The sequence below is a fragment of the Argiope bruennichi genome, chromosome 8 (assembly GCF_947563725.1).
Source record: "Argiope bruennichi chromosome 8, qqArgBrue1.1, whole genome shotgun sequence".
Classification (NCBI taxonomy): domain Eukaryota; kingdom Metazoa; phylum Arthropoda; class Arachnida; order Araneae; family Araneidae; genus Argiope; species Argiope bruennichi.
This window is the reverse complement of record NC_079158.1, coordinates 4,063,010-4,207,188: the sequence shown is the minus strand read 5'-3', so window position 1 is coordinate 4,207,188 and position 144,179 is coordinate 4,063,010. Positions and strand designations below refer to the sequence as shown.

General features: G+C 30.8%; 3 protein-coding genes across 5 annotated transcripts; all 3 read left to right on the top strand.

Annotated features, from left to right (window-relative positions):
• Nucleotides 1–14,545: 14,545 nt before the first annotated feature.
• On the top strand, nucleotides 14,546–15,034 carry LOC129981411 (uncharacterized). The gene has a single exon (XM_056092245.1). The coding sequence runs from the start codon at nucleotides 14,546–14,548 to the stop codon at nucleotides 15,032–15,034; it is 489 nt and encodes a 162-aa protein (XP_055948220.1).
• A 9,435-nt stretch (nucleotides 15,035–24,469) lies between these two features.
• LOC129981117 (F-box/LRR-repeat protein 5-like) lies at nucleotides 24,470–75,821 on the top strand. Of its 2 annotated transcripts, XM_056091796.1 has the most exons (9): nucleotides 24,470–24,796; nucleotides 39,425–39,562; nucleotides 48,330–48,527; nucleotides 55,307–55,439; nucleotides 56,877–57,065; nucleotides 64,974–65,257; nucleotides 66,300–66,382; nucleotides 67,156–67,647; nucleotides 75,140–75,821. In XM_056091796.1, the coding sequence occupies exons 1-9, from the start codon at nucleotides 24,713–24,715 to the stop codon at nucleotides 75,369–75,371; spliced, it is 1,833 nt and encodes a 610-aa protein (XP_055947771.1). In that variant the 5' UTR covers nucleotides 24,470–24,712; the 3' UTR covers nucleotides 75,372–75,821. The 2 variants fall into 2 exon arrangements, with proteins under 2 accessions (XP_055947771.1, XP_055947772.1); XM_056091797.1 differs by lacking the exon at nucleotides 48,330–48,527.
• A 7,320-nt stretch (nucleotides 75,822–83,141) lies between these two features.
• Nucleotides 83,142–110,258, top strand: LOC129980492 (organic cation transporter protein-like). 2 transcript variants are annotated; one of them, XM_056090814.1, is made up of 11 exons: nucleotides 83,142–83,478; nucleotides 89,025–89,322; nucleotides 92,721–92,824; nucleotides 97,887–98,041; nucleotides 100,252–100,420; nucleotides 102,112–102,241; nucleotides 104,109–104,194; nucleotides 104,295–104,509; nucleotides 105,191–105,372; nucleotides 107,772–107,911; nucleotides 110,135–110,256. In XM_056090814.1, the coding sequence occupies exons 2-11, from the start codon at nucleotides 89,044–89,046 to the stop codon at nucleotides 110,139–110,141; spliced, it is 1,467 nt and encodes a 488-aa protein (XP_055946789.1). In that variant the 5' UTR covers nucleotides 83,142–83,478; nucleotides 89,025–89,043; the 3' UTR covers nucleotides 110,142–110,256. The 2 variants fall into 2 exon arrangements, with proteins under 2 accessions (XP_055946789.1, XP_055946790.1); XM_056090815.1 differs by lacking the exons at nucleotides 83,142–83,478; nucleotides 97,887–98,041 and having other exon boundaries at nucleotides 89,163–89,322; nucleotides 110,135–110,258.
• Nucleotides 110,259–144,179: the final 33,921 nt, after the last annotated feature.

Genomic DNA, 144,179 nt, shown 5'->3' with positions numbered 1-144,179 from the left:
AATACGGTGTCAATCTGGTCTGAAAGCACAATGCTAAGAATACGAATGGATTCTGCGCATGTGCGTGAATTTGACTCGTAAAATTTCGAATAAATACAGAAATATTTTGATATTAAATTTTATTTTTGACGTATATGATTTGGAATTATTCAATTTATCTCTAGGAATGGTGGAGAAATCTGGCTAAAATAAATTTTTTAAAAAAATTAAATTTTAATTAAATTTTTTATTATACTTCAAAAATTAATAATTTATGAAAATATTAGCTTTTACATTTTTTAAAAGTTATTTGTGAATATTATTTTTGCTTTGATAAGAAATGACTACAGATGCTAAGAAGATTTCAACATCATGAGACCCCGATGAGTCATCGGTGACTAGACCACCAATAACTCCCTGCTTTACAGCCCCAACATGATTCTCCGACCCTGTTTTTGCTAATTTATTCTATGACGTAAAAAATTCACGCTTCTCTCTATTTTTCTTATATATATAAAATAACTTATACATATATTATTTCTTATTTATCACAATCTTCTTAATATGTAATGTCATTGTTAAGCCACTTTTCTTCCATCCAATTTTTGTGACCGGAGGATAGGATCCTTTAAATGAAGAACTCTGCCCTTCCTCCACAAACTGGCAAAATTATTACAGATTCATTAATATCTATAATTTGTTTTATTTTAATTAATTTGCCAAAATTTGTAGCAAGTATTTTTATTGTTGCAATGATATAAGAAACTTATTTTTCAGTTACGATTTTTAAACGTTGCTGAAGTTATGATTACTTACTCTAGATTGTTTTTCTTTTATTTTATTGTGCATCCATCTTTTGAAATTCACATGCAGTAAAATACCTTATAAATATTTCCAATGAAATTTGTTTGAATTGTTCAGAAATGAAGAGCATGGAAGCAACGGTCTGAAACGGTAATTCTTAATTGCTGGACACATTCAGATAAGTCTCGTTTTTATCTACGAGATAATTTACGAATTTTCATAAAAAAAATCATAATATTGTAACTTAATAAAATGGGTACAATTGAAATTTTGATTTCATTGATGGAGTAAGATGAAGGAAAGATTCTTCGAAATATTTGTCAGCAGAGAAATGCATGGATTTATGAAAATATTTCTGCACTGACTATGAGTCATTTTTACCAAGATTTGTGACAAGATTAGGAATGATATAAGAAATTGACATTCAAAATATTCACTTATTAAATATATGAATGAAATGATGATTTTTATCAGATATAAGCCTCGTGAGTAAATGGATACATTAATATGTTTTCTTATTTAAGTATTAAAATTAACTTTAAAAATTTATTATTTCAACTTATTTTTTTAATTATTTCAAAATAAGATAATAAGTCAAAAATATTCAACTTAATAATATTTTCATCAACATATTATCAATTAAATATTCACCTACTATATATTGACAAAAGATTGTTTTATTATTTTCAGAACTTAAAAAAATGGAATGAAAAACAAAAATCTAAAAACAAACAAAAAAAATACAAATATTTATTTATAATTTTCAATAACAGATTTATTTCCGAAATGAATGTAGTATTTTTAAATTATTAATAATAAATTTTTATAATTTATTTTAATCAGAGAACTATATATTCATCCATTATATATATAATATGCGAGTAAAATGCTTACAACTAAAAATTAGAAAAAAACTTAATTAAAATTCACTGAATGTCAGTAAAAAGAATGTATTATATATGTAATGCAATTTGATGAATGATAATTCCTTTTAAATAATTTATTAAACAAATTTTTCTATTGCTAATAAAAATTTATAAAATCATATTGAGGAATTTTTTTAAAATTTATTTTTGAACAAATTCTATTTTCTGTAAACATTGCAGATTAAAAGACAAGTTCTTGGTTCTCAGAGCGAAAACCAACTTCTTAGTCGAAAAACCACATGGCAATTGCCCTGCGTCGACAGATTTATTACTTGATTGATCAGTCAGTACTATTCAAAACCCCCGGTGTTAAGGGGGTGGTGATGGTCGAGACGCGGGAAAGTTTACCCCCTGTTCTTAATGGTCAGGGGAAAGCAAAAACATACCAGGCCGGTTTACGAACGTTCTGCCAATTTCTTATCTAGTAAATTGTATTCAACCTTTAAGAACATTCTTAAGCTAGACAGTCGGCTCTGGATGGGTTAAAAGAAACAACTCTTATTCATACTCTGTTTGGAGGGATGCAAAATCCCCAGGAACATTCATAATACAAGATTTTTGTAAGTGATTTTAACAAAAATTATCATTGCACTTTTAACGCATTTGATCAAGAGAAAATCTGTGCCGAAATTTGTCAGATACCAACCGGATTCTGGTCAAAGGAACTAGAGGATAATAAAATTCATCTAACGGATCAAGAATGTGTACCATCTTGTTCCTCATCCACAATCCATTTGCTTATTGGTGCTGACATAGCAGGAAAAATGGATGACTGGAAAAATCCTCAATTTAACTTGTGGATTAACTGCCATTGAGATTTTGCTTGGTTGGACACTTATGGGAAGAGCACCAAGCAGTTCCGACTCTATAAGCATGACAGTGACAAACTTACTTAAAAAAGATTGTAATATAAGTGATTTATGGAAGTTAGAAGCCATTGGAATTACTGATCCTGCTGAATCGAAAACGAAGATTGAAATACATCAAAATACTTTAGATTGTTTTCGAAACACTCTGACGATTAATGAGGAAAGGAGGTACGAAGTCGCCTTACCTTGGGTGTTAGAATCATCCCGGCTCCCTGACAACAGACAAATGGCCGAGAAACGACTTTTTTCTGTTTATAAAAAACTTGTAGAATCCGAGAAGGTTGGAGTATATGCAGATGTCTTAAAAAAATGGATTGCTGACGGTGTCATTGAAGATAAAAAAGAGAAATGCATACTATCTTCCTCACAGGCCTGTATATAAAGAGAACAGCATTACTACGAAAGTGAGGCCAGTTTTCGATGCATCCGCACATATAAAGGGTATACATTCATTGAATGCCTGCTTAGAAAGCGGTCCTAATTTAATTGAACTTGTTCCTTCCCTGCTGAATCGTTTCCGGAAATTTCCTGTTGGAATAACATCAGACATTCAGAAGGCATTTCTTCAGATCAGAATCAGAGAGAAGGACAGGGATTATCTGCGATTTTTATGGAAAACTAAAGAAAAGAGAATGAAAATCTACAAACATCATAGAGTTGTGTTTGGTGTCACCTGCGTCCATTCCTTTTAGCGGCAACTTTGAACTACCATCTGGAAAAAGCCCCTGCAAAGCTCTTGATACTGGGGAAATTTTGAAGAATTTATTTTATGTGGATATTTGTGTCTGCAGTTTGAATAATATAGATGAAGCAGATAAATTTATAGTTGAATCGCAAGCGTTGATGTCTTTAGGAAAATTCAATCTACGAGGCTGGTAATCAAACTCTTCACTTGAAATTATCGATCAACCCAACAAACACCAAACTGTACCCTTATTGGGCCTAAACTGGGACCTAAAACAAGATACTCTGTCTTGCATCATAAACTGTCTGAAAGATGAAAACTTGGTTCTTACTAAAAGAGGTCTGCTTTCTTTGGCTCAGAGTATATTTGATCCTTTGGGTATATCTTCTCCCGTAACCATCATTCCAAAGTTTATGCTTCAAGAATCCTGGAATCTTGGACTTAAATGGGATGATGCCCTGCCAGAAGGTCTATCAAAACGATTTTGGAACTGGCTGAAAGGTATAAAGAATCTTTCAGAGGTCAAAATACCTCGGTGGATGAAACTGAGTCAAGGTGAAGAAGAAACTGTCAGTCTTTATGTCTTTTGTGATGCAACTGCCAAAGCGTATGATACTTGTATTTTCCTAAGCGTGCTGTTTCGTAAGGGTTAGCTATATTCAGTCTCAAGCTAAAGTCTCGCCTTTAAAGAACTTAAGGATCCACCTTTAACTTCTTTTCTCGCTGTCAACGGAAAATTTCATACTAGCGATGAGGCATTTTATTGCACGACGTGGACAATCTTCAGTAATATACTCGGATTATGGAACAAACTTTGTTGGAACAAGTAGACTATTTCATTGTATTAACTGGCAACAAGTAATAGAAGAAGGGAAAAAGAAGGAAATTATTTGGAAATTTATACCACCATCAGTTCCATGGTGGGGAGGATGGTGGGAGCGCCTTATTGCCCTAGTAAAAGACCTTCTGAAGAAAGTTCTAGGCCGAATGCCTGAGTTACGAAGAATTGAGCACGATTCTATGCGATTGCGAAGACATCGTAAATTCAAGACCCATTACTTACGTTTCTGAACACGATGATTTAGAACCTATAACACCATCTTCATTCCTCAGAGAACGTAGGAAAAATGAAATTCCAGATCTTGACCACTTGGAACTGTCTCCTGAGTATTTTCGGCTGTATAGCTGTATAGCAACGGCTGTATAGGCGTAAACTGCAAGAAGATGTTAGAAATCGATTCCGACTGGAATACTTGGGGCAGCTGAGACAACAAACTAAGAAAATGATAAAACCCCACGATTTCAAGGTGGGAGAAGTGGTTATTGTCGAAGTAACCAATCAAAAACGTCTTTATTGGCCTCTTGGGAAAATAACAGAAAGATTCCCTAGTAATAATGGTTCAGTTCATCTTGTAAAAGTAAAAACGAAGAACGGCGAATTTCTGAGACCTGTACAGCGTCTCTACGCCCTTGAGGTTCAAACGCCTTCAGTAGAGAATCTACTAAAGAGAGCATCTGAAATTGAAGATGAGAAAGAAGAGACAGTACAACAGTATATGTTGAACATCCTGAGAAGCTACCAGAATCGGACAAAACGCCTCTACCAAATCTAAATACCATGAAAACCCATTTCGGCCGTAAGATTCAAGCTCCCAAACGACTGGACCTGTGAACTGTTTGGACTAAAGAACATTTTGAGTTTTCTTGAAAAGAAAAACCCAAAAGGTGGGAGTGTAGCGTGATTCCGCAATCTTCGACGAAGCGAGCAACAACTCAACTCTGTATTGAAAACAAAAAAAACCACTTGGAATCAAAAACTGGAAAACGTTGTGATCAGCAGCTGAAAAGATTCTGAACTATATTCTTTCGGAAATGCAGTCATTTAAATTTAATATGTATATAGAATAACTTGTCTTGTCGTAGAAATAAATGCTATAGTTTATTCTTTCAAGGAGAGTAGTTTTTTTTCAATCACAGTAAAAGAACCCTTGTACCATAGGCGAGTACACGACAATATCCTTGGATTCCAGGCCCACTATAATTGCATTTATAAATAACTGAAAATATTACATTATAAAGGCTTTTGTTAAAGTATATTTACGAAATTTCCGGGGTCCGTTTGGATAGTGGGAGTTGTATGGTGTGGAGAACGCTCAATCAGCAGGCGGCAGTAGAAAATAAAACAACGACATTTATTTACACGAAGACACACAGGACAGCACAAAGACGATTATCTTCAGCCGAGATGTGCAGCATACAACAGCATACGCAGCAGCATACAACAGACTCTACTGCAGACAGTAGCACACAGCTTAGTTCAGCACTAGCTTCACTCCGTCGCTGCTCTGCTTATCTCTGGAAGGCCAGTTCTTTAGCGTCGGTTCCGACTACGGCGACTCTTCAACTCCATTGGTCCACGACTCAATTCACCGTCGATCCCGAATACTCTTCGACTCCACTGGTCCACGACTACTCTTCAACCCCACTGGTTCGCAACTCAATTCACCGTCGGTTCACCACTACTCGGCAGCGGCAGGACTGCTTCCTTTTATAGGCATCAGGAGGCGGGGCTAGAAGCCTATCAACCAATCAGGAACGTTCGAGGCGTAATTCGGTTCCTACTGGACGGATCGGGAAAATTCTTGATGTTTCTGGTATAATCTATTTTGGCGCCAAAGTCGCCAAATTCGTCGCCAAGTGGTCGCCAAGCTCTGGGACCTCCTATGGAACCAGCTATGCTGGGAAGCAGCAACACAGATTCATAACAGTATTTGATACATTGATAAAATATGAATATGAACACTATAATAACACATTTCAAAATAATTTCTGTTATGTTCACATTTCTGTTATGATTAAAAATAATCAAAAGTCCATTCAAAATATTGGAAAAAAGAAGCTACAATCATATTTAAGATTAATCGGAAATAATGATGCTACCAGATCGTTTTTGCTTTTAAATTAATTATATACATTCACATTTCCGTCATGCTTATAAATAATAGAAATTACATAAAATATTTTCAATCTAAACAGCAATCATATTTAAAATTAATCGAAAATATATTCAAAATAATCTTTCCGTTGCAATGAGTAAGCGTCAGGGAATCACATGACCAGAACAGCCAATCATCTTCAAGATAGAAAAACCTGGAGTCGAAAGGTACAGCCGCTTGTGCTTCATCTGTCAAAGATGGAACGAAGTGACCGATGAATAAAACGTTGTGATGTTTACCTTCTGATTATGAAATTACTTACTTAAATAATTACTCAACCTCAACAATCACAAATTATGAGAGAGAACTTTTTAGCAAGCAGCTGGCGAGGGATTTATTTCGCAGTAAAAACTGAGGATCTTGAATAGATTCTGTAATATGTGTTTTGCAACATGCAAAATATTTATCAACGGAATATAAAATATCACCGAAACATTTACAGGTTTTTCATTGATAATAGATTTTAATTTTCCTAGTTTCTTTTAATCTAAAAGTAAAACAAATAAAAGCGAAGTAAAAAATTGACGTCTGTTATCGCAAATTTAGAGTTATCATGTAAGAACATTGTTTTTTTTTAAAATCACGTAGCATCAATTCGACAGAAATCTGATTCAAACACATGAATTAATTTACTGCAGATAAAAAAATGTATAGATTATGAAATAAAAGCGGGTGTGGAAATCCTAAAACTGGGTTAATCAATGGTAAAAACACGCAACTGAATATTTTGATGGATGACTCCATAGAATTTAAAAAAATTATTTCAGATAGTGTAGTAAATTGAATTAAAAACATTATTAAAATTAAGTAAAAACTATACAGTTATGAAATTGATACCATTAAAAGGGTAATTTTTTAAGTTTTGAGATAGTACAAAGATTATTTGTTGGAAAATAATTATTTTGGAAGATATGAATAACAATTTCTGTAGCAAAGTCATAACGATTACAACTAGGCTTAAGGTTAATGCACAGTCACCAAAGATGAAATATTTCGAGTGATTTCTCCCCAAATGTAATCATAACAATTTTTTATTGCAACCTCTAAAGATATCATTTCTGGCAATCCATCCAGGATAGCGATCTTTAGGCGAGTTTTTGGGGATCGGCACAATCTTGACGTGCTGTCCAGACAGGTGAATCGTGTACATGGCAAACATTCACGCCTAGTTGTAAATTTTTGTGACAATTTTCTTTAGCATTTTCTAATAATCCTAAAAGTGAAAAACTGATACCTCAAAGCGATGAATCGCCAATTTTCTGCCCGTGCATTTTCAGGCTTCAAAAACCTCAAACCAAAAGAATATCATGCTCTCACATGATAAAAAAGTGTCGTAAGTATAAGTAATATTCCTTTTTCTTTTGATTTAAAAAAGGGGGAAATGAAAGGAGGATGAAATAAATTGCGGGTAAAATTTAAATTTATTTAGGCGGGGTTTAAATTTTGTCATTTAATTAATATTAAAACCACCTAATAAAATCAATATACCCTTACATTCGTTATCAAGAAAATTCATAAATATAAATCAACACCTGCGCTTGACAAAAAAAGGAGAAATATTTTAAAGAAACATAATCTTCATTTGGTGATATATAAGAAAAATAATATTTATTTAGCCATGTTTTATGACAAGATGTGTTAAGATTAATTAGAAAAGAAAATTTCATTGCAAAAGCAAATATGATTTAACTACAATGCTACAAATACACAACAATTTAAATTTTATTAAGTGTTATTAATTCTAATTACTTATTTTGCGCAGCAATAAAATATAGATCATAATGAAATTATGGGAAATAAATTACAGTTATCAGAAGGTTGTTAATTTTTTTTTATTAATTATTCATTGACACTGTCTAAATCGAATATTTGAGAGGCAGGAATGTTTTAGATGATTTCCTGTCTGTTACTGAATAAAATTAATTTATTAAATCATTTATTATTTTTATTTGAATAGCTTTCAATTTTTAGTAATCTGAATGGAAGCAATAAATATAGACAATATTAATATATTTAACTCATTCGATTTTTTAAAGTTTTCTTAATACTATACAAGAATCAAATCTGAGAATTTCTTATACTATTTAATTTATGTATTAAATGAAGGTAATTTTATGTGATATGCGAATAATATATCTTAATCTTATAAACTCAACAAGATTTTTACACTCTTAATGAATAAATAAACAATAGATGGCGATATTTTTAAGAATATCGCTATAACGCTATAAAATTATCTGTTTGAATCGGAAAACAAACAAACAAAAAAAAACCATAACACAGGGGGAGGGGGAGGTCCCTTCTTTCAAAAATTATGCAGATGCAATGAAATTCATGGGAATCTCAATTGGATTACCTTGTTAAAAGGTAAAATACACAAAGATAAGAGAAGACATATAAATTACAATCTTTAAAACCTTTATGACTTTGTGACGAAGCTTATAAGCAAGTTAACAGCCATTGAACGCCAGTAATTACTTTTGTCTTGTGGTCTTGTTACTGGACTGCGAACCACAAGGTCCCAAGTTCAATTCTAGAAAAATTCAACTTCCACAATTTTGATGAACAATATTTTGAAATTATTGATTCATTTTTAAATATGAAATTATTAACGCTATTATATATAACTACTAGCCACCTTTGGCGATCAGCCGGTTCGCCAATCTTAATGCTCGTTAAAATTTTAATAATAAATATTTTATGTAATTCCTACTTTAATAGCTTCTTCATCAAAATATTTTAAAATTTTACATTTTGATAGTCATATAATTTACTCATAATATAATAAAGGCCTTCAGTCATAACTTAATATGTTTCTGTAATTTTCTGTTAGCTCCCATAGAATTTATGCTTTAAATTAAAGTGGAAATAATTAATTGCAATTAATAAAATAATATTTTTTACTGAAACAAGCATTTTTTTTTAATAATATGATTACTGAAAACAGAGTCACTGAGCATTTAAGCCTTATGGGCACTAAAGAATATCTTTCTTAATTTATGTAATATCTCAAGAATTCGTCAACAAAGTTTTCTCAGATGCTTCATGAGCAGATCGCTAAATTAACAATGTTTCATTTTAAATGCATCACACACTAAGAAAATAAACAGAATCGTTTAAAATAATCGGTCGAAACCAGGTTAAAAAACTACTTAAAAAAACTATAAAACTATAAGCAGGTACAAAAAATATAAAACTAATATAAAAACAATTTAATTAAAAAAGCATACAACTAACCTAAAAATAATTTAAATTAAGTCCGCGTCTGTTGAAAATGGTTATCAACACTCAAAACACAATGTGCATGCGTGAATTTTCAACGCCAGTTATGGTAACGCAAATGCGTGAATATTTGTACGCCAATTGGGGTAACGCTATGCAGATTATACATTTTTAATTTCCTTTATTCTGTGTTATTTTAATTCAAAAGTACTTCAGAATGAATCTGAAAGATCGATTCATTAACAATGTTTAATTTTAAATGCATAAAACATTCAGAAAATAAACAGAATCTTTTGAAATAATCGGCCGAAAAATGTTAACCCTAGCCTCATTACTGTTGGATGAAAAAATCGAAGCCTTACTCATTTGGCGTTGGGGAAAATGAAAAGATTTTTTGACAGAAAAGTTAGTTTTTAATTAATAATTAAAATTCTAATTAAAAATTCAAAAAAAGGGACCCCAGGTGCACATTCCCGACCTCCAAAGTATACATGTACCAAATTTGGTAGCTGTAGGTCAAACAGTCTGGCCTGTAGAGCGCCAACACACACACACACACACGCACACACACATTGAGCTTTATTACAAGTATAGATAATATTTGTATTAAAGAAATAATGTATTACATTTTTATTAATTCCTAAAGTATATAGTTTTGAAAGACACAAATAACGCATTTAGCTATGTTCTACACGATACCGAGTTGTTAAACATTTTCTATGAAGCATCCTGTGGCTAAAAATTTTACAATAGACATCTTTAAAAAATGCAGCACTTACTTTAATATATAAGAATATTAATTTGAATTAATTTTAATTTTGTTAGTAAATATTTTATAATTAATGAAATTTTATGAATTTTTTAATGTACTTTTGCTGCGTTTATCTTATTAAAACTTTCTCTGAAAAAAATAAAATACTATTCCAATAAAAATAATATGCAAAAATGACACTCTAGAATATACATGGCTGATAATAGAAAGGCGGGTTGTCACTCTTTTTTAACAATTCATCTTCCTTTATTTTCAGAAATTTCAGTTCGACTTTTTAAAAAAATCTTTAGTTTAGATGCTGAAACTCAGTAAACATTACTGGTATTTTCTCGGAAAGCCTTTTTTGCACATTTATGAGATTGTATTTTCGAGTCTGAGGATTTCGTTTCTCTTTTATATAACACTTTAAAACGGGGGGAAAAAAACAGAGGAAATTTTTGTTGAATTAGTAATTTATTAAACTTCATTTCAATTAAAAATATTTTAAAGAAAATCAGTTTATCATAAACAGAATAGATAAATATTTTTAATGCGAACATTATCATTTTTCCCAGTAAAATTCCTAGATCCACGAAATTTTAATAAACGAAACAGTATTTTTCTTTGCCACATCGCCAACCATAATATTTATGATATGTAAACAAAGGTATATACGTTATGCCAGCATTTAGATTTTCTGCTATTCATTAAAAATAAATATTTACATTTGGATGAATTTCTATGCATCACCCAAGATGTTTTTAAAAATCTATGAAGAGAAATTTATCATTGACAATTTAGCAGGAGAGTGATATTTTAAATAATCACTTTTATTTTCAAAAAAGCTTGAAAATAGGCCATAAATCTAATTAAAAAATTGGGCAATCATTCAGAACAGCGGAATTCTCATGCTAAGCAGGTACAGAATTTAATGATGCTAATATCAAATAGTTTCAATCATAAAAAATATTAAATATGCAACAATAATTGTGACTCGATATCCATTTAAGGGATGTCACATATGGAATTTGTTTGTATCATTGAATATCTACAGAAATTTCTTTCTAAAAATGAATAAATGTTTTTCTGTGGAGACTTGAGTGTGAAAGAAATCTTGTTTACTTACAATGAAACAAACCGCATATTGCTCCCAGCGTTGGTTATTATAATAAGATAGGATCGGGAAAGCTTCGATCTAACTATTTGTGTAATGGAAGGCTCTCTGCATGTGATCAATAAGTCCCACCATCGGCCACAATTATTTGTTTGAGGTCTTTTTCTGGAATGTGCATCAGTGTGCAGGGGCTTTCCCTATGCATGAACGAATTCTTGTTCGGAAGCTTCAATTGGACAGATCGTGTCGACTGTGACTTTCTATCATGATCGAAGACCTGTAATCGAAATATCACCAGAAAGATCGCATCAAGGGTTTGAATCACACTTCAACGTAAGGGACGTAATAAGCTTTTGTAAAATATTCGCCCTCCCTATCATAGAATTACAGAATCATTGAAATTATTCGAAACCCCATATCACTGTAATTAGGGATGGCGAATTTTTTACGAGCGGTTATTACGTAAGCAATATCAAAAAGTCATAAATACCAGTGATCAATACTTTTCAAAGAGGGGTGTGATTCAAATCCTTGATGCGATCTTACTGGTGATATTTCGATTACAGGTCTTGGATCACGATAGAAAGTCACAGTCGATACGATCTGTCCAATGGAAGCTTCCGAACAAGAATTCGTTCATTCATATGGAAAGTCCCTTCACGTTGATGCACGTTCCTGGAACAGTCCACCGACAAATAATTGTGACGGAAGGCAGAACTTATTGATGATATGCAGAGAGTTTCCCCATTTCACAAAAAGTCAGGTCCGATCTCTTCCTATCCTACCGCAAGGTGATGACCATCGCTGGAAGCGGCTTATCTCATTATACGAAAACAAGATTTCTTTCACGCTCAAGTCTCCACAGAATTTTTTTAACAACTTTCTGCAGATATTCAGTGCTTTAACCAAATTTCATAGGCGATATCCTTCAATAGATATAAACACCATAATTACTATATTTTCATGATTGAAACGATGTGATATTCGCATCATTAATTTTTCTGTGCTTGGTTAGCGGGAGAATTCCGCTGCTCTGAATGATTGCCCATTTTTTAAAAAGCAGATTTATGGCTTATTTTAATCTCTTTTAAAAATAAAAGAGACATTTTAAATAAATTGCCAATGATACATTTCTCTTCGTTGATTTTTAAAAACATCTTGGGTGATGCACAGAAATTTATCCGAACGTAAATATTTATTTTTAATGTATAATAGATGCATTACGTATATATCAATACTTTTGTTTACATATCATCAATATTATGGTTGGTAATGTGGTAAAGAAAAATGCTTCGTTTATTAAAATTTCGTGGATTTCAGAATTTAGCGGGAAAAAATTATAATGTTCGCACTAAAAATATTTATTTATTCCTTTAGCAATAAACTGATTTTCTTTAGAATATTTTTAATTCAAATAAAGTTAAATAAATTAACAATTTAACATAAGATTTCTTCTGCCCCCCCCCCCCTTTTACAAAGTATTCTAGAGGTACATGAAAGAGAACTGAAATCATTAGACTCAAAAATATAATCTCATAAATTTGCAAAAAAGTCATTTCAAGAAAATACCAGTAATGTTTATTGAGTCTCGAAATTTAAATTCTCAGAATTCTCAGAATCTTAAAATAAAAATATTATCTGTATATTATTATTACTATTTTTTGAAATTGTATTTTATTTTTTCAGAAAAAGTTTTAATAAAAGAAACGTTCATAAGCTATATTAAAAAAATCATAAAACACCATTAACTATAAAATATTTATTATCAAAACTAAACTACATTCTTATATATTAAAATAAATTCTGCATTCTTTTTAAATGTCTATTGTAAAAGTTTTAGCCATTTTTCATAGAAAGCGTTTAAAAAATCGGTTTCGTGTAGGACATAGCTAAATGGGTGTTTGTGTCTCTTAATACTATATACTTTTCGGAATTAAAAAAAAAAATAACAGTAAAATTAATACATTATTTCGCTAATGTAAATATTATAAGTATAAAGATTTTAAGGATTGTAATTTATAAAAGTCTCCTCTTATCTTTGTGTATTTTATCCTTTAACAAGAATAAAATACACAAAGATAATAAGATAATCCGATTGAGATCTCCATAAATCTCAATGCATCTACATAATTTTCAAAAAAAAAAAAAAAAAAAAAAACTGTCTTTGTAAGATTTTTTTTTTTTTTTTTTTTTTGCTTCAAGCATAATTTTATAGCGGTATTCGTAAAAATGATACTATCTATGGCTTATCTTTTTCATTAAAAGTGTAAAAATCTAGCCGAATCTATAATATACTCTTACATGATTCGCATAGCACATAAAACTACCCTAATTTAATATATAAATGAACACTTTCAAAGTTACCGAAGAGATATCTCGTCATTAAGATACTTCCAATTATAGGTTTCTATGGGTTGAAATTTGCTTCTTGTGCCAGTTTGAAAAAAAGTAAAGGTATTCTTAAGATATGCATTAGAAATTTCAACCTATTTAAACTGGTATAAAGAGAAATTTTAGTTCACAGAAATCTGTAATAGGAAGTATCTGAAAGACGAGATATCTCGTCGACAGCGTTGAAAGTGTTAAATAACTATTTCCCAGATTTGGTTCTTGTATAGTATTAAGAAAACTTTAAAAAATCGGATGAATTAAATATCTTAATATGGTCTATATTGTTCCAAACCTGTAATTTTGCTTCCCAGCACGACTAATGTCATCGTAAGAAAAACCGTGGTACGATCTGCCCTATCTGCCCTGTGCGCGCTGAGCAGGTGCCGCGTCAATGAACTCATGAGTCGGAGAGACCGTAGAGCGAAGCTCCAAGATCCCCTCCCCTGCTGGATTCTGTCTAGCCGCTTCGTGTGCTGTGGACGATTACTACTTGTCAGCTACTGTCATCTGTAGTGTGAAATCCTGTGTTCGTCTGTGCTGCAAATATTTGTCGTCTGTGCTGCAAATATTTGTCGTCTGTGTGTAACAAAGTCGTAAATCGTGTTAGTTACACCATTTATAATTCAAGAACGGCTGTACCTATTTCAATGATATATATATATATATATATATATATATATATATATATATATATATATATATATATATATATATATATATTTGGATTCGTCTCAACTCCAAATAGCAGAATAACCATTAAAATATCGTAAAAGTTAGCGGAAAAAAATTAATCTTGGACTACCAAGATATGGCGATTTTTGGCATCCAAACCACCGATATCAACGATGAAATTACCAGCTATCAAGTTGGTCGATATGTGAACTACAATGAGGTGATTTGGCGTATATTCTCATTCCCTATTCAGGAACGTCACCCCACTGTTTTGCATTTGGCGGCGCATCTGGAGTATGGGCAACGAGTTAATTTCACCACTTCGAATGTTGCTCAACGAGCTGAAGTACCTCCAGCGACAACATTGACGAATTTCTTTGCGACTTGCGAAAGCGTTCCGTTTGTCCGAACGTTGCTTTACTCAGAAATGCCAAGTTATTACACTTGGAACACTTCATCGAAGAAATTTCAACTTCGGAAGCAAGGAGACGGGGTTCCTGGTCATCCGGAGGTGCGTTCTACTGATGCTCTTGGCCGTATTTATACAGTTCATCCCAAGAATGATGAATGCTTCTATTTGCGGTTGTTATTGGTGAATGTTCGAGGCCCAAAATCATTCGAATAACTATGAACTGTTAATGGTATAGTGTGCCCAACATTTTGTGCTGCATGTCAAGAGCTCAGTTTGCTTGAAAACGATAATCATTGGGACACGACAATGGCTGAAGCAACTATTTCTGCATCTCCAAGTCAGATACGCACATTATTTGCTATCATCCTTTCGACATGCTTCCCATCCAATCCACGTGACATGTGGAACAAATACAATGATAACATGTCAGAAGACATTTTATATCGAATTCGTGTAAGTTCAAGAAATCTCGATATTGAGGTAAATGAGGAGATGCATAACCAGGCTTTGCTGTTGATTGAATACATGCGTTACCTCATGTGCGGCAATTTGTTAGTGAAGTTAGGAATGCTAGCGCAAGATCGTAGAATCAGCGACGCGTTTAATCGAAAATTGGAACGTGAACGTGAATATGATCGACATGAATTAGACCAATCAGTTCAAATGAATGTACCCCTGCTGAACCCCCAACAGAAAGCAGTGTATGATACATTCATGAAGGCAATTGATAATGGAAATGGTGGCTTATTTTTCCTGGATGCCCTTGGTGGATCTGGGAAGACATTCTTCATGTCACTGCTTTTGGCCACTGTTCGTGCGATATCGGACATTGCGGTAGCAGTTGTTTCTTCTGGCATAGCGGCCACATTGTTGGAAGGATGCCGTGCGGCTTATTCAGCGTTAAAGTTGCCGTTAAATCTACAAAATTCTGAACAAGTGACATGTAACATTTTGAAATAGTTAGCAATGGACAAAATTTCAATAGCATCTAAAATCATCATATAGGACGAATTCCCGATGGCGCACAAATGCGCATTGGAAGCACTTGACCGGATATTGAAAGATTTGTCCAATGATTCGAGATGCTTTGGGGGCGCAATGATTTTACTGTCTGGCGATTTCCGCTAAACACTACCAGTCATTCCAAGATCAACTGCTGTCGATGAAATAAACGCTTCCTTAAAATCATCAAATCTGTGACGCTATGTGAAGAAACTTCAACTAACAACAAACATGAGAGTTGCATTGCTGAATAATCCATCTGCTGAAGATTTCTCCAAGCAATTGTTGACTATCGGTAATGGCAGTATTCCTGTCGACGAGTCGAGCGGATTGATTCCATTTCCTCGAAATTGTTGCAATTTCGTTTCATCGAAAGATGAGCTCATCATCAAAGTGTTCCCAAACATCATTGATAAAACCACAAAAATCACAAATGGTTGAGTGAGCGAGCAATTTTTGGGGCTAAGAACAAAGATGTGGATGACTTAAACTTCGTAATTCAGAATCAAATCGTTGGTATTTTGCATTCATTCAAATCTATTGACTGTGTAACAAACGAAGACGAAGTCACCAACAGTTCACACAGGACAACACACAGGAAGACACACAGGACAACACAAAGACGACAACTATATACAGCACACAATTATCTTCAGCCGAGACGTGCAGACAACAGCACACAACAGACTCTAATGCAGACCGTAGCGCACAACTTAATTCAGCACTCACTTGACTCCATCGCTGCTCCGCTAATCTTTGGAGGGCCAGTTCTTTCTGTCGATTCCGACTACTCTCCCTAGCAGCTGCGGCCGCTTCCTTTTATAGGTCTCTGGAGGCGGGGCTAGACGCCTCTCAACCCATCAGGAACGTTCGAGGCGTATCTCCGTTCCTACTGGACAGATCAGGAAAATTCTCGATGTTTCGGGTATAATCTATTTTGGCGCCAAAGTCGCCAAATTCGTCGCCAAGTTTGTCGCCTTGCTCCGGGACCCTCCGACGCGACACCGGACTCCGCCCAATACCGATGACTGTAAAACATTCTTTTCGATGGTGGAACCAACTATGCTGGGAAGCAGCATTACAGATTCGTAACAATATATTAAGGCTTAAAAGACCAGTAAATTTTACTAAGAAAAATTAGGTCTTGAATATGAATTTCCCTATCTTCATTTTTAGACATGTGTTCTTATGGTTAAGTCCTTTTTTAATTTAAAGTTATTGCAAGCTAATATTTCTCCCAAAAAGTGAGTTTTATCCCCTCAATTGCATGCATAAGTTTTCTTTAACCCCTTCGTATACAATGACGAGTCTGATTCACTATGGAATTTCTAAATTTTTAACTTTAAATATGCAATTAAGGGAAAGTATTAAATAATTTAAAATGCAAAAATCACTTAAAAACGCATTATTACCTCAAATGCCCTTATATTATTCTAGGGATTAAAATAACAATAATTATCCCAAATAAGATCTGCCATCTAATTAGAAAATTAAGTAAATTCATATGTCAAGGGATTAATGTGTTACATACGAATATTCTATGAATAACAATTTTAGTCATCCTTTTATCAAGACATCTTTATATAAAGTCTATTAAAAATTTAGAAACATCTGAAATCATATAGTTTTTGCTGCAAATAGTAATTGAAAGAAGAAGAAGAAGAAAAAAAACGATACGTTCCTCGATTACAAAGTCATAATATTGAATGCAGAGCTTGAATAATTTAGGAAGTAATTTATTTAACAAATTTAGTGCATACTTGATTAAATTCTTTTAGTGTAGCTGAAAAGCTTCCATACCACAAATATTTTTTTGTCGTCATTTGTAGTCGGTAATACCTTTTTGGTGTAAAAATAATTTACCAATTCGCTACCGAGGAAGTAACAATTAGATGAATAAGACAACGATTAACTTTTAGCTTAAATTTGAATAATGAAATATGGAAAACCACTCATTCGTCCTATTCGTGAATAGTATAAAAGCTTCAATTTCTCTAATAATTCCACTGGCAGGTAATCGAAGTGCCCGATGAAAATAATTTTTTCCCTATAATCTATGATAAAATCTTAGCCGAAGGGAAAAGGATTAGTCGAGAAAAAATGTGACGTCTTATTCACTTGCCAGCTTAATGATTATTCTGCTAAATAATCAATAATATAAAGTATATACTGAATGAACATTATAACATTTAAATCAGATGACTGAGAATTTGGATTTAATGTCACCAACATCCATCGCATTGAAGTCTTATTCCACCGATCAAAATTTTTTGGCAAAATACGACATATTTTATGCCTTATTCACATGTCACCTTGTCGGTTATTTATTGCCTAGAATATTGAAAATTGAAAGCTTGATGAACGACATTTGAATCAAATGTCTGAAAATCTGCAGACTTAACGTCTTCGACACTCACCACATCGAGTTCATAGTGGGCCGATCAAAAATTGCCAACAAAATGAGCCTATCACCTTGTCGATATTTTATTCACTTGTTAGCTTGACAGTTATATGTCAAAAGTAGTACAAATTATAAGCTGAATGAACGACATTTGAATCAGATGTCTGAAAATCTGCGAACTTAACATCTTCGACATCTACTGCATTCAGTTCTTAGTTGGTCTATCAAAAATTGTCCGCAAAAAAGTCATATTATTGACATACCATTCTATCGATTATTTTGCCAAATACAGTCGAAACACTTTAATAGTTACTTGGATATTTCGACTGTTTACAATATATTAACTTCAAGGCAGTTTTTAAATAATCATATTCGACAATGCGCATCTCTCTACAACCATCCTGACGTGGTAAACACTTTTACCGACGAAACTCCGAATCTCTCGCCGCCGGGGGGGGGGAGCAAGACGCTGCTGACAGGGGGGCAATTTTCCCCCTTGCCCCTCCCCACTACCACCGCCTCTGGATTTAACCCATAGAAAAATGATTAAAAAGTTCAAACTTTAAGTCCTTCTATGGTAAACTTATAAAATAGTGTAGAAGAATAAGACTATTTATGGAAAAAAATGAAACATTTTAATACAGTAAAAATTCTGTTTTTCTGGAGGTGATGAGAAGCAATCATAGTATTCGCAACATTTTATTGAATATTATGAAGAAATGTGGTATAATGAAAGTTAATAAAAATGCAGAGTAAATAATTAATATTTTAATTCTTTAATGGTTATAAAATATTCTAACAATACTATTTTTTCGATACTATGAAATCAAATCAATTCTACTTATTCCTAAAAAGACAGACAAACGCACAAAAAAAAACAGATACAAATATTTAATTAGCAGAACAAGAAATAGATACACCCCATATAAAGATTATACAAATTTATACTTTTTTTTTGTTTCATGAATTAAATCTTTCTCCCTAATTTCGAGAAATAATTTTATAATTCAAATATAATAAAAATGCTTTCATAATTTTAAACATAATTAAAAACAATTCAAAGAATTGGACACATTTAATTTGTAACAACTAGACCCTTATCAAAGAAAAAAATTATAAACATTTGTTTTCTTACGTAAGTTTCATGCAGTGTTATATGAAACAACTCAAAAACGATTACTAATTCCCACACAGATTTGCTATGTTTTGAAACTATCAGACAATTTCAATTTTTCTCAGAAATCGAAGAAAAGAAAGATCTATTCTTCTCAAAAAGTGAAAATTCGACGCGATAAGCAACCGGCGTCCTGACACTGCTTTCGCGTAGTTGAGAATTAATTACCATTCCTACTAGGTGGAAAATTTTCATAAGCGGAAAGCAATATTTTTGCCCAATTTGTGACACTTAAAAGTTCTAAACGGTGTAGCAAATGTTAAATAATGTAGGAAATGGAGAATTCAATAATGGAGGAATGGAGGAAAATTCAATTTTAAAAGAATCGCGTTTCAGAGCAACGCATAAATATATTATATCATCCCTCCTTAAAAATTAGATTTAAAGTAGACATTTTAAATAAAAAATATTTTTCCAAAATATTTTTGAAGAATATAAAAAGCTTATAAAAGGAATAAAAAATTAGTTATGCTTAGAATAATTCATTCATCTAATGATTCTTTCTAATTGTATATAAGAGATGAATGGTTTCTTTTACAATGATCTATGAAATCACATCCATAAAAGTATGTGTTTTGTATGAGAAATATTTACACGATAACATTTTTAAATTTATTTTCAAAATATGTTTAACAATATATATATATATATATATATATATATATATATATTTATATATATAACCAATCTAAAGTAAGAAAAAGTTTGAAAACGAAACTAAAATGAAAACGAAACAAAACAGTTTCGAAATCGCAACTAAAATTTATTACCTATTTAAACTAAAACCAAAAAGGAGCTTCATAGTATTTAGAGAGCGCAATTGCAGCTACTTCTAAAACACAGATGAATTGATACTAAAGAGTTAGAATCAAGTTAATAGGAAAAACAAAAATCAAATAAAAATTAAACCAAAAAAATTATTAAAAAAATATTAAAAAAGAATCCGGCCTGAAGACTTTTTCAAGGGTCACCCTCAGGCAGGGATTCAAATAAAGGGATTTTTTCTGTGAGGACATACAGACATAAGTCTAATAATAATTCCTCGTGACCCGAAAATCCCCTGAAATTATGCTCAAGAGATATACCATTTTAACAGAAAGGAAATACAAAACAACAAATTAGAAAAAAATAACCACAAAGTAAAAATACAATAAAAACAATAACAATAAAAACAAAAACAGCATTAAAATTAAAATTAAAATTAAAAACGAAAAGGCCAGAAAATACCATCCAACAGTGAAGGAAACTTTAAACAATCGTTTGTGATTTCCTGTTTTAAAAAAAGTTAACGGTAAATTATGTAAACAGAGGTAGGCACCCAGCGCCATCTATTGAGTGATCCAATATGCAAGTAAAGTTCTATTTTTATTTAAGCCAAAAGATTAATCCCAAACCATACCTTGTTTAATTAAAAAATTGACATTACAGTAATTTCTAGGAATACTTTTCGTTTTTAATTTTAATTTTAATTTTAATGCTGTTTTTGTTTTTATTGTATTTTTACTTTGTGGTTATTTTTTTCTAATTTGTTATTTTGTATTTCCTTTCTGTTAAAATGGTATATCTCTTGAGCATAATTTCAGGGGATTTTCGGGTCACGAGGAATCATTATTAGACTTATGTCTGTATGTCCTCACAGAAAAAATCTCTTTATTTGAATCCCTGCCTGAGGGTGACCCTTGAAAAAGTCTTCAGGCCGGATTCTTTTTTAATATTTTTTTAATAATTTTTTTGGTTTAATTTTTATTTGATTTTCGTTTTTCCTATTAATTTGATTCTAATACTTTAGTATATATATATATATATATATATAACACCTCTTTGTTGTGTAATACGTGGAAAATAATCCACTTAAAAAAATTTCATTTTATTAATATGAAATTGATGATTATCTGGTTAAAGTACCTTGAAATCGCATGATAAACTCTATATAATGCTTCGTTATCGAAAACAGCAGAAATGAGATAGAAATATCAAAAACTGCAACTTCAGGTAAAATTAATCTCAAGTTTCATCACTATTGATGTTATTACCTTGAGCACTGAAAAATAAAAATGCTTTATTCGTAATGCTTAAAAATTAATATACGATCGATCATTCCCAGGTGAATGTACTAAAAAGACATCGAAGGAATCAGTCGATTTTAATTTTATGTACGATATTAATGAAAAATCTTAAAGTCTGCAGTTGACAAATATGTTTAAGTGGAAAAGGAATAAAAAGAGTCGTGGATTTTCTTCAATCTGAAACTGTAAAGAAATAACTCCCCGTGCTGACATTGCGAAACCTCTGAAAGAAAAGCAGGAATATCGGCTGATCCCCGACCCTTCACCTAAATGGGTACTTTCCCATCCCCTAAATGGGAATAAAAAGAAAAAAAAAAAGAAATCGGTGAATGGGTTGAAATATGAACGGACGGGTTTTTCTTGGAATCGTATCATATAATCACATATCCCTAAAAGTGGAGTTATCAGAGGAAAGTGTGAAGTCATCGCTCCGTTGTGACCTTGACTTTCCGATATTCGCATTTGATAATGCACTATCCCATAAAAATAATTTCTAATTACCCCGTGGCATGACTTTCAAATGGCATTTCTTGACATTGTCTTTCTGCAGGCGCCATCTGTTGGAAGAGAATAGAACTAAAGTGAACATTTTAAAGAAATTACTATTTAAAAAATTCAACTTTTTCAGAAGAGGCTTTACTCCAATAAATAATTAAATAAAGAGTTTTGAAAAAAATGAAAATTAAAAAGTAAGCTGAAATAGCTAAATTAATTCAATCACATGTTACTTAAATTAATAAATTTTATATTTAATACTAATTAATAATTTTAAATTAATAATATGATTGAAATAAGAGATATTTAGAACAAATATTTAAAAATAACAATAGCAAAATTATTTCTTATTAAAAAAATTGTGGATTCGCAGAAAGTGTTTGTAAGTGTGAAGTCATTGCTTGCTCAGCGGTATCTGATTTCTTGACTTCAGTGGCTTCCTCCTTGACAATACCATTATTCCACAGAGATGCATAATCCATGAGTTTTCGAATAACAAATATTTTTGTTATTGTTATTTTTAAATATCTGCTTCAAATAACTGGTATTTTAATCTCAGGTATGACATTTATCAATTATAATTAATAAATCATTTATTAATTTAAGCCATATGTAATTGACTTTGTTAATCTATTTGAGCCATAGTTTTAATTTTTTTATTTTAATTTGATTTTGAATTTTTTTATATTTTTTCAAAACCATTTATTCAATTTATTTATAGGAGTAAAATATTTTCTGAAATAGCTGGAGAAAAAAGTGTAATTTCTTAAAAAACTTTTACTTTAGTTCTATATTTTGGCAATAAATGGTGCCTGTAGAATGAAAGCCAATAGAAGGTTACGTCACAGGCAATTAGAAATTATCTTCATGCGATATTAGTATTGTCAAGTGCGAAGTCACTGACGTTAAGAAATCATTGATACCATTGCGCAAACAATGACTTCACATTTACAAACACTTCCCGTGAATAGCCGATCCTGACATCAAATTAGTTGGAAAATAAAAGACAAAGTTTTAATAGAATTTTTTTTTTTTTTTTTTTTTTTTTTGCGAACCTGAATGCTTCTACAAATCATATTTAAATCAATCATATTTTTCGTGATTGAAAGCAATTTATCTTTCAGATTTAAGTTTTCAAAATAAAGATCTTCCTAGTTATGTGATGAAGGAGCTCTTGCAAATAATTCAAATAAATTCAAATAATAAATGATAAATGCAAATATTTCAAGACAATTTTATGATCGCTGCGGATGTATCCAAATCTTAATCTTTCACTTCCATTGCGAATATTACTAGTCAGCAAACTTTCGTTTATAGAATTCACTCCATCAATTCCCTTTTTACGGCGGAGGCCATGGCACTTGGTCAAGTCCTTGTTAAAATTTCAGTAACAGGAAAAAAAATCTGCTTTTTTTTTTTTTTTTTTTTACAGACATCAATTTGGCCCCTCAAGCTTTAAAATGCTTTTCATACAATTCTCCAAAATTCCATCATAGATTATTTAGAAAAATTAAAGCTCGAAAAAATTTAAATCAGAAAATATGCTTGTTTGTGGTCTCTAGGACATTCACTGATGCATTGAAATGAATAAAATAAAAAAATGAAGTTAAAAATAATCAGCCAAAAAAAATGAAGCTGATAAAAAATCAGCCAATAAATAAATGTAGCTGATAAATAATCAGCCAATAAAAAAATATGGATAAGGCGCAACATCCAATAAAACACCACTAATAACAGCAAAAACAGTACAAAATATCGTTCGTCTCACCTCCGACGCACTGGCGGGGGAGTAATGTGGTGACGCTTTATATGCCAGATAACAGCTACGAGACATGAGAAATCTCTTTTGTCTTGTGGTCATGTTAATCGGCTACGAACCATAAGGTTGCGAGTTTGATCATCTCTATCGCTTATAGCAACATTGGTGACCCGGACGTGATATAGAACGGAATTAAATTTTAACGTGATAATCTGATCGTATAGGTTTAGAGTGAATAGTTTTTGAAAATAGAATGCTTTTAATATCTTATTTATCTAATTTATGCTTATCGCTAATAGCAACAACTCTATGGATCAAAAATAGAAAAGAAGATCGTAACTGCACTTCTTTTAATCCGATTGCCTACTACTCCAGCTCTATTGAATAGATTTGGTCTACACAATTATACTCACTGTCAAGTTTGTAGTCTTGAAAATGAAAATAAACATATCATCTTTTTTCGTTCTAAATACGCAAATCATAGGTCAAACCTTTTTGCAAAACTTCATTCTTCATTCAAATCGTTTATTCAGAAAGCTGCTTCAAATTAGCAGTACCTTCGGATCCTTCTCCACTTTCTGAAGTTTTTTAATATCTATGGAATGCATTTTGGTATAAGTGTATAACGCCTTTGTTGCCCAAATCCCACTCCCATCACATTTCAATCAATCAATCTCATAATAAATAACCGAACATGCGCACTCGCTAAATCTTACAACCCAGATTTTAGCTACATGTGAGAGTCAACACAGTTATGAACTGTTAGCACCATCTACAGGCGCTAAGAGGAATCGTTTTTATTCCGGCGTATGTTAGAGGGGTGAAAATGTGTACTATGATTAACGCTACCTTGACTTTTCTGTAGTTATTTACAGTGTAAAATATTTCTTGGAGACTTGCATTTATTTGTTTTATTTTGATCAGTGTAGGTGATAGGGTCTAAATGTGACTTTAGTACCATTTTTACTATTGGATTCGTATTTGTTTTAATGACATGGCTCCTTATCCAGAGGAAATTGATGTGTTTTCTGCACCTCATTCCAGAATGAAAGCACTAGTAGATGTCTATTTGGAAAAGGTATCGCAAATAGTTTTTTACATTATTTTTTTAAAAAATAGTTTATTATATTTTATTATGCATATATAATATAAATATTTTTAATTTTATACCGAATTGTTTTAAAAATTTAGAATAAGATTTTTTTTTCTTCTCATTAATCGAAGAATGTGGTCCTTTACTGAACTCAATCATATCAACTCCATATCGTTTTAAAAGGTAGAATCGCACAGAAGTGAATTATAAACGAATTAATTGTGGAACTATCGTTTAAAGTAGTCAATTGATTATTTTCCACAGTGGGTATTTTATGTATTAAAATGCTGTGGGATATTCAGATACCATGTATATATAATTGCTTACAGAATTTGATTTCAATTAAGTGCCAGATTTCTTCTCAGAAATACTGTCAGTTCTTGCAACATAAAAACCATGTATCTTGGTCTTTTAATAGCTTCTTCAACAAAATATTTTAAGCTTCAAATTTCAATGATCACATAACTCATATTATTATAGTAGCCATACAATGTTTTGTTCATTATACTATATATCTCTCTAATTTTCTGTCAGCTGCTGAAAGATTTAAATTTAAAATGGAAGAGATAAAACTTCAATAATTACAAAACCGTTTTTGCTGATACCAAATATATTTTTTAAGAATATGACTGTAGAAGATCGAATTCTTCAGCATTGTAATCATATGTATATTTTACAGAATATATTTTTATGATTTACACAGAATTTTTTTTTTTTTTTTTTATGATTTATACAATACTTTGAAGAATTAATTAATGAAAATTTCTGATTCATCATAAAATTCAGTTTTACCTTCAAAAAATTAAAATGCAGTAAATAACATTTTATTTTATTTCAATTAATAAATGTTCTTCTGAAAACATTTATGAAGTTTAAATTTTATACAGTCCTTCAATCTTATAAATCATATTCAGTAAAATTATCTTGACAACCAAACTTTTTAAATTTCTGAATCAAGCCTGACTGATTTATAAAGCTTTCAATATCATTATTTTAGGACAATGAACAGTTTCATTATTTTAGACAATTAGCCTTGGGGAAAGTCCAAGTGCTAATTGGTGTATTTTCTTCAAGATAGTTGATGGAGAGGTCTAAAATCGTGTTTTTTACATAATAGAGATGTTCAAATTTTCATAACTCAATCAGTTTTCATTGCAAAAGGTTGGTACTTTGTTATTTAAAATATTAGTGTTCCAAGAATATTTTGTAAATTCAGTTATAGAACAGAAGATCTGTATAAAAATTTAAAATTCGCAATTCATTAGAACATTTATTGATTTGAGCTACCTGAAATGTTATTATTTCATTTAGACCTTTTTTTTTTTGTTAGATATATACACCAATTGTTAAAGTTTCAGAAATTAGCTGTTAGACTCTGATTAGAATGGATTTCCTGTATGTATTAAATTTTGTGTGAAATAAAACTGAATTATTGAATTAATAATACAGCTAGTTTAAAATGTCACAATTTTTTTCTGGCATAAATTAAATTTTAAAAAGGAGTTATCACATTTCATATTTACTCCATTTCATACAACATATGCTGAATTTTACGCTTTCCTAGATTTAGTGTGCAGTAAGAGTTAATTTTTCAATTTTGTTTTTTATTGACTTGATGGCAACATTCAGATTAAAGCTAATTTTTCCCATACTCTAAAAAAAATGCTCATGCAAGTTAAATTTTATTTTCATATTTGTGCAAAATATGAGTTATTTTTAAATAATTTATCAAAAAGTAGACACTTTTATTTATATATTAAAATATTGGTATAATTGAAAAGATTATTTTTTGAACTTTAGAATGATATAAAAACCATTTTTGTACTGCAACATTTTTGGGAGTTATTGTGGAAAGATGCTAACATTTTTAATTCATTAAAATTAAAAAAAAAAAAAAAAATGTCCTGAGGTATGTATTTCTATCTTTCGAAGTATGTATGTGCCAGATTGAAAACTCTAGGTCAGACAATTTGACCTATATAGTGCCAAACACACACACACACATTAATTTTTATTCTAAATAAAGATTGATTTAGCTAATTGATTGTGTGCAATTTTGATTAAATTTCTTATACTTCGCTTGATATTTAGAGTTTCTTCAATAAATTATTTTTAATCTTTGAATTGTAATAGGTGTTTTAAACTGTATTATTTACCTGTGTGTTTTTTAAAATATTTTTATTGCATACTTTAACCTTGCTACTGGAATCGGGACACATAAAGTACCATTTGCATGTAAGCATAGTTATTTACATAATCTAAAATCTAATTGCACATTTTTTAATGCGGTTAGCTCATCTTATTTCTCATATAAATTCAAATATTAAATTGATAAGATATTAAAATGATTACATTTATATTTTACATGACCAACAATATATTAGAGAAAAAATTTAACTAGCATAATCTGCCGTTTCTTTATGTATATTGTTTAATTTTCTTAGGAGATCTGGGTAAAAAATTCCACAAAATAGTTTAAAAGTAAAATTTTATTGTACTTTTAAACTTTATATGTATAGTCATAAATATATATCTTTATATATTTATAACTCTCAAAGTGTATCTATGTATTACTGATATATAGGACAGATTTTGTGATCTAGGGTTACTAAATTTATGTTTTGTGTGTAAATTTACTTTGAACAGTGGAAAGGTTTGCCTTAAAATATTGTTTTCAATATTGTATATGGAATTTTAATTAAAAATTATTCAAGATTTTGTCATTTTTCTGCAATTTTCCCCAAAAATATAACAATTACAAAATTATACATTTACAAAATGTGCAAAAATTATAACTAAAATTATATATGTACAAAAAATTATATCATTTTAATAATACCATTTCCTTGTTTTTCAATTTTTTCTGAATCTTGAAATTAAAAAAAAAATTTTTTTATGCTGTATTTGTTACAAAATTTATCATTTTTACAAGAAAATTTAAACTTTCACTGTTTCTTTAAACTTATAAAACACGTTTTCTTCCATTGTTGAAAGCTAAGGAATGAATTTATTAATATATCCAATGTACTAAAAGATTGTGCTTGTTATTATTTAATTTTCTTATTACTATTTTGCACTCCACATAATATGTAGTTTTATTCTCTCATATAATGTGGGGAAAATGCATTGTAATATTTATATTAAATATATGGTTTATATTATTAAAAGATGGAGCTATCATGTTAAACAGCTTGTAATTGGATGCTAAATCTAATGAAAGTTATGGTTGCATTTAAATGTAATGTCATGCAATTTGATTCCAGCTGGAAGGTTCATGTGTATATAAAATGGATAAACTATAAGATTATGAAAATAATATGATGATAATGTTTATAATGGTGTTATTTTTAGATGTAGCAATTGTCAAGGAAACTATGAAAATGAAGTTAATATTCTTGAAATTAAATATTTTAATATAAATAAAAGTCATTGTGACTATGTAAGTATATTTCACATTTCTTCTGAAACATCTGGGCTGAATTCAACCAAATCTCACTCATTTATATAAAAATGAGAAAGAATAGTGTCAAATTTTCATAGCAGTAAAATTAAATAACCATTTAATTAGAAATTAACAACAATTTTATCTTTCTTTTACTTTGAATTACTCTACTATTATTTTTTTAAATTGCCCCTGTATTTTAATATATCTTTTGATAATGATTTTAATGTAGTGACTTAATATCAATAAAAGAAAAGTTAGATAATGCAAGATTCATGCTTAGAATGAATGTAATTTTTAATCCTTAAAACTTCGCTTAATTTAATTTCTGAAACAAAGACAAATTTTCTTATATTTCAGCATTTCTGAACAAAATTTGTAGTACTAATACAACAAATATTAACAGTTTATGGAGAAAATTAGCTATTGGTAGTTAGAGATTATTTTAAAGATCATCCATTTTAATTGATATTATATATATATATATATATATATATATATATATATATATATATATATTATATATATATTATATCCTTAGCTACATAATCAAGGATAAATATTTATTAATGGCATATGCAGGATTCTATGAATGAGTTCAATATATTTAGCCTAATATTTTTTTTAATACTTATATTTGGAATATAAGAACAAAAAAAAGCTTTTTTTTTTTTTTTTTTTTTGTAAGCTATATTATCTAAAAATCTATTTTTATAAACAATATAGCTTATACATTTTTAAATCTCATATAGTTTACTTTTTTTGAATGGGGGAAAATTACCACCAGGTAAATTTTTGGGTTTTCTATAAAAATGCTCCTCTGATAGAGATTTATCTGTGCAATAAATTTTAGCTATATGCATTTTTTTCCCATTTTAAAACTTTTATTGATTGTACTAGATGTTGCAGATTCAGAATGATTGAGAATGACAAAAAACTTGAAAGATGTGTGGTAACTGAAGGCCTGGTTTATGTAAAAAAAGGTTATTTTTTCCCCCTCCCAAGTTTGTCTGTAGCCTGAATCAGTAATGATATTGTGCATCATGTTTTGGAACATAGTATAATACAAAGTTGAACAGTATAATACAACATTTTATATAAATATTGAATATTGACAAAATCATTGCTTGTATATTGAGTTATATCCGATATGAATAGGAGGGTATCTTCAAGAAGAATTGGGTATTATGTTTGTAGAGGATCCCATCATTGTGCATGTTAAGAATTCTCATGATTTGTTGATTTAATCAATTATATTAAATATTAAATCATCTTTCATTGAAATCTTCTGTGAACTGAATTCTTTTTACTTCCTGCAATGCTTCCCCAGTGATAGCTTGAATACCTCTTTCTTGAAATACCTGAAGCTTATAAAATAATATTGCTGCCATGAATTAAAGTAATTGCTTTCAGCCATTAATATTTGCATGAGGTACTGACATTTAGAACCTCATCCATACCATGCCATAAAGAGCTTCTGACTGTTGTTGAGTAAAATTTTTGATTGTTTGCCAGTTGCTAAGTATATCAACCTAAACTTTAGTCATTGAATACATTGTGCAGCAGATTGAACAGAAATTAGAATAGATTTGTGTCATTACAACATGTTTTTACTTTTCTGCAAGGGATCTGTAATCTGATGAAAGATTGCACAGTAATTCACTCATTCATAATCGTAAATTTTATTTCTTTTATAGAAATGAAATTAAAAAAGAAAATCTTGGATTAATGTTGGTTTAAAATGAGAATTTCATAATTCCTTAAAACAAACTCCGCTGCATTCTTTTGACCCTCTGAAAGCTTCCCTAAAGACAATGGGAAGAATTCTACTTTAAAGCACTTTAAAATCAGAGTAGTATTGCACACCTTATCGTGATACATGCAATTATTGTTTATATAACCTTATGCTAAGTAATATTAATGAAACTGCCCATATTTTTAATGAAATTAGTATTTTATATCCAGTGTTCAATATTAGAGCTAGGAGAATCTTGGAAATCACCAAAAGAAGAGAATTTATATAAAAATAACTGAAATTATTCCAATTAATTAGCAAGTCAGCCAGTAATCAGATAGTCTTGTATTATTATGAAAAATTCATCTACTTTATTTACATTTTCATCCAGTTAAAATATATTGTAATGATTGTGCAATTCACACAAATAAAGTAAAAATAAATGATAAGCACAGATAAAATTTGTTGAATTTTGAAACATTTTGTAATAAACTAATTACAAAATGTTTCAAAATTCATACCCAGTAGTTAAGTATGGATTTTGATTATTTAATCTTTTAAAACTTTAACCTTTGTTTTTTAAGCTGACATATTTAATTTTTGCAATAAATTACAAAATGAATTCAAACATTTTAAGAAAGTAGTATTTAAAAAGTATATTGCTATGTATACACATTGAAAGAATACATATAAAGAATAAAGGCAATAAAAGTATAAATACTAGTAAATTAAAGTAAAATTGAAAATTAAATTTTAGTATTAATGTCTAAAGAAGATAACATTTTTACTATAAATTAGACTATGAAAGAAAAGAAAAATGGTTAGTGAAAGATCTGGTGAAGTTATAAAATTTGGTTAAACAATAGAAACATTACAAGTTGTGTTTAAAATTGATTTTGAAAAATTCATCTATCTATTTATTAGGGATTGCAATACCGGGATACCGAATACCGGTATTTTCAGCCATTTGTACAATTTTGCAATACCAATATTCACAAGTTTAAATACCAGTTTTTCGGTATTTACTTAAAATTTTGAAAACTGTCTCCACTATATGTTCAAGGATGGCCTACATAGCAAAATAGTATACGTTTTTGTTTTTATGTTTCCCTAATGGGGGAAATTAATTAGTTAATTAATGGCTTAATTAATTGCGTAAATCTAAATTAGCGAAATATGGATTACCCCTGAAAGAAGACATTGTATCCATAACGACTGATGGAGCAACAGTTATGAAAAAAGTTGGAAAGTTGATTGGTGCAAATCATCAATTGTGCTATGCTCATGAAATTCAATTAGGAGTAATATATGTATTATACCAAAAAAATAAAGAACAGAAGAATCCTAATACTGTGGATATAGAAACTTCGGATTCCGACTTTGAAGAGAGTAAGAGTGAGAGTGATATTGACAATGAAGATAATGGCAATGTAATTGTCGAAGAAGATATTGCTAATGAGGATGAAATATTAACCCATCAATAATTGCTTCCTATAATTTATAAAGTTCAAAAAATTGTTAAGATATTTAAATGTTCCCTTATAAAAAATGACATATTACTAAAATATATATTAACTGAAAATAAAACAGAATATATGTTAATATTAGATTCTAAAACACGTTGGAACAATTTATTCCTAATGATGGAAAGATTTTTGAAACTGAAAAATCCAATCCAAAAAGCAATAATCGACTTAAACCTGTAAATTAATTTTTCAGATATTGAATTCGACTTAATATCCAGAACTATATCAGCACTACTTCCAATAAAATTGACTATTGAGGCATTATGTCGGAGAGATTTTAATTTATTAACAGCTAATACAACTATAAATTTCATGTTGCAGTCACTGAAAGAACAGCACACATCACTGTCTGAAGAATTATTTATTAAATTGAAAAATCGCTCAGAAGAAAGGCATACCGAAATAGAAAATGTCTTATGGTATTTACATAATAATGTTTTTAAAAATGAAAAAAAAAAAAAAAAAAAAAAAAAAAAAAAATAACCAATTCAAATATGATTAAGTTTATAGTAAATTTTCTTAAAATTTTTTACCCACAAACTTATTTACATTCAGAAAAATTCGGTTAAGTTATCGAAGATTTTGATGGCACTAATGTCGATATTGAAAAGGAATTGTCTCTTGAACAAAAATTAGAATTAGCGATAAATAAAAAAATTTTAACGAACCAAAATACAATACCGAAATCAGCTATATCCAAAACCATCCGACGAGAAATCGATTTATTTGAAGATGAGGGATTTACAAGGAAATACTTGGAAAAAGTGTATCGTGCATTGCTAAAGTACCACCAACTATCGTAGATACCGAAAGAGCGTTTTCGACAGCTGGTAGTTTTTGCACAGAATTATGTGCCAGGCTTAATGACAGTGCAATTGATGCATTATGTTTTTTAAGATCACATTTCAAAAGTTTGTAATAGCACCACAGACTGGATAGTGATATTTACACTTTTTTGTGATTTAAATAAGTAAGATGTTTCTTTACTTTTTTGCGACTCTTTATATACTGTTATAATTTAAAAATTAAAAAAATTTTGTGATATTTACACTCTAATAAAACTGTCAAAGAAACACCTGTGTTTTCTAATATTTCTAATACCGGTATTAAAACCGGTATCCCGGTATTAAGTTCTAAAAAAAATAGCGAAACCGGTATTGAACTTTTGGTCCGGTATTGCAATCCCTACTATCTATCTATCTATCTATCTATACTTATATATAAAGCTCAATGTGTGTGTTGGTGCTCTACAGAAAAGACCATTTGACCTACAGCTACCAAATTTGGTACGTGTATACCTTGGGGGTCGGGAATGTGCACCAGGGGTCCCTTTTTTTTTTTGAAATTTTAATTAAAAACTAACTTTCCCGCCAAAAAAATCTTTCATTTTCCCCACCGCCAAATAAGTAAGGTTTCAGTTTTTTTCCCACACTAAAGAGGTTAGGTTTAACATTTTTCGGCCGATTATTTCAAACGATTCTGTTTATTTTCTTAACGTTTGTTGCATTTAAAATTAAATTTTATGAATTAATCGATCTTTCAGATTCATTCTGAAGCACTTTTGAATTAAAATAAAACCGAATTAAGGGAATCAAAAATTTCTAATCTGCATAGCGTTACCCCAAATGGCGTAGAAAATTCACGCATGCGCATTGTGTTCTGGTTGTTGACAACTCTATTTTCATCGGATACGGACTATCTACTCTATTTTCAACGGTTTTGAAGGCTTAACATGTTTCCGACCGATTATTTGAAACGATTATGTTTATTTTCTTAGAGTTTTATGCATATAAAACCAGACATTATCAATTAATTGATCTATTCATGATGAATCTGAGAAAATTTTGTAGAAAACTTCGTGAGATATTATATACAGTACACTCCCGATTATCCGCGGAATTGGGTGGCGTGGCCGCCGCGGATAACAAAAATCGCGGATAATCCGAAAAAAGCTAAAAACGGGTATAGCAAAAAAGAAAACAGTCATTTCAACTTTGAAAAATCGTTTTATGTACAATAAAACGTAAAATAAAAAGCAGGAAATGTTTAACTAACGCTTAATATTTTAATATATCACTCAAAACTAACCTAAAATGCATTTTGTTAATGAAAATAGAAAAGTGCTTAGTATTTACGAGAGGCGTCAAGGATACACAGAAAAATTAATACATATGTACTGTTTTAATACTGTAATGTATTATGTAATTACAAAAGCATAACTGTAGAACTGCATCTTTTTGAAAAAATCAGTCAAAAAAAAAAAAAAAAACTTTGTGCGGCAGGCGCGGATAATCGGGAGTCTACTGTATTAAGAAAGATATTCTAAGATATATAAGGTTTAAATTCTCTGCTACTCTGTTTTCAGTACTCATATTAAAAAAAAAAAGGCTTCGTTTCAGTAAAAAAATGTTCTTATATTAATTGAAATTTAACCATTTCCTTTTTAATTTAAAGCATAAATTCTACGGGAGTTAACAGAAAATTAGAGATACATATCACTTATGGCTGAAAGCCTTTCTAATATTATGAATGAATTATATTACTATCAAAATTTGAAGTTTTAAACTATTTTGATGAAGAAGCTATTAAAATACGAGTTACATAAAATATTTACTTATTAAAATTTTAACGAGCATTAAGATTGGCGAACCGGCTAGTCGCCAAAGGCGGCTAGTTAAAATTAAAGAAAAGAATGCATGCAACTGAAATATCATTTAAAAACTAATTGGTTGAATTTTTAGATGATGCAGAAAGATTTTTGTGTTATAACACTTTCCAAAGTTATTGTAAAGTGTTGCCAAAGTTTAGGATAATTATTAAAATTTAATGAAAATAATTTTTCTTAGAAATTTTTACTTATCCCTAAAGCCAAACTCTTGTCAAATTTCTAAACCTAGTGGTTTGGGATATTTTGTGATTAGTCCATAAAGGAAGGAGTGCTTTTATATCAGTCCAGTCTAGTTCAGTCATATTTATCACAATCTTATTGTTTCACTGCAATCCACTCTGTTTTGCACTCCACTCTTTTCTGCCTTCTCAACTCACTCAGGTTGAAGATAAGCTTGCTTGCTAAGAATACTGACTGTGTTTCACATAAATTAAATGTATGTTGTTCATGTTTCTTATAGTTTATGAAGTGAAGTTTTTAAAATTTAAGATTATGATTTGCATTTAACTTGTATTATTTAGAAACCTGGTGTATGTTCTAATATACCAACCAAATTAATTGTCTGCATTTGCAGCTTATGCCTTGTATTCATAAAGCTGCAAAACTTATGATGTTACATTGTGCATTTCTGCCTACCTTAAATTTTGCCGTAAAAATACAGTTATTAGTTTGCTTTTCACTTTATGTAGATAAGTTTTTAATAAAGAAATCGTAACTAAACAGTTACCAATTTTTGATTAAAAATTTAACTTCAAAATAATTTGTAGTAATTTTTTCTCTCCTGTTTTTATAAAGATTTATGTGAATGGGGTTGGACAAAATTATGAAATGTAAGAAGTATAGGAAATTTATTTTTATATTAATTTATTATAAAGCAATTATTACATAGTGTTGTAATTTTGATAATTATTTTACAATAATTTAGATGTTATTTTTTGTTTTGTTTTCCATCAATTGTTATTTATTTTCTTCTTTATTTTTAAATTTTGGATTTAGAATTTTTTTTTTTTTTTTTTTTTTTTTCACTATGGGAAGATGTTATGTTCATTTTTACAATGTTTTCTTCTAAATAAAGCATGTGGTTGAAAAATACTACTTGCTAAAATTGCATAGGGGGATGCTAAAATTGCATTTCACTATGGGAAGATGTTATGTTCATTTTTACAATGTTTTCTTCTAAATAAAGCATGTGGTTGAAAAATACTACTTGCTAAAATTGCATAGGCACAGCAGAAGATATTAGGACTATTCTGAAATAAAGTATTTCAAAGAAGAATTTTCCTATTTTTTCCCCCTGAAAATGCTTGAAGGAAATAGATTAATGATGAATTTAAATATTATATGCCAAACAAAATGAATAAATTACTGGTTAAACTTGTACAGATATACTAAAAAAATTTATGGTTGCTGCAACTTTAAAGTACTTGGATATCACTTGCTCTCAATCTTTGTTTTTTCTTAAAATTTGAGTTTTGTCATGAAAATAAATATGATACAAAATTAAATTCATACAACAACTTGTTACCTAGTAGTTAACAAAATCATAAAATTTTTTAATTAGTCACTGAACTTGATATGCTAGTATGTTAGAGGAGCTTTGCTTTCAGATTCTGTAAAAAAAAAAAAAAAAAAAAAAAAAAAAGCAGTTTTTACAAAGTAAAATGTCAGGTTTAAAGAACAATAAAATATTTTGATACACATTTATCTGCTATATTGTTAGATTTTGTCATGAAAATATGCTATATTTGTTCAAATTAAATATGCTTATCTTCTTTGACAAGGCTGTGTAAGATTTTTTTTTTCCCCCTTAAAAAAATTTAAAAATTGCTGACTATTTTAGGTTCTATGTCTATAATTTTGCCCACTTATAATTAATTGTAAGAGCAGAAATCACTCAGACTCAATAAATCCAACTTAATCTTAGTGTGATTTGAAAAATCCTTTAAAAACATTTAAAGAAACAGTAAGTTTAATTATGTATTATATCTTTTATCCATTTCTGAAAAGACTTAAAAATAGCAAATTCTTTTAGGTTTTGTATGTTATCTCATCTATCTATAAACTTTAATGTAATGGTAGAAATGATTGAAACTCAAATAAATCCATCATCATTTTAATTAGATTGAAAAATATTGATAAAGGAAAATGTTAATAATTTTAATCATTCATCATATTTTTTTTTATCAATCTCTTAGAGTGCTTATAAATTGTAGTAAAGGTTTAAAAATGAAGACACATGATGAATGCCACACACATACAAAATCATTATAACATGTTCACTTAATTCCGAATTTTCACTCCTCAGTTTGTACCAAAGAAAAAAGAAAAGTAAAAGAATATGTTACTGCTGAAATGTATTTTTAGAATATGTATTTGCTGAAAAATGAGAGTACTAGAATTTTATTGTAAGAATGAAAAATATCTTTGAAGTTAATATTTCTTCTAACTATAAAAATAAACTTATTTTTCTTTTTATGTGGTTGCTCCTTACAAGATAAGTTATTTTGACCTAGATTTATCAAATTTAGCACAAATATGTCTTTGAGATTGAAAATGTGCATCCTGGAGTAATTTTTTTTGAAGTTTTATTTTGATTTTTAGTTGATTAATAACTAAGCAAAATGTTTGCTTTTATTGGTAATATTATTGTGCAAAAATAATTTTTATTTTGCCTTAAAAAGTAAAAAATTATATTTCAAACTGTCAAGTTAATCATGGACTAATTTTTTTCCTAATTATAAAAAATTTTCAATAATACTCTTTGTTGTTACTATTATTCAATGTGTGTTTCATTGTTTATACATATATTTAATCCTCACTTTCATTATTGAAATAAAATTATTATGAATTTTACTTATTTGTATGTAACTTTTTCTGTCAAATTTACAGATTAAGTCTTTAGATCAATAAGAATTTTAGGAAATACCTCCATTAAGTCAAAGATTACAATTACAGATATTTAAAGTTTCTCACAATTTTTAATTACTTAATTATAACCTTCTAAAGTGGATGTTCACATTTTTCAAAGTTTCTTGTCCCTAATTTTGTTGTTCTGTATCCAGTGATCTATCTAACAGTGTTAGGTATTGATATGCAGCATACATTTTTTTTTTTTTTTTAACTATTATTAGACATATTTACTTAATGTATAAATTCAGTTTGTAATATAACGTTGCATTTGAAAATTAGTTTTCATCCATTATACAATGCTGGAGAGTAAGATTTCTTTCTTTCCTTTCTTTATTTTTTTCTTTTTTTTTAAATAAATATTTCTTTATTAAGGATAAAAAATACTTTATTTAAATAGATGTCTAACGCTTTCTTTGAAATTTTTGAATAATTCAGTGTTGTATATAAAAAGAATTTCTGAAAGAATAAGATTAAAATGTCACAAATGCAACCATTATAATCCCTCCTTTTTTTCATAATTAGCAAACAAAAAAAAAATATTTGATTTTAGGAGGAGGGGGGTGGGTGAATACATTATGTAATTTTTCCTTAAGATTTTGCTATAACTTTTTTTTCTTAGAGTTGAAAGTATCCTTATCAGTTTTTATTAATAAAACTTTATGCTCTAAAAAGAATTATTTTCTTTCTATAATTCAAATTAAACATAATTTGTTCCTTTCAGATTGCAGTCTGTTCCAATTTGCATGTCATAAATATATCAACTATAAACTTACTAATAAAAGTTTAAATAACATTTTAAAACTTATATATCTTATGAAAAAAAGAAAGAAAAAAAAAGAACCCCATAAATAATAATAATAAAAAAATGTTTTCTTTGCCAAACTTTTAATATTATGTACTAAACAAAAAGATTCATTGTCAATAAATTTCAATTGAATCTTGAATATTGAGTTGCGATATATAGGTTTGTTTCTTTCTTTAAGTACTGTCTCTTGGATTCAAATCATAATTAATTAAGGTCTTTTGTCAACTACCTTTTCTTTTTTCCTATAGATGTGATAGAAGAAAAGAATTTCTATTTTAATGTCTACTAAACCACTTTTTTAAACAGTGTGGAATTGTGCGATGCATTTTCGGTTTATGTTTAATTATTTGGAAATGGATAAAAATTTTGCAAAAGGACCTCTTTTATTCAATTCATGAACTTCGAGGTAATTTGATAATGTCTGCCTTTGAGATAATTTGATAAGCTCTAAAATATTGCACTGGAAAATGGGTTTAGCCTTGAATTAGATGTCATTCTGACTTATTTAGTATGTTTGTTGTTAAGCTGTTAGGAAATTCCTAGTAACTCATAATTCACAAACATTTTTAAGTGTACAGAAATTGGAGAAAAATAGAATGTACAAAAAATTTTTGACAAAAAAAATAGTTGAAATTGTTTGATTTATGATTAAAATTTTAAAAATGATTAAAATTTTAGTACTTGTGTATTAATTGCTTGCTATTCACAAACATAGCCAAATTTTAGCTATAAAAAAACCTATTAGCATACTATCTTAGGTGATTTTTTCTAGCATATAATTGTTAGCGGCTTTTTAATATACAAGTACCAAAATTTTAAATGTCAGTAATTTATGTCGAGATAATTCTGGTAAACAAGAATTTCAGAGTTAAATGATAAAAGCCTCTTCTATGAGCTAAATGCTTGATATAATATCATTTTCTGAAAAAATAGTAATGAAAACAAGAATTCTCTATAAAAATGAACATTTTCGAACCTAATATTTGATATTGCTTATTAGTAAATAAATTTCATATTTTAGAAGTTGGTTAATTTCCAGACATTTCTGATGGTTTTTTTTAAATTTTGCAATTTATTTTTTGTTGTTTTGATACATTAATAAAGTTACTGCTGATTCAATGAATCCATTTTATTTTCTCATTTTAAGCTTATAAGTTATTAGCTTTATTCTGTGTATATAATTTTATTAATATTTTTCTATTTGTTTTATTAATGTGAAGTTTATAAATGGAATGAAAAGAAAATTAAATTATTGCTTGATTAAAAATTATTATTTAATTTTTATTATTAATAGTATATTACAGAATTTATTATTTAAAAATACTTTTGGATAAAAACTGTTGCTATGCTTGGGATAATTTAGCACATAATTGTATTTATATAAACTTCATGTGATGTTTTGCTACTAATGAAGCAGTATTGAACAAGGCAGGGAAAAGAATCTGCATTTTATCAGAATGGTTTGATTTTGTTTTTTACTTCTTTAAATGTTGAAAATAAATTGTTTATGAATTCTGTATGTTTTAGCTCACTTCCACTGATTTTACGAATTATGCTGCTTTGAAATCATTACTCCATGATTTACACCATACTTTTTGTGAATTTAAATCTCATGAACAGATTGAAAACAAATACATCATGAAGAAATTAAAAAAACGTTTAAAGGTAAGCCATTTTTCCTCTTTTTTTATTTAATTTACATATATTCACTAGCTGACCCGGCAAACGTTGTTCTGCCATATAAATTAGTTCTAGTGAATGTTTTGGTTGTTAATTAAAAAATAGCGAATGTATTGTAAGTATGTGGTAATGGGATCTATGAAAGAAAGAGGAATGGAGCACTGTAAACGATGATCGCCAATAAAGAAAACGAAAAAAAACAACTATTCATTTTCTCAATACAATGTCTTTAACGTAACGAACATATACATTGTTTGATCTTTTAATAGTTAAACTTAAAGTGAAAAAAGTAATATATTTTTTATTCCAAAGCAATTGAGTGTACGATATTTTTTGTCAGTCCGTCTTTAGCTAACACAAATACGTGCGATGATTTACCCACGCGAGAACATACCACGTATAATTGTCCGTGTGAAAAACATGGTGTGCCCAAATCTAAGCCGCAAACAGACATCGTTTGGCCGTGCAACTTATTGATTGTCATTGCGAATGACAATCTAATAGGAAATTGAACGCGTTTGCATTCAATTGGCACATCTGCGAGAATCATTGGAATTCGTGGCAGAAAAACATTTTCGGCTCGGAATTAATTTGTCATTCAAAATGGTGGCTTCGATAACGTTTTTCATCAATTTTTTAATGAACAATCGCGTGCCATTGCACAACCGTGGTGGGTTCAAATTCCGAAGTAAAATAACCGGAGATTCAGCTTTCAGTCGTAGAAGGTGTGGTGACATGCCTATCAAATCCAGTGAGTTCAAAAATTCCGTTGGATAATTTACAGCTTCGTTAGCATCGCAAACTGTATCGATCCATTTGTATAATACCAAGTCGCTTGGCAACGACTGCTGTATTTTGAAGTTTAAATAATCGAAGTCCACATTTTTTGCTGCCAAGATGGCTCTTTCTGCCAGCCACGCATGATTTAGGTATTGTGTACGTACATCGGGAATATGCGGTCAATGGGAGCATTTTGCAAATCAACGACAGTGCAGAAATTAGTGGGCAATTTTATGCATCCAGTATTTTCGTAGACAACAACTTTTCCATCACCGATATCTAACAATTGGTCCGAGAATGTGTCAGCGGATGGATCGTGTAGCATTTGGACGCGCATGTTTATTTTTAGCTGGACTTTTTCAACATTACGCCACAGTGGCGATGATTTCAAGCAAGCGTTGATCTCATCAGCGTACGTTGAACGTGGATAGGGACATCCTAATTACCTAGCGTTATGAAATATACTTTACGACCTATTCTCATACTTACCAAATACACATAAAAAATTTCATAAAAATCGGTCGAACCGTTTCGGAGGAGTACGAACACAAACACCATGACACGAGATTTTTATATATTAGATATTACTTTTCTAAGGTGCAGTACTACAAAATACGAATTTAATAAATTCATGTTTTCTTTCTATTTCAAATAAAAAAATATTTTATATTTGATTTATCACATTAATAAAATAAAATCAAGCACTTTTAAGTGTTTATAAAGAAAAATTTAATTTTTTTATAGATATGTTCGGTTTAAAATGGTTTTTTTGAACAATGCCATTTGAATTTTGTTTAAAGTATATTTAAAAAAACTCTCTTGAATTCCTTTTTTTTTTTTTTTTTTACACTTTAAATTAGACATTTTATTTCATTTTATTAATCTTTACTTAAATATTTAAAAATAAGGTACTATAATACCACCAAGATAAAAAAAAATTGAGAAATATTATTTAAAATGAACAGAATTTTTTGAATATTTCAATAATTTATTTTGTTTTTTTTCCCTATATTATGATTGTACTTAATTTCATTTTTTTTTTTTAATTGTCAAGATATTAAAAAAGAACTGCTTCACAACAGATGGAAAAGTTCTGAAGCAAATATATCATCATAAAACATACTTTAAAAAAATATCTACCTAAACAAATATAGTTATATGGTTGCCTTTATAACAAATATAGTTTTTGTGTGTTCACTACTTCTAATAGATAAGAAAGCCTGAAAGTGGAAGGAATGACTCTTAGGCCAATATACAACACACTGGATCTATTTAAACTAGCCTTTACTCATAAAATACATTTATCTTGGTGATTATTGATTCTTGCTATGAAGTACAAACGCTTATTAAACTCAAACTTCATTTAGGGGAATAGGAGTTACATTTCTGCAAATTTTAGTAGAATTTCTATTTTGTAGAAAATGTGTAGTTTTTTTTTCCAGTATTTTGCACCTTTGGCTACAACAGAATCTTAGGCAGCTTGACAGTTTATATTGGAGTTTCTGATCATAACTAAAAGGTTCAATCATGCATTCCAAATGAAGCCTAAATTCTGTTGAATTGTAACCTGACCACAGGCATTTTTTAAATGGGCATAGTGTAGTCTTAAACAAATGCATAACAGCTTATATTACTCAAATGAACATAAATTTTATTGAAATATTATAGTAAGTTTATGAAATTTATCAGTTTTTAGGGAATTTTATTCATTAAAAATTACCAGGACCAGGATTATTTACCAGTACAGAATCATTTTTTTGTATTATTAAGGTTTCATTTTCAAAATCTCTCTATATTTTTTTTAATTCCATTGTTGTAGATCAGTCTTGTTAAACAACTTCTCTTTTGCTATAGGAAGATTCATCAAAGCTAAAGCATTTAAAATATCCAATGCCAAGTTTTACTTAAAAATAATAATAAAAAAAATCTATAAAATGATGTAAAATTCAGTATCTGGCCATAAGTATCCGGGCACCCCTTAAAAAAGTGGTTTTGGTAGGTGATGCAATTTGATGCATAATCAAAAGCATTAGTAGAGGTTTGTCAGGTTGTATTTATGTGTTTGGGAGGCAATGAGTAAGTCAAAGGAGCTTAGTGAGTTTGATCATAGCAGTATAGTGGGATGCCATCTTTGTGGGAAATCAGTTCGTGAGATTGTGGATATTCTACAGAAACCTAAATCATCTGTGAATGATGTAATTGTGAAGTGGAAACTTCGAGGCAGTGAAACTGCAGAAAAACGAACTGGTAGGCCTAATAAACTTGGTGAATGCAGCCACAGAACTCTGAAAAGAGTAATGAAACAAAATCACAAGTCCTCATTGGTGGAAATTTCTCAGGAGTTCCAAAGCTTATCTGGTGTTAGTGTTAGCAGCAGGACTGTTCATCGAGAGTTAAAAAACTTGGGATTCCATGGTCGTGCAGCCCCGCACAAGTCGAACATCACTCCACAGAATGTGAAGCATCGATTGTAATGGTGCAGAGCTCACCGTCATTGGACTGTGGACATGTGGTGAAACTGTTCTTTGGAGTAATGAATCTTGCTTTACAGTCTGACAATCAGATGGACACATCTGGATCTGGTCGATGCCCGACGAATGTTTCTTTAGTGACTGCATTGTGCCAACTGTTAAGTTTGGTGGTGGAAGTATAATGGTGTGGGAGTGTTTTTCGTGGTTTTGCCTGGGTCCATTAGTTCCTGTGGTCGGAAACATGAACTCTGAGATGTATGTGGACATTCTGGACAATGCTGCACTCCCAACTCTATGGCAATATTTCGGGGAAGGCTCCTTTCTCTTCCAGCAGGATAACTGCTCCATTCACACATTGAGGCTTGCACAAATGTGATTTGATGAAATATGTATTCAAAAACTGGACTGGCCTTCTCAGAGCCCCAATCTAAATCCCATAGAAAATCGTTGGGACGAATAAGAGCGCAGATTACATAGCCAACCTAATTGACCACCCTCAGTGCAAGCTCTCACTTGAACTCTGATAGACACCTGAAAGTCAAATCCTATGGCCACCTATCAAAAACTGGTGGAAAGTCTTTCCAGACGTGTGCAGGCTGTCATTGATGCAAAAGAAGGCCCAACATTGTATTAATATGTACCTCAGTACGCTCTAAGTCCATACCACTGGTCCAGATACTTTTTTCCAGATAATGTAGTATGTTCCATACATGCCTGCAGTTGTTCTGAGAGACATGCTATCTTTAACATCTTGCATGGTCTTTGCAATCTCTTTTTCTACACTTTTGGTTTATCACGCTTCTGTAGGTTCAGATCATCTTTGCTACACTTGAAAAGAACAAAATTAAATTTATATTTTTCCAATGTGAGAGGTGTATTTCAGCAGTGTTAAAATTTACTTCCAAAGATTATTCGAAATATTCTCCACATCTGAATATCTGAACATTAAATTTAAAATGAGAGATATAGATCTCTTTAGACAAGGAATTTCTTATTAATAGTATTATTAGATGCAAAATTTTAAAATTACTTTAATGAATAAATACAACTTTAATAAATAAAGAATAAGAACAAAATTGTGAAGAAGATATATTTCATTTTGCATAGCTGATCATGAACAAAGTTTTTAATAAACCTCTGATTGTATGTTTCAACAGTATGGAAACTTATTCCTGAAGTTTTTTGAAATCTTCCCTGCATGCAATCTGTAATTTTAAGATGCCATTATGAAGAAAGTAAAAGAATTTCTAGTTGTTAATAGTATTTTTAGATATAGAAATGCTTAGTTAATTTGGTGAATAAATTCAAGTTATCTGAATGAATAATGAATAAGAAAAAATTCAGTGATGAAAACAAATTTCAGTTTTTACTTTAGCAGGCTGCATAACAATGCTTGTTCAATAGTAAAGCATATTTGCTGAAATGCCTAGCAAAGCACCTGTTAGTCTTTGAAATAATGTTTCTTATTGAGAAAAATTCTATCTGTATTAATATTCTCCATATTGAAACACACACACACGTGTGTGTGTGTGTGTGTGTGTGTGTGTGTGTGTGTGTGTGTGTGTGTGTGTGTGTGTGTGTGTGTGTGTGTGTGTGTGTGTGTGTGTGTGTGTGTGTGTGTGTGTGTGTGTGTGTGTGTGTGTGTGTGTGTGTGTGTGTGTGTGTGTGTGTGTGTGTGTGTGTTTTCTCATATTTCTGTGTATAGAATAGAATAATTTATTTTTAGTGCCTTCATTCAAGTTAAATATTTAGTTATTTTGAATAATTTCAGGCCAGTTTCCATTTCAATCGACGTTTGGATCAGATTAATGGTAAAAGGTTTAAATATTATAAATAATTAGTGAAAAAAATTTAGCTCTGGAAGCTTTAAAAATTATTTGGAACTGTCAGTAATTTTCCGATGAAAAGCAAGATATTTAAAGTTATTTCATGCAAATAATATTCATATCTTACTGAAAAGTAATGATGCATACAGTAAGATAATAATAATAAAATTATTATTTTGCATATGTGTGGATTTTTTTTTTTTTTTTGCTTATGTTTTTGCACTCCATCAGATGCTTTTATTAAATATTCATATCACTTTCTTTTATATCACATTCACATAATGCACCCAATCCGTTGTAGTTGTTCTTATGTGTGGCTTTTATTATATTATTATTTTAAAATTTTCAGAGAAATATTGAAAAATGAGTGAGGATTAAATGAAAGTTTTGTGATTAGTGCATTTTTTTTTCTTTTTTTAATAAAAGGCATGGTTTTCATTCTAAGCCCTGCTGGGAGCATCAGTTGATAAAAAATATTACAAAAAAATCAATAAGTTAAGATTATTGTAATTATTTCCCAATCAAAAACCTTTATATCTATTACACTAATGTTATGAAAGTCATCCAGTAAGTGCATTATAAACGTGGTGCTACAAGTTAGATAATGAAAATGACATTTTATTCTATGAATATTTAAAAAACACACAGACTAGATGGATATAAAGAACAGAAGCAAATAGTAGATCTCTAATTAGATAAAAAGCAATACTGTCAATAGTACTCCACATCTAACAGCTACCAATTTATTCTGTGAATAAACTTCAGAGAAACTAACTCACTTATTTGAGTTCCTTGTATTTGTATAATTTTCTGATAGAGTGTGAAATTTTATGGAATTTCCCTAAAGGATCTCTGGTTAGCTATTAATATTGAACCATTTCCAAGAATCCCAGCTCTTCGATTGAGAAATGGCTATGATTCATACTTTTTGTGGAATCTTCATTTTTGCTGCCAAGGTCAAGGGTCATTGATTTTAGAATCTCTGTAAATTTTTCTTTTCTACCATAAGACTAACATGGCAAGATAATGGTATTACATGTTTATAACAATATTATCAGAAGTAAGAAATCCCAAAAGTAGTTTTTGTGATTGGAACTTAAAAAAGCATTTGATGGATATTAATATATTATTATATTGAGAAATTTTTACCAAAGTGGAAAATATTTGTGTATTTCTTTATATTTTTAAAGAAAGAGAATTGAAAAAAGCAAATGTATATTATACACAATCTTCTGAATAAAGAAAATAAAATAAAAATCAATTGAGCAGTGTTACACTATACAATGCAAAAACCAGACATATAATAATATAAATTAAGTGGAGTGGCGTACCCAAAACTTTTTCGCATATTCTCTAATAGACTTGTCATGCCATGAAATGCTTACATGGCATTGGTGTGCAATAGTTATGAAATATATTTTGGCATGAATTTACCATTTTTACCTTATCTGTCCTGTAATCCTTGGCAAGTTATTTGGCAATTAATTCCTGTCATGCATTTAATAGTATCCAAAAATCGAATTTCTTTTTTAGATATGTTTTTCTCAACTGAGTGAAACAAATTTGGCACAAAACTGCACTTGATCCCTTACTAAAATTGATATATTTATTGCATTTTTGAATTATCACTCTTATATGTTTTCTGAAACTACAGACTGACAGATAATTTACTCATAGTTAGATGTGGCTCAAAATTTGACAGGTGTCTACACTATAAATTTTTTCACTGTGTACTGAATTTTATCTGTTTAGCCATTTGTAATTATTTTGCTAACTTATTTCCAGACAGACGGACTTCCTTTGAACAGATTTTGCTTTGAATATAATAGAATATTTGGTGTAAAAATTGTGTATGAAATTTCAACCATCTAACTCAAAGCGTCTTTCAGTTATCTTTGTCACAGACAGACGGACATTTTCCAAAAACATGTTTTTCGAACTTGGGAGGTCTAAAACATAGAGATTCATCAAAACTTCAAATTCGACTTTTTTTATGTTTAGTAGTATATGAGAAAGTAAAAAAAAATGAATTAAATTACTTCAAATATGCTGCTACATCACAAAAAATAGATTACAAAAATCTCTGCAGACAATTTATTTGCGTTCTTGTGTCTGAAGTATGCAAAGAAAAAAGTATTGTAATCAACAAAAAATGTAAACTTGAAATTTTTACAAATTTTCTTTTGGAAAATTTTGGAATTGTGTATGTCTGTGAAAGCAATAACTCAAAAATATTTTAAGCTAGGTGGTGGTAATATGAGATGTGTTCACACCAAATATGTAGATTTTTGATCAAATTTGTAATAAGATCCATTCAGAGGAAATATGTATGTTAAATAAAAGTTAACTTGATAACTACGAAACAAAAAGAGCCAGATGGATAAAATTTGTTTCACAGATTTCGCATCTGAAGTGTAAATTCGTATTAAATTTGGACCAAATCCATTAAAGGAGTTAACTTTTGTGTAAATGGTCATAAACATGTCAATGCAATAACCAGAAATGTAATATTTGAAATATATGTCAAGCTGCCTTAATACATTTCAGCACAATAGCTACAAACTCAAAGAGTCAGATAAAATTGCATACATAAGTTTGGCATCAAAAATGTAGATATATATGGAAATATGAATACGAAGTATGGATGTGAAAATATGTAAAATCGAAGCTGGTGACTATCTGTGTTTTCATATAAATGTAAATTAGATTACTCAAAGATGCAGTAGCTTGGGTAAATGAATATTGGTAAGTTTTAAATTCTAAAGAATAGGTGTTTAAAAATTTTTGAACTTAATCTGTCAAAAGATTGGCAGTCTGTATTTTTGTATGCATGTAATTCAAAAACACAGTAACTTGATTAAGGAAATTTAGTATTTGATTCAGTGACTTGCACTGTAGTTCTATGTCAAATTTTTGTGTTAGTTGATAAAAAAAGCACACAAAATAAATTCGGTTTTCTTTATTATATTGCCAAACACACAACTCGCATGAGTGTGACTGAAAATAAATTTCTGAGCATTTTTGTTATTCACAGCATTGCTTAAGTGTCACAATCTTAAGCAGGAAGAGAGTGGATAACACTTTTATTAGAGAGTATGCAAAAATGTTTTGAGGAGATTATTACCTTTTAATTTTATTTTCACAAAAGATACCAGCTTCATTAAGATATATCAGGGGGGGGGGGGGAATGTAAATCTGAATAAAAGAGCAAAAGCAAACATATTCAAATTAAGTAGTGAAGCATAATCAATTATGCAAAAACCACCTCAAACATAATCAGGACTCATAGCTGAATTAGTTCTAAGTAAAAAAGACTTGTGGTAATTTTTCTATTTTATGAAAAAAAAATCTTATGAAAAAGTTTGAATCATTTTATAATTCTTAATAAAAAAAATGTTGAATGGTTGCATAATCAACACTGAACAACTTACTACAGTACGAAGAAAAATTACATGATCTATGAAATTGGAGTAATTTTAAATACAGTGTAAATTATTTAGAAATATACATAACAAATTTCGGTTAAAATAATAATTTTTTTTTGTTCCTATATTGTTTAACTAATTAAATATTTAGTAAAAGATTTTAAATTGAATAACTGTATTTTCTATGATATCATAAGAGTTTTATATTTGTGAAAAATATTTCACTTGAAAAAGATTTCTTTCATTCTAGTTGTTATCTATTCATGATGCTGCTGTCTGTAATTGCCATTCTGATAATAAGCTGTCAGATATGTTAGCTTTGGTGGAGTATGGTTATTCCTGCTCATCAAAGACAGAAGCAGAACGTATAAATTTCGGCTTAAGACTGCAACATGCTCTCCAGGAATTCACAGGCTCTTTTTTGCCTCATATGAAAGAGGAAGAAGAGGTAGATGCATTTTCATTTATAGACTGAATTTTAAGCTTGTGAATAGACATGCTCAAAACATGACCTTTCAACTTTTTGACTGTTTCTCTCCAATACTGTTAAATATTTTTTTCTTACATTTACTGTTGTATAGATTTTTTTTGGCAGTAATGTTCAATTCAATATCAGTAAATCATATTCAGTTAGTAAATTCTAATGAAATTATTTTTGTAAATGAGCATAGTAATTCATGTATCCTTCTTGTGTTTCAAGATTATAAAATTATTATTCTTTCTTTATTATAGTTTACACTTTTCTAAAAACAGTTGAATATTTTTATTTATAAGTACTTTTAAAAGTATATGCTAGTATTTGTCTCTTGAGTGGTATATAGAAAGGGAAAGATTAAAATGTTTAACCATTTGTCCTTTTTTGTTGTTGAGCATTTATTGGAATTTATTCAATATTCTTTGCCCAAAAGGAAGCACAGTTTAAATGTGGGCCAACTAATAGGCACTGAATCATCAGATTGAAATAAATACTAATATTATTTATAAGACGATAAATTAAAAAAAAAATTTCTTATAAAATAATTAATCATTTTTAATTTTGGATGCTAAACTAGAATATGACAATGAAAATTTTGAAATTGGTTTCCATTTTTAACATACTTTTAATTTAATATTTTAAAAATGAAACAATGTGCTTACAAATGTGTGTTACTTGTTTACTCTATATTACAAAGTCGTTTTGATTGGTCATTTTGTGGTTTTTCAGAATCATCCTTGAAAATGGTCCTACAGAGCCTGCCAATTAGCTTATCTGAGATTTTTTAAAATATTTTTCTTGTATTTTTGATTTCTTGTATTCAGATAGTAAAATTCTACCACTAATTTATTATGGTCTTTTGATGTCACAATTCCTAAGAAATTTCGTGACATTCAAAAAGCATTTCACGTTTTTTTTTTCCTGGTCTGGTTGAATATTTTTCCAAAATTTGCATCCTTAAAAGTCTCACTGAGTTCAATAAAAATAACTCCATCTTGGACCTTGCTGAGGTAGCATTTAATTTTATGAATACTATAAAGCAATATGTGAATGAATATTGCTTTATAGTCATATTCATTATTAGAGGTAAAGGGCTGAGGAGCATAACATGAAATTGATTCTTCATCTTCCTATGGACCAATGAATCTGATGTTTCCAGAATAAGAATTTCTTTCTCTTGGAGAAATAGTTGCATAGCAGATGGCCTATACAGATATATGCTGTCAAATTGGAGAAATAGTTGCATAGCAGATGGCCTATACAAATATATGCTGTCAAATTGGAGAAATAGTTGCATAGCAGATGGCCTATACAGATATATGCTGTCAAATTTTTTTCTTCATGATTCATTTTTTTAAGAAGCTGGACCTTCCAGATGTAGCATTTATTACTTTCTTCCTTCCGAAACATAGTAATTACTTTGCCATTCTCCCCTGCTTCCACATAACTTCATGGAAAAGTTCTTTAAGCAAGAATTACAGCCTTTGGTCACAAGGCTCTCATTTTGCATCTGAAATAAAAGTTTGCATCCAGTTTTACATTTGAAATGTGCTCTTTTTCATTAAAGCCACGAAGCCGCATTTTTGAGCTTCAAATATCTTTTTGCATATATATTAGCAGAATTAATGTACTTACAAATTATCGTAGCTCTAAGAAATATATTGCACAAATTAAAATGGAAAATCATTACTGTAGTTTTGCTATAACACAAAAATCCCATTTGCTACTAACAGCTATCATACTTTTATTTTTATTAACAAAGTTTACATTTAGATTGGCATTGTCTCCCGAGAAATAAAGTTTTACTCAATAGTAGCTAATTTTTTTTTTTTTTTTTAAATTGGTATATAGAAATACCATGCAAATTTATAGATAATTGTAATTTTTTAGTTAAAAAATTATATATTTCATATTTGATTTTTCCTTCACATTTCAAGGAAACTGGGACAGGGTTGCCATGCTACAGGGAGAATCTGGAAAACCCGGAAAACACAGGGAATTTAAGAATCGTCTTAACAGGGAAAAGGCAGAGAAATTTGAAAATTTTCATAAAAACAAGAAAATACAGGGGATTTTAAGTATTTTAGGGTCCCCCCCCCCCAATCTAAGAAATGCCGATCTTAGATTGCAAAAATATAAGATCGTAGTCATAGCTTCCAAAAATGAAGCAATATCATTCGTGATTGTGTGAATCGGAAACTCCCAATTTTCCTACTCTCTATCGATTTTTTCTGTATAGATCATTCCACTTTCCTTTTGAGATACAGATGTTCTTTTCCATGAGTTTCCCGAATAGCAGCTAATGAGCATGCGCGAGACTTCTATAACTGCGTGAAAGAATAGAATACATTTCTCTGACGGGAATAATAACAGCAGGGTAATGTTAAGTCTACCATACGTGAGTTTATTGAATGATTTATTATTTGAGAAACTGTCAGCTTATTGAAAATAGATTAGGGAATATTTTTAAAACAATGAGCTGTTCAAAATCCGTATTTAACAGGAATTGGATGGATAAAAAAAATCAATCTTGATTTTGCTGAATGGATTTGACTAGGTCTGTTCGCTTAGTTAGAAGGTATATAGCTTAAGTAATATGGGAAAACAGGAATGTACTAGTCAGACCGAAAGAGGAAAGTATACAAGTCTGCCTGCCAATTCAAAAGAGTCATCATTTGTGTTGAACTTCTAAAAGGAATACAGGAAATGATGACATGTCAAATCCGAAAACGTAAAATTTAATATCCGATAATGAACAGATTTCGAACTTTTTAATTAAAGAACTGTGATTTTTTAGTAAAGTGGGCAATAAAATTTGTTGCATTACTTTCGTCCTTTAATGCATACAATGATATATTGGAAATATTTTCATATATGCTCACCGAAAGTGAAATAGCTATAGAATGTACGTTAGGCCGTACAAAAATGTTGTATCTTATTTGTTAAGGATTAGCTTCATTGAACTGATGGCTGAAAAATCTACAGAAGTTGCTGAAATTGATGCCCAAATACATAAATTGAGAAAAATGAAAAATAAAGAAAAGTAATTGTACTTTGTAATGCTTTTTGCTGAGTAATCTTTAAATGATTTGTATCATGATGACAAATATGTTTTGTGTTTTAGTTCACCACTGTTCTTAATTTTGTGTGACTTATAATTAAAGTGTATGAGAGGTAATATATTCCCCCCCTTAATATATAAATTTTGCCTTGCTAAATTCGAGTTCTAGATAATAAATAAAGAGAATTTTTTTCTGTATGTAAATATAAACCTTCTTTTAATATACTGCTATTTCAAATGCTAAATTGTTGCTTCCTTTCCTTGCATTTTCCATTCCATAAAATCTTTTTTCTTTATAACTAGCACATGAGTGCTATTTGCTCATTTCCTTGATATCTTGAATATGCGTGTGTGGGAAAACACAAGGATTTTTTTTTTTTTCCAGTTTTAAATGGCAACCCTGATTTATTTTCAATGCCTATTTCATTCGAGCAAATTAAATAGGCATTGATTTAAAAGTAATTGATATATTGATTGACATTTATATATTGATTGATATATCAATTGATATTGACATTGATATATCATTTTTAAAGTTATATATCAAGTGCTTGTAAAATCAAAACAAAATCAGTCCTTTTAACAAATATCTTTGACAGGGTGCATAATAGCATGAAAATTGCTTAAAAAGTGCTTAAATTTGAAAATCCCTTTTAAGCATCTTAAAAGTACTTAATTTTCTCAAGAAGTGTGAAGAAAATATTATTATTATTGTTATTTTTATTTCCCACATGTTGAATATGATAATTTAAAAGCGTGGTCATGAAGGGTTATTTACCAGATTATCAAGAAATAAACCAACAAAAGGGAAGAATTTGGAGAAGAATCCAGAATCCAACACATATTAATTGCCAACAGATTCTAAAACCCTCCGCCCCTTTGCGCATAAATTAGGATGGGTTTAATTTGTCAAAATAACAGTGAGAGGAAAGATGGAAGGATTACATTTAACTGCTTACATTTAACGATAAAGTAAACTTGGATTGCTCTCAGACTGAATTAAAATAAAATAAGAGAGTCAGAAACGACAGATACTCGCATATACGTCAAAAAAAGAACTGCTGAAAAGTATCAGATAGGACGGAAATCAAAGTCAAAGAATCATGAAGAATACTGGAAATATGTTCATCCTTTTGCATCTCACTCCTTAGTGAGATAGAATCTTCTGAAAGTGGTTGTCTCTGGATAATTAAATGAACAGTAATAAGGATAGCACTTAATGATCTTTTTTTTTTTTTTTTTCCCCATCCTTTCTTCTTCTGGTGAAGGTGTATTGCTGTTTATTGAAATGTTGAATCCAGGTTATATGAAGTATGTACTGTACCATACTTGTTTCAATTGGGGGGAAAAAAGAACAATTTTAAGTGTTTTAGGTCTTGAGGAATTTATTTGAGTTATGCCTGATAAGTATATGTTTAAACTTTAATGTGTTGTGAAAGAAGAATATGCAGATTGGTCTGATGAAAATAAAATAAAAATATAGCAAGATGAATTTGATATGCTAAAGAGATTTATCGAACATGGGAGAAGCTGCTCTAAAAACACTTTCAAGAAAACCTCTTTATAGTATGTTATACATTCTACCACCATTCACATTAATATGTCGTTTTGGAGAAACCCTTTGAATGATCTATTAGAAGGATTTAACTGTACTACATTGAATTGTAATCGATTGCAGTTTGTTATTACATTAATTAATCCTATAAAATGATTACATTAGTTGAACATGCCAATGATGTTGAGATTTTTACTTGAAGCTATACATTTTCAATGACTGTGATTTTGTTCATGGTATTTTTTTAAATATTTCCATCCATTTGGAAATTATAAATTGTTGATTCAATCTCGCAAACTTTTAGTTTTTATGAAGAAAAAAAGTCTGCCAGAGTCAGTACTTAAAATTTTTTTAAGAAATTAAAAAATAGTTTTTTAGGGACTAGATTCTATTTTACAACAATTTTTTCTTTTTATAACTCATATAGAGTTTTTTCCCCCATTGAAATCTCTTATATATAAAGGTGTGTTCTGATTGATAGGACTAAATGCATCATAAATCATTGAAATTAAAAACTTGAAATTTGGGAGGTTATTTTTTAAGTATCAGAGGCCCATTAAGAATGGATTTTCAAAATTTTTAGTAAAACATAAAAACAGAATTTTAATGCATTTTCACTATCACATTAAAGCATATTATCATATAAAAATTGTTTTAACACCCTTATAAAGGCCTTTTTAGTGATAAAAATTCTTTTTGAATTAGCACATTTTTTCTTCAGTTGTATTAATTTTTTAAAAATTAGTTTTGGATGCAATTTATAACAATGATTTTTATTATAATGAAATTCAAAACAATATCATTCAAATCAATGAGTCACATTATTTTACTGCTGGCATATTATTTATCTATTCTTTTCTATTTTAAAAAAAATCATTTAGAACATTTTTTGTTGTCAATTTCATGGCAGTTTTACCAGTCTTGTGATTATAGCCATTCTGAAATATTCGCTTCTTATCTTTATAAGACTCCAAATAAAATTACTAATTATAGTTAATGCAAAAGGATATTTAATCTTACCCAGTCATGTCAAATCCTGCCAAATTTGTTGTTGCATATATAAAAATTAATACAAAATTTGTTGTCATGCTATGCTTCTACATTACTATCGATACTTTCAGAAATGATGAAGGATTGATAGTAATGTAGAAGTACAGTTTCATCTAAAGAAACTGCTATTTTGGAGTAATGTTGAAAAATATTAAAGATCTTTTTTGTTAAAAATTGAAATTGACTAAATATTTTATTATTGATAATTTTATCACTTTTATGTTTTTGTTGATACCTAAAAGACAATTTATTTTACAGTAGAAGACATTGTGCAAATACTGAGAAAAAGTATTATAATTTTAAGGATACACATTTAAACTTAATTTTAAAAAAATTTCTGTATATAAAAATTTTATATGCTTAAAAAATTATGCAGTTTACGTATACATACATGTACAAAGGTGCTTAATTCTTTTGGCTAAAGTGCTTAAATGTGCTTAATTTTTGCAGCAGTTTCTCACTACACATTCTGTTCAAACAAACACATCATATTACCATAATTTTAAGCTACATTTTCATCTGAAATAATATCCTGACATTTAAATTTAATATCGGTAAAAATTTAAAATATATTTCTATTTAACTTGTTTTTAAATGAACTGTTCAGTATTTTGTATTGTCTAATTAGATTGTTTGAAGGATTTTTTAAGAGATGTGTTGTTGTTTTACTGTAACTACGAATTTGTGAAATAGTCAAGATATTTATGGATTGCATATATTATTTATATTGAATTATAATGTCTTTGAATAAAATATGCGCTTACACATATAATGGTATGCAAATCAGACAAGTGAATAAAGCTTTGTTAAGGATTTTTTTATTTAACGTAATATGAATTTAGTGCTTCTTTTTATTTTGTGGAAAATATGTGAAATGAATACTCCATTTTAAGCTCAGGAAGATTTAATAAAATTGAATTGTATAAAAAAAAGTGAGATAAATTTATAAATAAATTGATTAATAAATTCATGGTATTCTTTAGTTTTTACTGTAAAAAGTTTCTTAAAATATTAACTGCAAATCTTTATTGGCATAAGAATTAAATATTCAGTTTTATAATACAATCAAATCTGTTTTCTGTTTAGGTTTTCCAGCCTATGCTAATGAAGTATTTTGAATATGAAGAGCTTAAATGCCTTAAAGAGCAAGTGATAGAAGAACACAGTAAGTGGCATTCCTATGAGAAAAACATCTTGGAAGAAGCAGAGGCTGATTTGAGTAAGAATAATTATTCAAAATAATTATTTATGCTTTTAGTTTTCAATGATTCATACCATATTGCAAAACTCAACATTATAATCATTGAAAATTATTTTCCCTTCACTTAAAGTGTAGGATTCATAAAAAAATGTTATTGTATTTTGCTTCATGTTGTACTTCAAATTAGAAATAGTAAACTTAATGTCATGTGAAATGATGTATCTTTAAAATAGGATCTGATTGTTAATTAACCTTTGAATGAACATTTCACTTTGTTGAAGTTTGTTGTTCCTATGTTGAAAGTTTTGATTTAGTTTTTATCCTACTTTGATTTAGATGTAGAAAGCTTATTTAGTTGAACAGTAAAGTTGTAGAATCCTTTGAATTTATTCTAAAATAATTTTTTTTTAATCCTGTTTGATTGTTTTTTCACATTGAGAATTGAATGAAAAATAAAATGAAAACAAAGAAAGAAAGCAAAAAATGAATAAATAAGATGGACATAAACTAGTTGTAGCATTTTTGGAAAGTATCTAAATTAGCTTTGTATGCAAACCAAAGATTTCTTCCTTTGGTGATTGCTAATTTGCTTTGGTTGCACTTGATTCTTTTCAATGTCAAATGTTTTTCTACTTTCTTTTACTCAAGGTATCTCTTCTTGCTACTTTCTTTTCATCCTACTCAAAGCTTGCCTTTATTCTTTTATTTTGTTTTTCTCTTTAGATATAATTTGATATGCTGTTTTTAATATTTTCCGTGGCAGAAACTTGTATGCTTTAATATACATTTGTTTTCTTTTGTTAGAAATCATTCATTCAAAAAAGATATGTGATTAATTTTGTAATATATAATTCAGGTTATTTTAGTTTAAAATTTTGGGCGGTTTAGAAGTAAAATTATTTTTTAAGAATGGGATTTTAATTATATTCATATTTTTTGGAGCATTACACATTTTTGAATTGACAAGCTACTACTGTATATTTGTATGTATTATGAAAATATTGATGATGACTTTGATTTATTGTGCCTTGTCTGAAATGTATCTCAAAAGTAGTGTATGGAAGATTTCATGTATAGTGAATTGTCAAAGGAAAAATACATTTGATTTGAGAGATATTATAGTGTATTACAAATTTTCACTATATAAAGCTAACTAACATTACTAACATAAAGAAGAATAGAAGATTATCTTAGTATGTATAAAGAAATTTTTAGTTCTATCTTTTCATCAATTAAATTAGTCTTATGAAGTTTAATTTCACTTTAGTTTGTGAAACATAATAGCCAAATGGAAGTAGTAGGAATTTCTCACTTGACATGTTTGCTTTCCAAGGTGTAATTAGAAATTAAATTTTCCTTTTATTTTATCTTAAATCTTAGTCACTTAATTAATTTTTTATGTGTCAGATTTTTTTACTTTATATATTTAATGTTTGTTGATATTTCATGTTTCAGAATTGGATCTTAATGAAATCAATTCAGAGAATCATATCTCAAAATTGCCACCTGAAATCCTGACGCACATACTATCATTTTTGTCTCCCAATGATCTGTTACAGTGTTCTGAAGTTTGCCATGAGTGGTATAATGTTGCAAAAGGTCCATCTTTGTGGAAGGAGATCTACCCATGTTTCTGGGCACATAGTAAGCAAAAGAAAAGAAAAAAAATTAATTTTGTTAAAATGTTCTTGAAAGAAAAAATGAATGGAATGCTATGAAAACAGTATTGTGGCGTTGTTAATGAAAATTAAATTAATAAATCAACCAATATTTAATTTGATAACATCTGTACTTTTTGCAATGCCAACCTTTTCAATAGTTAAAAAAGCTTTCCTTTTCTTTTTTTCTGGGGGGGGGGGGGGAGTAAATGAAACATGACTACTCGATAAAAAAGTTTGGTTAAGTTCAAAAATACAGGTCAATTGCATCTTTTTTCTCCTTGCATGATGGACATGTATTACATGAATCAAGTGCATTGTGTTAAAGTTATATTATTATATTCATAAACTGCAAGATAAAACAACCAGTTTAAAATAGAATTGAAGCATGTTTAAGGTTCAAAATAATTTAACTTTAGGTTTTATTATATTTGTGAGTAATTTAGAACTAATAATGCTAACTTTGTGCATAATTTTTTTACATATATTTCATACTCACAATAAATTTGACCTCTGAGCTTTTTCATCTCTATTAAATTTGTAATTGTCTGCACCATTTATAGAGAATTGAGGTTCCTGTAGCTCATAAAACAGCCAAACTTCGCTTACTGTGTAAATCTGTGATTCTGATCAAAATGTACAACTAAAAATTGCAGTAAGAATATTATGTTGCAAAATTTCTATATGGAGTATGGATATTGTTAGTATATTAATAATGCAGTTTTACTTATGTGACTTCAGTATTTAAAAGTAATTGAAAATAATTATGATAAAAATAAAAACTTTGAAAGTTATTGCATTAATTTAAGTACCAATTAATTTTTATTCTAATTATCAATTCCCATATTAATTAAAATGGTATTGTCACCTTTATTTACTTAAAAGTATACTTTTACTTTCTTGTATGATGAGGTATGGCACAGATTAATTAAAAAAATATATAAACCATATTATTGAAAAATCACATGAAGTAAGTAATTTTTGCATAAATATAAGCAATATAGGGATTATAGAGAAATCTATAACAAATTCAATTTAAAATTTTTACCCATTATATTTTTAAGAGAGACCAGTTGTCTCTGTTCTCTTAGGTATATTAAATAAGATGAAAAATTTTACTAATGAAAATTGCACCAATAATGTAATTTGATGTGCATTGATATAATGGTAGCTTATTAATTTTTTTTCAAATTTTTATATATGTTATTTATTATTTATATTGCTTTAAAATGAAAGAGAATAAAAATTCCCATAGGCCTTGAAAATTCTAAAAAGCACTTGATTTTTATTGGGTCTTGAAAAATAGACTAAATCTATTATTTTTTGCAAGAGGAAGAAAAAATAATTTAATAATTTTGTTTTGTCTTGAGATTCTACTAATTGAAAAAGAGTGTTGGTATGAAAACAGTGCCTAATTATAAATCTTTTTTATCTGTGTTGTTTGATTGGAAGGGGGGGGAGGCAGGATTATCATAAAAGCTGCCAAGAAATCTTCAACAGACCTATCAATTATTATGTCATTTATTGTGTTTCCACAATGCTTAGATGTAGAATTTTAATTGTCTTTAAGGTGTGCGAAATATTATTCATATAATTTTTTCAAAAACTCTTTTTAACTTCTTTTGAGATGGGATTCCAAGCAATAGAGAGAGATTGTCCTTCTCTGGGTCAACAAAGTGCTTTTATTACATTTCTTTTTGCATTGCTCCTTACATTAATGTTGCTTTGTTTGAATATCTAGTTGATTTTAATATGTAAATCTAATGTGTGATGAAGTATTCAACATATCTTTGAAAATATACTTACACATATGGTTTTAGAATGAATATAAAAAAGTAATGAAGTTGAAATCAGATATGTGGGCCATACCACAACTAAATACATATTTTAGGAGAATTTCATAATTCTATGATAAAATTAGATTTTAGAGATATTTTTTCTATCTTGATGATGGTCTATTAATAAATTGAAAGATTTTTGACATTAAATGATGAAACTCAAAAAAGAATTTTCAGTATTGTTAATAAATGTGGGTTTTGTAATCTACATACTCGTATTAATACATTTTACATTAATTCATTTAAATGTGGTGAAATAGTACCTACTTGGATTATTGATTTTTTTTTTAATTTACTGTGCATTATTTAATCAAAGATTCACCAATAAGGAAAGAGTTGGAAAAGCAATTTAAAACTTTCAAATAGTGAGAAAATTCTCAAAATTATTTGTAGAACCAGATGGCTCAAGAGTAAAATTGCTGCTAAATGAGTAAGGGTAAAGAAAAGAAAAAAAAAAGTATGTCAGCTTGGTGTTATACATTGAAAACTTTTTCTACACTAATATTTAAATTATAGCAAATTATTGCTAGGAATTACAAAAATCTGAACCTGCTATTAGATTGAAAGTTTTTTCATCATTCTTCAGAATTATTTTTAAAATTCTACTAGAAACTTCGTTTTCCTTCTTCTTCTTCTTCTTTTTTTTTTTTTTTTTTTATGAAAGAAGTCAAAAAGTTGGTCACTGTCTGTTTGAAAACTTTCAGTTAAGGAAAATAAATAAAATTTCAAGACTTAACAATTGTAAATACCATTTCCAATTTTAATTTTTTAGACAAAGATTTGTTGGCAATATAAGCAAACTTAATAAGGAACTTGGTGGCAACAAAAGACATATTGGTTAGAAAATTTGAAAAAAAAAAACAACTATAAAAATTAGATATAAATGTCAACACTTTTTATGTACTTTCATTCATAAAATATTCACTGCATTCTAAACAATGTACTTGCCAGGAGTATGATTTATTTAGATCAAAGAAAGCAATTGTGTATTTAAAAAAAAGAAAATGATACTGTTGGTAGAAATTAACTACTTTTAAATAATGATATTTGCATTTCATTGGAAGTGGAGGAAATAGAAGTTAACCAAGAATCGAATGGATGAATTTTTTTCCTAAATGTATTGAAGCTTGAAAATTTTATCAGAATCTGTGGATAGTAATCAAGATTATGATGATATACATGGCCTATTCTTAGACTAGGCCATGTATGTAGGAAAATCTTCTTAAATAAAATGTTGAGCTTTTAGATAAATTGAAACATGTCAAATAGAAAATTTCCAAACCCATGAAAAGCTTATATTTAGAAAATGCCCATTCAATATTGAGTGTGCAAAGATTACAATCTCAAAGTCAGTGGGAAAAATAAAGAAAAAAAAATGAATACAGATAAATTAGATAACTTAAGAAGAGAACATTTCTGTATTTCAGAATTCAGCAAATTGGTTGAAAAGGAGAAAAGAGATTTTTTAATGTGTAGATATTTTTTATGTGTTTCCATGTGTAGAGATTTTTGTTATATTCCAAATAGCTTTAGAAATTGAAGCTTTAATAGAATAATTTAAAATATAAATTTAATTTAAAATACTTTAATGGCACACTGTTTCCAATACTTCTGTTTACATGTAGGAAAAAAAGGGGGGGGTGATGTATATCTGTCTCTTGCATTTTCTCATTCAATCTAACAAATACTGGTCAAAAGTAGGGTTTGAGATCATGTGATAGTAGGGTTTGAGAATGTGTTTGTGAAGTTAGCATACTTTAATAGTTTGTGTGTATCATCTAGTAATAGCCATGATATGGCTAATGTTAATAGTATTTGCATTGTGATTTCAAAACTCATTTTAAACTGCCATTTACTAAAACATTATGGAAAATTCCTTTTTTTTTTTTTTTTTTTTTTTTTTTTTCCCCTTATAAGATTGGGAACTTGGAGACTATTACAGAACAAGCAAAAAAAAAAAAAAAAAATCACTGCCAGTACTTTTGTTATTGTAATATTTTCACCTTTTAGCTGCCATAAAAGCATTATCATTTGTGCATTGCTTTTGCACAATGCTATTATTTGATCATTATATAAAATAAACTATAATGTAAGTAATTAATAATGCACAGTAATGCTTCTTAATTTAAATTTAAAAAATAATCCAATAAGCTGAAAATTATTAGAATATCCAAAATCTTGAAAATATCGGCTATCCCTCCTTAATTTTTCAAAGAACTGCACAAATTAAATAATTCTTTTTGTACCTAATAAATATACAATAAAAAATCAATTTTAAAAAAATCTGAAGAAGTATTAGGACCAGTTAAAGTTTTTAAAAGTAAATCGTTTTCATTTCATTTGTAATAAATTCTGATAAAGAATTATTTGAAAATTCTTTAAAGCAAACATCAGGTAATTCAGATAGTTTTACATAAAAAAATAAAATAAATTGCAATTATTTCATAATTTTTATAAAAACTTGTTTATATTTTAATATGAAAATTTTTCAGGATTTGTTTTTATATAATATTCTGTAAATTTTTCCAAACTATAAATTAGTGACAAGACAAAAAAAAAAAAAAAAAAAAGCCTAAAAAATTGTTTATATTAGAGTTTGATTCTTAACTTAATTAACTAAATATGTATATATTTTTTAAACTATAATTAACTGTATAAAGTTTATTTGTAAAAGTGTTCAGGTTTTTCAAATAATTCAACTGACCATTCATATACCCACTAGAGACTCTGAAGCTAAAGGGGAATGCTAATGAAATTCTTTATTTTGCCTTAAAAATGCATTATTTCCACCCTAAAAGATATAAAAGTCCACTTTAGTTATCATACTAGGCTTGAAAAGGAAATAATTTTCCTACAGTCTATGTATTTTCTGTAGGCAGTTCAAGGTCACATTTTCTATCTCGTAACCAGTTGTCTGCCTCGCAGCACTGAGGCAGATAACAGTGTCACTTTTTTTTTTTTTTTTTTTTTTTTTTTTTTTACACAGCTGTTAAGGTATTCCAAATGTAAGGTATTCCCGAAATGTACTGGTGTGGGGGAAAAACAAGCTTTGTCAAAGCCATGGCAATGGAGAAAGAGTAAAGAGTAGGAAAAATGAGTGTCCTTGAAACGCCTGCAGAAATTACACAGACTATACGAACTGTCATTTTATTTAACAGAGTTTAAAGTGCTATTAAAGCTTTTCTCTTCAAAGAATATCATTGTCCGTGAAGAATCAGTTCAATGGATTCCTATTTCCTTCCATTCATTTGTTGGAATTGGGAATAAAGATTTCAACTTTGGAGTTGAAAATCTTTATTTCCAATGTTCTTAAGTTTCTTCTTCATGCTTTTGTTTAGTGTCCATCCAGTGTTTGAAAATTCTTACCAACTTGCAAATGATTGTTTTATTATCAGAGCCAAGGTGCCTGAATGTAAGAAATCTCATTAAAGATTTAAATATAATGTTTCTAAATTTTTTTAAATAGCAAAGTTTATAACTTCTTGAGAATATATATATGAGAATTAAAGTTATCTGAACCTGTGTGAAAAACAAGGTAATAAAGAAAACAAGGCTAAATATTTTTTCTGCCTTATTTCTTAAAAAAAAAAAGTTTTTCTTATAATGCAGTGTAATTATCTTCATGTCATTATAATGTTGAATAATATTTGGGAATAAATATTAATAGAATTATTTCTCTTTGATTACATTCAATTAAAGCAAAGAATTGAAATAGTATAAATTTTCTAAAACTTCTAACTATTTTCATATAGTATAATATTGGTCCAGTCACATTAATGTGACCACCTGCCAAAATTCAGAATAACCACTTTTCGCAGAGCGGACAGCTGCCAGACCTTGCAGGAAGAGAGTCAGTTAGGTTCCTGAAGGTGTTCACTGGGATGTTGAGCCATGCTCCAGTGACGTGGCCAGCTGCGCTAGGGTACGTGGGTGAGGATCCATGGTGCCGATCGAGGTGGTGCCACAGATTCTGGCTTGGGGAATTTGCTGGCCAAGGGAGTTCGGTAAACTCGTCCTAGTGCTCTTCGAACCACGCACGTACACTGCGAGCTTTATGACACGTCGCATTGTCCTGCTGGTAGATGCCGTCATGCTTCCTGAGGAAAAACAATTCGCTTGTAGGAGGGAACATGGCCCGCAAGGATAGATGAATATTTGTATTGATCAATCGTGCCTTCCACAATGATCATTGCACTCAGAGAATACCACGAAAACATTCCCCAGACCATAATGCTCTCTCCTCCAGCTTGAACCTTTCCAGCAATTGTTGCAGGGTGTTTGCTTTCAGACTTTTCACCCGTATACGCCAGCGTCCATCTGTCCGATGGAGCATGAAACGTGATTCATCGGGAAAAGCCACCTGCCTCCACGCAGTGGAAGTCCAGTTGCTGTACTGGCGTACAAATTCCAACCTTCGTCGCCGTCAAACAGCAGTCAGCATAGGCGCATTAACCAGGCGTCTGCTGAGGAGGCCCATGCGCAGCAACGTTCACTGTGCCGTCGTTGTGGAGACACTTTTGGTATCCTCTTGGTTCATCTGGACGGTCAGTTGCTCAACGATTGCACGTCTATTCGCCCGAACGCATCTCCATAGCCGTCGTTCACCTCTACCATTCATGGCCCGTGGTGCCACCACATTTGCTCCATCGCTGATTTTGGATTGTGCCATTTTGTCATGCACTGTATACTTTTACCACGGCGACCCGCGAACAATTTAAAAAATTAGCTATTTCGGAAATGCTTCCACCCTTGGCCCGAAAGCCAATGATCATGCCCTTTTCGATGTCGGATAAATCGCTCCATTTCTGCAAGAACTGAAATGTTTTCCAAATGCTTACAACACACTTTATATATCCACCAAATTTGCCGATAACAGGTGCCTTCTGCGATTGGTTATTTGACGTTGACTCAAAAGTAAATGGTGGTCACATTAATATGACTGGACTGTGTAATATTGCTGTCTTTATTTACTTTTAAGTAGTTTTTATAAATGCGTTCAGTACAATTTTATTAAAACTTTAATCAGTGTCATAGATTCAATGGAAACAGTTCATTAATATCAATGAAAGTGTATTTGTTAAGTATCAAAACAATAGACTTCAAACTTTCTGAAAAAATGGGCTCTAACTAAAGTCTTCAAAACAATTACAAAGTAAGAAGATAAATCAAATTTACATTGTAAACAGTTGAATTTCAAATGTTTATTATTTAAAAAATATCTTCTTGAAATGTATATTTTTAGAGATGGCACATTGTTTTGTCAGGCATTCAAGTCTCGGTTTGTTTGTTATATAACACATTTGGGTGAATTCATCACAGTTTTTATGAATAAGACTTTTATGGTGCTTTCCAGATGTTCTTAAATTATCAAAACTTCCATTTCACCCAATGTTCAATTAACATTCATTCCTAATTATTCTAATTGTGATTTCCAAGACTCCAGTCACCTTTGAAGCTTCTTTCATTACTTGTGAAAGAGTAACTTTCAAGGATTATGCTACAGCTTCCTTGTAGCAAAACTTTTCATTTTATGAACAATTTTGACATCTTTTCTTTTAATATATGTGATTTTAAGTTCACCCTCTTTTTAAATTGACAGAGAATTTGTAAAAGATGTTGAAATTTAAGAGACATTAAAAGAAATTAACAACAACAAAAGAAGCAATTAATTTTAACTGGAAAGAGGCTAATACATTTTTTTAAAAGGCAAATGAAATTAATTTAAAAACACGGGCAATTGCCAAAAAAGTGAGAAAATGAGTCATCAACAATTCTTTTCTCTCTTCAGATTGGCACCAAGAATAAAATAAAATCCTAACTTTCACCAGATTCATCTTATTTAAAATGGATGTTCCCTAATGAAAACCTGTTCTTACAATGATATTAACTTAGACAATTAGCAAGAGGCGACTGTGTGGTAGATAGAGAGTAGGAAATTTTGAAACTTCGATGTATATTATTATTCAGTATGTGCATTCATTTTATGAGATATTTTGGCGAACAAAATATTTTTGGCCTGAAAGAAGAAAAGATTAAAACTCTTGAACATATTGCAGGTGTGTGGGAAAATTATACTGAAAATCATGAGGACTGCATTAAAAGCTTCTATCCTGATTCAAAAACTGTGTTTGGATCATGCCGGGATGAAGATGCAGACGTAGATGAGTATGAGGAGGAAGACTCTTCTCTCTCTGATGAGGCTCTTAATGAGGGCCCTTTGAAGAGCCAGCAGAAAGAGGCCAGAGCTTTGCAGTCCATCGTGAAGCATCTCTTGCCTCTGGTAGGCTCAGGCGTGCAGAAGATTGTCATTTCCTCTTCTAGGAGTCTTACTAGCAGCTTGGTGAGTAATTCTGTTTAAAAATGTTGTTTATTAACTGTATGCTTCTTTTGTGAAACATCCTTTTGCCATAAACTGTTAGAAAATTACTTTGGGAAAAGCACAAATCAAGTAAATAGCTATATAATTTACTGTGTTTATTTATTTGCAATAAACACAAGCATATAGCAAAACTTGAATTTCCTGTACAGTTTTTTACATCCTTCTTTTTCTAGGGCCTTGATATTATTTTTTTCAACAAAAAGTTAATTTAAAGGCAATTACAATCTAATTCGGTTAAGTATCTTTTGTTGTTGTTGTGAACAATTGATTTCTGGAATCTATATAATTATAAAATTACATGTGAACCCATCCCTTTCCAGCCATTCTATTGTGACCTATCCTTTCTGGGCAACTACTTTGCAACTGTTGAATTCAAAACTAGACTAATAAAAGATTTGTAATTAAAAAAAAATGCAAAACTTTAACTAAATGCATAGCCAGATTTTGATGGCATTGATGAATGCATGTTTCTGCTACCTATGATTTGCAGATATTAGTTTTAATTTTTTAACCACAAGAAGGTTTCGAACTTCAACAATATTTTATTAAAGTTGAATACATTCTGAATTGAGCAGAACTTAAAATGAACCTAATATATTACATTTTATTATATATATAAAAACACACATAATTCCAGTTGCTGTTCTTATATAAAGAGATTAGTTTTTCCCATATCAACCCTCCAAGTGACCTGCTGTATAAATTGGTAAACTACATTAAAACTGAAAAATTTATCTTTGAGTTTTTTTTTTTTTTATTTATTTATTTATTTTAGAACAAAACAAACAAAATGAAAAAAAATAAAAAAAAATAAAGGAATAAAAACTGGTTTGGAAGTTTGAGGGTTGAGTAAAATGTTATTATGGAAGAATATTTTATTAAATAACTTTAATTTTATAAATAGGTAATATGGCTTTAAGGTTATCATACTGACATTTCTATTTTTACTGAAGTGAAATCTTTTTATTGATTTCTTATATATGATATTTGCTCTTCTTTTCAGCTACGATCAATTTTAATTCTTTGCCCGAACGTTTTGCATTTGGATATATCTTATACGTCAATCCTTGATTCAGCATTCAAAGGGTAATAGACATTTTTTTGCTTTCTTTTATATATAAGATTTCCATGTGATCTTGCTGCATCTTAATATACTTCCAGTTTGTTCCAAACAACCAGATATAATGCTTATATCTTTTATGAGATGTTTGTAGGTAGATATTCTTTTGGTTTTAGTATTTAGAAATTATACACTTTTGGCAGTTTACTACATACCTGATGTATACATAGCAAGTGATTACTAGGGCAACAGTCTGGTCTCAAAAAATGGAATGTAGTCTTTTAACAGATAAGATAAAGTATTTAGCCATAAATATTTTAAAATAATAATAAGAGAATTTCTACTTCAGGATTAGAGATTTTCATTGAAATTCTCCACTTATGAATCTGATTTTAATGCTATCACAGTGTTAAGCATATGGAGAAGATTAACATTTTATTAAAGGGTTTGATGGAATTAATCATTAAAAACCATGTCATAAGAATATTAAATACATTGTATTGCTATATTCAGAAAAAGAAATACAATGAATAAATAAACAATAACAAAAAAAAAGCAAGATGACAAAAAGAAAGAAAAAGGAAAACAGATGTGAACTACTAAAACTGTATATAAAATATAAGAAAAACACACCTGAGCAAAGATTTTTAAAATTGAGATTGTTAAAAAGTGAATTGTGAGTAATAACAACATAATAGAATGCAATGAATAGAAAATAGCAGTCAAAAACCAAAATATATGGAAATGTAAACAATAAAATGTTCTCATAATGAAATTTTATTAATAAATTATATTGTAGATTGAAGGAGCACTCCTCTTGTTTGAATCTTCAGTATTTGAACATGGCTGGATGTGAGAACATAACTGACCTGGGGCTTTTCAGACTTGCCGACTGCATGGCAGTGTTACCTCCTCATGTGCCAGAAGGCACAGATCACCTACGTGATGTATACCTTGAAGATTGCTGCCGCTTTCAATCACCAGACAAAGCATGCGATTGTTTCTTTGAAATCGAAGAAAGTGGACGGTTGTTGCAAAAAGCGAAACCTTGCTGCCAGTGTAGAGTGAAGGACTTCTGTAACTCTGTCTGCTTTTGGCAGAAGGATGGGATCATGTGTCATCTTGCTAAACTTTCACTTCAGTGTCCATTTGTGAACTCCTTGGAACAGCAAACTAACTGCTTTAAGTCCACTGGTGGAACTTTTTACTATGGCTCAGAACGAATAGATAATAAGTCTCTACGGTATTTGAATCTTTCAGGATGCAATAAGATCACCGACGAAGGATTGAGGTAGGCACCCATTTTAATACTCATCATGTTGAATGTTATGTATATTTAGTTTACCTTTCCATATATATTTTATAATTCTTTGATAAAGAACTGCTAATTAATAACTTGAAATTACCATTCTATTTTAATACTCTGTGTTGTTCTACCATAATATTGTATATTTTACTGTTATTTCTTATACTTTTTGACATCCTTTTTAGATTATACATGTACTGTATTCTTAAATATGAGTCAGGGTTTATTTACGCATTTAATGATTTTTATGCAATATAAATTGGGTTCTTATATAAAATTCTTCCTTTTTAACAGCTTGTCAATTTACTTATTTTGAACTATTATTCTCTGTTTTTAAACTATTATTCTCTATCTTAGTTTTTTGTGAAATTAGGGAATTTTCCCTATTCTTCTTCCATTGGTTTTAATAGTCCTTAAATTATTATAGGTCTTCAATTTTTTTATAATGCAAAAGTTTTTGTATGATACATATGATGTAGGAAGCAACAGGAACTTGAGCTAGAGATATTTGTTAAAGATTGAAAAAATTATTTCAGATAAACACTAAATTGTTTACATAAAATTCACTAGAAGTAGATTCTATTTTTTTTTTTTTAATTTAAATGTTAACAAAATTTTATCATCCCCCCCTCATTTTAAAACCAACCATATCTCTTGCCATTTAATATCATATTCTATTTTCTGAATGGAGTATTGGCTTTTCTTATTGTTAAACTATTTTATGTGGATTGCATTTATTTAAAATTTTACCTCTTTTACTTCTTTTTGTTTGATAAGATTAAAATAATATTAATTTAAAATGAAATCTGAGATTCATGCAAAAGTGAATTACTCTTTTTGAATAAAGCATCTAATAAAGCAATTAATCTAAATGTTTGCACAGAGCCAAATTCAACCATAAAATTCAATAGGTCAATAAAATTTCAAAATATATCCAAGCTTGATATGTCTAAGAGTAAACGTTTAGCATTTGCAAGTTCTTGGACTTCATGATTGTTAGATTTTGGGATAGATTAATTAGCAAGTTTAATTTTTTATAGCTAACAACAGGTGAAAGTAATAACAATCAACTTTGTAGAGACATACATATTCCATCAAAAATGTGAAAATATCTCATTTCACATTTGCATGAACTGGTAGAAATGTTTTTTCATTTCAGGCCCATGACTTAGAGCAAAGTTGACTTGTATGGTTTTGAAAAGAATTTTGCATTACAAAATATTAATTAATTGTATTTCACCTTTTATTGTATTGCATGATTTGATATGACAAGGATTTAAGATATACATAAATGATACAAATAATTAAAATGCTTTTATTAATTTAAGATTTAAATCTCTCAGAGGGATAAATAAATTTAAAAAAAAAGCATAATGAACAAAAATAATTGCTTTATAAATTATAATTTGGTATATGACTAACTAAATTAAGTTTTTTGTTTTATTTTCTTACATGGTTTTTAGCAAATTTAATGATAATATCATTATAATTTTATTTTTTTGCTGACACAGGTTCAGTAAATAAAATGGCTGAGAAGTTAGATTTTTCTTAACTATTGCTAGATCTCAAATAATATTTTTTTTTTTTTTCCCCTTCAATTTTGCCATTGATTAGGTGAACATGATTTTCAGAACAGTTTAGATAGCTTGTGAATATTATTCAAATTATATAAAATTACTTCATTGATGCCTCATGTTTGTAATAAGTTTAGATGCTTTTCTTAAAAGAAATTATGATACTTTTGATTATGGTTAGAAAATCATTGCTTACAAACAAAATTGCCTATTTCAATTTTCCAATATTTATAAGGGGGGGATATACTCTTTTTTGAACAATGATGAATATTTATGATTCTTTTGTTCACATTTGGTTTCAAACACAGTCATACTAGATGTGAAGAAAAATCAGAAACATTTGTGCAAAAGATTTAGTTCTTGCTACATCTTGGATGCATAAAATTTAAGAAACAGATTGTTTTTCATAAAACAATTTTTAAAAAAGATGGGGAAAAAATTCCCTTTTGTTTATGAAAAGAACACATACTTTCTTGCATTTCTTTATCTGCTAATTATGCTGCAAGGTTGTCTAAAAGCAATACTGTATAACTTACTTTCCCTTTTATAATAACATGATTATAGTAAATAACAGTGAAATATATTCAACCAAATTCATCATAGAGAAAAGAAGACAACATTTTTTACCAGTTTCTTTCCTTTTAAGTAAGCATATATTTACAACTCATGATCAAAACATACAACATGCAGTTGACTATTCAAACATAAGTATAATTAAAGAAATTGTTTTTACTTTTATCTATGTAGTTGATGCTAGTTATCTGCAAGTATATTGAGATTCAAAGTACACTATCTTCTCATAGATTAGTTTTTGTCAGAAAGGCACACATTTCTTGATAATATTCAAATGTGCTCATATTTGAATTCACAAAAAAAGGTGAAGAAATATTTGTGTTGAAAATGTGTTAGCAGTGCAGGGATGCATTGTTCCCACTCCACTCAGACTGACCTTGCATTCAAAAATATGGTTTATGCTTCATATCATTGAATATTCATGTGGTTGTCATTCTCATGAATTCTTTAATAAAAGAATTGAATTTCAGATTGATTTATTTTTTTAATCGGCATACACGCCTGCATCATTTGATGAGATTTATGCTTCCTTATTTTTGTGAATTCGCTCATTATAACTCATTCATTGCTTCAAAAAATTAATGCAAAAGCTGAAGGAAAATAAAATTCAACTGCATGTTTGTCAAGATGAAATATGTATTGGGAAGTATTATAACAGAATGAATATATTGAATATGTTTCATAATTTAATCATCATAAAATTGTTTTTTCATAGACATTTCAGAAAGTAAAATGTAAATAGAGGAATGAATAACTGATATATCTCAAAGTACACTGGAATCTGAAGCATTAGCTCTAACATCAAGTAATGAATTTATTCAATTTTAGATCTTAAAATAGTAGATAAATCATGTGATTAAATATAATAGGAAAGAATAAAAATATTACAGTATATATTTGTTACTGCTAACAGGATTTTTTTTTTTTTTTTTTTGAATAACATAGACCTTAAAACAGGGCCCAAATTTGTAGTTAGAATGAAAATCTAAAAAGAAATGCGAATTAAAATAATTTGACTTTGAAACTGGTTAAAAATTTGGCATAATAAAAAGATTTATGATATGCCAACTAGGTCCTTAAAAAATTATAAATATTAAAATATGGGACAAAACTAAACAAATTAATTCAAGCAAACAAAATTCGAGCAATTAAAAAATTAAATTACTTGTTTGAATATTTAAAAAGACATATATAATGAAATAAAAGTGTAAGTAAAAATCAACTATAGCGATGATGTTTAGAGAGAGCTTTTTTTTTTTTTTTTTTAATCTCATCATTCCTTTGGTATGAGTGTGCTTGATGTGTCAGTGGTCTTCTATTACCAAAATCAAATCTATATAAATTCTGCTCTTGCCTACTGTTAAAATAGTTTATGAGTGGTACTAGATGGATGTTTTTGCAGCATACCTCAATGGCACTCTAAGCAAAGATATATATATAACTCAACCAGAAAGTAGTACTGAAAAAGGAAAGCAGCATCTAGTTTATCATTTAAGAAAAAGTTTATGTTGGACTTGAATAGAGCAGATGGTTAGATGAGTTTCTGAGACTGCTTTGACTCAAATGCTCAATTTAATTATGATCAAGAAAGACAGCTTGTTGCTGGAATATATTTTGATGACTTGCTGATCCTCGAAAATATGAAGCCGAAGATTGAAGACTTCAAAAACAAAATAATGGAATGTGTTGAGATTAAAAATTTAGATGAAGCAAAACATATATTGTCCATGTGAATTGGGGGGTGGGGGTGGATCGTTAACTTTTGATTAATCATCCTATGCCAAAGACAAAACAAACACATTTAGAATGGAAAATTATGTCGTTTTCCTGATTGTGATTCCCAAAGAATAGAAAGAGGCAGTCTGCTTTACTTAGCTTATGGTACATGATCAGATCTATTGTATCCAGCAACATATCTAATTCAAAGAATACCTTTCAGATGGACATTGGTGAGGTATGAAACACACATTCAGGAACCTAAAAGCAACAGAAGTCCTAGGACTTACTTTCAAGAAGATGGGAGAAAAATTAAAGATTTTCCCTGATGTTGACTAAATTGATGGTCAAATTGTGGGTTAGAAATCTGTTGATTGAGCTACATATGACCACTTCCATTGATAAGCCTAATCAAGGAATGATATGCATTGCTCAAAACCAGGAAATTGGGAAAAGGAGCAGCACATTGACTTGAGATATATCTTCTTGCAGCACTTGTTATAAAGGACACCTTGACTTTTGCCTTCATACATGAGCAACATTGTTTTCATTATTGAAAGACAGTATTGCTCATATATTTATGAAATCTATCAACAAGCAAACTTTGTGTAGATTCAAATGGGATTATTGATTTCTGATCTCTTTTCTGATATGACCATATATAAGCAAGGAGATAGCAGTGTAGAATTATATGTTGATATATTCAAATATCTTCTACATCATATATTATAAGAAACAATGAACTTTTTGTTTTGTATTTTTAATTATAATAATTTTGTTTTAATGTATGTCATTACAACATTCCTTTTGCTTTCTACATTTCTTTTAAGCAGTTCATCCATATCCATATTAAAATAGTTTTTGTCTTCTATATTTGAATATTTAATTTGATTTTAACAATTAAATCTAACCATGATGGCGATTACAGCATGGGAATTACAATTCAGTATGAGAACAAAATTGAAGAAAAACTAGTGTGAGGAATGAATAAAATGTTCTTAAATCGAACTCAAAAATTACTTCAATTTTCTGGAATAATTAACTGATTCAACTCAAGAGATGATGATTTTGTGTCATAGGACACACTATGAGTACCGAAAAAACAACTAGAAGATGAGAACGAAGGTAGATTCTACTTCATCAGAGCATATGCTGATCAATGAAAAGCATGCGGACATGATGCAGAATAGATTTCTATCATCGAGGAAATTATTATTGAAATGGATAAATTGAGATTTTTAGCAGCAAATGCTGCCATCCTCTAATGCCAGAGTCACAGTTAATAGATAGAAAATTTTAGCACTTATAAAAAACGGCCTTTTTTGGAGCAGTACTTAAAGAGATGAAATTTCTTAGTGATTAAAAGTGAGCTTGTTCCAAAGGTTTGTTCTATGAGTTGAAAGAACGCACAAGAATATGTTCAATGTCACTTTTTGTTGGTGGGGGGGAGGAGTTAAAGGAGAGATAATAAGAGTTTTTATAAAGTTTAGATCTATTCAGTAGAGCTGGGTTGATGGTCATCCTCTCTGTATAGATATGTTGTTATTATATCTTTTCTATTTTTAAGTCATATGGTAAGGGATAGAATGGAAGAAAGGTCTAGTGTTTCTTTGTATTTTCTATTTTGATAAATTTGGTACAAATTTAACTTTAATTGTGTTGATAAATAGTCGTTGGGATTAAAAGATGAGTTCTTCCACACACAACAGTTATTTTCACTTTTAAGACAAGAACGGTACGTAAATAAAATAACAGAAAAATATAACTGCAGCACAGTAGATCCATTGATATTGAATTCAAACTACAGTTATGCTGCCATTCACAAAGGGACAAACTCAGTGGTGTCAGAAATAAAACTGGTTTTCAGATACAATAATACACTGTAAGAATAATAACAAAATACATTGAGTCAATGCACAAAATAAAATAAAAGTAAATATTATTAAATACAAATATACCCAAACTGGAAGGAAGATCTTCTGTTGTTTCTTGGTATTTAATATTTTGATAAATTTGGTGCAAATTTTGGAGTGAGATTTTTTTGATAATAAATAATTATTTCTTCAACCGAAATCCACTCAAAGTATGGGTTTAACCTGTGACCGATTTTGCAATATAATCTGCCTTTTCATTCCATTATCAAACCCCAACTCCAGGTCATTTCAATGACTTGGAATCCAAACCATTATTGTTTTCTTATTGAGATATGTTCTAATTAATTTTTTTTAGCTATTCCATGAATAATTCTTTGGGATTTGATAAATACATTGTTGATATAATACATCATAAATTTGATATACATTTGATAAAATACATTGTTTCTATCATTGTTTCAATGATAGAAAAACTGTCTGTTAAAAACAATGGATTTTTTTTTTCTGCAATTATGAATACATCAATGGTTTCACACATTTCTAAAACGTCGGCTCTGAAGATGGAATTATCGTTCTCAAAGAATTCGATAGCCAAAGAAAGTTTGATAACCAAAGAATTATGTGTTTAATAGACATGTGATAGAAGCTAAAAATTACGATTTAGATTCATCAATGTCGATAATAAAATAATCTTGAAATTCTGCGTTGAGAGTTCCTTGAAAGAGAAGTTTGGGGTACGAAGTGGGCTGTGCCTTGTTTTGGAAATTGAGTTCGAAGATGAATATTCTGTGAATTTCATTCCGACAAATTTGGGAGGACCAAGAAGGATTATAATTTGACCTGATGAAATGTCTAATTCTTGAACCATATTGATAATTACAGTTTCATCTTTTTTAATAAATTGAATGCTGAGGGTTAGACTTCGATCATAGATGTTCTATGATCAAAATCTCATCGAGGACTTCAGAAAAATTCAAGTGTTAAACACTGTGTTGTAGTAGCACAAGTCACAAGAATCATCTTTTAAAAATCGTTAATATCTTTACCATTTTATCAGTTATTAATTAATTCTTCTATTTCCTTTTCAGTCATATACTTTTTTACAAGCATTTTGAGAAAATCAATTTGCAGGAAATATTAGAATAAAAAAAAAGATTATGAAAGAAATATACTTAAGTAGGCATAAACTTAAATCCCTGTGTCATGATTCCTCTTCTAAAGTGACTCCTGAATATTAGATCTGAAATATAGATAGCTTATTCAAAATTTAAATCAAACATATGCAGTGAATTTCGATGATTCCTTATTATCTAAAATCGAAACTGCTTATCGATACCTGAGTATCCGAATTTTATAATGGGCAATGCCACCCAAGCATGGGTTACTAAGAGATTAAAAGTAGATAGAGAGGACTAAAGTAAGTAAGTTTTTGTAATGAAATAGTGCATTTGCACTTCCGGAACTGTTCATCAGTCACTCTTAATGGCATGAGAATTTCAGAAGAGATTCTGAATGATTTGTTGCTCTTGTGTAGTACGTATCAACTTGTTTAGATCTGGTAGCATCTTCCTCTTACTTTCCGTATGTTAAAGTACATGTAAATGAGATCCTTGATTTTTGAAAACTGCTCTGCGAATGAGTATCGACATACCATTTATGAATCTACATTTTATTACAAAATTTGCCTTAGTTAAATTGAATTCAAGCATTTATGTGATCTTTTTTGAAATTTTCTTTCAGGTGTCTTTTTGATGCTGGTGTTCTCGACAAACTGCAGTTCCTTGACATCTCTGGTTGCTGGTTACTTAGCGGACCGGAACTGTGCTCCATGATAGAGTCCCTGACTCACCTGAAACCAGAAAATATTTTTTACTGTGATCAGATATTGGACGGACCTTACCCAGATTCGGCCAATGGGTGTCAGAATTTGGAAAATGGCTTTCGTGCTTGCTGTCGCCGAGTGCTGCTGTAGCAAGGGGTTTTATTCGCTTTGTAAATTACTTCATCTGGCGAAAATTGCAATTTTTTTAAAAACCTTCACTCTGAGGAATACCCACATGTTCTTTCTGCTTTCTCCAGAATTATCTGTTGATCTGGAGAATTCTTTTGACGGCATTTGGTGCGAAAAAACAATTTACTGTTTGCATGGCAGCTGCCAAATTGTGTGAAATTGGCAGAAGATCGATCGTATTTGAAGAATGTGGTGCACATTTCAATACAGTTGATTTAGCAGAAAATTGTTTTGTAATGTGCTGTTGTTGAATATCATAAAAATTGTGTATTATATTTGGTAGCTGGCATATTGTGCATTAAGTAATGAACATTTACAAATGTTTTTTTGTGAATCCAAAGAATATATTGATAGATAGAATTTTTTTTATTGTTGTTTTGTTTTAGCCTGAATAAAATTAATAATTTTCAAGCTGCTTTTTTTTTCCATATTTAATTTTAAATAAATTTCATTCATACTGTCTGTTTTGTACTAAAAAAATATTCAAATTTCAAGGAATGGGGCCAGTTAATGCTGCCTTACATGTATACATAAAAAAATTTTGGAATTCATTGCATGTCTCACAAGATCAAATCATATATCTGAATAATATTATTTCACTGTAGTGCACTCATGTCCATAAATGAAGGATAATGCAAGTTCAGGAAAACAGAGAGTTAGAAGCAAAACAAATGTGACTTATTTGTAAAGCCTACTTATTAAACAAAAGGTAAAGAGCAAAAAAGATGCTATATGTTTGATATCATTAATAAAAATTGCGTTTTTTTTTTTTTTTTTCTCTCGCTGGAGCAAATTACCCAAAACATATCTATTTATAAAAACTAATATTACATGATTGGTATGATGGTTAATACATATTATATCTCCCAGACGATGCAATACAGTCCGTACAACGCCTAGGCATGCTGAGTGTCAAATTATCGATTTGTTCTTGGGGAACATTACACCACTCATCAAGCAATGCTCTCCGAAGTTCCGGTAAACATGTAGGAAGTTGTTGACGGGATGCAACTCGTCGGCCAAGCATATCCCACACATGCTGTACTGGATTCAAGTCAGGTGAGAATGCCGGCCAGTCCATACGGGTGATATCCTCCTATCGAAGGCATTCTTTTACGATATTTGCACGATGAGGACGGACATTGTCATCCATAGACACGAATTCTGCGCCTATGGCGCCTCGAAAAAAGTGTACATGTTGTTGCAGAATGACGTCCCGATAGATTTGGCCTGTCATGGTTCCAATTTGAGCATTCAGGTCAATTCTGGAACCCAGAATAATTCCTCTCCAAACAATCCTGCACCGCCTAACGGTGTCGTTCAATGATGTTCTCTTGGTGGTAACGGGTACCCGGCACTCTCCATATGAAAGTCCAGCGAGAATCAGACTGCAAGCTAAACCTGGACTCGTCGTAAAACATCACACAAGCCCACTGTTGCGGTGTCCATAATTCATGCTCTCTACTCCAGGCTAACCACAGGCGACAGTGAGTTGCAGTAAGTGGAACACATCTGACAGGCCTGCGAGCATATAAACCAATCGATCCTAAGCGTCTGTACACGGCCTGCCTTTAAACTGTCGTACCAGTGGCTGAAGGGAGCTGACGAGACAGGTCTGATGCTGTGCTGTGTCTTGTTTCTTTTGGCAGCAACTGTCAAATACCGGTCCTCCTTCGGTGTTGTAACTCGAGGGCGACCTGTGCTATAACGTCTATTCGCATTACCATCATCTTGGAGTCGTTGACAAAGCCTGGAGATGACATTCTGGGCGATTCCAAGTTCCTCGGATACTTCCAGCTCGGTACGTCACTTTCCAGATGGCCGATAATTCGATCTTTCGATATATCTTGCGGTGCTCCGATCGAATTGATCTTTTTGTTAATTATCTTCCACTTTTTAGAAAACGTTTAAAATGCTTAGTATAATTATATGGGAATTCATCGAAAATGTCCAGCATTCTTTGTGCTTTTTTATGAACTTTATTGATATCTTTTATAAATATATTATTTTTATAAAAGTATGCAGTGTATTGCCAAAATAGAGAAGAAGAATAAGTTCCTAAACCTTTTTTCAAAGAGTAGATTATTGTTCATGAAAGAAACATAAGACTGTAATAATTCTTAAAATTCACGAATATGTTCTAATATGAATAATGTAATCCTTAACATGCAATAACTTTACATATTTTAAAAGAATAACGCTTCAGATCTTCAAAACTGAAGAGTTTTTAATATTTATTGTAACTCATTGAATTTTAATGCGTTTCAAGTTTCTTTCAAAATTAAAAGATACACTAATTGAACATTCTTAGAATAAAAATTGGGACAAAAGGAATTCAGAAAAATTCAATAGACAAAAGATTAAAATTTCAGCTTTTTAAATGCTATTCAATTTGTTTTAATAAACATTGGTAACAGCATAATTAAATAACAGTTCAATACAAATAAATTTAAGAAACTTCAAATTGAACTAATATTTTTTCCTCTGTTGTATATGGAATAATAGTCTTACCGTTTTTATATTAAATTAATAAAATTTTAATTAAAAGCGATTTGTTTTCCGAGCATATTTTAGGATAAAAATTGATTTGTAAAATAATTTTTTTTATAAAAGAAAGTTAAAAGTTTCTGTTATGAACATTTTAATGATTTTCATTCTGATAGAATTCAAATAATTATGTATTTCATTTATAGAATAGAAAATGCATAATAATAGAATTATTCTTGAAAGCTATTTTAATTATAAAAATATGAAAATGAAATGCTAAACAAGACGACGACCAATTGTTCCATTCCTCAGAGTCAATCATCTCACCAACGTTTAGACATTCGCTTCCGTATAAATGTAAAGAACTCCAAAATACATTCATGAATTTTCTCAAAGAAAGGGGGGGGGGCTGTCTGTCTGTCGGCATATCAGAATAACAAGGCTAGACAGTTAATATTTGGATGTATATGAAAATAGCTTCATCAAATTTCTGAAGAAATTCGTATGAGGAAAGCCTGTCTGTTGGAGCACAATATCTAGAAAATAAAAAGGCATCCAAAGAGCTGACACCCTACTTAGTAGATCTTGAAAAATCGAGCCAATGGATAGACTGTGTGTTCGTACCAAGCACGATATCTCGAGTAAATCACAAACTTAATCAATGGAATTTGATATGGATCTTTTTCTACAAATTGTAGACATATGATAAATCTCAGACTCAATCGATGAAAACTTTCCATCAAATTTCAACTATATGTTTGGCACACCATAGCCAGATATGGCTCTTGTGCCACAAAATCCGAAATAACTAATTTTCCATCAAACTTTGAAGGAAATCGTTCTACAGGACGGACCCGTCAGGCCACATGTTTATATATAAACATGGTTTCGGATATCGGATTATGGTTTCATGTCACTGTTTGGAGCATAGAGTCAAATTCTTCGGGACTTCCATTTTGATGACCTTGAGTTACAGTTGATAACTTTCTCCATTTATTAAATGGTGTAGATTTTTCATTTCCTCTAGAAAATAATGCACAGAAAAAAAAAACGAGTCTGGTGTTTTTAAATAAATTAACCAGCTGCGAAGCTGAAATTCACTGTTTAGTATTTTTTTTTTAAAAGAAGTAATTAGTAGAAAATGATCAACCTTCAGCATTCTCCTTTGTGTTGCAGAGATCTGTTTTTGACACAAAACATTTTAAACTAATCGGTTATAATGCTTGGTCACAAACCTGAATCATTTATAAGCACTCGATTCCATTTGTTATTGTCATTTTCGTCGTTATTTTCTGAATCAATCATATTTGTGTAAACAAATGGTTCTTCAAAGATTTTCACAGCTTCTATAGTTTCATTGCAAAGTTGTGTAGTTTTTGTCCGGAACTTTCTTCGTCAGTTGAAGCTTGAATTATAATTTCTGAAGTCGAAGCAATTTCATTGCCAGAATTACATCGTAGGCAAGAAAACAGATACACTCATGACTTTCTAAAATTTAGCTTTTTTTTTTTGCTAATTTTCTTTTTCGAAAGCGAGTCTTGACACCCAGCCGAAAGTATGATTGTTTGTCAATTCAAGAAATAATCTTCTGGAAATCAACGGTTTAAATGAGTGATGTGGATGGATTTTTGTTATGAGAAGGTTGAAATTTTATGTGCTGCGTACCTGGATAATTCTCACCTCGTTTTAATTATAATGCTATACTCAGTTGGCTCAAGTTGTTTATAAACAACAACAACAAAAAAAGATGAAAATAAAAACTTTAGAAGGATGAAGCGAAGGAAATGATAGTGTTCAGAAGGATACTTCCTTGTTTTTTGTTGCCATTTTCAATAAAGAGTCCTAACTGCACCCCAACTTTTTTTTTTTTTTTTTACTTTTAAGCAAGTAGTTCGTTATAAATAGAAATTTCGAAGGATAAATTTTGTCCCCTCATTTTTACGATGCACAGAGTATAAATTACTTGGTTTTATTGAATAATCCCTTCATATTATACTTCTTTTTATCATTGGCAATGATAGTATGTGATATCTCATGGTATCATTGTTGCTTATAGATGAGGCGAATAAGTACAGGTTTCCGTTCTTGCTCAACTCGTTCCATCTCTTCCCCAGCAACTTTACCTCCCTTGACCAAAGTTTAGAGTTATTGAATTTAATTAATATTAAGAGGAAATATTGAAAGATTATGAAAATCTTTATTACTTTTCTATGAAATTTTGAGCATAATTCTTGCAGCCGGCTCAAGAATATGGTGAGTAATGGAAGATCGCAGCGTTGGAGGAATACTTCGGCGTGAGCAAAGCATCATCACTAAGATACTCATTCGTCAGAAAAATAATTCTTTCGCTCCATCCTAATGAAAACTTTTCCGAGGAAACAATCTTCAAAGAGTCGCAATAAAATGTTTATAAGAAAATGATTACGACTGCAAAACAACAAAAGATTTTTTTTTAATTCCAAACTAGCTGCCTTTGGCAACCATCTGGCTTGCCAAAATGAATGACTGCTAAAATTTTCAATTAAATATGCTATCTAGTTCCTTCTTAATGACTAAGTCTGCAAGGAATTTTAAAATTTGATAAATACATAAAATGCTGTTTTAAAAACCCTTCATCATTCCGATCATTATGCAAGGCATCTGTCTAATTTTCTATCATCTCACCAAAATGTGAATTTTAATTTGAAAAAACAGAAATATTTAAACTTGAACTATTGTAAAAAGTTTCTTAATGAAACTAAAGATTTTTTTAATTAAAATATAAGAACAGACAGTAGAATTATTCTGCATTAATATTTTATGTTTACTATATAATATTTTTCATAGTTTGTTTAATAACTTAGAGGATTTTTCAATACAGATTTCCCTGATTCAAAAAAAAAAAAAAATCAGTGCATTAAAATAAGAAAGAAATTTTCAAGAAATAAGAAGAATAATGTATTTTTATGTTAAATTAAAGCGCAGCAGTGTTCAAAAAGGGACATGTTTGAATTTTTTTTAATCTTTAATAATATAGGTATCTTAATATAGGTATTGTAAAAGATCGCAGAAAACGTTTCCTTGCATTTATTTTATAGAAAATAACATACTTCCTATTTATTAGTTGCACTGCTCCGATTAGAGAAGATATCTTTTACATATTAAACCATATTTATCTTAAATAAAACTGTTTCATTGAGTTAGTAATATAGGTATTGTAAAAGATCGCAGAAAACGTTTCCTTGCATTTATTTTATAGAAAATATCATACTTCCTATTTATTAGCTGCTCTGCTCTGATTAGAGAAGATATCTTTTACATATTAAACCATATTTATCTTAAATAAAACTGTTTCATTGAGTTAGTAATATAGGTATTGTAAAAGATCGCAGAAAACGTTTCCTTGCATTTATTTTATAGAAAATATCATACTTTCTATTTATTAGTTGCACTGCTCCGATTAGAGAAGATATCTTTTACATATTAAACCATATTTATCTTAAATAAAACTTTCATTTAATTAGTAATATAGGTATTGTAAAAGACATCCTTGCATTTAATTTTCAAAAAATATCATGTTTCATGTTTATTTCATTTCATACAGACATGTGTGGAAAATTACATTTTTATATATTTAATTTGCAATGATAACTAACTTATTTTTTAATTTGAGTTTTTTCCAATTTGATAGCAAAGCGTTGATAAAAGTTAATTTTTTTCCGTTGATGTGCAACGTGCTCGTGCAGCTTTAATATCATTTTTATTTTGTGTGAAATAAATTATTGAAAAATATATTTAAATTATTTTTTAAAAAATCATTAAAAAAAGAAATTTATTTTCTTGGTAAAAACATTGATATCATTAAAAATATAATTTTTTGATCTTTGAACTTGATGTAAAAACCGTGTATGTACGATAATAGTTTCGAAAGTTATCCCGAAGAAATGCCGAAGTTTCATTCAAATTTTAATTAATTAAAATTCTAATTAAAAATTTTTAAAAAATAGCTCTGAGGTGCACATTCCTGGCCTCCAAGGTATATCTCCAAGGTATTCCCGACCTCGAAGGCAAATCTGATAGCTGTAGGTCAAACGGTCTGGTCTGTAGAGCGCCAACACACACACTTTTTTTTTTATATATATTTCAAAATTTAAGAGTATTTATTTTTAAATGAACACTGAATTTCTTTCCAAATGTTGGGATTGGAATACCGATTGCTATTATTTGAGTAGAAAAATTATAAAACAATTACGTGATTGTCTATCAGATCATCACTAGGCAGTGAATCATTTCTCTTTCAGCAAAGCATTATAGCACAATGTATTGATGCATTAATGCTTGAAATCTCTAGATGAAAATTGAATTAGAGAATATAATTTTTAAAAATATATATTGTCAGTCAAAAAGGATTAAAGCAGCTTGAATGAAAATTATATTGGCAGTTCGCAGTTACTGATGTGTCTGCACTAAAAGTACAAAGTCAGTCACAGTAACTGACAAGTATTGTGAAATGACAGAGAATTGTCAATGACTCAACCGTTCCGATTCTATTTTCTTAAATAAATTTGTTTAGAAGACAAAAAAGCTATTACTTTTCCCAAGTTGTCAAAAGTAACAAAAGTAAAGTAAAGTTGTACAAAAAGTAAAGTAAAGTTGCCAATTATAATAATAAAAAGGTTTAATGTAATAATAAACACAATAATAAAAGTTATCAAATATATATTTACCACTTTAAAAAGAGTTTTTTTTTTTCTTTTAGATCGTACTTGGATTTAGAATTTGATACGGTTCTTCGTCTTTGAAGTAAGAACTGTATGCAAATTATTGCATTCATAGCAATAGAGATATATAGACTGGTAGACAGACAATCGCCAAAAAATTTGATCCAAATTTTGACAATAAATGCGCTTTTGATTTACGCCAAATTTTATTTATCTCCCTCACTGCGTTTTTGTATTCACAATCATAGATATGACTTGATAGAAAGGTCGTCTCTTTATCATTTAAAACTTCATTATTTTTGATAAAAATTAATCATTTACAGTTCATTGCATCTTGTTTTGAATGGTATTTTTTTCCTACTCAAAGTAGGAATTCACCTAAATCTCTAATATGAGTCGATCACAGCACTTTTTTTTAAAAATGCGAAATATCAACAACTGAGTAGTTATAAGTATGATTCTGATTTTATCTCTCTCAGTGGAAAAAGGTTCCAAATCGCGCCTACATCTTATCAAACATAAACTGAACGTCAAATAAATCAAATTGTTGATAGACTGAAAGACGTTATGCAATGGGAAACCGTGTTTCGAAAAACATTATTCTACTGTTATATTTTCCTTTATATATTTTAGAGTTGGATTTTAAATAGACTGTCATGCAGCCGAATTGAATTGGCTCGATTTTGAAACCGGACACTTACGAACACCAAAAGGATAATTGCTTCCCGATTAGCAGCCTTCACATAATTCTCGCTCTTTCACGCTTTTGGTACCGAAATAGAAGCAACGAATAATATTTCCTGCGATCGACTGAAGGTACTGTTTTACCAGCAATTAAAAGAAAAAAAAAACATTCTTTCAAAAAACCATCGAATATACAGGTGAGTCATTAGAGTGGAACATGGCTAATTTGAATTCCTCGGCAGTATTTTTTGCTCTGCTAAAATTTCTGTCAACAAAATTAAATTCTTTTCAAAATTTGAATTTATTTTGGTTTCTTCGAAGTCAGAACCAAGCATTGTAGAAAATTATTTAAACATATAAATCGCTTTCGATAGTGCCTCAAGGATCGGAAGCGAATAGCAGTACTTTGTATTCAGCAAAGTAACATTAAAAAAGGGTTTGTGTTAAAGAATTTCGAACACTTTCAAAAATGAGCTGTACTCTTTTGAGGTCTTAATGCACTACTGGAGAATTCAAAGTTCAGTAGTTCCATTGTTTATTAAAATCATTATTTTTAAAATTGAATTATTATTTTTTATTGGAATTATAATTTTTTTATTAAAAAAGTATTATAAATTTTATTAAAATTGTTTACCTACTACTTGAAATAATTTTTTAATTATTGTAAATTTTTCAGTAATAATTTTTATTGCTTCATTATGGAAATTTTTTACTCTTTATTTATTAGTTATTAAAACTTTTTCATATTAAAAATAAAATAAAATAAATATTGCTTTTTTCAGTTAGAAATATTATACTCTCTCTATGTAGTCTCTTTCTAAGTTCAATTTCTCATTGGAATTTTCAATTATTAGAAACAATCTTTTATCATAGTTTAGTTTTTTAGAATATTTAATGTAAATCGAATTTTTAAGATGTTCTCGGTGGTTTTGAAGTCGCTAAAATGTACTGCTTTTGTGAATTATTTAAAAGTTACTATTTCTGATTCCAAAAATGTCTATTACGGTGACAATCTTTTCGCAATATTTTATTTAATCAACATCTGTATGAAATGTTTTAAAAAACATTTTATGGAAAGAAAGGAGTGTGACTCAGAAACGTTGAAAATTGCTAAATTTTCTTCTTTCAGTGCTTTAAATCTGGAATTTTTGGAATTATGAAATGTAGACTCAATTATCCTTCATATTTTCTTTTGTTCACAATAAATGCCTTTTTTGTGGGAAACATTTTTTTTTTTTTTTTTTTGATGCCAAGCAGAAGTTTGGTATCGACTTGGCAATATTCATCTTAAATGTGGCTATTTAAGTTTCCCATTTAATTTATTTTATACAATTTGATCGAGATTTTTTTTTGTTTAATAAAAGATTTTTGCCTGTTTTTATTGGCATATTTTGGCATGAAATTTTAAATATGTTGCAATAATCTGTGCTAATCAAAAATATAAAAACCAAAACTGTTTATTTGTTGCAATTCAAAAAGGAGGTAATGCTTATTGAGGAAATCGTAGCTGTGACGACCATTTTTTTCTTTCAAATACGACATAAATTGAAGGGGAAAAAATGCATTTATGTTATTTGCACGTACCTAAAATATGTAAATGAAACAAAAAAGAAGCATATCACATTTTGATAAATGCAAATCATTCTAACTGAAAAAAAGTTCGTATATTAATGTAATTTTGACTACAATTCAAAATAAAGAAATCAAGTAAGAAAATCTGCTCAGAAAAGTATTGTGACACTGTTCAATGAATTATCAAAAATTATGAATTGATTTTGGGCCGCTTTTGCACTTTATGTCCTCTCTCACTGATTTGGCATGGATGTAATCAATTTAACTCAATATAAGTTGGGTTTTGTCCCTCTTCAATCAGATTTCTTGCCTATTAGAAATATTGTGTCCATTGATTTTTTGCTGCAAATAACCCCGCACATGTCCAATGGAATTGACGTGGATCTTAATCGCAGCAATGACAAATGACTCATAAGTAGGATGTTTTCAATATCCTAGAACAATTTAAAATGACTTGAGATTCCCAAGTTGTTTGCGTTTTTCTGTAAATTTCGTTTGAGAAGGCCAAGGTAGACATATTTACACATTGTTATTATCTATAAAGTCTTAGTTTCTCACACCAGAGCTTGCTATAGACAAATTGGTTGCCATCTCCATATTTTATAGAAGGCCGCAAGTTATGGATACTTAATGCTGTATTTGGGATGAGACAAATCTTTTTCTCGCCAATTCGTATGTTTTTTTTTTTTCTCGCCAATCGTACGTTTTGTGTTATTATGATCTGAATCGATGTTGCCCTTGATATGGATCTAACCAACTTTAACTGGACGATCAGATCCTTGCAGATTTTTAACTGAAAAATCACCAGAAGGAAATTAAGCAAACCAAATTTGATATTACTTTTCTTTCAAAGTTTCATTGTCATATACAGCATATAACTTTCTACATGCTCGCAATGCATTCCTGCCTTTAAGAAAATAATACAATAAAATATGTCAGAAATGCGGTTTTCCTTCCCTTTTATAAATTGGAATAAAACGAAATTAAATAATCAATTAATAAAATTCTTGCTAATTCAATCTAAAACAAGAAAACAACATAGATTAGGTGCTTTTGAACATGTTCGCAAAACAAAAGAACGTTCTAAAACCATCTAACGGTAAAATTTGCAATCATTTACTTGTCAGACCAATACATTAATCCTTAGGAAAGTCCTCAAGAAGATTTATTGTTGCCTCAATTTAAGAAGTTATTGCATTTTTTTTTAATCCCATTAAATTGCAAGCAAATTAAATTCCCGAAATTTTAGAGTTTAAATTAAAATTATTCAGCTTAATAATTTTGAAATAAAACTCCTCGGTTTTACCTTGAATGGGAACTAAAATGCTCCCGATAGAAATTTCTATTTCAATATCCAAGTGGTTTTCTCTTCCACTGAATTTCGTTAGTAGCATTTACTTTTGATTCTTTTGGATAACCAAGAATTATTAAACCAGAATTATCAACTTTAACAAAATTATTTCAACTATGTATCTGAATTCGCTTCTCAAACTATGTTTAATAATTTCTCTCTCATAGAAATGGAGAAAATATAACTCAAAGCATTTTTAAAAAAAAGCCATTTCTATCGGAAGTCCTTTCGCTTGTTCATCAAGATTAATTCCAGTAAAAGGAAGATTTTATGAAATATTAAAACTATATATTTCAATTAAGTTAGTTTTAATAATAATATATTTCTCCAAATACACGTCATACCTAAGGGAACAAACAAAAATAACAACTAGTAAATAAATGTACAAGTTTCCAAAATCATGCGTATTAAACTTATTAATATTGTTTTCATTTAGATGTTCTGAAATATCTTTATTGCTATCAATTATAAAGTCATCTTCATTTTTAATTTTATTAAAAATAAATTTAAAAAGGGCTTCCTCTTGTAGTAATAGACTGCAGGTTGTCTGCAATCCTTGCATCAGAGCCATAAGTCACGAACCTGTATTTTAACGGCGGAGCGCGATTGTCGGCATAATGGAAAGAGCGTCAATCTCTTTGCGCAAAAACCAGTTTTCTTTTCCTCCGATTTCTTTTTTCCATCGCTGTTGACGATTGCCTCTCTTCCCGGGAATTGAGGTTGAAAATAGGATTTGCTTCATAAATGTCATCGAATGGAAAGTCAACCATCTAACTCTCCGACCCGCCATGAAGGCACACGGATTTAAACCATAAAACTGAATGACCGGACCGCCGCAACAGCAACATTGGCGGGAACTGTAGTTGAGTCCTAAGGGCCGTCACCGGCCACGGTACAACCCACCCCGAAGGAAGTACATCCCGTCATCGATGGGAGGAGTCAGATCCCCCACCTATTAGTGTACCCTCTAGGGTGGCGAGATCCAACCCCCATGCCGGAAGCATCTCATCCTCATTTCGAGGTACCCCCCGGGGGTTTGTCATCGAATGGAAAAGTAAATCTCACTATAAGTGCATCACGTAATCATCTTCTCGTTTAATAATGAGGATTCTGTAAGCGATGATCGATAATTGCCTGTGCAAACGGAGAAAAACCTTTTCCCGTTCGAAATAGGGATCCCTAAATTTTGCAAACGTCTGACAGGTAGACCTTACTGCGTTTTAAAACAAATAATTAACGTTAAATAAATGATATTATTTAAGATTGGTAATGTAGGTTGTTTGCCACTAAAAGCGCTGCACCAGTAAAGCGTTTACTTTAAATGAAAAGAAGAATAAATAAAAAGAAATTAGAATTTTTCTGGCAAAATATAAACTTTGCAAAATAAGAAAACAAAGACTCTAAGTAACATATACTGAGTGGAAGAAAGTGCCAAAAAAGAAAATAATGAAAAAATACAGAAATTTTTAAAAAATAAGAATGAAAACTGGTAGAAAACTAATGGGGGTGGGAAGAAAAAAGGAGAGGGGAAAAAAGAAGTAAACGTAAACGAAAGAAATCAATAAAAATTCATAATATTTTTTTCAGAAAAAATAAATAAGAAATAAAGATAGTTTAAAATTAATTCAATGTTGTCAAAAATTCAAAGCGGAGCGGCTCACACCAGTTGCGGAGCTCGCTTGAAACACTTCACAGTAGTAGAGAATACTTTCACTTCGCAGCAATTCCATATTTTTCATTTCAAGAAATTCAAAAATATTATTTTTGGGGTGAAAAATAAAGCCCAAAATGTTTTCAGATTGATTCAAATGTAGAAGATGCACCTGAACACAAGTTAGTTAAAAATAAATATTACATTAAAAGCTGAATACTTATAAATTAAGAAAAACAAGGAGGTTGGGCGTAAGGTTCTTAATAAATATGGTGCGCTTTTAAACAATGAATGAAGATGCCGTTTGCATGAAAAGGGACATCGTATCGTCCTGTTTTGCGTAAGAGTATGTGCATGCCTGCTTCTCTTTTTCTCCATCCCCTGCGCCGATCCAGTTTATCCCAAGGGCGTAAAGTTTAAGACCAAGGAGCACTTTTCCGAAATTTGATGTTCATTGGTGGTTTTGATACCTCAAAACTCTAAATTACAACTCAGCGTGCCTGATCCAAGAATGTGAACTTTCAACAAATGAGACCCTCTGACCTGTAGCTGTCACATTTGGCTTGGGCAGTAGGAGCTTACTAAGAAAACGATGCGGAGAATTTTTATTTGATTTTCAATTACAAATGAATCGAATTCGTTTGATATTTAAAAAATAACGCTTGACCGGTACTAATTTTTAATTATTTTACAACTTTCCTCTCATTTTAATTAATTTTTCAAATATATTTTTAGGTATATTTTACATTATTTTTCAATGTTTTACTTATTGCTTTTAAACACACGCGCTTAATGACTATATTCAATAAATTTTTAAAAATATTATCAAGATAGAACGAATCAAACTCCAGACTTTATCACGCTGCATTGCTTCAGGCTAAAGGTTAGAATCTCTTGGATGAAGCGCACTTATTTTTCTCGGCCCACTCTGGACTAGCCAATCTGTCTGCGTTTCTCCGGTCTCCGCAGTGCCAGTTTCGCTACTTTTTAAAATATATCTTCGTAACAAATATGCACACTCAAATATTTTTCTAACTAAAAGCAAATCCAGAGACAATGGGCTGAAACACTACTAACCTATCTCTCGGAGCTCAACAAATCTAATCTAGGTGCGCATAATTATTACTTTCCGCCACGAATGCTCTTGTTCACTGAAATGATAATTACAGATTAACACTGTCTGTGGAAATGGACTTCTCCGAAGTGGTTGGCAGTTTCGGCCGATGGCAGTTGAGAGTATTCCTCTTCTTCGCCTTCTTCAATGTCGTCGGCATGTGGCAGAATTTTTCCATTGTTTTCCTGGCCGCCAATGTCCCCTTTCGTTGCGTCCAACCCCCGTCCCCGCACAACAGCACAAGTTCTTCTTTCGGCGATCAATGCGAAGTGGCTGCGGGTAACAATTCGAGCACGCCTTGCACCCAGTGGGAGTATGATATTTTGCAAACGTCTCAGACGATCGTCAGTGAGGTAAGAATGCTTTGAAAATGTATTCGTCAATTTAATAATTAATTTCTATAACTATGCTTTCAAACCGAAGAGCGGTTCACGAGTGATGTCACTTGCATACTGCCTTTTGACTAGCCCACAGAGAAGAATTTTTTAAAGTTGTGTTGGTCAGAGACACTCCTCTCTGCAGCGACAGTTAACCTGATCATGGCGTGGCAGCTACAACAGTGACAAACAGTACAAACACTTTATTTATCTGCTAAATCTGACAGCGCAAATTTACAGTAAATAAGTTGAAAGTGACGTGACGCTGCACTATGTTCATGTTCAGCTAATTATTCTCGAGTAGGATCTTAAGAGATAATTGATATAATTGAAAAGAATCCAATTTCTATATAAATAATTGATATCATTGTAAGGAAACTGTACTGAAGCATGGAACCCAAAAATACGCAGAGACAGGAAATTCGTTATTTGCCAATTTCTGCGTTTGATTCTCTGCGGTGGCAGTTCTTTATAATTTTAATCAAGATAATAATAAGTTAGATTGGCTTTTCGAAAAATTCTTGGCACAATACTGAAAATATAGTAATTCTTCTTTAGTTGGTTATTCAAGGAACACACTAAAACGACGTATTTTGTTTGAAAAATACAATAATTCACATTAATTTTGAAACAAAGTAGTATGTTTCTACTTTTGAATTTTTGTAATAATTATTTTGAAATATTATTATACTCATAATGAGCGATATTAATACATTTTCAAATACGCAAAAATTGTAATGTTTACGTAACTGAAATGACAACTAAAGCGTTTTAATCGCGATGGCCCTTTTTGAATTATTACACACACAGAAAATACGGAAAAAGTGTTTGAACAGAGTTTGTTTAGGCGCTAATTTTATTGTTAATAAATGAGATAAAAATGAATGTTGGTAAGCAAATACGCAGAATTCCAACTAACATAGAAGAATACAGAAATGATATCTTGAATTGATATGACAGAAATGATATTTAATTTATAATGCATTGATATAGCTTGATATTTATTAAAACGTTATTTAAAACTTGATATTTATTAAGCAGCGATATGCAAATTTTAATAAGAGCAAAAGTGATTAAACCCACTAATAAGCACACACTGAAATTTGATTGGTTAAATAAGTGAGTGAAAATATGAAATAAGGACATTTGTTTATTTATCTGGAAAAACATTAACATTATCAGTTAAAATGTTCTATGATTTAAATTAAATTAAAAGTCTTTTATTAGCTAAGCGATCAGAGAAAAAGTCTCCAGTTTTCTAAGATATACATTGAAAAACTTGTGGAAAGTTAGGAAATTATAATATTTAGTGATGCGAGTAAGTTTAAATTGTTTGGATCAGGTGGCAAAAAGTTGGTTTAAAGGAAAAGCTTTGAATCCACAAAATGTGTTGCTGACGCACTGAAGAGGGAGTATTATGGTGTGGAGTGTATGCCTTGGCAAAAAGACCGAATAAATTGGTGTTCGTTGATGGTATTCTGAATGCACATCAGCATAGAGACATTTTGCACGATAATTTATCTGATATGGCATCAAAATTAAGTCTACAAAACAATTTCCGTTTACAGCGACCCCAAACGCACAGCAAGGATGATTAAAGAATTGTTACTGCAGAAAGATTAGAAACTTTACTGCAGTTTCCTGATATGAACCCCATTAAGAATTTGTGGTACTCTCAAGATCCGAAAGTGGGATAGCATATGTTTTCAGGTAAAAATTCTTTTATATCAATGAAAAAGTCCCTCGTCCAATCCAACATAAAGATATATGGAGAAAGATTGCAAGTTGTGATCGGTAATGAATGCCTTATTTCTATCAAGTATTAATCTTCAGTTTGCATTTGCCCACACGAGTTTGTAGATCTTGTTGTGTACTCAAATGTCTTTTTCTCTTACCAAATTATAGGATTCTTCAAGTCGTCGCTTGTTATTACTTTTACATTAAATGCTTTTTATTTGTTAAAATGTTCATCATTTTCTAATATTTGTTTCGAGAAAATAAATTTCAACTTTAACCCATAAGCCGTATCATTTTTATGCTAAATGTTCAAATATTTTTTTTCATCATTTTAAATTGTTCTTCTTCCTCGAATATTAATCACAACAAAGTGCGATTCTTATTATAGAGTACATTGTGATACTTATTCTCAAAACATTTATATATTTCACGGAATCCCAGCATTGAATCTCCTGTTAACTGTCCTAGAAAACTTGTTCTTGGGTTAAATCTAATAAAAAGATAGAAAGTTTTATTATTTGATCTCATAAAGGAAAGATTAATTCAATGACGCTTCATAACAGGCAATGTACTTTCGACGCTACTAAGGCTGCTTAAAAATTGAAATGAAAGGAACAAATTGAGTTTTCTTTATTTTAGTTATATTAACACTAGGGCTATTTTGGGATTGACCTCGTCATTTTGAACCACGATCCGATGGCAAGGACAACACCCTCTCCAAGCATCCGTACCACACCAGCAGGAAGACATTTGGTTCCGACGGATTTAAAGTATGCCATACCTGTTTCCATGGCTGTTCTTAGTGAACTTGGGTTTCGAGCCTGGAACCCTCTTGTTGTAACGCCGAAGCCTTACAACCGAGCCCAGTCAGAATTAGGAAAAAAGCGTTTTGAATAGGATGTGGTATTTTCACTGTACTAATTTTTTTATGATTATTACATTAGCTTAAAAGTATTTATAATTTTAAATCCCTTACTCAATACTGTTGTTGTTTCTTATGGCAATTGTCATGACAATGCCAGCGATTTTAAGCTGAGAGAACGTCTCTTGTTCTCAGTAGCGCCATCTAGGGCCCAGAGAACGTCTTAGATACTCATGCATCACATTCGCTTTTACAACCCCTTTTTACAGGGGGCACATTCACACACCTCACAGGTAGAACGTAGATGAAGAACAACCATGCTCAAACTGGGATCACAGGGAAGACGCGCTACCACTATGCCAGGACGTCAGCCTAACTCGATACTAAATGCTTTTAATAAGGATTATATACATATTTAAAATTATAGCTATATTCGGTTTTTATTATATTTTGACATTCTATAATTATTGTAATTTTTCTATTTATCGTCTTTGATTTGATTCTTTGTTAGTATTAATATTATTTTCATTCTTTCATCTTTTGTTTATTTAAAAAATACTATATAATTTTTAACAAAGTTTGTTTAAGTTTGTACAATCAGTATCTGAAGTTTCAGCTTTTTCATTTCACCTAATTCTTTTAAAAATTTAAGATGCGAAGAACTGGACTGAAATTTTTCCAAACTTCTTCACGTATACTGAAGATTGTTAAAAGAGACGCATAAACTTAATGTCGTTTGCTGAAGGAATGACCTTAAGCTTGATTCCTTTTGCAGTGGGATCTGGTGTGCGACCGGGAGTGGCTCGTCTCCTTGGCCAAGTCGTCTTACATGCTCGGTTTTCTGCTCTCCGTCGTCGTCTTCGGCCAGATTTCAGACTGGTATGTCTTCCTCTTTATCCCTCTATGGAATATATATATATATATATATATATATATATATATATATATATATATATATATATATATATATATATATATATATATATATATATATATATATATATATATATATATATATATATATATATATATATATATATATATATATATATATATATATATATACAGGATGTCCCACAAGGTATGCAGCGCTTAATTTTTACAGATTCGGATAGAACACGTCAAGACAAATACTTTGATGTATAACATGTGGGGTCCCCGAATATAGCGTCATAGTCTAATTAAGATGTGCAGCTTGCGTCATGAAAACTTCAAGAAACGTGAAAAGAAACTAAGTGAAAATCAATATTTATTGAGAACTTCCAATACAATATATTTTCGAAATCTCGGCCATTCGAAAAAAATGTAAAATGTCATCTCGATTACAAGTTCGCAACTGCTTTCTGCAAAACATCTGTTCCAATTTCCTTGATCTCGGTTTCAACTGCTGCTCTCAAGTCGTTGAGGGTTGTGTGACATACACTGTGTCTTTGAGACGTACCCATAAAAAAAGCCTCATGGGTTGAGATCCGGCGAGTAAGTGGCCACTCTGTGCCATTGCGGGCTCTCACTACGGAATCCAACCCGATCAGTTTATCGTGAAAATATTCCGCAAGGAGATCGAAGTTTCGCTGAGTGTGGTGAAGTCTAGCACCGTCTTACAGAAACCAATAATCGCTTATCTTGTTTATGCCATGAAAGAATTGAATGGCACCGTCATTCAACACGTCAAAATAAGCTTCACCGGCGACATTTCCTATAAAAAAAATTGGCCCAATGGCACCTTCGGCAGATAACGCGCACCAAACTGTGAGCCTAAGTGGGTGCAGTGGCCGAGCTATTGCATGGTGAAGACTTTCAGTGGCCCAGAACCCCCAGATCTGTTTGTTAACATATCCTTAGAGGTGGAAGTGCGCTTTGTCCCTGAACCAGATCCGATTGAAATCAGTTTCGCCACATTAACCTTATTAATCATCGTGCCTGCAAAATCAAACCTTCTTAAACTATCCAATTCAGTCAATGATGATTGATTTAGATTTTGTAAGGGAACAGAGCCGCATAAAAATTCGCATCTTCCCTCGCAGACGCTCTTTCCTCATAGACGTTGCTTCAAATTTCCATAGTCACATAGGGAAGCTTCCATGTTGTGCAATCGTCGTATGCATCATAATTTGGAGTACAAACTGTCGGATTCATAACTAACGTTCTTCATGTCATTAGAACTATGCTGCTATATTTGGGGACCCCACATGTTATACATCAAAATACTTGTCTTCATGTATTCTATCCGAATTCGGATCGTATTATGTCATTTCGGACAGCGGTCATATAAAGAGGATAGCGTCTATGCCGTCCCTTTCCTCGCCGTGTCTAGGGGAAGGTTTCCAATTAGGGATGACGCCAAGCACGAAGCCAAGGCATTACAAAAAGGCGACCCTCAATTCTGAAGACGAATGATTAATATATCATTTGAAAAATGTGAGGGCAGAGAGTATGTAATAGCAAACTGGCTGCCATCTACTAGTGCTAATTGCAATTGTGATACAGTAAAATGCAACGGTTAAGTAATTTTATCTTTATTTTACTGTAAATTATTTGATATTATTTATTACCAGTGTACTAATTGATAATAATTACCTTATGTTCTTTAACTAAAAAAAGAATGACGGAAATAATTTTAAATATTTTTTTAATTGCTACAATTTGCTCCAGGTTTACTGACCGACAGGGTTTGAAAAAATATTTCTGGTGCTAAAATTAACGATTTTTTTTTGGGGGGGGGATGCATAAATGAAACGAATAGTTGTTATAAAAAAGGCAGTCATAAAAGAGGAATGGTAAATGCATTTAGAAATATAAACATTTTTCCAAATATTGGTACATCGCGACCCAGTCTCCTCTACACAAAATTATCTAGCTATTCATCAATGATGCGTCATTAGGTTTTCACACATGTTTTCGCTTTCATATAGTTTAATTAATATTTTTCCTGATGCATTTCATTTGTCTATATTTTTACTCTTGCTTCCTAACTAATTATTCCATTTTTGAATGTGTTTCTTTTTCATTAATTAAATTTTATATATATATTTTTTTGTTCCTTATTTATTGCCATTTTATGTGAATCTAAACAGCTTCCTTTTTTATAAGACTAAGGTTTATTTGAATTCAAATAATTTATACATGAATATTAAGAATAAAGTTTGGACAATTCTTTTTAAATATTTTTAGATGATAACTTTGGAAATTATTACTTGAAGGAAACATTTTAAACGATGAATCAAATCAATGATGATCAGTTTGAATCAAGTACTCGTTTTTTTCAGGGATTTGTATTTAAATGATCGTCATTCATCAACAGTATTCAAATGTATATAACAGTATTCAACAGTATTCAATTCATCAACAGTATTGTAAGGATCATTTAATATTTTATTACTCATTCAATGTTGTGTGTTGCAAGCAGATGAAATGAAGCATAATAATTGAAAACGCGTTCAATGCATTTTTTAGTGCAACAATTTCGCAAAAAAAACTCCTTGTAAATATGTAGTGAATCGGAATAAAGGAAAAGTTTTCTTCTTGACTAATTCTGTGCCAAATTTCTTTTATTCGAATTGCAACTGGAAGTGCGACACAAGCGACGTTTCCTCTGTTATGGCAGGACGACTTTTATTACAATAACTTACTTCGGTAACTTAGTAGTACAGATGACGATAGAATTACGCTACCTTACTTCTTGCAATCCTCACTTTTTTGTGTTATATTGTAATATCATTTTGATGTTATTTTTGTTTTTCTAATCTGTGTTTGTAAATCTCAACACTTCCATTCTGAAATTTGCTATCCAAGCTTCGCATTAGCCGACCTCACTCCGCTGCACTAGCACAGGATTCGCTCTTTGGCTGAAAAGGACTTTCCTTCAGGTGAATGGAACGATGACATTTCTGTGACACATTGGAGTCAGCAAAGCTCTCAGTGGTGTTTGGAGTGATCCTCTCGATTTTCTCAAATGTCTGAAGCAGAATATAAAATGAGGCCTATTGTGTCTGCATATATAATAAATGTAAATTATTTTAATAATGTTCGAGCAATAATGTAAATAATGCTATTATGACCATTCCCTGCCTTTCCACACGGTTTTTAATAAGAAAAGAAACGTGGAATAAATTTGGAATTCAGCAGGAATTTTTAAAACTTTATTTGCCTAACTTTGTTCCAGATTTTTTGAAGTGTTGAAATGAAGTCAGAGATTGCTTAGAATTCTCCCTCAAGTCAGAATGATTTCCTTGCAATACATCGGAATTCATCGACTAGCGCACAGGAAATCCTGACTCCTCAAAAGAGTTGTTAATTGCGTAATGAAACATGGTTAATTTAAACTCCTTTGACTGAATTTTGATTTCTTGAATTTCTGATTAACGTAATGTTAAAATATCAATTTTAATTCGAAAGTATTTTAGTTAGTTTGAAATTAGGAACTACAGTTATTAATAATTTTTTTTTATGTTAAATGCGTCTTTGTTAATTTTAAAGGTACTAATTATTTACCTCCTTTGTCCACTCGAGATTTTTGCAACTTTGGATTGTATTTAATAGAATAGTAATAAAAATTTCTTCCATTTAAAAAAAACACTAAATGTGAAATGCGTTGCAAATTTGAATTTTTACTCTACAATTATTGCATTCAAATGGCTTTTATTGTTTGTTCAGTCTTGTTAATGTTGCTTACTTTTTATTGAAGTGTTTTTTAAACGATCAAAATTTTTCTACGCATAACAACCATTATTTTAATATTACAATTTTCTGCTTACTAAGCACCATTCATTTGCACTGCTACTCCACAAAAAAGTGCGCCAGGGAAAATAAAACTGCAACCGCGGTCATTATTGCTATTCATTCTCAGATCCGAAGACCCTCCTGGTTTTTGCGCATGTATCATGAATGTTTCGTTAGAAAGGGATGGAGAGAAGGTGAAAGGAGAATATGTTTTACATTTATTTAGCAATAGGTTGAATGCAAATTTTTCTCGGCATTAGAAAACGTAATAAATGCTAAACTTTCTTCGTACCACCTTTTAGCGAAGTAGAATCACCGAAAAGTACTAGTCTCAGAATCCTGAAACGAACAGTAGCAAACCGATCCTTCCCTCATCCACAGAACGCAGGAAAGCTCTCTCTCTCTCTATCAAGAGCCGTATCGCCCGTGCCATTATGTTCCGTCTGAAAAACAGCCAAATGGAAAATTGCTTGTTGATTGTTAGTTTAAAATGCTTTTGTGATTGTTTATGTGGTCATATTCTTTATAGGCATACCTTCCATTCAGCAAGCATTATTTATTCTTATTTGATGGTGGATTATATGGATACGGATTATGCTAATTCTTTCATGAAATGAACTGAATTTGGAATATGTGCGTCCAATAATTTTATTTTTCTGGCAACTAAGCACATCTTAGCCCATGATTTAATGCTGATTAATTTTAACACACACACACACATGATGTACAAAGATCATATGATTTGTAGAGGCCACACTTGCATAAAATCCTCTGCTTAATTAATTTTGCCCAGTACTCTGTAATATTTTTTAATTGCATGAGTGATAAATGATAGAGCATATTAAATTTTAAAATGTAAAAATTATAAACCATGGTTTAAAAAACATGTTTTATGATAGTTCTAAAAGAGATAGTTCTATGAGAAATGTAGATATCAAATTAAAGTCGCTACAGTATAAGGCTCTGTAAACAATGCTAAAAGGAAATGAAGTCGTGAACAGCATGAAAAAAAGAAGTCGCATTTTTTAAAAATTAAAATAAATGCAATAAAAATTCCATTTTGTTTAGAGTATCGATATCAGCGCCTTATGCTCTTACGTTGTTTGCTTTGTACTTCGTATTTTTGAAAGTAAAATGATTTTCTGCTTTTTTGTCTTGCTTGTCTCTTGTGAACTCATTTTAGTCGTGTGTTTCTCTGTAATATTTTCTACTTCTTCTTCAGCATTGGACGATATCCGACCATCCTCATGTGCTACGTCATCACCTGCGTCAGCATGTTGCTGTCTCTCTTGTCCAATTCCTTCGTCATGTTCGCTGTCTTGCGCTTCTTCCACGCCTTCGGAAGGGCTGGCGCTTCCACGGTTGGATACGTGCTGAGTGAGTGACAGAAATCACGAAATTTATCAAATATTATTAAATTCCAAAGTAATTTGTTTAAGTATCTTGACGATGTCTCTAATTGTGATTTAGAAATAATTGCACGGTAAAAAAAGTAATTCGACATAACCTTAAATAGAAAATTGCAATTTTTGACTTCTTTTCCTCAATTTCATGTTTGCCACGTACAAACTGCTGGGTATTTAGGGAACTCGAGAAGAGAACGAATCGGAATATATGACCGCATACACCACTCCAATAAGATACTGGCCACATTGTCGGCTAACGTCATAGTTGAATTTCAATCATTTAAAATTTCGACTACATAAGGGGAGATTGCACCAATTGACGAATGCTGAAATAAAGAAAGAGCCGACTTCACTGTAAGAATCTCCATCGCCCTATGAATGTCGATATGCTACTACTGAGCTACTACAATCCATATGCTACTACTGAGAATGATAAGAACGTTAGGTTGTCATTGGGAACGGGACCTATTCACGTAGTGTCGTGAAGCAATAAAAGATTTTCCAAATCCTTTCCATTTATTTTCATGTAACCAGATAACATTTCCAAAATTGCACTGCTATCCGATTCTAGCTTTTGCGTTTTCTACTTCCCTATAATTTTTAGCTTTCAATAACCTTGTTAATTTCGAACTTTCTTTCTCAATGACTAGCATTTCTTATGGTGTGTTGCGTCATTTACAATATAAATTTATCCCTTAAATCAATTTACACATATTGAAATGTTATTTCCACGTGTCTTTTCTTTTCCATGACGTATTCTGATGTAATCTATCATCTCTGGCCTTGTGTGTGCTGCCAGATATTTGAATATTCCAAACACTGGTACACCCTGCGAAATAACCCCGAACACTTTTTCTTTTATCGTTGCCTTCGATATTTCGCATGCTAGGAATATGAGAATGCGAAAGCAAATTTAAATGAAATTTGCAAGACAAGCATATAAACAATATTTTAAAAGAATTTTGAGGATCAAGGTCGTTTTTCATCTTGTACGATCGCTTTTATTCATTAAATGGTATTCACTATTTTAGATTGATATATCGAGTAAATTTGAAAATGGGGCGAATTTCATTCATTTTTTCCCCCTTAAAGTGATACAAATGAAAATGCGCCCTGATTATCTTACTCCATGTCGATAATAGTCATAGACAGTAAGTATTTTCTCTCATGTAGAACGAAATGGTAGCAGTGTAGAAGAAGCCATTCAGTGTTTCCCATCAGCCTATGTCTCTCTGCTTCCGACCAAGAGACAGGAATAACCTTCTCTATTATTTATTTTTTTTAATCGTTAGAAGATTGGACGTTTCCAAACACGGAGTGAGACGTAGGGGTAAGGTAAAAAGACTGCAAAGGAAATATTTCGGGAGGGTGACTTGGAAGGCATATAACTTCTGAGTGATTAAAGAGTGCTCAAACTACTTAAGCAAAAAGTTTGAAGTGATTGGGCACCTTATATGAGAGGAGTGAATTCAAAAGTGTTCTAACCTACGTACAGGTGAATACTGATAAAAAAAAAATCTGCACGAATGGCAAGGGTTTCATTTAAAGTACTGTGCATGGTATTGGTGAATCTCCATTTAAAGTATATAACGCGGGTTCAAATGAATTTCCTTCATGACCGTATGAAGTCTTTTCTTTCTTTAGCAAGCTACTTGTGTTTCGTCCGCTTTGTTACACGAAATCACCAAGAACACTGAATGAATCAGTCCATTTCTATTGCTTATCTGTCTGATGGCTTTCCTTTTCTGTCCCACTCTTTACAGGGTGTATCGAACTTTAGGTGTCATATAGAAGAGTAAGGCATGTAGAAAGAAGTACATTTTTGGCGTCTGAAACATAAAGAAGGCCCCGCGTAGAGGAATATTTGTCTATAATTAAGTGAAAGAAAAGGCTTCTCGAAATAAAATAATTCAGATATAATGAAATACAAATTTTTAATAGCATAATTACTCTGTTGATTGAATTGAAATCATTGCGAGTCGAACGAAGAATTAAATTTACGATAAGGGCAAGTAAACCTTCACAATAGCAAACCTTTGAAGTATTTAAAGTAAGTGTTCAAAGGATTTGCCATCCAAAGCAATACATGCTTCACCTGTTATTTGATTGTTATGATTGTTTTTTATTTTATTAAATCTATGCTATGCTCGAGATGTGATGCGTTTAGAGTTATTTTTACAGTCATGGAGATGGTGGGTCCGGCACATCAAGCCGAAGTTGGCATCGCCGTCCAGCTTGGCTGGTCAGTTGGCTTTGTGACTCTGGTGGCCGTCGCCTGGTCCTTTCGCCATTGGTTCTGGCTGCAACTCGTCATATCGATTTCCTTCCTGCCCTTCGCCCTCTTCTTTGGGTAAGTGGATGAAGGTTCGCCGTCGATATTTTCATTCTGGGCATGGGAGTCACTCAAGGTCGGGATTACTTTCTTGCTGAAAACTAATACAGTTAATGAGTGTTCATATTGAGCGCTAAGCGCAACGAGCGTGGATTGAATGATGTTCGCAGCGTTCAAAGCAAATCTTTTGCTGTTTAAAACCACTGTCTACTTTTTTCTTTGTATTTATTTCGATAATATGATTCTAATTGTTACAAAGGAATACCAGATAAGTTTTCTAATTTATTTTTTGTTAGTTCTTGTACATTGTTAATTTTTTTTACATAATTTGCTTTGATTTACATAAATGCTTCTATTAGAATCAATTGTTAACATTATTCGAATAAATTTAATTAATAGAGATATTTGTTTGAATTAATGTACCTTTAATTAGTTTTGTGCAAAATTATTTATTGGGTTACAGTTTTCTAATTTTAATATGGGTATATAATAATTTTTGCAATTAATTAATTTGTACATGTCTATAAAAAAAGAACAACAGGACATATATTAAAACCTCTTTAAAAAAAAAAATTTTTTTTCCAAAATCGCATCAGATCGCATTAATCGTATTACAGATCGTGAACGAGTAGGGCAGTGGGTCTCGCGTGTCTGGCCTATCTCTTTGGGCCTATTTCTTTGTACCATACAGATTGTCAATGCACATGCAATTCATGGGATAAACGTGCAAAACCACCGTTATGCATGGATCACTGCACAACTGCAGGCATACTTTGCAACATTTCAAGAGAAGCGAGGTACATTGCACTAATTGCAGCTAATACGGCTCCAAGAGATGATCACTGAGGATTCCTGCCCGCACATTGGCATTAACGCTCTACTGAGTTTTCCCCAGTACATTGGAATTGAGATTATCCACCGTCCACATGTGTGCATTGACAATGCCTTCTGGACTCACAGCCTCTATGTTTTTTTCCTTCCTCTCAACGGGGCTTGTCCAACTGCGATTTTTGTTCCTTTTCGTGCGTATTAACAAGGACGCACTCTGAGTTTTTCGATCCAGCAACCGAACAAACACCCTGTATATCACGTTTATCAAGTGACATGAATTTTGAATTTACTCTATTAGAAATTCTTTCAGTATGGAATTTTTTTTGCCCTTGAAACTTTTTGTACGCTTATATTTAAATCTACACGTTTCAAGCTTGTAAACAAAGAATTTTGTAACCGATTTTCAATTTACTTCTTGATGTACTAAAGCTATAAAACCTTGGACAGATGAATGTTCTCTCTACAGATGAATATTCTCTAGCAATTTGATATTTTGAAATTTCCAAACTTAATTAACATTTAACCGATTAATTTAAATTTAATTTTAATTCCATGCAGACATCACCATCTGATCTTTAATTTGAAAGGAAAACTAAATGAAAGTTTCAGTAATATTTATTATAATAAATAAGACAATGTTCAATAATATTTACACTAATAAGTGAAAAAGCAAATGCAAGTAAAAATACGAAGTGCAGGATCAGAATCGTTAGACATCTGAAATTCTTAAATAGAAAAACTTTAGCAGAAAAGAAAATCCATTATGAATAGCTGAGGAGTTAGAGAAACATTGCATCAAAAATCACATTTCTACAAAGTTCCTCTATTGCGTAAGTAATCCCATTGGTTTGAAATGACTCTATGGTATTTAATTGAAGGATCATTCCGGAATCTCCCCGTTGGCTGCTGACACAAGGCAAGCTCGCCAAACTGGAGCGACTTCTGAGAAGGGCTTCCGCCATCAACAAACGCGAGGCGAAGGAAGACTCGAGGATGCCCAAGAAAAAGGTGAGGAAGTTCGTCTGCCACTGATTATACATTGCCTTCAGCGTTGCCTTTAGTAGCGCAGCAGTCATTTTGGCACTTTTAATTCGGAATAATTTTAAAACAAGGTTTTTCTTTCATAGAGATCTTATTTAGGTTATTATAAATGATATTAATAACCTCTAATGACCGTGGGTGAATGTTTCCCTGGGATGACGCTCAATGCATTAGTTTTGAGGTATGAAAAGGTGGCATAAGTCAATAAATTTGCATTTTAATACCTCTAAACACTTTATGAATAGAAGCCTGAAATTTTGTATATGCATAAATAAGAAACGTTTTGCTCTCTCTCTCTCTCTCTCTCTCTATATATATATATATATATATATATATTATTGTCATGAAGATCCAAAGAATAACAGGTTCCAAAGTAACACTATATCTTTATTAGCTCTAAGCAACTTGTAACGTGCAAGCGAAGAAATTGTACGTTACGTACGTTAAGTGATTCCACTGCTTGTGGAACTCAGAATTTATATCTTTACTGAACAACCTAGAATTATAAAGAAGCTTATAGAAAGTTCTAGAAGCCTCTAGAACATGAACAAATGAATAACAAGGAATTTAAGTTAAAGTTCAACCCTTAAAATAATGCCACTTGACTGGGGTTCGAATCCACGCCCTTGTGCTTTGCAAGCGCGTACTTTACCTCTGAGACACGCTTACTATGTGTAACTCTTCCTTTTGCGACATTACTCCCCTCTGAAAGTACAGCGACTCGCTGAAAAAAAAAATCAAGCTGTGTTAAGAGGTTTCATTCTTGCACGAGTCATGGGTCCAGTATGTATGTCTTCTTTCTCACCAATAGCATCTTCTTGCTTTTGTTCTTCATCCTCATTTAGGGTTTGCTCATAATAGGGCTTCATGCGCAAAACATGCACTACTTCTTTTTGCTTTCTTATATACACACACACACACACACACACATATATATATATTTAGAGAATTTCGTTGACATATGTGTTGTCGTTCTAAAGAAAGACAAAATGCTTTCAAAAATGGACAATTATTGCAACTTTAATAAGAGTTAATACTCATACATCTGAAGGAAAATGCAATATATTGTATTTCTTCTAAGCAGATTATCACAATTTTTATGCTGGCCATTTTTTTTTTTCGTATGGAATGTGTGATGGTGTGTAGGGAAAATCGTAAAACGCCTGATTTTTTTAACTTTTTTTCCATCGCCAGCTAATTAACCATTCCGCATTCTGAAATAATAAATCTTAAGTCACAACTTCTTTTAACTTCCCTGTCATTGCATACATCCAGATTGCTATGATACAAATTTCGATATCTCCTATTCTAAAACGTGAGAAGCATACAGGAAGATATCTGAGACACATTAGCAATGATATAAATAGGAGGTTTGGGGAGTGGGAGGGGAAGAGAACAACCTTCGTTAAAATTATTCTGAAGAAATGCCAATTTTTTGGTGGAGTTTATTTTAAATGACTGAAATTCAGAATAATTAAGATAAGAATTATTGAGCTTCACGTAGCTTTAAATACTCGGTATTTGCTCAGAAGGCGCTTGTATTCATACCTGAAAGAAACGATTCCTCAGGTTGTCAGCATGTCAAAGGACCGAATGAAAGCTGAATGTGCAAAAAACATCTTGTTCTGATTGAAATTCCAAAAAATTTGCTTTGGTTCAGAAAAGTCTGGATATTTGATTGGAGAGCCAAAGAAGAAATACATTCTAGCTATCAAAAAGTTAACTACATATTAATATAAGCTCAAACTAGCTGTTAAATATTAAGGAGTTTGATGTAAAGTATAAAAATATTCAGTAAGACAATCCATTACAAAATTTCGTTTTGTTTCTTCAGGACGAGATGAAAAAGACAGCGACCCTGCTTGAAGTGTTGAAGATGCCCACAATGAGGATTAGAACCGTCTACATGATATACATTTGGTAATTAATAATGGATTCTCTCTTTCACAAAAAATTGCTGTGTTTCTGCATGCTATTAGAGAGTACAGAAAGAAAGAGCGAAAGTCGTTCTCGTTTCCAGGTTCGTGAACGCCTTCATGTACTACGCGCTGTCCTACAATACGAACGACTTGGCGGGGAGTCCATACCTCAACTTCTTTGTTGCGGGATTCATCGAGTTCCCCTCCTACGCTCTGGTCTTCTGGGGCATCAAGAAGTGGGGCCGCCGCTCAACTCTCCTCTCTTGCATGATGGCGGGGGCTGTCTCCAGCGCAGCCCTTCTGTTTGTACCCTCTAGTAAGGAGCCTATGGTTGAACTCATAATATGATTGGCTTTCGTAAATGTAGTGCAATATTGTCATTAGTTTTTCACTTTATTTTTGATGTATCTTCTTGATGATTATACAATATCTTAACTTAGTTTATAATAATTTAGTCATCAGCTAATCGATGAATTTTTTTGATTAATAAAATGCGTTATTATAACATTCGTTTGAGTACTACTTCGAGCTCAAAGATAAGCTCAAAGTTGCATTTTAAGTAAACATGTTTCCATTTCTCTAACGGAACAATAATAACGCCGTATTTGATTAAGTATCCTATCATTGAAAATGGGACGTACATCCTTACGAGGATTGCAAACATCATATTCTAATAAGAGGAAGGAAGGGATAAGGAAAGATATATGTTTCATGATTCTTCTTTGCATTGTCATTGGGCATACTGGTCGACCTTATCTCAAAACAGGAAAGACAGGATATGTTTTCTGGCATTCTGCCCTGTCTCCCTAGAAATTTATTCATCTGGTAGTGAAATGCTTTGAATGCAATCATCCATAGCAACAAAAACTGTCTAGAAATGATAAACAATAACATTTCAGGAAATTCATTTCCAATTACAAATCGCCTAAGCTTGTTATATCCTACACTGTACATTTCTGGAAATTCCTTTCTAATGAAATTCATGTTACTGTTGCAGATCTGCCTTGGCTAATAAACACCTTTGCAATGGTTGGGAAGTTCTGTTTCACTGGCTCCTTTGGACTTCTATATCTCTACACGACGGAGGTGTTCCCGACCGGAGTACGCAACGCTACTCTCGGATCCTGCTCGATGTGTGCACACGTTGGTTCCATCCTCGCGCCGTTCCTGAGAGACTTGGTGAGTGACCTACTGGTCAATTTAGAATCCACATGATCGATCGATAATGTAACTTCAATGTCACTGGTCGTATAGGCAAACCCTGTGAGACAGCTGATTTGGATGTTGCAACGAATTGAATGTATGATTTCGTGTTACAGAATGTTAGACTGCGGTTTAGTCACGTTATGCTGACGAATTCATGCAGTTCTTAATGCGGCCAGCATCATTCCAATGTGAATGCAGATTAAATGCGATGTTTTATTTCTCAGAATACCTGATCGCTGAGGTCACTAATCTTCGTAATGTTGTTCTAAATGAGAATCATAAATTCTTTGTTACGCTGGCTCTTTTTTGTGGAGATGAAAATAGCCAATTGAAGTTATCAATCTTTGATATTATCTTTGAAATGTCGGCATGTTGATTAATATCAACTTTTCTGGGTGAGCACTTTGAACGCGGCAGTGAGCATTTCCCGTGAAATAAGCAATCCTCTGGCGATGTTTTCTAGTTAACAATACCATCGCGTATGAAGAGATTTGTTTCTGCGTTATCTTTTTTTTTTTTTTTTTTTTTTTTTTGCGCATGAAGTGCTTTTGAAGATATCTAACTTGTGTGTTTCACTTTAATTGCGGTATTACATAGAGTGGCGGGTGCGGAATTCTTTCCATGTTTCCCAATGTTTGTAGCTGATGATGGGCCTAACAATCCAGCAAAATACATAACATATTGAAAGTTATCCATTTTTAAAATGCTCGAAGTGCTCAACGGGAACAAATGTCAAATTTCCGCCTGCTCTTCTTCTCAGGAAACTTGTTCAGATGTACGGAAGCGTCGTCAAATTCATACCAACTGACTTGAAACAGCGATGGAGTAAAAATTGCATCTTTTTCAGACCTTCCCGGTCTGCAGTGAACTCCCGCCCAGATATCTCTAGATGTTTTTCATGCATAGAAAAGTTTAGTACATAACTGTGAAACACTATGCTACTGTTGCATGAGGTCGTATTTTTATGTTTATTTCTTTGCCTTATCCACTTCGTTAAGGTGAGGATTTAGACTAGTAAAAGAAAATATCATTAACGAGAACAAATGTAAAAAATGTTTAAAATGTTTCTTTTTAATGCGCCGAAACTACTGAAGTATTTGATCAAATAGTTGAAATTTCATACACGGTATTGGAAAACTTCTCCGCCCTCTCTGCATCATGGCCCAGTTTTAACAACAACAACAAAAAAAAAATATCACTGTGAAGTAAAAGACAGCGGCAGCATTAAAGAACCTATGTCGGCTTCATTCCGTCTCAGTAATACGAAAACAAATCTTAAAACTTCCTACAAGCTACGTTTACAAAAAAAAAAAAAAAAAAACTATTAATTTGTTGAAACTGAATGACCTCCAGAAAACTTTGATAAGCAACTGGCGAGTCCTGAATGTCTTTTGGAGCAACATTAACTGTCGGCCTGCAAAATTCATAGTAAGAACTACATAGTTTCACTTATCTTAACAGTTGCAGAACCTTCATCTTACACTTTTACAGTTCATTTCATGTAAAATATCAATTTTGCTTGTAATTTTATTTTTTGTCATATCTGGATATTTCTTTTTATCTTAATAAAATCTTGTTGACTACAAAAAGTAAATATACCCAAGATATAAAAATGTTTTTTAAAGAATAAAAATTTTATATCAAAAATGCATATGAAAAGCGTTACATGTCAACTTTAAAACCTCAGAAAAATTTGAAGTTTGCTTTATCAGGAGCGATAATGACAATAAATAACTGTTGTAAAATTTGTGTTTTGTGATTTGTATCCTTAATGCAGTTAACGCTTAAAATACTTGAAAAATGAATTTGTTAAACTAATTATTTAAGGCAACAAATCCAATCGAAATTTTCAAGTTTTTGAAGAAAGGTTATATCATTTGTTCCATGGGAATTGCAAAGTTTGTTTTTCAAATGATAGTTTAAATATGTACTGCTAACAATTTAAGGTAAAATTAATTATTGTTATAATTTTATATCTGAGCACATATTATATTCCCAAATCGCTTAGGAATGCATTTCTCCGTGATAATGGAGAAGCATGCGCAATTTTAGAAATCCTCAATATTTATTGGAAATTAGTTGAAAAAATTCTGCAAATTGCGCCATCAAACTATTATTCCTATTCTGAAGAAATCTTCGAATGATCTAAAATTCAATTATAATAATGCTATGAGATTACTTAGTTCAGTTTTATCGCCGAGTACCAGGAATGCGAGTCGTTTGAGCGGTGGCGAGTCGTTATCTAATGGAAATTATTTCATTCACATAAGTTCATTCGTTACTTCAAAATGCGTTTCGTATTTAAAAAAGTAATTACTTTTGCGTACAACTATTAAACCCTCTTTTAATTCTTCTTTTCTTCTTAAATGCAGGGAAAAGCGACCCATTCCATTGTGCCCAACATGTTGTGCACAGTTTTCGCACTGACAAGTGGCGCTCTGACACTGTTGCTGCCTGAAACTCGAGGATTAGACTTGCCAGATACGTTACAAGAAGGTGAAGATCTCGGGAAGTAAGTCGATGCAATAATGCTATTTTCATTTTGTAGGCAAATTATTTCCCATAGAACAAAAAATAAGCAAGAACTGATCTTTATAATCCAAGGGACCACTAAGTAATGGCCGGTATGGGACCTGATTTTTACTGCAAAGTAAACTCTTTTATTTATATGATAATACTTATAGATTTTATTCATATCATTTATAAAATGTGTCATTTGAAATCGATGAAAAATCTTCCGAAAAGAGAGAGAGAGAGGAAACTAGGGCGGAGTCTTATAAGCTTCCATCTTTGTAATTAAGAAAAAAAAAAATTATATGCGTTACGTCGCTCATTAGAAACTGTGAACCATCTTATACATTACGAACGGCATGTTTGACATAAACAAGAAAAATGTCATACTCTTCTGTTTGAAAAGAAAAGACCTTTTTTCTTGAATAGTACCCATTTTTCAAAAGGAACTTGGATCTAAAAATAGTGATATTATGATTCGAAGAAATTTGCTCTAGATCTTCAACATTTGAATTCTTTGCCATTTCTAACAAACAAAATAAATGATGATTCAACTGAGTCAGTAAAATCAATGTAGAATCACATTTCAGAAGACGAAGAAACACATTTAATGTTGAAATAAAAAAGTGCTTCTGAAGGCAGCGAAAAGTGCCTATATTTGCACATATTTCAAAAATAGTATTTGAATGACAAAATGCTTCATCTTCAGCTTTCAATTCATTCAGTTGTTCGTATCACTGCTGATGTTTTCCGAATCTCGTGAAAAATGAATGGGTCGGTTTTCGTCCAACGAGCGCGGATCGGGAATGTTGCTTTTCTCTTTAATGATAGACTTGACATTCATTGTGTTGTTTTTTAACTTTATTATTATTGGTGTTATTACAAACTTTTCCAGCTTTTCTTTCTACTGATCTTTCATTACTTTCGAAGTTCTTGAATTGTATACGCTTGAAGAAGAAACATTATAGGCAATAGAATGTTCAGATTTTCAATTAAAAATAAAATCAATTGAAAATTATGTTATGACTCACAATACATGAAAACGATTGTTAATTAGACACCGTGAACTCAGGAATCAGCGTTTTATCCCATCTTCTAAATGAGATACTGACTATTTTCCTGAAAAAAGTATAAAATGCTATCTTACTGATATTCTTAGCAATATGCATTTATATTGTTGCATTAAAAACATAATACATTGTACTAAAAGAAAATGTTTATTTTAAAAGAATTATCAAGACAATATAAATATATGAATAATAATCATGGAAGTAAATACGCCGGCGTATGGGTAGCGCGTCTTTCCCGTGATCTGGGCGTCCCGGGATCGAATCCCGAATCGGGCATGGTTGTTCTTTTCTGTCTGTGAAGTGTGTGAATGTGCCACTCCTGTGAAAAGGAGTTATGGAAGCGCAGGAAGTAGATAAGTCGTACTACTGGCCTTAGTTGCTACTGGAAAAACAAGAGACACTCACTTGGCTTAAATCGCTGAAGATAACTGTCAGCGGGTTTGTCAAGTGCCATAAGTAAATATTCTGGCATGGAAATTTTTTGACAAACATAAGAATGAACCTATAATCAGTTAGGAATGTGAAATTACAACCTAGAGGATTCGTGCACAAACTTAAGAGTTAATTATTTATCACAATGATATGCCGTTGGGACAGCAGTTAAAATGATATTTAAAAAGTGAAATCTCACTCTTAATTTATCAAGCGGAAATTCTCTTGAAAGTCGTGTCAGGCGACGTATGGAAATAACCTGTCTTCCTGTAAGTTCAATTGACTGCGGGTAATAAAACGAATTCCAAATTTTCATCTATAGTGTTCACTTACAGATGGATGGAGAAGCTTTCCGAAGATTGATTCTGTCCAAATTTGAGGGTAATTTACAATTTTTGTATTAAGTCTGCAAATCAAAATGCATTTGTCTGCAATCAAAATGCTTAAAAATATTGCAAAATCAATTGGGTGGATTCAGGGAGGTGCCAAACGCAAGAGATTTATTGTTGATTTTTACCACTGCAGTGCTTCCTTGTACATGAAGGCTAGGATGTCTGGATTCCGCTTTTGAAGTGAAAGCAACAATTTACTTGTAAACTGCGCTATTGACATGCGCTTCAGATGCAATGCTGTGAATTCGTATCGCCATTATTCAAACTGGTGGCAATGCCGGTTTCTACAATTCCAGTGTCAGTTGGAGTAACAAATCTTTCCTTTTGCAGGTCCTAGAAAAGCAAACACAAACTCGCAGTCGGAAACGCTTTTATGAAAAGTAATGATTCAAGAATGCTCTGAAAGTTGGTTCACTGAATAAATAAGTTGAAGAAGTGTATTTATTCCCTTTGAAATAAAATTCCGAATCTTCTTTTTCTCATTCTTTTCTTTATAAATTATAATGATTCTATACTAACACACAAACATGAAGCATTTTGTGATTTAACTGTTTTGCAAGTTATAAGAAAATTCTGAGTTATCTATTGTATAAGAAATGGAATTTGCTGGATTTTGTATCGCAATCGTGTGGCTTACGTTAATGAAACAAAAATTTTAAAAATGGGCGTTTTTTCTCTTGTTTTACAACCTCGTTAAATTTAGTTACTAAAAAAATATTTTAAAAATCAAATAACATGCTTATATTGATGCAGTAAAAAGTAGAATATTAAATTGGTTTGTCTTTATTGGTATAATAAAAGTAGAAACATTCCCCATTGCCTCCTGTTATATAATATTAAAAAAAACTGATAAAAAAGACATGTATTTAAAAAATAGTAACCAAATTAAGTTTTAAAAATAATGTTTCTATTAGAAAAAAAAATAATTTCTTAATCAAAAGATAATTTCTTAATAAATCAGGTCCAAATAAAACCCTAAAAACATGAAACATTTCTAAAGAGGCTTTTGATAAAATGGAATTATTTATCCATTACAGTTTAATTTCTTAATAGCATCGCTTTTAGCGCCTCAGCTTTTTAAATTTTTTCCAACCTCCATAGCTAAAATGAATTTTTTTTATTCTTCTTATTAGCCCAGTAATGACGACGTTTTTTATCATCAAAACATTAAAAATATTCGCTTCTGGAATCAAATCTCGAATGCGCTGCGATGAAGTGACGCAATTCAAAAGCCAACGAGTTATTACTGTGCTAATAAGAAGAACGAGTACAAAAAAAGGCGCCCAAAATTTCGAATTGCATTCAGTGAAAGTTTGATATTGAAGTAAAGATGAGTCGAATACTTTTCACCTTCCACAGAATTGAAATGCACAGCCTCAGCCTTATCTCTGACATACTTCACAAATAGCGCTCCACTGTAAAAATAATCAAGTTTAACCAATGGAATTCAATTTCAGATAAGAATGTGACAGCAAAACCCTCAAAACAGTACGCCTCTCAAAAGCCACGAATTTCCCAAAACCTCATGCGATCATACAACATAATGGTATAGGTACACCAATTAAAAAAATTTCAGTTATTGTCTTTGCTCTCATAATATCAAATAGATCTTAAATTGTTTTAAACTTTTAAAAATTTCACCTTTTTTTTAAAAAAAAATAACCGCAGTACTTTTGCAGTAATTATATATAGATATTTTTCATGCTTGAATGTGTTATGGCAGAATGTAAATACTGCCATTCTCTTTACTGGAAGAGAAAGGAATATGATTGCCAGCTTATTAGTTAAAATTATTACAAAAGATAATTACTTTCTTTCTTTGATTTTTTAAAGCAATTTGTAAGACAGCATTCAAAGTTTAATTTTGCTTTAGAGGAAAACTCTAGTATTAGATTTACATTCTTAGATATTTTCTCCTATGACTTTAAACAGCATTTTAAAGATTTCTGAAAATAATAAAAGAAAAAAAAAATAAAAGGACTGAATGAAGGAAATAAAGAGTTCATACTGCAATTCTAATCTTTTTTTTTGTTTTGTTTGTTTGTTTGAAAAAGAAAGAAAGAAAGTTGAGATCAGAAGAGCTTGGCACTGTGAGGACGATACAGGGAAAGTTTAAAATGGAGTATTTGATCGAGATCTTTCTGCTTATTTATAATTAATTGGATATTTAATTAATTTATAATTAATTGGAATTTGGATAACTTTAGTATTTTGAAAATATGACAGTATTGTTTTTCAAATCCTCGGATCCGCAGTGATCGGCGTGGTTGATATCTTCTTGGGCTCTTCAAAATATGGCTATAAAATGAAAAATGAAGGATAATTTCTGTTGAATGTGATGATCAAGTGTAACTGAAACCCTGGAGTAACAGGTTTTTGAATTTTATTCCAAAATTCTTTAGCATCTTAGAAGTTTTTGACTTTCTGAAGTGTAGTTGTGGCAGAAACGCCCACTTGTTTAGGTAGCCATTTTGTTGTTTGTTTACCATTTTAGAAACTGCTATCGATATCTGTGTTCAGTGCATGAACTATTTGCAGGACTTATTTTGTGATTTTTTACCAATTTTAATTTCTAATTTATGGAAAGTGTCCATAAATGTGGTGAATATTAGTTGACAACAAAATTGTTTGGAAAATATCAGTTCTCTTTAGTGCATCTAATTAGAAGAAATTCTTGGACAGTTTTTTACATTCTTTTCTAATAATTCAAATTTAAAATTGGGAAAGCTTTCCAAACATTTTGTTAAAAGCTTACTTAAGCTTTACTCTCTGTTGCACTAGAAATTTAGACTTTGTGGGGGGAAAAATGGAATCAGACATAAACAAGACGGAACACTTTGCTGATGATAGTGATATTCTAACTGATGATGAGAATTTATTTTACTCGTCAAAAGGAGCGTTAATGATAATCCCCGATACACCAACTCCAATTAAAGGATTTAAAGGATTGACATATAAAGACTTTAAAAAATCATCGGATTCTGATTCAAATGAGATAATTGAACCGTCAATGCAGACGGACAGCAAAATACAAATGGCCACAAAACGGAAAAAGAAAAATGTAAAAATGAAAACAGGGGAAAATCTATCTAAAGATAAAAGACCGTGCATTCCTCGTAAAGGCAAAGAGAAAGAAAGAAATGATGGTATTGCAAATGCTAAAAAGGCAAAGAATGTGGATGCAAGTGAAAACGTAATACCAGATGAAAATAAGCAACCCTTTGGACCATTGGGAATATTGGAAACATTTGAAAATATTATCAGTAAATATAGGATTGAAGGTAACGCGGCTGAAGAATTGAGAGACTTATTTTTGAATGTTTTGTCAAATTCTTCAGCAACCAAAATGAATTTAACAGATGATAATCATGGACCAAGATTCGCAAATGTGGTGAAAAATCTTAACAGTGATGGCATAGTGGAAAAAAAATTCCATTAAAACCAGGTTTAACGTTTATTAGAAGGATCCAAACCTCTAAAAAGCTGTTGGGGGAAGAAAGGAATCAAATTCAACAAAAAAATAATTAACGCGAATGAAAACGATAATAAAACAACACCATTGCTAAGACCTAAAGCAAACCTGCCTACACTGGTGGTTAGACCAATTACAGAGACAATAGACTCATCGATTAAAATGAGAAAGACATTAGAAGCGAATATCAGCCCAAAGGGGATGGAAATTAAAATTATGGGTTTGAAGCCAGCAATGGGAAATGGAGTTCTGATTCAAGTTGAAACACCGGAAATGGTAACAAAGTTAAAAGATACTATTAACAGTCATACAAATTAGCAAAAGGTATGCAAGGCTACTACTCCACAGATAAGAATGCCTCAAATCCTTATATATGATATGGAAAAGAGTGAGAGACCCAGGGAGGAGGAGGAATTGGATTTTCTCAATCAAATCAAGCTAAGCAATGACATAGTAGGGAATATGCGGGTTCTATTTAGGAAAAAAGGAAGAGGCAGCTCGTCTCACTGGGTTATAAGTTTGGACCCGAAAGCGTTCCAAATAATTAAAGATAAAGCAAGATTACAGTGTGGTTTCGGATCGTATAGATTTAGAGAATTTGTGGAACCTCTTAGATGTTTTAAATGTCTCAAATTTGGGCATGTTCGATCTAAATGTATGTAAAAAGAAGATAGCTGCTCCAAGTGCTTGGAAATGCATAACTATAAAAATTGCACAAAGCAAAATCCATAATGCAGAAACTGTAAAGGGTATCGCAAAAGAACAAAATTTATGATTCGAACGGATCCTATTGCAACATCGGAGCATTGCCCTGTGTTTATCAGGGAGGGATATCAGTTGATTAAACAGACAAATTATGAATAATAAGCCTTCCAATGATAATTCTTGGCGTGTTATTCAATATAATATAGGTCGGGGTAAATATGCGACAAAGGAATTCCCAAATTTGCTTGGGGACAATATTCCAGATGTTTACTTGTTACAAGAACCATGTACAATGAAAGGAAAAATGATAGGACTTCCCCTAGGATGGAGAATAATTTCCCACCCTTACGGGAAGGCGATTATAGCAGTAAGAAATCAAGATATTTCTGTTTTGACAAGATTTACTAGCGAAAACATAGTAGCAGCCAATTTATCAGTGGGAAATAGTGAAATTACTATGGTATTAGCATACTTCCCACAGACTCACAATAAAGAAGAAATCTGCAGAGAACTTGGAAATCTGTTTGAACAGTTGGGGACATCATCCATACTTATTGGAGGAGATTTCAATCTTCATAGTCGTCTGTGGGGAAATAAAATTCCCGATCATAGACCACAAGATGAAGCCGGCTCGTTTATAGAATTCATTTTTTAGAAGAACCTTGTTATTTGGAATGATCCAAACTCATTGCCAACGTTTCAATCTGCACGTGGAAGAAGCTGGATTGATGTCACCTTATCAACTAAAGACCTGCATGACAAAGTAATGGGCTGGAAGGTAATCCAAAGTACTCTGAGTGACCATGGCTTTTTGGATTTTCAAATTAATATGGGTGGCAAAGTTGTTTCAGCAGAAAGATTTAAATTAAGCAAGTGGAAAATTCGAAAAATTAGTTCTAAAGTGGCTGAAAAATATGCTGATATAAGAGAAACAATGCAAAGGATAAAAACTAAAAAAGATTTAGAAGTTTGGGTAATAGAATTTACAGAATTCATTCAAGGAATCAGCCAAAGATCGAACAGTAAAGAGACAAATCATCTCAGGGTCCCCTGGTGGGACACTGAACTGGAGAAACAAAGAAAACTGACAAGAGCCTTGCGGCATAGATGCCAACGATGTAAAAACACTGAAGAGAGAATGAAGAGAAGACAAATTTATAAAAAGAATGAATCAATATACAGAGGAATGTTAAGAAAGAAAAGTATTGAATGCTTTGAAAAGTTATGTAGCGAAATAACGAGAATGGACCCTTTTGAGCTACCTTATAAATTAGCAGCAGATAAAATGAAAAGGAAAACAGTTTTGCACGGTGTCAAAAAACAGGATGGTACAAAAACCAAAAATACAAAAGAAACTATTGAAACTATTGCGAGATGCCTTTTCAAAGAGGAACAATCCCAACAAGAAAGTAAAAAGCAGAAGAAAATGAGGAAAAGTATTGAGTTATATAAAACAAAAGAAAAAGATAAAATATTCACAATAAATGAAATAAGAACAACGATTAATAAAATGGCCAAAAAGAAAACACCTGGATTAGACAACATCCCAATGGAGATGCTTGCTGAAATTAACAGAAAGGATCCATTCATACTTTTAGAGTTATACAACAAGTGCCTAGAATTAGGTGCGTTCCCTAATCAGTGGAAGGTAGCAAAACTGATTTTAATTCCTAAAACTAATAGAGACTTAGAGGATCCTAAATCCTATAGACCAATTTGTTTGCTAACAACAGCAAGTAAAATCTTGGATAAACTGATAAGTCAAAGAGTACAGCACTTATTAACGGCACAAAATAGACTGCATCATGATCAACATGGTTTTAGATATAACCACTCTTGTGAAACAGCCCAAAATGCACTGTGGAGTAAAATAAAAGGTGCGATGAATCAAAAACTAAAAACAACAGTTATGTCTTTGGATGTAGCTGGAGCATTTGATTCCGTATGGAGGAAAAGCATTTTATATGCCCTTATAAAAATGAATTGCCCGAGCAATCTTTTTGAATTTATTAAAGATTACTTAAATGAAAGGAAATGTATTTACCAAGACGGAGAGAATAATTGGGAATTTATAATGGATAGAGGAGTGCCACAGAGCTCGTGCAGCGGACCGTTATTCTGGAACTTGGTTATGAATTCTGCATTTAAAATCAATCTTCCAGTGAACTGCTTTATGTAGGCGTATGCCGATGATGTGCTACTAATAATCTCGGGAAGAACAAAAGATGAACTAGAAATTAAAGGAAAACAAATAACTCATAGGCTAGTAAAATGGGGCAAAATTCATAAACTTGAGTTTAATGAAAGGAAAAAAATTCAAATGCCTATTACATTTGGAGAACGTTTAAAATTAACAGATCCGCCTAACATAAAAATGGGCAATAACAATATAAATGTGTCAAATCAAATTAAATACTTTACATGGGACATGGGACAGTAAATTAACATTTATGTCACATTTTAATAAGGTCAAGAAAAAAGTGGATGTATTAACATATAAACTAGTGACAGTTGCGGATAAATTTTATGGAAAAAGGAAATACCATCTAAGAAGAATCTACACTGGAGCCATTGAGCGATTTGTTCTTTTCGGGCACGGAGCATGGGGACATAGGCTAAATCTAAAGAAAATCAGAGAAACATTAAATTCAATCCAACGGCGCCCTCTCATCATTATGTCTGGGGCTTATAGAACCATTTCTACAGAAACCCTTCAAGTGATAAAGGGAATTTTGCCAATGGACCTCAGAGGAACGGAAATTTTCACTAAATTTCAAATAAGAACTTCTAGTAATAAAGTTAAAATAGGAAACAAATGCTTCAGCAAAAAAGGTTATGAGATGTATTTTGACAAATTCGAACAACATCCTGCAGAATGGTTTATTCACGGTTTTCAAATTAAAATCCCAGATATGGATGGAATAGAAATTTTTACAGATGGTTCAAAAGATGAAAATAAAGTAGGTGCTGCAATAGTAGTATACTACTATGGGAAAGAGATCGATAAAAGTCTTGTGAAATTATCGAACCATGCCACAAGTTTCCAGGCAGAAGTGCAAGCTTTAAAGATGGCCATTGAATATTGTGAAAGAGTGGAGGACGGACAGACTCAATTTTTTGCTCAATTTTTTCAGATTCTCTCTCAGTCCTACAAGCCATACAATCATCTCACAATTGTAATAAGGAAATATGGACGATAAAAGGAAAGATAAAAAGTGTAAAAACTAGCAAGTGTATAGAGTTGAATTGGGTTAAGGCTCATATTGGGATATATGGTAATGAAAAGGCGGATCATTATGCAAAGTTGGCGGCACAGAAAGAGGATGTTGATATGGTTGTCCCCAAATCAAATGGTGTCTTAAAATGGGAACTAAGAGAAGAAATAAAGCTGCAATGGTTTGACAGATGGTATATGTCCAAAAACGGAAGAGTAACTTTCGATTTTATTCCTAATCCAGAGATAAAAATAAGAAGATACCATCCACTGATAATTCAAATTATATCAGGACATGGGAGATTTCCTGCATATTTCCGAAGATTTGGAAGAATGCAGGACAATAAATGCATTTGTGGAGGAATCGGTACTGTTTACCACTATTTAAAGGAATGTATTGAAATCTCGGAGTTAAGAAAAAATCTGAAAATTATAAATAATGACTTAAATACAGTACTGATGGTACCAGGTAATCTTAAAACTCTGAAGGACATGATGTCAAAAATTGTCAGTTTTTTACCAACTATTTGAGAGTTTGTAGATAAGGAAGAAGGACAGTAATTGACCACTTGTGGCCAATTACCTCGAGGAGAATGTCAGATTGACAAATCGGTCAATGCAAGGATGGACAATGCTCAAGATAGCAGTCGGCCACAACAAATCCTGTCGATACTGCTACGTTCAGTGGTGGCGGGGTGGTCGGCTGTACGCAAGAAGAAGTATTGTTTTTCATGCTTTAATGAATGTGTAAAATTTGGTTGAATTCAAATGAATTGTTTGTGGCATGTGGAACAGACATGCATAAATGCATACATACATGGGGGGAAAAATGAGAAAAATTACAAAAAAAAAATGAATTTCTAATAATTGCCTTCATAGCTAAAAGAGCGAGAATGAGTGAAATGTTTTATTTACATTCATCAATGCATAAACAAACATTTTTATCCAAATGTTTTGCAGAGAGCTCATTTTTTAATTAAAAGACACTAATCGCAAATTTAGATGCAAAAATTTATTTCAGAAATGTAAATTTATTGAATGCAGAAGAAGTGCAATATGCAAATATTTGTCTATTAATACATCGTGAAAGAAATTTGCTAATCACGAATAATGTTATTCACATTGATTGTTTGATATTTGCAGCTTCGACTTTACAAAGAAGAGAAGAGAGTCTCGCGAAACTGACCACTTAAAATATCTCAGAGAAATTCTGGAATGCTGAACAAGAAAATAAAATTCTTTGCTTCTTATGCTTTCTAAATAAATAACACATTCAGTAACAAGGAAGGTTTCGATATACCAACGACTTGTACTGTAAGTAATCGTAATGCTACTATAGTTGTAGAAAATTACAAACATCGTTTTCCGAATTTTCGGCATCTTTTTAAGAAGTTTGTTTAGTGAGCGATTACAAACCACAAGATCCTTATTTTAGGTATAAGGCATTATACTTGTAATACAAAAATTGTCAGTTTCGCTTATTTTTCACAATCCTTCAGTCCAAAACTCAACTTTCCAAAACCGACAGTGAAGAGGTTGTCCCCACGACATATCTGGCATACATACAGATTTTGGAGAGTTCATTTACTGCTGCAACAGTTACAAAGATTAATTATGCAATCAACATTTTAAATAATTATACGATAAGTAAAAATTTTACAACTGAGCTTTATTTTAGATAACTCAAATTCTCCTTTTCAGAAAAATATAATTTGATCAGATGAATGCAGCCTTAATAGAGAAAGAAACTATCATTTTTATAACGATAAAATCCCATTATTTATACTAAAAACTCATAATTAGAACAAGTTTCTGCAGATGTATAGTGTGGGACTGTTGGGAACTCCTGCGTTAGCTGCGTTTTGTACAACCGACCAATATATTAAACTAATTTTGTTTGGCATTGCGTCTGAACCAAGACATGAAGTGATTTCGATCCCCGCCGATGAATTTAAGAAGACTGCCTTTAAGTTACAGATGATCATAAATGTGAAAGTATTGTTAAAAGAACACCATTTCCCATAATTGCCAAAGGTATTCGTTTTGAACAAGTTTTTAAGCACTTGTAGCTATTGGTTAATAAGCGAGGACCGAACTCGCAACATTTGGGTTCGTAGCCGAGTAAAAAGACCACAAGACAAAAGTAATTACTCGTGTCCCGTAGCTGTTATCTGGCTTATAAAGCTTCACCGCATAACAAAACCCAAGTCGCTGATTTACTCTTTCTACAGAAATGTATAATCATAATCAAATAAGAGACTCAAAATATGTAAATTTAAGAAAAGGCGTGCATTGGCGAATTGCCATTTATACAACCTTTACCTTTGGTCGTCAGACTGCAGGAATTTTTCACCTCACTTCCATTCCCCCTCTTTTTCACTTTAGAGAAGGAGTGACGCCACTTACTACGAAATTGCCTATTAGTTGAATTAGTAAAATGCAGTTGAAAAATAAAAACGGCAGTAGTTATTCAATTCTCCAATGAACACCTCGATATTCCCGTGAAAAAAGGTGTTGCACCTCAATCCGAATTCAAAGAACTTCGGAAAGTAATTGTAGAGTTATTACGGCAGATCTTGCCTCGCACGGAAATTTTGTTTTTGTAACACAAAATTATTTGCTATTTTCTTTCATTGTTTAAGAAAAGGAGTAGAAAAACTTTCAAATGCTCTTACATATCTCTTGCACATGGTGCTTTCCACTATTTTGCTAGTCTCCAGTTCGATCCTGGAAACCGACCAAAAATTATATATATATAGTTTATCTTTTATTATTACTCGACATACTAAATAAGCCATTACTTACGAATTCGACCCATTTCCATATATCATAAAATAAAACTTGACGTCAAAATATCTATAAATTTAATGGACATTTTAAGTGTCCGGATATTGCACATGCGCAGGTACCATCCGTATTCTTAGCATTGTGCTTTTAAACGAGATTCCCATCGCATTTGATACCAGAAGTGATTAACCGTATTAAGAATCTTACACCCCGACGCGTCTCGAGGTATGTGTGGCCTTCAGGATAAAACGATAAGGTGCCTTTTGCTGGTCTTCATTTCGAGTCTGGAAACCGAGAAATACTTTTATATATTTATATTCTTCTATTCATTATAATTTTATATACTAATATATACTTTTATATATTAGTATATAAACTTATACTTTTATATACTGGTTCTGCAATTACAGCGAATTAGACAAATATGCCTACCTCATAAAATAAAAATTTACGCCAAGAGGTGTATAAATTTAATTGAAATTTTAAATGTCTAGATTTTGCACATGAGCAGAAATCTTCCGCATTCTTAGCATTGTGATTTTAGACGAGATTTCACTCGCATTTGAAACTCATAGAGGTGAATCCTATTAACAATCTTAGACCCATATGCTGCTCGAGGTTGTTTGGCTTGGTGGATAGAACGACATGGGGCTTTCCGCTTGCTTTTTGCTGGTCTTCAGTTCGAGTCAAGTTTTATTCGTGTAGCTCGACGAATAGTTTTATATATTTTTATTCTTTTTTTTTTAAATTTATTTTTCATTATTATTCTACGTACTAATTCTACGATTATTACGAATTCGACCCATTTTCATACCTTATGAAACAAAATTTGGCGTCAAAAGATCTATAAAGTGAATTGAAATTTTAAGCGTCGTGATCTTACACATGCGCAGAGATCATCCGTATTCTTAGCATTGGGGTTTTAGACGAGGTTTCTATCCATTTGAAGTGGTTAGTCGTTATCTTGGACCCTTGAGCTGCTCACGGGATGAGTGGCATTGTGTCTTAGAATTATCACATTTATATTTTTCTGAAAATACAGACGGGCAGACGGTCCATCCTTTGATGGATTTGATCAAAGTTCTATAAATGTCTATACTACAGACGTTAAGTTTGTGCACGAATTTAAGCCATCTAGCTCTTTTAATTTCGTAGTTATCGAGATGACTTATACTCGAACAGCCGGGCAGACAGACTTCCCCTCAACAGCGTTTTCCAAATTTGATAGAAATCAACGAATTTCGTGTCAAAACAGTATACAAAATTTCACTCCATTAGATCAAAGCCATTTTGAGTTATCACAGACCATTTTCAAAAATGTGAACTCGAGATGTTGGGGAGATCTGAAACAAGGAGATTCTCCAACATCTCGAGTTCACATTTTTTGAAGACTGCCATATTTTCTCCGTATTTTGTATATGAGAAAGTAAAACTTGTTGTTATGCGACTGAAATGGGCGGAGTTACAGCTGTTCAACCGAAAATGAAAGCGGTATATCATTTTATTTTAGGAACAATTTTAAAATGTTTCAATGAAATTAAAAATATCATTTTAATTTTGCCACTGGTTTATATATTCAATAGAAAAGTATAAAATAACTATTCAACTTGTATGTAGACAATAATAAAAACATAAATATATTCTGCCGGATGAAAAGGGTGGAAAAGTAATATTTTTTATTACGAAATAAAGAAATATATAAAATGCAATTACAATCAATGATTTTAAAACAAAGATTCCGAAACAAAATATAAACAAGGGTAACAAAAATCGTCTAGCTTTGCTATACCATCACGATGAATCCAAAAGCCTCAAAAAAGAAGATGAATCAATTCGACCTCAAAATTGAAGTGAAAAATGGGTCACATTATAAAGATTCCCCAACACTTTTTTAAAGCATTTACAAACATTTTTTTTTTTAATTTAGAAAAATTCATAAAGATAGGAAAGCGAAAATTGAAAATGCGAATCTCATATTTTGTAAGAAAGAGTCAAGAAAGTTGATCACAGCAAATGGGTCATCCCGTGAAAAAATCATAACAAGTAAAATAAAGAAAATAATTTAACATCGCCCTGAGGAGGAGGACTGCCGAGTGAGCAGAATTATTAGTTTCAGTATCGCGAGAATGCCACTTTTCTGCGGTCCTATCCTGATAAGGGGTGAGAGGTCCGGTCATTCTTTGAACTTGATGCTATTAGATACTTTTAAGTACAGATTTTTTTTGTGTGTGTGAGTGTCGTTTCTGACCCTATTGTAATGTTTCGACTCCAGATTGTGCGTTGATTGCTTATTCAAGTGGCAGAAAAGTTTTTAGGAATGGCAGGAAGAATACTTTGTATAATATCATTATATGCACCCGAGATGATCTATCATTATTAATCCCAAAATGTTATAAAAAAGTAATGTTTTAACATAAAAAAATTATTATTTTGTAAAAAAAAGTAAAAAATGAATGATTAAATTTTAAAAACAGAAATCTTCCACTTATTGCTTGGGCCCCTTATATAAAAATGAATTTCACGCGCTGCCGTACCGTTCATCCGATTGCGATAAAACTTTCCCACTTTATGGCTTGCACTTGTGCGAATGTTATAGGCATAGCACGATTGTTAGTATTTATTTTGAACACAATAAAATTTACAAACAAAGTGTTTCATACGTTTCTATGGTTCAACATTATTTTCAAACTGACAATCGACAAAGAGTCATCTACACAAGATATTGTCATTCAGCATGTACAATGTTTTGGCTGTAAAGAACCGCAAATATTATTCAGAATTTATCTCACACATAGGCAACAGAATTATTATTATCGATGCCGATCAAGGTAAGTTATATAGGATGGAAATTTTCCAGTGCAAACAGTCATTTTCTATTTATTCAGTGAATCGACAAACGACATTTCGGTTATATAAACGTACATCGTGTTAATGGCTTCGTCAAAAAATATGTCTCCCAAACGTTCGTCACTTAGTAGATCTACCAGGCAGCACGTAGAAATAAGAAAATTCGATCGTCTCAAACAAATAAGGAACGACAAACGAGCGTTGAAGCAGATCGCTTACGAACTGCAAATTCACGTACTTCAGAATCTCAAGATTATCATGCGGCAAGAATCGAAAGACAATGTTTATGTGTTACCTAACACGCGCATCAGTCAGAAGACCAACATGCGGCAGGAATTGGGGCGACTATTCTTAACGGTAAGTCGAATGGAGATGTGCTCATTCTCATTAACATGCTTTTTGATTTCAAATTACTGCAGTTCATTCGATTTTGCGTTCTCGATGACCACCAACAAGGTGCAAGGTCAGTCACTTCAAGTGTGTGAATTGCATCTAGAAAATCCATGTTTTCCACATGACCAGATTGGATTTTCTTCCAGCTGTGGAAGTAGGATTTAGTTCACTATGTGTGTCTAATACTTGTTTAAAAAAAATGAAACGACAACAGATGAGCCGGACAACACCACGATATCTAATAAAATAAAAAAAAAAGACTAAATGTGAGAATACATTGATGATTAATCAAAATATGTCCACTCTGCAACAATATGTAACCAGTATTAAATGAAAAGTTTCTGTAAGCCATGATTATCAGAAACAATGCAATATGATATAAGTGAATATATACTGAATAATTTATTAATAAACATTTCACCTCTTATATAAAATTTTGTTTCTCTATTCCTTTGTACATGATGTCAAATGGCATGAGAACAACACTTTAATAATAATAATAATAATAAATAAAAAACATAATACACATATCAGCAAAAAAATTTTTCATTAAAAATGTTTTCAATCAATTTTGTTTTATTATAAAAAAAATTATCAATCGCTCTTTATTAAAATGCTGTTGAGGTTAGAAAAAACAGTAAAGAGGCAAACAATAAAAAATACGATCTGTTGTCCTTCATAGGCAACAGTGCCTTAGGTGAATATTTATATATACACACAAATACATATAATAAATTTAATTAATTAAAATTATATTCATTTTAAATTGATAATGCAATGATGTATTTCTTAATTTTTAAACCTGAGACTTTTTGGCCTATGGATGTTTGAAATACTACAATCTTTCCACAAGCTAATTACACATGATAAGCTTATAGGTCAGGGATGGCGAACCATTGGCACGCGGCAGAATATTTTGGGCACGTCACCGACCAAAATAGTTTGCCTTTTAGTTCAAAATAACAAAGTTCACTATGAAGTATTACGAACAAAAGCGAGTGATCGGTCACGGTGCGCATATTCCCATTCCCTGCAAGTGCAATAAAAGACAGAATTAAACAATCGACGACGTCTATGCTTAAATATGTTAGCAAATATTGTCATATGAGCGCGGCAAGTTACTCGGCTGCAAATGTCATTGATCAGCATGACAAGCCTTTTCAAGAGGTAGAGTTTTTGAAGGAAGTCTGGTTAGTACTAGTTAGCATGCGCGTCCTCCCTTTTTGAGAATTTTGATAATAAAAATAACATAATTCAGCGCATCTCTATCCAGAAACACAATAAAAGAAAGAATCTTAAGACTGTCCGGAAATATAACAAATTAAATGAACTGCGCTCCTTTTATATCGCTGTCTCTTGATGAAAGTACTGAGATCACTAAATCTGCATTGTCGTGGCTGGTTCGTGAGTGCTTTGAATAAATAGGCAAATAGAAAAGTTAACAACAAATTTATTGCAGATTCGTTCGAGTTTCTCTGCTCAGTAACTCTTTCTCCTCCAACAGCCAACATTCGAATGACATCACTTTCTTAAATTACACTCGTGCTAATTGTCCAGCGCCATCTATGAACGTTTATTTCCTAACGCTTCGAAATCCAAGCACTACACCCCCAACGTAAGAGTAGTGTTTATATGAAAACATAAACATACCTCTGAATTAAAATTATGAATTGGATTTTAAAATGTATCTAATAACATCAAATTATCCAAATAAAAATAACCACAAATGCAAAGTTAACTCGAATGAATAACTAATTACTAACAAACATTTAAGAAAGCAATGTGGTAAAATAAGAAATGCACAATTGAATATAAATACCATTTTGATAATAAGAAACTGACTTATCAGTTAATATACATTAATATATACTTAATAATGTATATAATCAATAAACACAAATTTATAATGAATATAATCACTTAGTAAACATTAATACATAATTAAGAAAGAATTTCACTTGACAAACATTACTCAAATGATATTTCAAATATAACCAAAACTGCTGAATGAAAATTTATAACACTAGAAAAACTTATATTCCTGTAACTAATCTTATTTCAAATAGTTTTGCACATTATACTCTTAACCAAACTTGCGAATACCAATTATTCAACGTATTAAGAAAATGATAATAAAAAAAACATTAAAACAAATATACATAAATATCAAGCACAAATTATTATTATTTTATAGTCATTAATCCCATATTGATATATAAAACAGAAAAATGATATTAGTACTAAAAAAATGTTTTTCAGTCTATTTTGGTAATAAACGTGACAGAGCATCAGCATGCGGCATGTTAGAACCAGGGCAATGTTTTAATGTTATGTTGAATCTCTGCAAGGCATATACCCACCTTTGTAGTTGAGATGACTGAGGAACACAATGAATCACAAAGGGTTTGCTCATATTCGGGGTGTGTAGAGTAGGAGCGTAACAATGCTGATTTTAATTTTTCAAAAGCAACACTATGCATTTCACACCACTGCAACACATCAGGGCTTCTTTTCTTTGTTAGTTCCGTTAATGGAAAGGCAATCTCGGCGAAATTCGCAGTATAATCACGATAATAGTTGAACAGGTCAAGAGCACTACGTAGTTGTTTCTTGGTTTCAGGTACGGGCAAACGAGAGATCGTTTCTAAGCTGGATCAGCTTGATGCTTTCCTGAGCCAGTTATATGTCCCAGGTATGAAATTTCAGATTTCGCGAAAGCACACTTTGAAAGATTAACAGTGAATTGCAGCTCTTCCAATCTATCCAGCACCAAATGAAGATGTTTCAAGTGAGAGGGAATATCATTGGAGAATATAGCAATGTCATCAATATAAGCACGGCAAAATTCTCTGTATGGCGACAATGCTTTGTTCATTTCCCTTTGAAAAGTTGCAGCTGCATTTTTCAGCCCAAAAGGTATTACCTTAAAACGATATTGTGCTCTATGGGTCTTAAAAGATGTATAATCCCGCGAATCTTCTTCCATGGGAAGCGAATAGTACCCCTTCAAAAGATCTAACACACTAATCACATTTGCCTGTCCTATGGAATATATTAATTCTGTTGCGTCTTCCATGGGGAAATCGTCGGTTTTAGCCGCTGCATTCAAAGCTCGATAATCCACGCACATCCTTATAGATCCATCCTTCTTGTTTACACAGACTATAGGATAAGCAATGTCAGCTGAGCTCTCTTCGATTAGATCTAGTTTTAGGAGTTCTTCGATTTGGGAGTCTATTTGAGGTTTCAACGCTTCGGGAATCCTGTACACGTAAGGTTTTTTCCTTTCTTTATCGTCCTCTAATTTTATCTTGTGATGACCAACCTTTGCAACTCTAACTTGTCCGGTAAATATTGAATGGTGATTCCGCAATAAGTTCAGGATTTGACATTTCACTTCCTCAGAAAGATGTCGCAAATCCACTTGATCAAATATATCTTTCCAGTAACATATATTTTAATAACTGGGGGATGAATAAACCTTTCCAAAGTCTGCATCATCTTCAAAGATCATGCCTACAGCATTAATTCTTGGATAATATTTCCGAATTTTATTTGCATGACAATGCCGAATTTTTCCATCGCTAAGTTTTAGTTTATATGAATGTGGAGGGCAATGCTCGATAACTTCTCCAGGACCAGTCCAACGGGCATACAATTTGTTCGATGAATCGGGTATTAATAAATAAACTTGGTCACCTGGCTTAAATTCCTTAGAAGCGGTTCGGTGGTTAAAATATTCTGCATATGCCTGCTGTTTACCAGAAGCGATGAGAGATGCTTCCTCTGCAGCTCTTTCTAAGTTTATTTTTTGCTCCTGTAAATAATCCACAACTGATTTCTCCATGTTTAACGGGATGGCAATATCACCACACCAGCTCGATTTTAGAACACTGAGAGGTCATCGTGCTTCACGTTCATACATCAACTTGAATGGCGAAACACCCGTCGTACAGCTAGGAACTTCCCTGTACGCAAAAAGCATATACGGAATGTATTTATCCCAATTACTTGGATCAGTTCTGATAATGTGATGGAGTGAATTTTTGAACACCCTATTATATCTTTCTATAAGGCCATTCCCAGCTGCATGGTTAGGCGTCGTAAATCTGGGACCACAACCTAATCAATTCATGAATTCCTGGGTTACCTTAGAAATAAAGTTCGTTCCATTATCACTTGCAATAACATTGGGTATTCCAGTCCGCATGAATATCTCCAATAAAGCATCACACGTAGCTTTAGCCGTTAACGAACGAAGAGGGATAGCCTCCGGCCATCGAGAATGCTGGTTCATTAGAAATAATACATACTTATGCCGACGAGCAGAAGGGGGTTCAATGGGTCCTATTAGGTCTATATTTACTATCTCAAATGGCAATTCCGGACGGGGAACAGGAGTAATAGGAATTTTATCAATCATTTTTTCCGGACTCCTCAACTGATATTCTTTACAGGATTTACAAAAGATTTTAATATCATCTGTCATATTTGGCCAATAAAAACTGTATGTAATTCTTTCACTAGTCGTTTTTAATCCCATATGGCGTCCGAAAATTGATTCGTGTGCTAATTTAAGAACTTGCTGTCTCTTATTTTTGGGCAAAACCAACTGACTCACTTTTTTGCCTAATATTTTATCCCGGTGAAATATTAATTCATCATTCATAAAAAAAGTTTCCTTTTCCAAGCGATACATTTTTTCTTACTGACTGCAAAGTATCATATTTTCTTTGTTCTCCTTTCAATGCATTAATTTTGTTTTTCTTATCCAAAGAATCGCTTTCATTTCCGCTCGGTTGTTCTTCGCTCTGACTAACTCCACAACAAATCATTAATTCATCAAAGCTCTCTTCCATCGGCTCCTCTAATTCAGACGAGTTTTGGGTGCGGCTGTGGTTTATGCTTTCTCCCAATAAGTTTAATGTAAAGGGGAGGGGGGAGGAACTGCTCTTGAATTCTATCCGTGATAGCAGCAACTATCTCAAGAGGCCTGGAAAATCCTTCGTTTTTTTTATCTTTTAATGATATTTGAAAACTGGAAAGAGTAGCGTTAATCCTTTTTCCAAATGCACTTTTTAAAATGATTTTTTCTTTTTGTTCACTTGACACATATTTAAAATTTAAAACTGGTATCATAGCACCTGAGTCAACTAGGGTTTTCAGTTCTCTATTATCCACACAAATATCAACGTATTGTAAAGGGTTGATATTTAAGCTTTTTTCACCATTAATTAATTCCGACTGAATTTCCGCGGTTAAAATGTCTTCCCGTTTCTTTTCTGCCGCAGATTCTCTCAACTGCGATTTTTTATGTCTATTTGGGCAGTCTCTAGCAAAATGCGACAATCCACAAACGTAACAGTCTCTTGTTACTTTTCTTGAATTTGTAGTTTCGTTTTTATGAAAGTTTTTGTTTCTGAATTCTCATTGATGTGGGGGTACATATTTCCGTTCCGAAAAATGTTTCTCTTCTCTTTCGTCGTAGGTTTGATGTTTAGAACAGTTATTCTCTTGATATAGTTCTTTCTTGTACCTCACACTGTTTGATCGCACATTTTCATAATCATGTAATTTGCTTGCAGTTTCGTTTGGATTCGTGAATTATGACCGTTGGCAATAATCCTAATAGATGCGACACGTAATCTTCTCGTTTTATTTGAGCCCACTCGGCTTGCCTCTCGAACAGCAAATATAAACTGATATCACTGTTCTTTTCATCGAATTTTTGCATCACGTGCCTGAGTTCTATCTTGGGAGTTGATAATTCGAATCCACGGGTACACTGGAATATTGCAGCTTCAGTTTCTCAAGTTCGAATTCTCGTTCTTCTTGTGCATTTTTCTCCTGCAATTCCCACTCTTCTTTAATTTTTCTTTCTTCAAATTCTCGTTCTTCTTGCTTTCGTTTTTGATCTTCTCTCTCTTTTCTATCCTCTATGATAACTATCATTTGTTTCTTCACAAATTCTTCCTCGTAATTTTTACTTCCAGTAATTAATTTTTTTAAGTCCACAATTGTCATCTCTAATGAAACAGTTTCACCCAGCTCTTCCGCCAACAACTTCAAATCTTCCTTTTTTGCACTGCCTAGGAAGGCCATATCGATGCCGAAAGCACACCTTTATCGAATAAAGTTCGATTTCAAGTTCGTCAAAAATAGCACTCGATTCTCAATCCTACCGACTGCTCCAAATGCCGTGGCTGGTTCGTGAGTGCTTTGAATAAATAGGCAAATAGAAAACTTAACAACAAATTTATTGCAGATTCGTTCGAGTTACTCTGCTCAGTAACTCTTTCTCCTCCAACAGCCAACATTCGAATGACATCATTCTTTTAATTACACTCGCGCTAGTTGCCTAGCGCCATCTATGAACGTTTATTTCCTAACGCTTCAAAATCCAATCACTACATGCAGGATTAGCTATTTTTGCTCGATATTTTGTAGGAAATATCATTAAGGAAGAATTGATTGCAATAACATCGTTGCTAACAACTACAAAGAGCACAGATATTTGTAAAGTTGTTAAAAATTTGCGTGCTGAGAAAAAAAATTGATTTGAAAAGAATTGTTTCAGTAACAACTAATGGTGCCTCAAATATGGTGGGTCAATAAATAAATAAAAATGACTTTAGTTTATTTGAAACAGACGCAAGGCAGCCAATTCTGAATTTCTACTGCATTATTCACTAACAAGCCTTGTGTGCTAACATCTTTTGATAATGCAATGATGTTAGTCACAAAAATACTCCACCTCGCATGCTTTAAATAAGCGAACGTTTGATGCTTTTTTGGATGTATAATGGTTTATTAATGTATAATAACGTTCGCTGGTTGAGCCGCGGGAACCTACTTCGAAGGTTTGTTGACTGCTTGGAAGACTGCAAAATGAAGGGGAAATTGAACAATACCCACAGTTGTTGGATATTGTGAAGCTTTCAAAATTGATGTTTTTTATAGACATATGCCAACATTTCAATGAATTGAACGTAAAACTTCAAGGCACAAATAAAAAAAAAATATCGCCATGATGGATTTCATTCGCGCTTTTGTTGCTAAACTGCGTGTTTTCAGAAACGATATTCTTACAAGAAACTACAAACTTGAAAAAAAAATATCACTTCCCAACTTGAAAAAGAATATCAGTATTATATATCAGATTTAGATGTACATGAAAAATCAGACGAAGAAAAAGTTATTGAAGAATTTATTTCGGTAATTGATTCTTTAATCAAGGAATTTTCAGCGAGATTTTCTAAGTTCAAAGAATTATCGGAAGTTTATTATGTACTCCGATGTAACTACATTTGATAAACTGAATTTGCCCCAATTCGATTGGTTGGAAATTGAAGAATTTGAAATGCAACTGATTGATTTCCGGTCTAGTTCAATATGGATTTAAAAATTTATTGAAACAGAAAAGTTGGAATAGATTGAAACAAAAAGATTAACAAGCAATAAAAATAAAAATGCCAATAACAAAATTCTGGAAACATGGAAATCGATTCCAGACATATTTAACTGTTTGAAGAAGCTGGCACATGTTATTTTAACCATATTTTCATCTACTTTTGCCTGCGAGGCATTATTTACAGAGATGAATAACACTGAAGACTCGCTTAGAAACCGTTTGGCAAATGATTCCCAATTCAGCAGGCATTCTGCTAAAAGGAACACCTTACAATCCTAATATAAGATATTTGTCATCTAATGCAACAACAGAAGCCACACTTATGTTACTTTCATTTGAATTACACTTATAACTAAAACATTTACTACTATACAGTGCAAAATGTATTTTTTTCGTAGTAAATAAAGAGTTTTGAGTTGTTAGTATTTAGTTTTATTATTTTCCCAAGTCAAAACTATTTGACGGCACGTCTATACCTCACTGGACATTTCTTTAGGAAAAAATGGCTTGTCGACCCTCAGAGGTTCGCTACTCCTGTTACAGGTGTTCAGAAAACGCCGAGAACGTGCAGGATACCCACTTATTTCAGCTTTCTGTTTACATAGGTAAGAGAGACCGTCGTCTTCCAGTTAAAATGAATAGGCACAAATTCTGTGTGAATAGAAAAGCACTAGTTATATACATAACAAATTATCAGTGTTATAATGAAAAACGTCTTGAACATAAAGTAGCATGGATATTGCTAAAATTAAATAGATTGATCGAATTTGGCCTTAAAAAGAACAAGTACTAATAGAACTCAAAGTATATAAACAATCTTTGTTTTTCACTCTCTAAGTTTAAATAATGTTTCAGAAACAAATAATAACCACATAAGAATTACAGTACTTTGATATAATTCATAACTTACATTTTCTTATTTAAAATTAAGTATATTTGGCAAACAATTGGTTCATTAGAAATATTGGTTGCGTTTAATTTGAATTAAATCTCCTGTACATAACTTGAAATTCTCAATTTCCACAAAAATACTTTTGAATATCAAATTGTAATAAAGTAAATGTTATTAGCAGATGTTAATTTAAAAAGTAAAGCAATGTTATTTTAAAAGCCTTACATTGCTTTCTGCTTATTTAATCAATCACCTTCTTAATTATATCTAATCCCATGAAATCCTACTACCACTAAAAAGGTAATCTTTGGAAACTAACCTTCAAATATCACATCCCTCTCCCCACATACAGGTACAGTAATTTCACTTTCTTACTCCTCATGCAAACTGTACAGAAAATAACCAGAATCTTTCTTTAATTTTTAACAATACCTGATAAACATTGAAAATACTTTGAATTTCTTAACAATAATGATAAGTATTGTTGTGAATAAGATATTAAACTGTCAAAATTCATTAAAAAATTTATAAAATTAAATGTCATTTTAACAAATGACTTTGTTAATTTTAAAACAAAGTAAAAATTAATTTAGTGGAACAATGTTTTCAAAACATATTGATGGAAAATGCAATAAGCTTCTTTAATTTTTAATAAACATTCTTAAAAGAAATAAGTTCATATTCCCACTATCCAAAATTTATTTATGCCAAATTTGGTAAATTTAGATCCCATGATTTAACTTATAGAGCACCAACATTCTTCTTTATTATTAGCAGAGATGAAACAGAAATTTTTATCCTCAATAATAATCTGCCATATAAAATAAATAAGAGGCAGGATTTTATAAACTTAATGCACTTACATAATTGCAAAATTATGTAAATGCATTCCTTTAATTGAGATGTAGAAGACTTTAATTCTATCAAATTGAATTATATAAACACATTTATTAACAGTAGAAGGGAAAGACAAAACAAAATGAAAATACTCAATGAATCAGTTGCTTTAAAATGAATTATTATTCAAAAAATTAAAATTACTTAAAACTGAATGCATGAGAATATGGTTCATAAATTTAAATACTATACCATTCCTATCACTTTGCAAATAAAAAAAAGAAAAGAAAATGAATACTATAACATTCATATCTGTAAACATGTTACAGAAAAAAAATAATAATATAACAATGTCAAATGCATAACAGTATATTCTCAGTCAATTTTTCACATAAATGTTTAAATTTTGTTTATTCTGAATGTTAAAAAAAAAAAAAGTGAAAAAATGAGGCTTTGTGTAAAGTAAATCAAAATGGTTCTATCCATCCCACTATTAAAAAAAATTTGATATTTCTAATTACTGTAAAAGAGTATTCTTGTCCATACTCTAGCATTTGAATTTGAATTTCTTTCAGGTTTAATATAGTTTTTGCACATAGACAAATGTAAAATAATCCAATTTCTGCTAAATTTTAGTAATTGTGGAATTTAAGTTATTATCATATACAATAAAATACAGACAATCGGTATTATGATATTCACAAGATTTTGTTTTATTATCATACTTATTTCACATCTTCAAAATATGTGGAATATAAGTACATGCAAAATTTTTCATCATATGAAATAAGAAACAAATATGGCAATGATTTTGTAAAATGCTTTTTGCATAAACAGTAAGAAATCACAGCATTAAAAGCTAAAGATAATACATTTTCTTAAGAGTAATTAAAATGCATTGTTTGTATAATATGCACAAAATAAATTTTAAAAAATCAGATTAAATGTTTAGTTTAAAATATAAAAATTCATATATTTTTTTCTTCATGTTAAGATCTATTTTTGCAGATAGATGCTGTAGAAATTCAACAGGAGGATGCTCTTGCTAAAACAACTGATAGTACTAAAAAAAAAAAAAAAACATATATTAAAGGATGAATGATAATTTTAAACAAGTTTTTTATAAAATATATTTAGATATATGCATCATTAGTCAATATTATATATTTCTATTTAAAAATATACAAAAATAAATAAACAGCTTATTATTTTTTTAAAAAGAGTTTTTGCTTCAAAATGTCTCATGGAGCAATTTGCCAGATAAGATTTACTTAATCAACTGTTTCAAAACTAAAAGTGTATAAGTTTATATTGATATAAACTCTTCAAATACTTATTATTTAGATGCATTTACAAAGAAATTAATAGATAAAAATAACACTAAAATAATCACTAAATACAAAATGCTGCACAAGCTGTATTTCAGATATAATGTTAAGAAAAATGAATTAAGAAATTTAATTAAAAATAAAAGAAAACATATAAAAAATTAATAATTCATGATTCTCAGTCCTTTAAAAGGAATTTATTCAGGTAATTTCATTACACACACACAAAAAAAAAATCTTATCAATTTATAGTCCATAAAATCTTGAAATATAAAGATATACAGTTATAAAAAGATTTAAATATATTTTAAACATGGTTATCTATCTAAATACCCAATTATTTTCACTCAATAACTTTAAACCTTCAAGAAATTGGCTTTTAATCCTTTAACAATAAATTCTTTTTCATCTTAAAAAAAGATATAGTTTGAAATCTCTCCCTTAACAATAAATTTTATATTTAAATAATTTTTCCTATCTTTAATTCTCATAGTAAGGAATGGAACAACATTTGCCCTGCCATTCCTCAAATCCCTTCTACGACTTAGGTAATCATTTTTACTTACATCAGAAGCATAAAGCTGAACACTTAGTTTATTTTTTATATACCTCAAAACTATGTACATTTAGAATTATAAAAGAAAAATTTTCTCATCATCACATTCAAATTAAAAATTATTATTTTTTTATGATATTTTGATAGACATCATTTTCTTTGAAAACTTCAGAATAAAGCTGGTTGAAGTTTGCAATCAGTAAAACTTATCCTCCTCCTTGATATTTCAGATGGTCAGATACAGAAATTTGTTTTCAGTATATGTGTTTGTAGATGCTCAGTTCTTTTTTTATATATTATACACTTTCATTTTTAATTATAATCATTTAAGGTTCTTTTTGTTTACCATATGACAATTCCAAACAATCGGTTTATTTCTTGAGAATATTTAGAATTTTTCAATCAATGAAAAGAAATAGTAATCTGATCTTTGATCTTTATTTATATCTACTTGGAGTTAATGTTATTTTAATATCTTTCTTCTTTTCATATTCCTAACTAAAAGGCAGCAATTCAGTTTTATTATAAATATTTTTCATTTGATTAGTGCAGAGAAAATTGCTTAATTGCTAAGGTAATTTTTTTTCTCTTTTTTTTTTTTTTTTTGCTTTTCAAAGTAAAGTTTAAAAAACAGCTCATTTCAGAATCAAATACTATAGTTCCATGAAAAATTTTAGCTAATACAATACTTAGTTTTCGGAAGGGAGCGGGCGGAGCTCGGTGGAATGGGAGAGATTTCCCCAAAAGATTTTTTATTCACTAGTTTAGAATAGTTTTTTTAATTATGTTTTTTATTTTTAAAAAATAGAAAAACATCAAGATACAAACAATTAGCTTTTATTTATATAATTAAAAATTGTTACATTTTTGCCTCGCACCTAGCTTATATGAAAGAGGAATGGGGCAAGTTTTGAGAAAAATAAAATTAATAAATATTGTATTTTGATATCCTTTTCATTCATTTATGGTTTATGACATATCAAACAAGAGTTAATTTTGAAATCTTCCTTGGTGCTGCTCATCTTGAAAACTTTTATTTTCCTTTACAACCATTTCCACAGATTGCGATATATTATTTAATATATTTTTCTTTTTCTGAATACTTTTTCTTCCATATTCGTACTATTTTTAAATTTAAAAAAAAAAATAGAATAATTATTTTTTAATTGAAAGTGACAAAAGCTTTAATAAATAACTTTCTTAATTAAGCTTCATCTTTTTCATTACTTAATATTTATTATATTGTTTATTACTTTACTAAATTTACAATGGAATTAATTCCCTTTAACTGAAATTAAGTGGTAAAGATGATTTTAGATAGTTTTTTTTTTTTTTTCAATGTGAAAAGAGAATAACAATGTTTAGAGACACTGGTGCTCATAAGCATCTTTCTTTTTAAGAAATGAAATTTTATTTTATGCCTTTTTGCTTTCATTAATGGAAGATCAGCTTTTTTTTTATTATTGTTTAATATTGCTTCATATTATCTAAAATATATAAATAATAAAGTATAATAACATATATTTTAATAAATTTAAAAGCATCAATATACTATTGCAGCATAACAAACACCTCAGCAACTAATTTTACAACTAATTAGCTAAACAATATTAAGAAAAATTAAAAACTTTATCATTAGCATATTTAGAAAATATATTGTAATGTAATCAAGCATATCCCATTACTCCCAATGCAGAATTTATTTTATTGCATATCACATAAAGCATGCTACATTTAAGCTTAATTTGACTGTTACTTTATAAACACTATATCTTTGAGTTTATTATACTTTAAAATATTTTTATTTTACACATAATAAGATTGAAAAAAAATATGAATTTGTATTTACTTCCAAGGTTTAAAAATCCGGTCTTGTGTTTTAAACACAAATAATGTTATAGCTGGTGTAACAATTAAGATCAAACAAGGGGCTATAGCTGCTCTTTCTACTTGAAATAGATTCTGATTTTTTTTTACTTAAGACATAAATGCTGCTGCCCCATTTCTCTCAAATCTCCTCTACTGTTGTAGGATGTTTGATGTATTCAAGAAATTTGAAAGACAAAAACACTTCATTCAATTCCACAATATCTTGATGTTAGAATAAATTATATTTTCAAATGCATAAGAAGATACTTTTAACATTGCAAATGCTTGAATTTTAACTCAACATTTTAGAGGGAGCAATTATTCTCATCAATTAAAAGTTTTATTGATGATATTCCCTCCACCATCCCCCCTCATTTATTTAAACATTTTATACCAATATTTAAATTGCAATCAAACAATAGTGTATTATCATGTGAAAGGAGTAAATGACTGATGTCTTATAATGTTTGAATTTTTTTTTTAAACCTGAATAATTTATTGCCAAATAAACAGGATAAAAGTGTAGTATACAAGTTACTCTCTTGCCCTTTTTACATGAATCTTTTGTCCCTTTTACAAGAATAAGAAAAACATATTGTTTCCATGAAAAAAATAGAAAGAAAGTTCAAAATTAAATATTTCAATAAAAAAAGATATTTAAAAAATCAGACAATCAATACAATGGAGAGTTTAAAAAAATATATCAATAGGATGTTTAGGAAAATTATTTTCTCAGAATCAAATAAAATACTTATTGGCAGGTAAAAAAATGAGAAAAATGGATAAAAACTGATATATGCAGAATCTTATTAAAAACGCTATTTCCCGAAGATATTACAGCTTGTTAAGAGATATTCTTGCCATTTATTTATTAGGTATCACAAGTTTGAAAAGATGGAGTTAAAAATTCTTTTAAATGTCAATATAATATGTTGTATGATGTGTAAATATTAAAAACAAAAAAACTTGTGCTTCTAAATTTTCTTTATTGCAAAATATCTATGTCCTCTGTTTTGATGAAATGAATTATAATAGCAGTTGTATAACCAGAAGGAAATATATAAATATATTACAGACCCTCATTTGAATGTTCAAGTTGCAAAATCAATAATTAAAAATTTAGCTGAGAACACAAACGTCCATTTTCTAAGGTAGTTAATTATGATATTAAAAATAAACAAAATTCTCAGAGTACAGTTAAAAAGATTGAAGAAGCAGAATGTTTCATATCGCCAGTCTTCTAAAATGTGATAATTCTTTCCTAATTAAAAGGTATAAAATATTTCTTAAAATTTATTAAAAATTACCGTTTTTGAAATCATTTATATATAGTATAAGTACTGATTATCACATTACTCGAAATTTTTAAATTATATATGCATTTATATGAAAATATAATATTTATGAATTATATATGCAATATATAAATGTGTAATTCAATTGCAAATAGTGTAATGAAAGGACATATGTAAAAAATAAGCTATTTTGATTTATGTTTATTCAAAATTATAAATCAGTTTGAAGAAGGCTCTCAAAAACAGTCGATTTCGTTTTAAGTTAAATATAGTAAGAAAAACATTGTTAATTAAACAAATATGCATTTTATTAATCCAAATAAAATTGTTCTTAATAATCATATTCCTTAATAAATTCGCACTGTTTAAGCTACAGACAATTTTACTCTTAATCTTTAAGAACCTTATCAGAAAGATAGATCAATGAATTTCATTAGAATTTTCCATTGAATATTCCAACTTTCAATTGTTTCATATGTAAATCTTTAATGACAACCAAAAAGAAAAAAAAACTGACTTAGAAAAAGGTTTTTTTTAAAAAGAATTTTTCATACAATTCATTTGTTTAATAACAGAACTTGGGGGCAAAAAGTATGCTCCCAATCAGATATCAATACATTAGCTCCCCATGAGCTTAATTTTATTACATTTAAGTATTCTTGCACTTGACCATTCCAAGAAGTTGCAGAATATTTTAATGAATGGGAAAAGAATGAAAGTTAATAGCTTGGTTTTACTCGAGCTATAAAATACAAAAAAAAAGAGAATATTTTTATGTAAGCAGTTCAGAATAAAACCAAGTATAGCATTTTTTTAATGTACCTGAAGAATTATTATTTTCCTACTAAATACTTTTATTTTAGTGTACTATGAAATGTAGATTTTATTTCCATTTCACATGTATTCTAATACATTAATCAATGACAATTTATATGAAATTTATCTGCATTAATTTTTGATGGATTTATGTAAATTGATAATATTCAATCAAAACTAAAAGCAACTGATACACAAATCCAAGTATATAATCCCAAAAGTCAACATATCCAAGGCATGAGGCATTTTCATCCAACCTTTTTCAATTCCAATACCTGATAAAGAAATTGCATCTACTTTGAATGATTTTTAAAATCTTTTAGAGTGCGCATTTACTTAGAAAATAATGTTCCTGCTCTGCAAATAAGAAATTTCATTGATCCAAAATAGCATAAATTTAAGTTTATTTTCAGGACATCCTGATTAAATTTCAATAATACTTTAATTATATATTTAATAAAAATATTTCAATATCTATTAAAAGATTTTTTGTAATAAAATGGGAAAAACAAATTGATAATAACAATTTTTAAAAAGATGGGACAGAAAAAAAGTGTCAAAAAGAGGTTAAATTAAATTATATGTTTAACAGAATTCTTTAAAAAGTGCATCAAAATAATTAAAAATTATCTGCCTTTGAGAAGAAAACAGAGGGGGGTACTTATGATGTTCTGGATAGTCGCCAAGTAGTAAACAAATTTAGCGATGGTTCAACTACACAATGTATATATTTTTAAAATTAAATGGGACTTTGTTACTGGGACCCCAATCACCAATCAGCCTGATTTACATTACTTTGTTACTATAAAGATTTATCGATGAGATTTGGTGATAAGAATATTAGTAATGATTCTGCAATATTTTGTCTAGAACAAGCAAAGGAACCACCTGAAAAAAAAAAATACTTGCAATAGTTTGATTTTACTATTGCGCATGAATCTCGAAAATATATATATGTATGCTGATTCTTTACTTTTCAGAGATACCAAATTTGACATAAAGCTGGGAATTTATACTATTGAATGAATAACTGAAAATTAGTTTGTCTTTCATAAGATAAGCAGCTGTTATTAATAATAATATAAATCTCCCCAATATACTTTACAAACCGAATGTCGTAACTTAAGTAGTGCTTGAATTTTCTGATCTAGATATTACTGTTATAGGTGAGAAACAGAATGGAATGGGCAATAAGAATAAATAAAATATTACTTCATAATAAAATATGAAAAATAAATATTTTACTGTTATTACTTTAAATTTATCAAGACATAACATTTACAGCAGATCAAAGCAAGAATGCATAATGATAATGTTAGAGAATTTTTAAAAAAATTTATTTTGATTTCAGATTATATGAAAATCATTTCATCATAAAATCATGACAAAGCAAGTTTAATGAAATTCCAATGAATTGGTGATCTACCTTCTACCTCAGAAAGACGAGACTGGGACATTTACCGAGAGGAAAAAAAAATATGAAATGAAGAGTCAATTGGGGAGAAATAACGCAGTTGTAATAAATGCAATTGTATAGAAATCTGCACATTTCTGCCAATACTTTTCAAAATAGTTATTTGTGAATTTGATGTTATGAGGAAGAGAAACATAGATCACGCAAACTTCCATTCATGCTTGTTTCCTAATCAAATAGACTATATTTATCAAAACAGATTTAAGTGATGTCTTACAATTATCATGTTGCATCCAACAACTGGTTAGAATCAACTATAAAATAGAAAATTTCCTGGGTTTTTACAACAAAAATATAAAATATTTGTAAATTCACATTTCTGACTCCCTTTCAGCCACTATTTTTAATTTGAAATATCAATCATGTTAAGATAAGCTCTTCAATTAAGTAAAATCTTAATAATTATTTAAAAAAATAATAAACAGTATCTGAATGCTGATTTACTACATCCTTGTTTACAACACTTACCTAAACAGTTTGCACTTGAACTTATTTTAGATTCAAGCCAAAAGATTCGATCTTCATTCCAGTCATCATTTTTCAGATTTATCTGCGGCAGCTTCCCGCCGAAGATCTTTAATAACGGTCGCTAGTGCTTGTGGATTTGCACCATCTTCGATTAATCTTACACAAAGCGCTAAAGTTTGAGTATCTAAACCAGTGTTCATTAATCCCGCCATTTCTAAAAGCAGTCCAAACATTTCTTTTCCTTCCCATCTTCCTGAATTACGATCTGAATCAGCCATTGTATCTTCACATAAAAATAATGTAGAAATTACTCAAGAAAAAAAAATTATAAACTGTAAATTATTTATTCACGGCGCAAACAGAATAGACAAAATGCAATTCATTATATACATATACAATACATCCCAGTAGCTCCTATAATCCTCAGATAGAAACGGATGTGAATGAGAGAAAGCATTTGCTATTCATGCAAGAAATGAATCTGACCTGATTAGTACTCCGCCTGGACCAATCTACTAATTTCATGAACTCAGAATATTTTCTATTGACAATATTTTGTAGCATAATTTTTTATAATCTAAATTAAAAACTTCACTGAACTGTTCTATTAATTTCAAAAAAAAAAAAAAAAAATGCATCAAGTGTTGTGCATAAATGGTAAAACAAAATTATAATACAAAAAATAATTTCCACACAACCGTTGACTTTATACACTTCTATTTCAATTGTAAAGAAATGGGAATTTTGAGTCTACAATCTACTTCAAAGAATCTGTGATCCTGGTTTGGTTTGATTCTTTTAACATTTAATTGTGGAACATTTACGCAGAGCATTTCATAAAAATTTATGTTTCTTTATTTATGATGATTACTTTTTTGTTGTCATATAAGGTACTGAAATGATATTATTTGACACTGATTGGCCTTATTTTATTATAATACTAGCCGCCTTTGGCGGCCAGCTGGTTCGCCAATCTTAATGCTCGTTAAAATTTTAATAATTAAATATTTTATGTAATTCCTACTTTAATAGCTTCTTCATCAAATATTTTAAAGCTTCAAATTTTGATAGTCATGTAATTCACTCATAATGATATAAAGTCCTTCAGCCATAACATAATATGTATCTCTCTAATTTTCTGTTAGTTCCGGTAGAATTTATGCTTAAAATTAAAATGGAAATGACTAAACTGCAATTAATATTATAATATTTTTTACTGAAACAAAGCATTTTTTTTAATAATATGATTACTGATAATAGAGTCACTGAGCGTTTAAACTTTATGGGCACCAAAGAATATCTTTCTTAAGTTATGTAATATCTCAAGAATTTGTCAACAAAATTTTCTCAGATTCATCATGAACAGATCGATTAATTAACAATGTTTAATTTAAATGCATCAAACTTTAAGAAAATAAAATGAATCGTTTAAAATAATCGGTCGAAAACAGGTTTAAAAAACTACTTAAAAAATGATGTACTTAAAACTATAAGCATATAACAAAAAATATATAACTAACATGAATGCAATTACAAAAGCATGCAACTAACGTAAAAATAATTTAAATGATTGAAAACAGGTTAAAAAAATCTACTTAAAAAGCGATGTACTTAAAACTATAAGCATATACAAAAAATATATAACTAACATAAATACAATTTACTTACAAAAGCATGCAACTAACCTAAAAATAATTTAAATCATCCGTTGATAACGGTTGTCATGGCAACAATCAGAATGCGCATGCGTGAATTTTCTTAGCCACTAACGGTAACGCAAATGCGTGAATTTTTCTACGCCAGTTGGGATAACACTATGCAGATTATACATTTTTAATTTCCTTTATTCTGTGTTATTTTAATTCAAAAGTACTTCAGAATGAATCTGAAACATGGATTAATTAACAATGTTTAATTTTAAATGCATAAAACATTAAGAAAATAAACAGAATCGTTTGAAATAATTCGCCGAAAAATGTTAGCCCTAGCCTCATTACTGTTGGGAGAAAAAAAAACTGAAGTCTTACTCATTTGGCGGTGGGGGAAATGGAAGATTATTTTGGCGGAAAAGTTGGCGGTGGGGAAAATGGAAGATTTTTTTGGAGGGAAAGTTAGTTTTTAATTAATAATTAAAATTCTAATTAAAATTTCAAAAAAAGGGACCCCAGGTGCACATTCCCGACCTCTAAGGTATACTTGTACCATATTTGGTAGATGTATGTCAAATGACCTGGCCTGTAGAGCGCCAACACACACACACACACACACACACACACACATTGAGCTTTATTATAAGTACTAGCCGCCTTTGGCGACCAGCCAGTTCCCCAATCATAATGCTCGTTAAAATTTTAATAATTAAATATTTTATGCAATTTCTACTTTAATAGCTTCTTCATCAAATATTTTAAAGCTTCAAATTTTGATAGTCATGTAATTCACTCATAATAATATAAAGTCCTTCAGCCATAACATAATATGTATCTCTCTAATTTTCTGTTAGTTCTGGTAGAATTTATGCTTAAAATTAAAATGAAAATGACTAAACTGCAATTAATATTATAATATTTTTTACTGAAACAAAGCATTTTTGTAATAATATGATTACTGATAATAGAGTCACTGAGCGTTTAAACTTTATGGGCACCAAAGAATATCTTTCTTAAGTTATGTAATATCTCAAGAATTTGTCAACAAAATTTTCTCAGATTCATCATGAACAGATCTATTCATTAACAATGTTTAATTTAAATGCATCAAACTTTAAGAAAATAAAATGAATCGTTTAAAATAATCGGTCGAAAACAGGTTTAAAAAAACTACTTAAAAAACGATGTACTTAAAACTATAAGCCTATACAAAAAATATATCACTAACATAAATATAATTTACTTACAAAAGCATGCAACTAACCTAAAAATAATTTAAATCATCCGTTGATAATGGTTGTCATGGCAACAATCAGAACATAATGCGCATGCGTGAATTTTCTTCGCCACTAACGGTAACGCAAATGCGTGAATTTTTCTACGCCAGTTGGGGTAACGCTATGCCGATTAGACATTTTTAATTTCCTTTATTCTGTGTTATTTTAATTCAAAAGTACTTCAGAATGAATCTGAAACATGGATTAATTAACAATGTTTAATTTTAAATGCATAAAACATTAAGAAAATAAACAGAATCGTTTGAAATAATCCGCCGAAAAATATTAACCCTAGCCTCATTACTGTTGGGAGAAAAAAAAACTAAAGCCTTACTCATTTGGCGGTGGGAAAATTGGAAGATTTTTTTGGCGGAAAAGTTGGCGGTGGGGAAAATGGAAGATTTATTTGGCGGGAAAGTTAGTTTTTAATTAATAATTAAAATTTCAAAAAAAGGGACCCCAGGTGCACATTCCCGACCTCTAAGGTATACATGTACCAAATTTGATAGCTGTATGTCAAATGGCCTGGCCTGTAGAGCGCCAACACACACACACACACACATATTGAGCTTTATTATAAGTATAGATATAGATAGATTACTCTCCGCCAACTATGTTTCAACCTACAAAGAAAGAAAATCTGCCTTACTTTTCTGTGTTTCAACCATGGGACTCGAAACTTCCAGTTGAATCATATTTAAATCAAATTGCCCTACAAAGGCGCCCTCTCGCTGATTTACAATATCCTGACCAAAAAGTACATCAAATCCGTACTAGGGAAAAAAGAATGAAATTGTTGACGTTTTTCCATAATGAACTGGAAAAGGGATTCAAAAACCAAGGAATAAACAGTAAAGGTATAAAACCTGCATTATGTGATAACGAAGTGCCGCTTGACTTCATTCAAGAAGATGAAAACTTTTATACGATTCTGCTAAAAAAAAAAAAAAAAAAAAAAAACTGAAAAAGGAAGAATTACGATAGACAAGAAAAGAACCAACTGATTGGCCTCAACCAAAAAATGAAGAAAAAACTTCAATTAATCGTATCAAACAAATCATAGAAAATAAAACTAGTGCAGATAT

Bases quoted from the DNA above. Each gene is read 5' to 3' on its own strand.
- LOC129981117 (XM_056091796.1), top strand. From the start codon at position 24,713: ATGGCTCCTTATCCAGAGGAAATTGATGTGTTTTCTGCACCTCATTCC. The intron at 55,440-56,876 runs GTAAGAATAATT...TTCATGTTTCAG, and splicing joins AGAAGCAGAGGCTGATTTGA to AATTGGATCTTAATGAAATC. The intron at 57,066-64,973 runs GTAAGCAAAAGA...AACATATTGCAG, and splicing joins CCCATGTTTCTGGGCACATA to GTGTGTGGGAAAATTATACT.
- LOC129980492 (XM_056090814.1), top strand. From the start codon at position 89,044: ATGGACTTCTCCGAAGTGGTTGGCAGTTTCGGCCGATGGCAGTTGAGA. The intron at 98,042-100,251 runs GTGAGTGACAGA...TTATTTTTACAG, and splicing joins CACGGTTGGATACGTGCTGA to TCATGGAGATGGTGGGTCCG. The intron at 100,421-102,111 runs GTAAGTGGATGA...ATTTAATTGAAG, and splicing joins CCCTTCGCCCTCTTCTTTGG to GATCATTCCGGAATCTCCCC.
- LOC129981411 (XM_056092245.1), top strand. From the start codon at position 14,546: ATGGCGATTTTTGGCATCCAAACCACCGATATCAACGATGAAATTACC.